At 47.3% G+C, this 121,896-nt stretch overlaps 4 protein-coding genes and 1 pseudogene across 7 annotated transcripts; 3 read left to right on the top strand and 2 right to left on the bottom strand.

The window, feature by feature from the left end:
- Positions 1–386: 386 nt before the first annotated feature.
- Positions 387–35,702, top strand: DMC1 (DNA meiotic recombinase 1). 2 transcript variants are annotated; one of them, XM_069490962.1, is made up of 13 exons: positions 387–437; positions 1,373–1,417; positions 2,373–2,519; positions 4,597–4,679; positions 8,305–8,357; positions 11,963–12,004; positions 13,758–13,830; positions 17,556–17,647; positions 18,424–18,497; positions 18,631–18,745; positions 19,458–19,518; positions 31,743–31,859; positions 35,633–35,702. In XM_069490962.1, exons 1-13 carry the CDS (start codon positions 387–389, stop codon positions 35,700–35,702), a joined length of 1,023 nt encoding a protein of 340 aa, XP_069347063.1. The 2 variants fall into 2 exon arrangements, with proteins under 2 accessions (XP_069347063.1, XP_069347064.1); XM_069490963.1 differs by lacking the exons at positions 13,758–13,830; positions 17,556–17,647.
- Positions 10,862–11,713, bottom strand: LOC138397229 (solute carrier family 25 member 16 pseudogene; annotated as a pseudogene).
- Positions 35,703–45,547: 9,845 nt separating the features above from the next.
- DDX17 (DEAD-box helicase 17) lies at positions 45,548–61,911 on the top strand. 2 transcript variants are annotated; one of them, XM_069491098.1, is made up of 13 exons: positions 45,548–45,828; positions 49,787–49,937; positions 50,630–50,729; positions 51,597–51,730; positions 52,034–52,099; positions 53,309–53,450; positions 53,830–53,990; positions 54,078–54,250; positions 54,931–55,041; positions 55,291–55,352; positions 56,479–56,538; positions 60,468–60,704; positions 61,084–61,911. In XM_069491098.1, exons 1-13 carry the CDS (start codon positions 45,779–45,781, stop codon positions 61,587–61,589), a joined length of 1,953 nt encoding a protein of 650 aa, XP_069347199.1. In that variant the 5' UTR covers positions 45,548–45,778; the 3' UTR covers positions 61,590–61,911. The 2 variants fall into 2 exon arrangements, with proteins under 2 accessions (XP_069347199.1, XP_069347198.1); XM_069491097.1 differs by having other exon boundaries at positions 60,468–60,710.
- A 2,900-nt stretch (positions 61,912–64,811) lies between these two features.
- On the bottom strand, positions 64,812–74,227 carry KDELR3 (KDEL endoplasmic reticulum protein retention receptor 3). The gene is made up of 5 exons (XM_069489670.1): positions 74,008–74,227; positions 68,757–68,857; positions 67,025–67,183; positions 66,192–66,444; positions 64,812–65,051 (listed from the first exon to the last, which is right to left on the bottom strand). The coding sequence occupies exons 1-5, from the start codon at positions 74,096–74,098 to the stop codon at positions 65,011–65,013; spliced, it is 645 nt and encodes a 214-aa protein (XP_069345771.1). The 5' UTR covers positions 74,099–74,227; the 3' UTR covers positions 64,812–65,010.
- A 10,000-nt stretch (positions 74,228–84,227) lies between these two features.
- KCNJ4 (potassium inwardly rectifying channel subfamily J member 4) lies at positions 84,228–107,331 on the top strand. 2 transcript variants are annotated; one of them, XM_069490814.1, is made up of 2 exons: positions 84,228–84,444; positions 105,486–107,331. In XM_069490814.1, exon 2 carries the CDS (start codon positions 105,525–105,527, stop codon positions 106,857–106,859), a length of 1,335 nt encoding a protein of 444 aa, XP_069346915.1. In that variant the 5' UTR covers positions 84,228–84,444; positions 105,486–105,524; the 3' UTR covers positions 106,860–107,331. The 2 variants fall into 2 exon arrangements, with proteins under 2 accessions (XP_069346915.1, XP_069346914.1); XM_069490813.1 differs by lacking the exon at positions 84,228–84,444 and adding an exon at positions 94,621–94,678.
- The last annotated feature ends 14,565 nt before the right edge of the window (positions 107,332–121,896 follow it).

Raw genomic sequence — 121,896 nt, 5'->3', positions numbered from 1 at the left:
TGACACAACGTCAAGTTTCTTAGAGTATTGTTGCTAAACATATACCTGAAAGGTTCGTAGCAATATGCAAGTCTAAATAACATTCCAAGTCAACAATAAAGTCATCATACAGTCATGATTAACTGTGCGATAGAAACAGAAGATGATGAAACGTGAGCGGTGTTGAGCAAAGAGAGAAGAAACAGTAAGCGCCCCCCAGCCCTGCACACACCCGCAAAAGAGATAATGCCACATGCCCAGCGGAAAGAAGATAGGCCAGCCCAGTCTTTTCAGACTAAATGTTTTTCTTATTGTCCTTCTGGTCCTTGGTGATTCTACAACTACTACTTAAATGGTATTTCTTATTTTCCCAGAGTTGATTATTTTGCTTCTGCTTACCTTTCAATATGAAGGAGGATCAGGTTGTGCTGGAAGAACCAGGATTTCAAGATGAAGAGGTATGACTAGAATGTTGAAAGATACCTAGACATTCAGCCATTCCACAAAAATCAAGTTCCTTCTCTGTTAGCTACTGTTTTTAGAAACTGAAAGTAGAAATAAGACATAGTTATAGATAACAAATATGTAACAACTTGTTTGGCAAGGGGTGCTAAGCTTAGCCACTTAACAACTGATATGAAAGTATTTTAATAACTTAACAACTGGTATGGCCATACTGGTACCAACACACACTGGTAGGTACCTAATAGCAGCCTGGTCCTAGGAGAACGAGTTCAAGATCTGAAGAGGAAGAAGGTTGGGAAAACATTTAAAATAGGTCAAATGTTTCATTCCTTTGGTTAAAGATTTTAAAAATTTATGAAGGACATGACAAAGGTAATTGGCTTCCCAGCCCTTTCAGTGCAGATGCTTCTTCTAAGTATGCAGCAATGTGTTTGGGGGGTTTTTTGTTTGTTTGTTTTCTGGTTTTTTGTTTTTTGTTTTTTGAGACAGTCTTGCTCTGTCAGGTTAGGGTGCCGTGGCATCAGCCTAGCTCACAGCAACCTTAAACTCCTGGGCTCGATTGATCCTCCTGCCTCAGCCTCCCGAGTAGCTGAAACTACAGGTGCACTCCACCACGCCTGGATAATTTCTTCTATTTTTAGTAGAGACGAGGGTCTCACTCTTGCTCAGGCTAGTCTTCAACTCCTGAGCTCAAGCAATCCTGCTGCCTCGGCCTCCTAGAGTGCCAGGATTACAGGTGTGAGCCACCTCACCTGGCCTCACAGCAATGTGTTTGAAAAAACATTATTGATCCCACCCCAATTTGTCTAGAGAAGTGGAATTTGAGGCATTTGGCAGTGACTCATAGTATTGACTAAATCTCTAAAAGTTGTGAAATAGTTGGATATGAAGAATCAAAACTTCATTTTCTCTGTTCCACCTCCTTTAGGAATCTTTGTTTCAAGACATTGACCTGTTACAAAAACATGGAATTGTAAGTAGTTTTTCTATGCTATGTTAAATTGTTGAACTCAAGAGTTTCTCAGCATCAGCCTTATTGACATTTGAAGCTGGGTAATTCTTTGTTGCAAGGGGCTGTCCTATGCTTTGTAGGGTATTTAGCAACATCCCTGGCCTCTCCTCACTCTCTACATGCCAGTAGCACCCCTCAGCTGTGACAACCAAAAATGTTTCCAGGCATTGTCAAGTGTACCCAGGGGGCAAAATTGCCCCCTTCCCCCGTTGAGAACGACTTATCCAACTGGAGGTGTTTCAGGATCCCTCTGAATCCATCTCTCGTCTGTCGACATCTACAGCCTTTATTAACAGAAAATTTAGCTCTATATGTCAGGTGACTGGAGTAAGTGTTGTTGGCAGAAATCCAGACTGAGTAACAAACTAGATGGATTTCAACGGCAATCAGTTGATAGTAAAACTCCACCGGCATTATCTTTTAAAGGCCTCACATTTAATCTCTTTCAGTTGGTTTTAGAAAATAGAAGCAAGAGAAAAATCCTGGTCCTTTGGTGATGTAGTTATTTGCATTCTCCAAGGGCAGAGGAAAAAAAAATCTTAAAAAATTTTAAAAGAACATATTGGTGATGAACTTTTGTAGAAGGAAGGAGCTGAACTGAGGGGGTGAATGTGTGATAAATTTGTTAGCTTTTCCACCAACAGACTTTTCTTTTGAATTGGTTGTTTCATTGCCATGGTCTCACTAACATTCTTGGGAAATCAGGGCACAGTCAGAACATTTGGCAGCCTGCTGAGTATGTTCTACTCAGATATTTCCAGAACATTTGGCTACATGGTGGGTGGGTTCCACCTGGCTGCTTGTATAAAATTGGCATCATGGTGGAAGGAGATGGACACAAAAGCACATGACATAGTATGGGAGCCTTTCCGCCTGGCATTTGCTCAATCTGCTGTGCCCATTCTTTTATTCACAGAATGTGGCTGACATTAAGAAGCTGAAGTCAGTAGGAATCTGTACCATCAAAGGGATACAAATGACAACAAGAAGAGCCCTATGTAATGTCAAAGGACTCTCAGAAGCCAAAGTGGACAAGATTAAAGAGGCAGCCAACAAACTTATTGTAAGCAAAATCCATTCTTTGCTGTTTTAGCTTAGAATGGCCTTGTGAATCTCTGTAGCTTTTCTCATTATGAACTCTAGAAACAACTGTGGGCACTCTGAGTTCTTGTAGATCACAATATACTATACTCCCCATGTTAACCTTTTACCACTTCAGTTTCAAAGCAACAGCCATTAATTTCTGGAGGATTAAGGTAAGGATTAAGAGACCTGGAACACTAATGAAGGTAATTATTTTTACCCAAACTTTTCAGTTTCCCTTTATATTACTTTTTCCAGCTTTCTGTCTCTCTGCCTTCCCTCCTCCTTTTTTGTTTTTTACCTTCCTCCTTATTTTTGTCTCATCTCCTCAAATATCATATCCATGGCTCTTGCAAAGCACTTGGTACCAAAGAAGTTACTTTCTCCTAGTATAGGCCAATTAATAAGAGAGCATTGGGTTAGAAAAAGACAAACAGTGGTTGGTTCTACACATGTGCAGTTGAGATAGATATGACCAAGAATTAACCCATACCTTCTAGCTGGTCCTGCAGACTGTGAGGGGTCCATGCAGCTGCCAGGCTGCCAGGCAAATGCGTATGTGCCTTTGACCAAAGCTTTTGTGTAGAACTTTTGGGGACCACTAGACGTACCAGTTCTGGAAATAGCAATGTACTAGGTCTCCCTCTTCGTGGAAGAACAGTACTCTCCATTTCTCCTTTTTACGTGAGGGTCACGTTCCCAGCAAGTCTGAGAAGCTTTCTTCATGGACAGCTATTTGTTTTCTTTCTTCAGAGGCAGCGACGACAGGAGAGTGATGCAAGTAGCAATGTGATCCTGAACTGAACTTGGGGAGGACCCAAATGAACTACTCAACTCAATTGCTCTAGCTTCTGGATGCACTCAGGCGGTGTACCCACAAATCAATTCCATGACTGCCTTAGAGTGTCTAAGGAAGCCCTAGAGCAGTCCCAGGATTGAGGAAACTGCTACTTTATAGCTCCTAGACATTAGACTTCTTTTCTTTGGAAACTAAATCTCATTACCGAAGAAAAGAATCCCTCTCCTTCTGCAGCACCCACTACTGCACCTAGAGTCTTCTCCTTTCTTAACTAAAGCTGTTCATTTTTATTTTTATTTTTTTAGAGAAGGGGTCTCACTATGTTGCCCAGGATAGTCTCAGACTTCTGGCCTGAAACAATCCTCCCACCTCAACCTCCCATATTGCTGGGATTACAGGAATGAGGCCACTGCACTAGGCTGTTTTTTCTTAAAGAGAGAGAAAGAGATTGAAAGAGAGACAGAGAGAGGAGAGAGAAAAGAGAGAGAAAGAGAAGGAGAGAAAGAAAGGAAGTTAATTTTATAGTACAATGGTTCTAAACATTGGTATGTATCAGAATCACCTGGAGTGGCTAATAAAGAACACAGAGGCCAGACTCATTGAAGTAGGATAGGGCCTGAGCTTGCCCACCCACCTCCCCAAATTCTCCAAAGTTTGAGAACCACTGTCATAGTGTAAAACAAAGAGAGGAACACATTAGATGATATTAAGACCATTTTCCCAATGCTAATGCAGTTCCTCCACTGCATTAACTGTACTTCTTTAATCAGCAAATATGTAGTATATCTACCATGTGAAAAATATTGTTTCATGAATAATGAAAATAGAATTTCTGTGCTCTTTAAAACGTCTAGAGCTGGAAAAAATGATGCTATTGACTGAAATCAACTGAATGATTCAGTAAAATAATCCTTCTGATTTGTGCCATAAATATATCTCATTTAATCTTCACAGCTACCCTATGAAAGAGACACTATTATCCCTGTTTGACCCAAAAGAGGAAGTTGCAGTACTGCAAGATTAAGTAGTTTACCCCATATCATACAATTAATAAGTATTAGAGACATAATTTGAATTTATAAAGGGTGGCTCCAAAGTCTGTGTTCTTAACCATGATCTTGTAGTGCCTTCAAAGACAAATGAACCATAGCTTATATGAAATGATGACCTTGATAATAGAGTATATAGTTTTTAGCAGCATTTGAAATTAAAACCATCATTTTATAACGTTTGAACATTTCCTTTTATCTTTCTGTAGGAACCAGGATTCTTGACTGCATTTGAGTATAGTGAAAAGAGGAAAATGGTATTCCATATCACCACTGGGAGCCAGGAATTTGAGTGTGTATCTCACATTTTTTATAACCACTAACCACAATCTTTGGAATACCATGTTTCGTTTCCTCTATCTGGTTGTTATTTCTACTGTAAGTAGTAGAAGTAGCCTCTTCTTTTGAAGTAGGTTTGGTTTGTTGTGTTTTTCCCCCCACAAAATGCAAACTGAAGCAAATTCCAGACTGCCTGTAGGAACAAGATTAAATTTCTTACAAGAAATTCAAACCCCAAATCTAAGTAGTTTCTGAATCAACCTGTATTAATCTACAAACCATTTTTAAAAATCAGTTTAACCTTTCCTTTCCTTCTCCATTGATGAAGGAAATTTCATTTGATCTTTTGGTTTTATTCAAAAATCAGTTGTTAGATTAAATATTTTAGAAGAAATAATCCAGTCTTTGTCTTATCTTTGTCTTCAGCAGGAATAGTTTTAGCGTCCCTTTTTATTGACTATCTTATGACTCTTGACATATATCATCATCTTCTCAATGCAAGTTGACTAGAATGTGGGGTTTTCCCCCTACTTTACTAGAAGAATTAGTATTTTATAAGTTAAAACAGTGGTCAAGAGCAATTAGAACGAAAGCAGTATTTCCTCTAAGTATTCTTCAAAACCTTGTCCTCACAAGATACTCAAAGAAAAAAAGGATTTCATAGTCAAATATGCCTTTATTTGGATGTCTAATAGGTAGATCAGACTTCACAGGCCAAAACCAAACTTCTGATCTTTGTCCCAAATCTGCTTCTTGTAAAGGCTCCCTCATCTCAGATTTGTCCCTGTCCTAATCCTCAGACCTAAAACCTTGGTGTCATCCTTGGCACCTTTTTTTCTTCCCTCTGACATCCCAACTCTAATCCATTAACAAATCCTGTCTGCTCTATCTTCAAAATATATTTAGTCAGAACAAACCACCCAGTTTCCTCAACAAATAAATTACAAGGAAGAAAAAAAAGAGATGGAGTCAGGGAGAAAACCTATAGATCAAAAGAGACTTGGGACCCAGGAACACAGGCAAAGGGCCCGGAGGGAGGCCGGCAGCTCCACCCCAACCCTGGCCCCTTTAAAAAAAAAGAAGGAAAAATAAAATAAAAGAGACTTAAAAGACATATCACCTCATCACAATATGTGGATCCTGATCCAAACATATTACAAAAAATATGACATATGAGACAGTTGGAAAACTGAACATTTACTAGATATTTGATATTTTAGGTGTGATAATGGGGATGTGGTTATGTTAAAAAATGAGAGTCTTCATCTTTTAGAGATATATACTGAAATATTTAGGGTGAAATGACATGTTGTCTAGTATATGCTTAAAATAATATGGGAAGGGAGGGAAATGGTTGAAGGTTTGTATGAAAAAAGATTGACCCTGAGTTGATAGTTTATAATTGTTGAAGCTGAGTGATAGGTACATGATAGCAGCTCATTATACTGTTTTTGTCCACTTTTGTTTATGTTTAATATTTTCCATAATAAAAGGTTAATATATAATATATTAAATATCAGATACACTCCTGCATTAGGGCCTTTGCATGTAAGTGTTTCCTCTGCCTGGAATACTCTTTCCTCACATATCTACATGGCTTGCTGTCATCTCTGAGTTCTTCTCAACGAGGCCTTCTCTGATCTCTTTATCTGAAAATGTGAACTCTCCACTTCATTCTCTGTACTCCTTATCCTCTTTCTCAGTCATTTTTGATTGTTGAGACCGGGTCTCACTCTGTCACCCTGGCTAGAGTGCAGAGGCATGATCAGAGCTCATTGCAACCTCAAACTCCTGGGCTCAAGCAATCCTCCTACCTCAGCCTCCCAAGTAGCTGGGACTATAGGGGCCATGTCCAGCTAATTTTTTATTTTTTGTAGAGATGGGGTCTTGATATGTTGCCCAGGCTGGTCTTGAACTCCTGTCCTCAAGTGATCCTCCTACCTCAGCCTCCCAAAGTGCTGGGATTACAGGTGTGAGCCGCCACACCCAGCTTATCTCTCTATTTTTAAATCTCTATTTAAAAATACCACTTCTACACTTAATTCTACATTTTCCTGAGTTTTATAAAGGAAACAATTATGTTATCCCAAATAATTTGGGGTACCCTCCCAGGTAAATTTTGAGATTGCGAATCAATCAGAAATTTTGTCTGGGATTTTCCAGAGCTATAACTTTTCAGGGTGATTTTCTTTAAGATGAGGAGGGACAAGTAGAGCTCCCTTTAATAGTTGCTAGGCCTGTAGGATCTATAAGTGTATTCTCTCCAAATGGGATGATCTGCCAGTCCACAGCCTTTAGATTCAAGTTATGAAGGTCAGTATCTAGATTTTTCTTTTCGTCATTGAAATCTGCAGTCCTCACTAAATTTGTGAAAAATTTCCAAACTTGCTTCAATTTATATTTAAATTGCTCTCTTAAACTGAGTAAATCTAAATCTGTTAGATTATCCATATCTCTTAAGGCTTTGTCTGATCTGTGATCACATCCCGAAAGTCATGCTAATAGGAACTATGAACAAAGTTTTTAAAGTGCTCTTACCAGGTTTAGCACAGTTAATACAATACTTGTTGCATTTAATGAATGAATTAGATCATGACTTAAATTTAGGTCTTTTCATATCAAGAACATTAAATGCTCTACAACACTGGGTTACCCATTAAATGTATGCTGTTAAAATCTGACAGTTATTCTTTTAACTGCTAACATTACCTACAACATTTTGAACATTTTCTATTTTGATATATTTTCCATAAAATTTGGCTTATGTGAGATAAGCTGATCATGATAGCAATCAATGGATTCTCCTAATATGTTTTTCAGTATATTAAAAAATTGAAGGCACGGTGGCTCATGCCTGTAATCCTAGCACTCCGGGAAGCCGAGGTGGGAGGATCGCTTGAGGTCAGGAGTTCCAGACCAGCCTTAGCAAGAGTGAGACCACATCTTCACTAAAAATAGAAAAACTTAACCAGGCAACTAAAAATAGAAACAAAAAATCAGCCAGACATTGTGGCAGGTGCCTGTAGTCCCAACTACTCAGGAGGCTGAGGCAGGAGGATCACTTAAGCCCAGGAGTTTGAAGTTGCTGTGAGCTAGGCTGACGCCACATCACTCTAGCCCGGGCAACAGAGTGAGACTCTGTCTCAAAAAAATAAATAAAATAAAATAAAATAAATGCCTAAAAATTCAATTGACTTTTAGAAACATAGTCCCAGTACAATATGAAAAACCCAATTAATAACTAAGGCCATCTATTCTAATTCTAATTCAATTCTAAAGAATAGTGAAACATAAGGCCTTACTAACCCATTTACTATTGATACCCAGAAGTAAGAACAGCAGAGCTCATGTTGTTTTGCTGATCCATCTTCCCATACACAATGGAACCTCAGATCTGAATGGGTGGAGTGCCATTTGTTCAGCCAAGAATTTCTGTTCATGTTAGATAGATAGATAGATAGATAGGTTAGAGAGGTAGATATACTAACATCTATAGATATGAACACTTTATATCTAATACATATTAGGTTCATATCCATAGATGTGAATACATACCTATCTAATAAATATGAATACTTTCTCCTTTCTTAATATCCCTATTTCTGTTCCTGTTGCTAATGCTGTCTTTCTATTCACAGTAAGTTGCTAGGAGGTGGAATTGAAAGCATGGCAATCACAGAAGCTTTTGGAGGTAGGTAGAACCTTAATATTTTGTTATATGAAATGATATATAAATATATACACACATACATCTATATGTATATATGCATGTAATTAAATAAACAACCAATAGTGAATTATTTTGGAACTTACGATGAAATCTTAATTATTGTAACAGAATCATTCTGGACGGCAATGACAATGTATACCAACATTAACAGATGGGTCTTATTGGCACTTTTCATCCTTTTATTCATGATTCCTATAGAAGAGAATAGAATTTTTTTCTCCTATTCTTTTAAAAAGTAATTGAATAACAAGGCTGATTTTAGTTCTAGGCAACAAATGTTCTGTGAACATAGAGATTAGATTCTCTTTTCCCTGACAATATCCTGTATTTTTTTTAAACAATTCATGCATAGCTATAGTATGTACTGCATCTGACAATTCCAATATTTGCAGTCGTTGGGGAACTAGATCGGTTTTTTTGTTGTTGTTGTTGTTGTTGTTGTTGCTGTTGTTTTCTGTTGACTTGGGGAACTAAATCTGATTTTCATTATTTTGGTTGACTCAGTCTTAGTGGCTTACCTTCTTGTGTATTTATTGATATTTGTGGGCTTATTGCTTGGTTTTAATCTATGAGCAATGGACCTAAATTGGTAAGTAGAAAAGTTTTCCTCCAGAGAGAATTTGCTTCTGCTGGTAGCTAGTAGATGCCACCAATTTGAGACTACTTCACTTCCCCCTTGAGGACCTCAGTTCAGGGGGGGAGCCCCAGGTTCTCTTTTCTGAGGTGGGGCCTTAAATTTTCATTTATATGACTATTCTTAAGGAAAACTTGTTTTAGATTAATTTTTATCTAAAAATCAGTTCTATGGAAAAAATACATTAAAATTTTTTCTTACTGTTGGTATTCATACATGTATAATCCATTTGTGACATATAAGGTACTTTATGAGTGAGATTTTTTTTTAGAATGCAAATTTTTATTTAAAAAAATTTTATTCAAAAAAATTTACAGTCCCCTTTTATTGATAATATAACTGAGATACTTATTTTATATATTTAAATTATCTTAAAATTTAATAACAATAGTTAGCTATATGAAAATATACAAAATAGTTTTGAGAACACATGTATTTCTACCTGCAGTTATACTTATAGATAATAGAAAGATACATATTTATTTTTATAATAAAGACTTTCAAAATGAAACCAGCTCATCAAATTTTTACTGAGATATGACAAGAAACCTTTTTTGCAAAAAAAAAAAAATTGAAGCAAAAATAACTCAGTTTTCTAATGTCCTAAAAATCACATCAATTCTACAAATTACTATTTCTGAAGATAGAACTTTAATCATCTCCTCCCATTTCTGTCATGCTTATTATAAAACACAAAACTGCTCTAAACACAATAAATGGAATTCTTACATTTCATCATTTTCTTAATATAGATAACAACTCAAATAATATTTTATATTTCTACTTGCTTATATTGTACTTAAATTATTTTACAGAAAAACTAGTTGATGTATTATGACATAATATCTCAGAAACATTCTTTGATATTCACAGCTACATTAATGGATATTTCATAGTCCACTTAAATAAACTTTATAATATAAACAAAATCATCTAACAAGAACAAATCTATAGTGTTAGTTTGTTTTTGAGAGCAAAAATATTTAGTATTTATTATTACTGCCTTTGGGAAATACATTGACTTTCAAAAACACTTGGAAATCACATATAGTACCTGGTAATAACATATGAGCAAAACTTGATCCATCCTTCTTTCCTTCATTTATTTTAGAGATGGGGGTCTCTCTGTGTTGCCCAGGCTGGCCTCAAACTCCTGGGTTCAAGAGATCCTCCTGCCTCAGCCTCCCGTGTAGCTGAGACTACAGGCACTTTCCATTGCATCCAGCCTCTTCATTTATCTTTGAGTCTCTATATGGCTACTGTTTAAATGCAACATTAATTTTATTTAAAAAATAAAGGAAAATGTGTCCTTTTATGTAGTAGAGCAGAATTATAAGAGAGATAATAATACTTCAATGCTGGCTATTTTATGTACCTCAAAAATTCAGTTCTCATTGTCCTGCTGCAATATAACTAAGCCTGCTTATTTTAATAATAATAAACAATGTTAGAGTCTTTTAAAAATCATGATTACAACTAAAAACTTGGAGCAGCATGATAAAGCTAATGGCAACCTCTTAAACTCAGTTTTGAAGTTAGTTCCCCTTCCAAATAAAACTTTAAAATGATTTCAGATAACTTAATTGTTTAACAAGCATCAGCTTAGGAATATTTTTTTCAGTGTTCTAAGGTATAATGTTTGGCATCAAAAAGTATGGTGAGCATTTTTGATTTGTGAGTAAAAAAAGAAAAAAATCAAGTACTAAAATACCAGTGGTTCCCATCACAGGGTAAATATCCCACTTCAAGTAATGTTCACCCCACAATTAAATTAACATTTTATTTCTCCCTCTCAGAGTTTATTAAGGAAGACAAACCACGATGTTTTTTTTTAGTTGAGGTGAAAAAACTGCTTCATAATTTCATACGTTGTAAAAGCCACTGCTTGAGAGGAGATACAGAGAATGTGATTAAGAGATAAACCACGATATAATCCTTTTCGAATTCCATGATGTCCATAGATATACTTCATAGTATCCTGCATGGTAAGGTATTTTCAAATTCTGATGTAGAAGTTCCTAATTGCATTTGCTGATGAGTTACATCAAATGGATAGGATATTGTCTGTGCTATTGCTCCAGCAACACCATCACAAAGTAAGTTTATGTGAGTTTTCAAAACTAAGACATTAGTGTTATCTGATGAAGGTCTGCCAAGAAAGGTAGGAGCATGGGACCGGCCCAACACTCTTTAACATACCAAAAGTAAAAAATGAAACACCTGCATATGGAGCCATTCCTAATATAGTAGGCATCTGGCCTCTGTAAAATCCAAAGAAAACACCTTCCTTTGCATAAATTGTTTTGAATGCACAAATAATTCCTGTATAGGTGTGTTCCCATTTCACCTGGAATGCTAGGCTTACTCTAACCATGTCAAGAGGGTAAGTACAGATAACTGCTGTCATACCTGCCATGGATCCAGCCGTTAATCTGTGCACATGACCCAAAACTCCCAGCTTTGTAGTAATTAATGTTTTATAATGTTCAAATGCCATAAACTGGATTGCACCATAGGGAAAGATTCAAATCATCATTGCACTATTTTCTTTATACAATCCAAAGTATCCTTCCTTTGGGGAAACAGCATGCAATGCAGAAAATACTCCTAAATGCTTTTAATAGTGATTGTGAGCTTGTAATAAAAACTTCACTCCATCCAGTGGGGCAACTGTAGTTTTGGCACAGCATCTGGCAGTACCTCTTCTGGAGCCTTCACTTCTTCATCCATAAATTGATACAACCACCACCGAGGTCCAGAGCCAAATAACATTTTTATGAAAGTTAACTTTTGCTCACCACGCTGGTCTTCCAAGTGAGATTTGACAGTTGGAAAAGAAAACAGTAACATTCTGAGGCCATGTTTTATTCTTTGTGAAAATATCTAAAAACTAACTATGCATGTTTTTTATTATCTTTTCTCTATTTCACAGAATTTCGTACTGGAAAAACCCAGCTCTCTCATACCCTCTGTGGTAAGGATACATAATAATGATAATAATAACAACAACAATAATAATCATAGCTATTACTTACTAAACATCTACTATGTGCCTGGTACTTTAAATAATCTTGTAATCTGAACATACTTTAAAGAAAACTAAAATTTACGGAGATGAAGTAAACTGTGCATGGTTACATAGCTGGTCTTTGAATGTGTGAAGCTTGAGGTCATACTGTATGTGCTGTACTGTGAACACCTGAATGGAAATAGGGAGAAGGTAAATAGGTATATGAGCATGTTGGTGAGGAGAGGAGCCCACTGTCTCAATTTTTCCCAATCCATATTTTCTATATCTTTTTTACAAAAATGACACAAAATCTGTTGAGGCCTAAAATACTTCACTTTCCATGGGATAAAGTTGGCCCTAAGAGAGACTTAAGAATAATTTTTTGGCCAGGCACGGTGGCTCATGCCTGTAATCCTAGGATTCTGGGAGGCCAAGGTGGGAGGATCACTTGAGCTCAGGAGTTCAAGACAAGCCTAAGGAAGAACAAGACCCCATCTCTACCAAAAAACAGAAAAAATTAGCTGGGTGTGGGTGGTGTGCACCTGTAGTTCCAGCTACTAAGTAAGCTGAGGCAGGAGGATCTCTTGAGCCCAGGAGTTTGAGGTTGCAGTGAGCTATGATGATGTCGCTGCACTCTACCCAAGGCAACAGAGTGAGACTCTGTCTCAAAAATAAAATAAAATAAAAAATAAATTTTTAAACAAAATAATCAAAGATATCTCCTTTTTCATAAAGACACTACTGTTCATTTTTTTGACCAAAGTAGGAGCTTGGCAAAATAATTCTCAGAAGGGAGTTCTGGAATCAAAGTGCCTGATTCCAGTCTTGGCTCTACCATCAATAGCTGTGTGACCTTGGGCAAGTTGCTTCATTTCTCTAATTTTCCCCATCAATAATAGAGGCTGGGCATGGTGGCTTATGCCTGTAATCCTAGCACTTTGGGAGGCTGAGGTGGGAGGATGGCTTCAGCCCAGGAGTTTGAGACCAGCCTGGACAACATAGCGAGACCCTGTCTCTACAAAAAAAATAGAAAAATTAGCCAGGCATGGTGGCTTGTTCCTGTAGTCCCAGCTACTCAGGAGGCTTGAAGCACGAGGCTCACTTGAGCCTGGGAATTTGAGGTTGCTGTGAGCTATGATGATAACATGGCATTCTAGCCCAGGCAACAGAATGAGACCCTGTCTCAAAATAAAATAAAAATAAAAATAAAGTAAATGAAATAGAAATAATGATAGTGCCAAGTCTTAGGATTGTTTTGAGAAATAAAGGAAATAACGCATGTACTTGGTACAAAGTAGCTCCTTGGTACTACTATTACATAAAAAGTAAACACATTTAAAAATTTTGACATGTATTAATTGAAAGATAACATAAATAAGTTATATAGCATAAATTGTATTTGTGATTATTTCTTACAGAAAGAAAGGAATATTTAAATTCTACTTCCATTCCTTGGGAGAACTTTCATGAATATCTCCCCTCATGAGAGATATTGAAATTCTTTGTTGAATTACTACTATGCTGGCAGAATACTTATAATTTCACTTCTGGTTAGGTAATGTGAAAATATAAGATACTGTTTAGAAACTGAAGGGTCCTGACTCTTTAGTTTGCTAAATTTACTAAAGAGTTGCAACCAGCATAAATCCCATGTTTATATTCATTTGTACAAAGTTTATTCACTCCTATTAATATTAATTTTTTAATTGCTTCCTAGTGACAGCTCAACTTCCAGGAACTGGTGGCTACACAGGAGGAAAGATTATCTTCATTGATACAGAAAATACCTTGTAACCTTTTTATTTAAGCAAATTGCTAACATAATAGTATGATATAGTAATGTTACTACAAAAGACAGTTTATTTGATATAACTATTTTTGTTATCATCCCACAAATGAGCAATAATGAGAAAAGCCAAGGGGAAAACAATTACTGGTCAAGTTCTCAAATCACTTTTTATTTAATAAGGTTTTACTTTTCCAGGGGAGTTGATATAAAACTGACAATACAAATACATGAGAGGAAATTATTAATATATCTTATTCATTTTTAATCCTCTTCTCCAAAGATTTTCCTTAATAGAAAGAAGATTATCAACTCACTCAAAGTCATGGTCTGAAATAAAGGGAAAGATGTGAAGAGTGCAAAAACACAAAATGAAAAAGGACAGAACCTGCTTGGGTAACAAAGAATTGCAGTTTAATTAAGTGTAAGGTATTCCAGAATACAAGGCTAGAAAGGTGACTGGGGTCTTAGACATGAAGGCCTTTGAAACCAGGTGACGGGTGTAAACTGGGTACATTAGCAGTATTGTAGGCAAGTAATGAGAACTAGATATGGGTTGGAAGCAGTAGGAGTAAAAAGTAAAGGACAAGAAATATCAGAGAGGAAAATTTATATGACTTAATAACTGTATTTGGTAGACAAGGAAGGAGGTTTGAAAAACCACTGGCAGGTTTTCTGTCTAGATTCTGGGAAAATAATGATGCTAATGATACAATTGGGAAGATCATGTTTCAGAGAAAAAGTGATGTTTCATTTTAATGTGTTGAATATGAGCTATAGGAGGATATCCAGATGGAAATGTTGGAAATGTTAGATTCAGCTTGAGAAAGGGGAAGGGCCAGAGATATGAATGAATTAACCAAAGGGGAAAGAGAATTTACAGAGTGCAAAGAGAGAACTGAGAACCTAACTTTGGGGTGTGCCCATATTTAGGAAGAGGACCAAAATGAGGAACCCACAGAGACAGAGGAAGTAGAAGGAAATCTGGTTATAAAGGCCAAACAAAAGGAAAGTTTTAAAAAGAAAAGAGGAGGCAGCAATGTTCCAAGCAGAGAGAGGGGTGGGGGTTTCATGGATGAAAACTGAGAAAGATCACTGAAGTTCAAAATTAGGAGTTCAAGGGAACATTTGCAGTAGGGTGAGGTAATGGAAGCCTTTTGCAAACATAGAGTAAGGGAGTGAGGCAGTATGTAATTGGCCAGTGAATGAAAGAAGAGATACAATAGTTTGATGAGGTATTGGGTTCAGAGGAAATTTATTATTTTTTTAGAGACAAGGTTTACACTATGTTGCCCAGGTTGGTCTCAAACTCCTGGCCTCAGCTTTCCAAGGCACTGGGATTACAAGTGTGAGCCACTGTGCCCAGCTGGAAACTCTTTTTGGTAATAAGGAAGATCTGCACAAATTTGTAAAGCCATTGACAATGAAGCCCCAGCCTCTCCAAGCTCATTACTCAGTGTTGTCACTATTAGAGGCAAAGAAATGAGTCTGCTCTAGTCCAATCCCATTGCCTATGAACGTGCTTTGTTATTTAATTTGAAAACACTGTACATCAGCAATTATTTAGATTTTACTATGAAGATTTTTTTCTTTGTTCATTATGGTTTCTTTCATCCCAAACTTTATTTCCCATATTTTTTGTTTTGCTGGTGTACCTACTTAAGTACTTCTTTCAGAAAAGTAATCCAGGTGATAAACTTTGAGCCCTGATATGTCTGAAAATGCCTTTATTTTGCTGTCACTGTTGATTGTTAATTTTACTAGTCATAGAGAAATTTGCATGGTATATTTCTATCCTATTGGTTATTTGCTCTCTCTGTCCCCATCTCACAGTCTTTCTGAATCATACAAATCCTTTAAGGCTCACATTTCAAGGCCTGCTTTTTCTAATCTTCTCTAATTACCCAATTTAGAACACCTTGTCCTCCTTGATCTATGATAGAATTTAATATCTAAAATAATTTCGAAGAAGAAAAATAACCAGAGAACAGTTTGCAGAAGTCTTTATTAGGAAATGCCTGACATGAGATGGTGAAGGAGCCTTCTAACTTGGGAAAGAAGGGTAGAACGCTGAATAGTTCTTTAGCAAAGGGGCTCAGCTGGAGTTCAGCTAGTTTCAGAAATAGTTGATTAAGGATGATTCTCAGAGAGGAAAGAATTGTTCTTACAGATTAGCAGCCACTGTTAGGGCAATTTGGATTTTATCAAGAACCATAGCGAAGAATAGTTAGGAGCTAAGTTATATGCAAAAGGTAGTGAGGAAAAACAGCTGGGTGGGGAGGGGGCACTGCAGCAAGGGCCACCTTGGAATATTCTCATTCTTTCCATGTCTCTCACACTTACACTACTATCTCTGGATATTTTTCTTTTTACGTGTTTATATTTTGTCTACTTAATTATGTTTTAAACTTTCCTAGAGCATAGATTATGACTCCTTAGATCCTCCATAATTCATTGCCTTGGTAATTGGATAATATGGTAATCAATTCCATATGGTAATGAGTTAAAAAATATTTATAGATTGATTTGGACTTCCCTTCAGCCTAGTTTTTACACTCCTGGTCACATAGTGTCTGGAATCTGTAGAAACTGATATGGTGAAAAACATTTTTATTGCCCCTTCCAATTCTCTGTCTTCTTTGACTTGTCTACCGAAAACATCTACTGTGTATACCCAATAGCAATGGAAGATTTTAGTGGCTGTCACTGAAGCTCTAAAGACAAGAACATACATAATGCATTAGGATATAGATGGCTGGGAAATCCTAATGATAGTTCAATCCAACATTTATTGAATCATTGCAAGTATCACAAATAAGATTATCAATGGTCCTTGCTTTACAGTTACTTATAGTATAATCAGTGTTATGTAAACAGTATAAACAAAGTGAAATGGGACTACAAACATGCATTCTATTTTACTTCATTTTACATCAGACATAGTGTTGGGATCTAAAAAAAATTATTACTCCTTTATAGTTTATAAATATAAGTAGGATCTTCCAGAATACCTTTGTAGATATCCTGAATTTGCCTCCCTATGAATTTACTAATTTTAGAAAGCTAACAAATCCTTTAGAAGAAGGTGGATTTTAAACCCTATGTGAACCAAAAACCCTTGGATCCTTGAAGTTACTTTTTGACCCTTTGGTTCATGTAGTCAAATTTATCATTTGTTAGCACTATCTGATTAATGGTATAGTAAACTTGTTCACATTGAACAGATTAGTATGAAGAGAGCAAATTAATTCACTTTGAAGTGACTGAATTATAATTCAGTGATATTATCTTTCTATAATAGATCTATTTTTATAGAACTGAGAACAAAGGAGGCTCAAAAACTTTAGTTTTTAGTTTTTCTCTTGTAACTGATTTGCTACATAATCCCAACTCATTTGCCTAATCTCTGTCAGTGTCCTCAGTTGTAAAATGTAATATAAGCCATAATAACTAGCTTCCAAGTTTGTTGTGAAGATTTAATAATTTAATTTTTAAATTCATTACTGCGTCACCATTACTATGATCATTATCACTACCTAAACTGAAGCACTTCTGAAAAATAAAATCTGGTATAGACTTTAAGTGACTACTAGCATCCTCCTGAATACCTTTGCAGGTACATTGTTTTGCCTCTGTGTTAATTTACTTACTTAAGATATTATGTTTTGTACTTATTGTCTAAACTTTTTATGAAATTGATTTATTGAATCCTTAATCTTAATACTCCAGCCGTCCAGATCGCCTTCGGGACATTGCTGATCGTTTCAATGTAGACCATGATGCAGTACTGGACAATGTACTTTATGCACGTGCATATACTAGTAAGAGCCCCATGCAGTGGGATGCTTGGGTTATGTACGGTTTGCAGCAGTGATTTACTATTTGAGTGATACAATATTTTGACACTGTCCTTTTCTCTTTTTATTTTACTTTTCTCCAGATTAATTTCGTCAGTCCATAAATTTTATCATCTATTAAGTCCTTTTTTTTTTTTTACTCTTTTTTTTTGAGACAGAGTCTCGCTTTGTTGCCCCAGCTAGAGTGAGTGCTGTGGCATCAGCCTAGCTCACAGCAACCTCAAACTCCTGGGCTTAAGCGATCCTACCGCCTCAGCCTCCCGAGTAGCTGGGACTACAGGCATGCGCCACCATGCCCGGCTAATTTTTTCTATATATATTTTAGTTGGCCAGATAATTTCTTTCTATTTTTAGTAGAGACGGGGTCTCGCTCTTGCTCAGGCTGGTCTCGAACTCCTGACCTTGAGCGATCCACCCGCCTCGGCCTCCCAGAGTGCTAGGATTATAGGCGTGAGCCACCGCACCCGGCCATATCATCTATTAAGTCCTTAGATATTAAAATACCTTCAAATTATTTCTTATTCTTTGTCTTTGAAATTTAGAGTAACATTCTTTTTGGTAATGTAGCATTTGACATGTATGATAAGGTAGAATATGCAATCATATTTAATAAAGTCATAAATAATTAAGAGTATCCTTCAAGGAAGGACTCTCTTTTGCCTGGCTCCCAAGGACATGAATGATTTTAGCCTCTGCTTCTTCTAACTTTTATAACATTTTCTCACTGCATTTCCCACCAGGTGAACATCAGATGGAGCTACTTGATTATGTAGCAGCAAAATTCCATGAAGAAGCTGGCATTTTCAAGCTATTGGTACAAGCTTTTAAATATTGCTCACTCACAGACCTATTTAGCATATTATTTTTCCTCTATTGATCCCTATTCAAATTAACTTATTCCTTCCATTTCAAAAATGCGTATTTATTTTTACATTAATCCTGTGCAGATCATTGATTCAATAATGGCACTTTTTCGAGTGGATTTCAGTGGTCGTGGGGAGTTGGCTGAACGGCAGCAAAAATTGGCCCAGATGTTGTCACGACTCCAAAAAATCTCAGAAGGTATATCTTTAAAATAAAATGGAACTATCAGAATGGCATCTGTGACTATGTTTGCTGAGTATGCTTTGTAGAGAGGCTAAGAATAATGTCAGGAATCAGTACTTTTTTTTTTTTTTTTTTTTGAGACAGAGTCTCACTCTGTTGCCCAGGCTAGAGTGAGTGCCGTGGCGTCAGCCTAGCTCACAGCAACCTCAAACTCCTGAGCTCAAGCGATCCTCCTGTCTCAGCCTCCCGAGTAGCTGGGACTACAGGCATGCACCACCATGCCCGGCTAATTTTTTCTATATATATTTTTTAGCTGTCCATATAATTTCTTTCTATTTTTAGTAGAGATGGGGTCTCGCTCTTGCTCAGGCTGGTCTCGAACTCCTGAGCTCAAACGATCCGCCCACCTCGGCCTCCCAGAGTGCTAGGATTACAGGTGTGAGCCACCGCGCCCGGCCAGGAATCAGTACTTTTTAAAAAAATAAAATTACCTTTATGAGAATACAGCTGTTTTTTTAAACCATAAATAAGGATTCTAGCAGAAACAACAACAATAATAATAGCTTTAAATAAATTAATTTCTGTTATCAATGAAAAAATAGGAATATGATCTTGTTTATAAAATAAATTCATGGTATAATATTTCTAAACTCTGAAATCTAAAGAATTAACTTTTTATATTTATGTTGCCCTTCTCATGGTTTCTTAATTTTATTTCTTGATGCAGAATATAATGTAGCTGTTTTTGTGACCAATCAAATGACTGCTGATCCAGGAGCAACTATGACGTAAGCCTCAATATTCTGCTTTTGTATTTTTCAGAGGTTAATATCAAGAGGGTTTGAATGTAGAATAATCTTTATGTGGGCACAAAAGTATCACAAATCACAGTATCACAGTGCAATAAAAAAAAAGAGAGGCCTATAAGAGAAGTCTCCTGTATGCAGAATTTGTTGACATGACATGTCTGTTGGTTCTGAAAGTTGGCAGTGCATACAAAGGCATGGAGAGCTAAAGTAGGATACTAAAAACAGAAAATTCAAAGAAAGATTTGTTGCCACCATCAAAAATTTTGAGCAACAAATGTCTGAATAAGCAATCACAATAACCCTGAATTTATGATAATGCTTTTCTTTTTTTTTTTTTTTTTTAAGAAAGAGTCTTGGCCGGGTGCAGTGGCTCACGCCTGTAATCCTAGCACTCTGGGAGGCCGAGGCAGGCGGATGGTTTGAGCTCAGGAGTTAGAGACCAGCCTGAGCAAGAGCGAGACCCCGTCTCTACTAAAAAAATAGTAAGAAATTAGCCGGACAACTAAAAATATATAGAAAAAATTAGCTGGGCATGGTGGTGCATGCCTGTAGTCCCAGCTACTTAGGAGGCTGAGGCAGTAGGATTGCTTGAGCCCAGGAGTTTGAGGTTGCTGTGAGCTAGGCTGACGCCATGGCACTCTAGCCCGGGCAACAGAGTGAAACTCTGTCTCAAAAAAAAAAGAAGGAAAGAAAAGAAAAAGTCTTGCTCTGTCACCCTGGCTAGAGTGCAGTGGTGTCATCGTACTTCATTGCAACCTCAAACTCTTAGGCTCAAGGGATCCTCCTGCCTCAGCCTCCTGAGTAGCTGGAACTACAGGCATGTGCCACCACATCCAGCTAATTTTTCTATTTTTAGTAGAGATCGGGTCTCTCTCTTGCTCAGACTGGTCTCAAACTCCTGATCTTAAGCGATCCTCCTGCCTCAGCTTCCCAGAGTGCTAGGATTACAGGTGTGAGCCACTGTGCTCGGCCTATGATAATGCTTTTTAAAAGATGTTTTAAACAAATTTTTATTTACAAAACTTTTTAACCAGAGAGAAGTTGCAAGATTAGTACAATGAATACACACATGTCATTTATCTAGGTTAATTAATTGTTAACATTTGCCATCTCTCTCTGTCTCTCTCTCTCATCTGTGTGTTTGGGTGTGTGTATGTATAAAAGCTCTTTGTCTCTACATATACACACACATACTCACACATAGATATGTATATTTTTTGTGAACCATTTGAGAGGTTTTTCCTGAACCATTGAGAATTATTTGCAGATATCGTGACACTTCACCTCTTGATATTTCAGCATATCTCTTCTAAGAACAAAAACATTCTTCTACATAACCACAATATAATTATCACATTCAGGAAATTTAACATTAGCATAATAATATTATTTAATATACAGTTGTTTCAAGTATATCCAGTTGTCTCAATAACCTTTATAGTTGTTCGGAGTTTTTTGTTTTGCTTTCAATTCAGGATCAATTGAACATCATGCACTGAATGTAGTTTTCATGTCTTTTTAGTTTCCTTTAATCAGTACAGCTCCTCAACCTTTGTTAGACTTTTGTGACATTGACATTTTTGAAGAGTACAGGCCAACTATTTTTGCGATTTCTTATTATTTGAAATGTTATTCTATTGGGATCTGGATTTTTAAAAAATGTGAAAAACTACATAAGCAATATCATGGCCTTCTCAGTATATCATATCAGGAGGCACATGATGGCAGTTTGTCCCATTAATAGTAACGTTAAGTTTGATCATTTGATTAAGATGGTATTCATAACATTTCTCCATTATAAAAGAGAATTACAAAAATTCCCTTTTGTATTAATAAGTAATTTGTGGGATGATACTTGAGACTGTGTAAATATCTTGTTCTGCAATAAGCTTTCATCCATTTGTTTTAACATACATTGAAGATTCCTACCTAAATTAATTATTACTCTGATGATTGCAATACAAAGTGATATTACTCTAAAGCCGAGGCAGTACATCATATAGTTTTAGATAACATGAGTCATTGACATATGTATTAGCAGATATTTGATATGCTAGTGTAAATTCTGTAAATTGTACTGAAATGAATGTGTCTCCTTTTTTTGAGACTGAGTGTTGCTCTGTAGCCTGGGCTAGAGTGCAGTGGTGTCATCATAGTTCACTGCAACCTCAAACTCCTGGGCTCAATCGATTCTCCTCCCTCAGCCTCCCAAGTAGCTAGGACTACACATACGAGCCACCATGTCTGGCTAATTTTTCTATTTTCTGTAGAGATGGGGTGTGGGGTTTCACTCTTGCTCGGGCTGGTCTTGAACTCCTGGCCTCAAGCCATCCTCCTGCTTCGGCCTCCCAGAGTGCTAGGATTACAGGCGAGTGCCACCTCATCTAGCCTTTTAAGCATTTTCTAAACTTACTCTAACAATATTGCTGCATTTTCTGCTGTTTGATATATCTCTCACTTTCAGTACCCTTTTATGAGTATTTTCTACTTAGTTACAAGAGATTCCAGTATGAAAATATTAACTATACAAATGGTATTAAGTGAGTTAAAAAGATTGAAGAGGGAGAAATCAATCATTTAGTCATTCAACAAATACTTATTGAAGATCTGCTATGTAACAAGATTCTGGGAATTCACTAGTGAACAAAAGAGACAAAAATCTTTGCCTCCATAAAGAAGAAAAAGAAATGATGTCCATTCAACTCAAAATTTTAGTCTTGGTGTGTCATACATTATCTATAGTATAGTTCTTGAGTGGTTAAGGCAATCTTCTCTGTTTTATGGGGTGTCTTTCACACATAGAACATGAAGTACTTCACAAAGAGAACAATTTTAAACTGAAGAGAAATGGAAGATTTTTAAGGCTCACTTTAAAAAGACAAAATGACTCATTGGTTCAGAGGGAGGAAGTGGGTTGTATTCAAATAAAACAGTACAAGTTAAAGAGCAATGTTCTTTCTTCAGGTGTGGGGAGGGAACACTGACGAGGCCAAAACTGTCACTCTAGAGTTAAAAGGCAAAGAAAATCACTGGAAATCAGGTCAGGTAGGGGTTCTTTTTCTTATATTTGTAGAAAGTTTCAAAAAGAGTAAAACCATTTTGAATCAACTCCAATAAGACAGTGAGAGGAGAAAGAGAGAGGTGACAGAAAGGAAGTAATTGAAGAGGGAGGTGGAATGGGGAGGAGATGTATAATGAAGTGAACTAAGTCGAGAGCTAGAGAACATAACAAAGGCTAGTATTTGTACTGGGCAAGTCTGCACTGAAACATCATCTCCTCCACCTAGCCAAGTTGTAAAGAAACAAGGTTCACTATGAGTAGTATGCTAAATTATAATTAGTATATTGAATTATAAGAATACAAATTAAATGCATGTCTTCATATAAAGCACAAAAGTTACCACCACTAACTGAAAAAAACCAGAGCAGTTTTAAACTAAAGGATTTCAAATGCTATTAGAAAACCTCCCATAAAGAAAATATCTTTGTTTCTCAGTGTTGAGGAACTCCAAGCTGCAGCTTGCCTGGAGCCTGTCAGAGAAATATCACTATAATTGGTATGAGTCCCCAAGTACACTGACAATAATTGAGGCTTATATCCCATGCATTTTACTTGATGGCACATTGCATTAAAAAGGAACAAAATTATAGAGGCAAGGATCTGCCCTACGATACAGCAGAGCAGTAGCTCCTAGACGAGGCTTTTGGATACCGATTTTAGAACTGGAATGATCCAGTTGATAAAAGCGTGGAGATTAAAAAGTCAAAGTATCAGCATGTAAAGCCCCACACCAGGGCAAATAATAAGATGAGCAACAAATAAGACCATGCCACCTACTTCATTTGTATATTTGTTTTGCTAAAACAAAAAGTTATCTTAGAACATTTGCAGTCTTATAAATGAAGTCAGTTTATTCTCTAAGGATATCACCTACTTATTCAACATCATTAGCATAAATTAAAAGTCAGTGAGATCAGAGAAAAAACATTAAACCAGGGTCACTAGCATGGTGACCTTGTGCAAGTCATTTAAACTATTTGAACTTCACTTTCCTCCCCCCCTCAAAATTGAGAATATTTATTTATATTCTTAAATAAATAAATTATAAAATAAATATTTATATTTATTTATATTAAATAAATATTTATTAATTACATAACATGTGCCTGGTGCTTTCGTGCATCATCTTATGTAATTCTCGTGTGACCGCAATGTAACTCAGTCTCCTTGGGCCTCCCTGTTCTTTCTATGAAGCCAATCTCAGTATGTTATTGTATCCCTTCCCAGCCCTCACTAAAAAAAAAAATCCCAGAATCCCATCTTTAAAATGTTGAAAACAGTATAGATTTTTCTATGTATTTGGGGAGCAAAGGGAAGGTTTACTTTACAAAATTTCTTAAACGTATCCTTTTTTAAGAACCATCTCTTCTTTTTCAGCAGTACTCCTTTTTCTCCATTTTCCCATAATCTCAAAGCCTCCTTCTCAGTTTTGGGCAAGTTCACTCAGCCTTTCTTTCCTCAGTGGACCCCTTCTCAATAATACTATCTGAAGGTTACCCCTTAGCAAGTGGAAGGCACCAGGAGTGCCTGTTGTCCCTCCAGCTTGCCCTAGCCTGTGCCCCACACTCCAGCCAGTACTTGAGGTAGGCATTATAATTATTCCAAATTTATAAAGGAGGAAACAGAGGCTCAGAGTACTTAGTGCTTGCTCAATCACACAATTTAAAAATGGGAGAGTCAGGATTTGAACCCTCATATTTTTTATTTCAAAGTTGATGCTGTCTTATTCTCACTATTCTATCCTCTCCATCCCATACTATACTGTGTATATACTTCATGACCCCAGCACTCTAATTTGAAGTTGGCAGGTCAGGCTGTTCTGCATCTTACCCTCAACAATATAGCATGCTATATTCTGTTCAGCCATGGGGGAGAAATGAAAGAATGTTTCTCGGTCCCTCTTTATTCCTAATACCCACCCCCATCTCTTCATCCTCCAAAGTGTTCCCCAGTTGAGAAAAGGAGGAAAAAAGAGAAGAAGAAAATATAAAAGAAGGGGAAATAAGAGGATAGGCTAAAGGAGGGATATGGGTGGTTTTCTGAAGTTGTTTTTATTTGGTCAGGAATAGAAGTAAAGCCCTCTAAAATGCTATTATGCCTTCTTGTACTTCACCTCAGACTTGGTTATGACTGCTAGAATAGTCAGGAAGTTCAAAGAGACTTGAGAAAAGTTTTTTGATCTACATTTCAATGAAAGAGTGCCTATTTTAACTGAATTATTTAGTTAAATAATAATAGTTACTCTTTACTGAGGATCTCTTATGTGCCAAGATTGCTGTAAGGATAAGCTAATGTATGTGAATGAACAGGTACAGTTCCTGGCACATAGTGGAGTACCAATGAGTCATATTAAATATATCTTGAATCCTCATGATAGCCCTAAGAGGTAAGGTCTTTATCTTCCCATTTTACAATGTAAGAAACTGAGGTTTATAAAAGTAACTAGCCCAAAGTAACGTAGATAATAAGTGAGTCAGGATTAGGAAAGCAGGTAAATAATAGCAATTGTAGTCACTGAGCTAATGCCTTACCTGAATTATTTCATTTTTGTCTCACAGCTATCCTGTCTGTTAGGTACAGTTATTATCCCCCATTTAAAGTGAAGAAACAGAGACTTAGAATAAACAATTTTCCTGAGGTCACATGACTAACAAGCCAGAATTTGAACCCAGGTCTAACTCTAAAGCTCATACACCACACAGCACATCAGGGCTACATCTGCCTGGGGAAAGGCTGACATGCTGTCACCTGAGAGGCTTTGCGGGGATGTAGCCATTACTCTGGTGAATTGACTATAGTTCAGGGCCCTCAGTCTTGCAGGCAGAGATTTGATTTAGTCAGCCTACCGAGAACCAATCCATCCCTTGGGGGTAGACTCACATTAATTAAACTCATGAGTCTCCATGAAAAACCAGAGGGCCAGTTTATTCATAATGGAAAATGTAACTACAATTGAAGTTCATGTGACCAGTGCATTCTTGTGTTCTCTCCCTATAAGTAGACCTCTATAGGAATATATATATATATATTTGGAGACGATCTCTTTCTATGTCTGCTGCCCAGGCTAGAGTGCAGTCATGAGATCATCACTCACTGGAACCTCAGACTCCTGGGTTCAAGTGATCCTCCTGCCCCATCCTCCCAAGTAATAGCTAGGACTACAGGCACACGCCACCACACCCAGCTAATTTTTCTTTTCTGTGTAGAGACAGGGTCTTGCTATGTTGCCCAAGCTGGTCTCCAACTCCTTGGTGTCAAGCAATTCTCCCACCTCAGCCTCCCAAGGTGCTAGCATTACAGGTGTAATGCTATGCCTGACCTAATTTTTTTCATTTTTTCATTTTTCATTTTTTCATTTTTTTAATTTTGAGGTCTCACTGTGTTGTTCGGGCTGGTCTCAAACTCCTGTCCTTAAAGGATCCTTCCACCTCAGCCTCAAGAGTAGCCTCAGTGGCATGAACCACTGTGCCTGGCAGAATCCTAATTTTATTCTGAAATTATTACTGAATATGGAATCCAGGAAAAGAGAAATAATTTGATGATTTAGAAGGATATCTGGCACATAGCAAGGACTCAGTAAATCTTGGTTGTTATTATTATCAATACCCATGTACACAAGACAGGGAGGTTTATGAATTTCCTAGACTTACATGAAAATTTTTGTATGTGTATATATGTGCATTTTTCCAGGAAGGAGTCAATATTTTTTATTAAATTATCAAAAGGTTAGTGACCTACAAGAAAGGTTTCAAGCAATAAATTCTACACAGAAATCCTGAATAGCTTGATGGAGCAAACAAAATTTGAATTGGCTTGATAGTCTCCCAGAGCTAAGGCTGTTATGCTATGTTGCAGTCTACTTTAATTAAGTATAACCTCTTAGTTTCTAAGTCATTCTTAGAGACTTTTCTTTCCCCATAATTTCTTTTCTTTTTTTTTTTTTTTGTTTTTTTTTGTTTTTGAGATAGGGTCCCACTCTGTCACACTGGCTAGAGTGCAGTGGCATCATCATACTTCACTGAAGCCTCAAACTCCTAGGCTCACATGATCCTCCTGCCTCAGCCTCCTGAGTAGCTGGGACTACAGATGCGAGCCACCATGCCTGGCTAATTTTTTCTATTTTTGGTAGAGACGGAGTCTCGCTCTTGCTCAGGCTGGACTCAAATTCCTGGCCTCAAGCCATCCTCCTACCTCAGCCTCCCAGAGTGCTAGGATTACGGTCGTGAGGCACTGCACCTGGACCCATAATATCTTTTCTGTATGTTTTCTTAGCCCTTTTTCAAATCCTATAATTTATTTTCCCATTTAGTTCATTCAAAATCATCTCCTTTTGGAGATGACATTCTTAACATCCAGGCTATTCACCTAGAGTAATCAATCACAAGCAGTACTAACTGTTCTTTTTTGTGCATAGGATACCACATTGGTAACAGCAAACAATAGTTTGCTAAGAAAAAAAGTCATAGCACTGCATCTAGAAGGTCCAGCTTCCCACTTTTCTTTAGGTTATCTATTAATATAATGGCATTGGGGTGGGGTGTTATTTCAATTAGGAAGAATCTATCTCCTTTTATAGTTGCCTGTCTGTCAGAACACCCTTCAAAAGTGCCTTGAATTACAGCTTCTTTGGACATATGACACAAATCTGTGTCCGGAAGGACCTAGACCAGGGAGACCCAGACTGTCTTTTCTGCATTTATTCCACAGTATTTATGGAGTACCTTCTATATTATAAGCACTTTCTAGGCACTGGATTAACAATGATGAACAGGGATTTAGAGTATAGTTGGAGAGTGAGACCCGTGAATTTTAAAGTACCATCTAGCATGTTTCGATAGACGAATACACACAGTGGTAAGGGAGCCAGAGGGGGCCTGTTTCTACTTTGTTTCAGGGGACTAGGCAAGGATTCCTAGAGGGATAACACTTGAAGGATGAGTAGGAGCTGAATGAGCAAACACAATGGGGAAAGGAGCTTTCATTTCAGAGGCAATAGTGTGTGCGAAAGCATCAAGGTATAAGACAATTTGCTTGCTGGAATAAGAGAAAAAGAATGTTGAAAGAGAAGGAGAAAAAAATGAGCACAACTGTAGATAAGTATGTAGGTGGTGGATAGAAAAACGGGAGCTTCTTCCTGAGAGCCCTTGTCTTCTTTATGAAGTAGCAGGCAATGTCATCCAAGGTGAGGGGACAAGAATGGAAAAGGGGGCTTTAGGAGACTACTGAAGGTTTATAAAAGGGGAAGTGAAGCTAACCATGCTCATATAGGAGAATTACTGAGTAATATGGACAGCCCATCTGTGAGAAGCAGTGATACAGCTGTTAAGACTTCTGTCTGCCCATTTAGCTAACCCTGACTCTCCTTTCCTAACTCCTCTTTTTTTTTTTTTTTTTTGTTGAGACAGAGTCTCACTTTGTTGCCCAGGCTAGAGTGAGTGCCGTGGCGTCAGCTTACCTCACAGCAACCTCAGACTCCTCGGCTTAAGCAATCCTACTGCCTCAGCCTCCTGAGTAGCTGGGACTACAGGCATGAGCCACTATGCCCGGCTAATTTTTTCTATATAGATTTTTAGTTGTCCATATAATGTCTTTCTATTTTTAGTAGAGACGGGGTCTCGCTCTTGCTCAGGCTGGTCTCGAACTCCTGACCTCGAGCGATCCACCTGCCTCGGCCTCCCAGAGTGCTACTATTACAGGCGTGAGCCACCGCGCCCGGCCCCTATCTCCTCTTAATAGAAATTTCCAACTGGTCTCAATTTTATTTTTACCTAACTTCTGTGAAAGCACCAATCTTTCTGCAGTCCAATATTCTCCTTGGAATTTTTGTAGCTTCCATATCTTAAGCTCAAAAAACGTTTTTGAGGACCCACTGTGTAGCTGGTTCTACAAAGCTAAACACAATGTAGTGTTTAAGTGCCCTTTAGGAGCTTAGTGACAGAGAACAGGAGAGGGATTGAGGAGGAATATAATAAGTGAATAAATAATAGTACTAAAGGCAGAACATGAAAAGTACATTAGAGGAGCATAAATACAATATATATAGGTTCAGAGTTCATAACCCAGTTGAGAATATCATCAGGGCCTCAGGCAGCCCATCTATATGGAACACAGGATTTTTTTTTTTCAGACCATGAAGAACTACCCATAAGGTAGGGTAACCTGGAAAGTTCAGGGCACTCCATTAAAAAGAGTGGCATTGATCTGCAAACATTATAGGGACAACTCACCTCTCCAGCTATTTCATCCAACTGAAACGGCTTTATTGCTTTACTAGCCCTTCAGCTGCCCAGCAGAGCAACCCTGCCTTCTGACTTCTTAACTGCTGTTAATCTTGACTGCCTGGCTGCTACTTTCTTGATAGTGGTTCTTTCCAACTAACTCTCTGTTCTTGTTCCTACATTGGACCTGCTGAATCCTATCCAACCCCAGCCAAGGATCTTCTGGTCCTCACCTCTGAGCCACTTGATCAAGCAGCAGTTTATATCAGCAGACTCCTTTACCAGAAAGTGTCTTATCCCCATGAACATATATATTTAACCTCATGCCAATCAGCTACATCTTTACTACACCAAGGCTCAAGCTTATAGTAACCAGAATCCTGAACACTTTCCTGGAGCAAGCACAACGGGAATTGAATTGTAACTATATTCTCCCAGAGCTGAAGTTATTATGCTATATTGTAGTTTATTTTGATCAAGTATAACCTGTTAGTTTGTGCTGTTCCATTTATTGATGATTTCTAAGCCTAGGATTTCATCTGAACCAATTGAGATGATCATGTATTTTTTTCCTTCATTTTATTAATATGGCATATTACATGGATGATTTATGCTGAAGCACCCTTGCATTCCTGGGATAAAGCCTATTTGGTCATAGTGTATATATATGCTTATAAGGTTTGGTGGTTTTAGGGGTTTTTTTTGGTTTGTCTGTTTGTTTTGTTTTGCTTTTTTGAGACAGGGTCTCACACTGTTGCCAGGGCTAGAGTGCTGTGGCACGATCACTGCTCATTGCAACCTCAAATTCCTGGGCTCAAGTGATCCTCCTGCTTCAGCCTCCTGAGTAGCTGAGACTACAGGCACGTGCCACCACATCTGCCTAATTTTTTTTCTTTTTTAGAGATGGAGGGGGTGGGGATTGAGGATGTCTTGCTGTGTTGCTCAGACTGGTCTCAAACTCCTGGCCTCAAGTGATCCTCCTACCTCAGCCTCCCAAATTGGTAGGATTACAAGTGTGAGCCACCATGCCTGGCTGATTTGCTAGTATTTTGTTGAGGATATTTGCACCTATACTTTTTAAAATTATATTTATTTATTTTTTTGAGACAGAGTCTCACTCTGTTGCCTGGGCTAGAGTGCCGTGGTGTCAGCCTTACTCACAGCAACCTCAAACTCCTGGGCTCAAGCGATCCTCCTGCCTCAGCCTCCCAAGTAGCTGGAACTACAGGCTCGCACCATGATGCCCAGCTAATTTTTTTCTATTTTTAGTAGAGACAGGGTCTCGCTCTTGCTGAAGCTGGTCTTGAACTCCTGACCTCAAGCTATCCTTCCACCTTGGCCTCCCTGAGTGCCAGGATTACAGGCGTGAGCCACCACGCCCAGCCCACACCTATGCTTTCTTAAAGGGCTCATTATTAGGGTTATTAAGAAACTTTCACTTCTTGCCAGTGAATGATAGTCTTTTCATGAGTATATCTCTTAAGATGAGTGTCAATAATATTTGTAACTATCCTGCAGTCATAACATGTTTTTTTGAATCCATATGATCAGAGATAGTAAGAGCTTATCTTTTCAATATTCTAACTGAGAAGAATAAACTTTGGGTATCAATGATAAAGATATTTTGAAGATTGTTCTCACTGCAAATTCATAACAGTACAACTCTGAAGGATTCCAATATACAGTTATTAATTAAGAAAGAGATTCTCAGATGGTCTGAGGGCAGTGGTGTTTATAACTAATCACAATCAGTTGCAAATTTCTTTGTTCCTTCTCCACTCCCACTGCTTCACTTGACCTTAAAAAAAAAAAAAGAAAAGAGTTTCTCAATCTGTTCTCATTTATGTAGCATCATGGAGAAGGGCTGGGTATTTCTTTTTTCTTTTTTCTTTTTTTTTTTTTTTTTTTTGAGACAGGGTCTTGCTCTGTCGCCAGGGCTAGAGGCTAGTCATCATCATAGCTTACTTCAACCTCAAACTCTTGGGCTCAAGCCATCCTTCTACCTCAGCCTCAGGAGTAGCTGGATCTACAGGCATGCACCACCATGCCCAGATGATTTTCCTATATTTTTTTGTAGAGACTGAGGTCTTGCTATGTTGCTCAGGCTGGTCTCAAACTCCTGGGCTCAAGTGATCCTCCCACCTCAGCCTCCCAAATTGCTGGGAACCATCACACCCAGCCTGGGTTGAGTATTTCTTATTTATTAGACTAGAGCCTGACATATAATAAGCCATTTATAAATATTTCTGATAAATGAATGAATAAATAAAATTATCTCTGTATTTTGTAAAGAAGAAAATTGAGGGCAGGGCTCAGTGGCTCACATCTGTAATCCTAGCACTCTGGGAAGCTAAGGCAGGAGGATTGCTTGAGCTCAGGGCTTCAAGACCAGCCTGAGCAAGAGCAGGACCTCCCTCTCTACCAAAAATAAAAAAATTAACTGGGCATGGTAGTGCAAGCCCGTAGTCCCAGCTACTCAGGAGGCTGAGGTAGGACGATTGCTTGAATTTGAAGCTGCAGTGAGATGATGCCACCTCACTATACCCAGGGGACAGAGCAAGACACTGTCTCAAAAAAAAAAAAAAGAAAGAAAGAAAGAAAAGAAAAGAAAACTGCTTATCCCAAGAATTATCCTATCACAGTTAATAATGTTTTGTGCTTTTTTAATAGTAATGTCTTTTTTAAAAGTCAAAATATGAACTATTTATCATAGGAATCTCAGAAGCCTGGACTAGATGATAATGGAGTATATAGTAGCATACTCACTCCACTCCATAGTTTACGAACAAGCCTTTGCTTGTTTAGAATACATACCTACTTCATCCTCTGACAGCCTCCACAGAAAGGTTGCTTTGTAATTGCAGGTACTGCCATATGTAATCCATATAAGAAACCTGAGAAAATGTTTTGTTATCTTAATTCAGCTTTCAGGCAGACCCCAAAAAACCTATAGGAGGACACATTCTGGCTCATGCTTCAACAACAAGAATAAGTTTGAGAAAAGGAAGAGGAGAACTCAGAATTGCCAAGATTTATGACAGGTAAACATTTTCTTACTCTTCCTCAGATTCTTGTGCATATTAAACAGAATTGCCTCTCCTGAGAGGTTGTAATTATACCACTGGCAGATGCTGTATGTTTAAGTTTCCTTCTCAGAAATTATTCCTTTTATTGGGAAGTCCCTACTATGTGGTAGGTACTAGGGATTCGGGGAGTCTGTTGACAAATAGACTTGGTCCCTGACCTTTCAAAGCAAACAGCAAAGCTGGGTAATGAAATCATCAGTCCCAATTAATGTGTGGTAAGTGTAAGGAGGTACAGAGGATGGGAAGATAGCCTCCTTTCTTTTTGCCAGGCTAACTCCATTTGCTTTTCAGGTTTCAGTTGAAACATCACTTTCTCAGGGAACTTTTCCATAACCCTTGCACTCTAAGCTACACCCTATATTATACCCTATAGTCTTTCTAGCACTTTACTTGTTTAATTAAGAATTATAAATTTAATAATTTCTTACAGAGAAACCTACTGCATGTCAGCTGTTCTGTGTTCTTGAGATAAAGCAGTGAACAAAACAAAAAGACAAGACCAGGCCTTCATGGAACTCATATTTATTTTATTAGCAACGATTTATATAACATACATCATCCCTTCTAGACAGTGACCCTAAGGTTAGGAACACTATTCACTTACTCTCCGGTATATTTCCAGAGGCCTGAAACATAGTAGATGTGTCATATTTGTTTTTTTGTTTTTTTTTTTCTAGACAGAATCTTGCTCTGTTGCCCAGGCTACAGTGCCGTGGCATCAACCTAGTTCACAGCAACCTCAAACTCCTGGGCTCAAGTGATCCTCCTGCCTCAGCTTCCAGAGTAGCTGAGACTACAAGGTATATGCCACCATGCCCACACCTAATTTTTTCTATTTTTAGTAGAGATCAGGTCTCTCTCTTGCTCAGGCTGGTCTCGAACTCCTGACCTCAAGCTATCCTCCTGCCTTGGCCTCTCAGAGTGCTAGGATTATAGGCGTGAGCCACCACACCCAGCCGATGTCTCATATTTGTGACTGACTTATTAACCAACCTTGAGCAACAAGGCAAAGATTTGTAGCAACTCTACCTTAGAGAGGGAAATGCAGCCCAAAAGAAATCAGATTCTGATTTTTGTGGCCAGGTACAGTGGCTTTCATCTGTACTCTCAGCTACTCCTGAGGCTAAGGCAAGAGGATCCCTTGAGTCCAGGAGTTTGAGGCTGCAGTGAGTTATGATCATCCCACTGCACTCTAGGCAACAGAGTAAGACCCTGCCTCTAAAAAAAAAATGTGATTTTTGCTATGAATTGCAGTATTACTTATTATATGTTATCTTTGAATAAACATTAAATAACCATCTATGTAAGATGGTTTTTATTCAGACCATTTTCCTTTTCATCACTTGTCCCTGTAGAAGATTGTAATACATAAATGCTTTGTTTTATAAAACTTCAGTGGTCTCTAGAAATTCACTACAAATGTTCCTTGTTGAATTAAACAGATAGTTCCATCTTGTCATATGTCATAGCATACCTGTTAGACTTCTTGAGAGTAAGGACTCTGTTTCATTTTTGTGCTATCTATTAACATAAGATCTAGTATGTGCTAAAGTATGATTTTTAAAAAATTAAAAACTTGATTTTTTTCACTAATAAATATAAAATGAACATGTATTGAAGATTTTATTCAACTCTTTAATTAATAAGGAAACCACTGATACAAAGGCAGACTTGAGAAACTGAGATTTATGTAATTAATTAGTCAAAGGAATTCTGAAATGAATTTGTTATATGCAGGGTGGTGGCTCATGCCCGTAATCCTAGTACTCTGTGAGGCCAAGGTGGGAGGATTGCTTTAGATCAGGAGTTCAAGACCAGCCTAAGCAAGAGCGAGACCCTGTTCTACAAAAAATCGAAAGAAATTAGCAGGCCAACTAAAAATAGAAAAATATTAGCCAGGCTTGGTGGCCCACACCTCCTAGCTGAGGCAGGAGGATCCCTTGAGCCCGGGAGTCTGAGGTTGCTGTGAGCTAGACTGATACCATGGCACTGTAGCCTGGGCAACAGAGCGAGACTCTGTTTAAAAAAAAGAGAATTTGTTATTTGCAAAACTGCTTAATATCCTACCAGGCAATAAATTGTAACATTTGAAGTTATCTTTTCTACTGGAGATAAATCAATTGCTTCTTTACACAATGAAATTCATTTCCATTGCTATAGACTGAAATCAATTTTCTTTGCCCTCAGACAAGAATCATCTGCAGGCCAGGCGCGGTGGCTCATGCCTGTAATCCTAGCACTCTGGGAGGCCGAGGTGGGCGGATTGTTTGAGCTCAGGGGTTCGAGACCAGCCTGAGCAAGAGCGAGACCCCATCTCTACTAAAAATAGAAAGAAATTATATGGACAGCTAAAAATATATATAGAAAAAATTAGCCGGGCATGGTAGTGCATGACTGTAGTCCCAGCTACTCGGGAGGCTGAGACAGGAGGATCGCTTGAGCTCAGGAGTTTGAGGTTGCTGTGAGCTAGGCTAACACCACGGCACTCACTCTAGCCTGGTCAACAGAGTGAGACTCTGTCTCAAAAAAAAAAATTAAAAAAAAAAAAAAAAAAAGAATCATCTGCATTACTATCAGTTTTCTACAAATTAACCTCTATCCTACAGGGTTGTACAATAAATTAAAAGATTAACATTTTAAGAAATGTATAATCATGACTCATACAAATATAAAATGTCAAAGATTTTATTTAACTCATTAATTAGTGAGGGAATCATTAAGATTTTATAACCAGATCAAAAGAAAAACAAAAGTACCATACATATATAGTCAAATAAGGAATACTGAAATGAATTATAAATTGATCAAAAGTGGGTCAATCTCCATAGGACATAAATCAATTGCATTCCACATCTCACAACTGACATCTCTGTGGACAAGAATAATTTGCATTACCCCACCTGCCCATGCCTGTAATCCTAGCACTCTGAAGGCTGAGGTGGGAGGATCACTTGAGCTTAGGAAACCAGCCTGAGCTCTGAGCAAGGGTGAGACCCCCTCTCTACTAAAAATAGAAAAAATTAGCCAGGCGTGGTGGTGGGTGTGGTGGTGTGTGCCTATAGTCCCAGCTACTCAGGAGGCTGAGGCAGGAGGATCGCTTGAGCCCGGGAGTTTGAAGTTGCAGTGAGCTACGATGATGCCAGTGCATTCTAGCTAGGGTGACAGAGCAAGACCCTGTCTCAAAAAAAAAAAAAAATTGCATTACTCATAGTTTTCTACAACTTACAGAGTTGTAAAACAGATCAAAGATAATGAAAGGTATAGAGCCCTCATAGACTTGGATAACCTGGTAGGATGTGCTAGACAACCTATGTTTCCATTGAAGGTACTCAGTAATCTTTTAGTTCTTTTCAAAGTCTTTTACACTCTTCCCCTACATTAGTCAAGAGAAAAGTGCACACCCCTATAGAGAAAGGTATGCCCCTAAGGGTCTGCTATACAATGCCTAACACCGCACTGAAAGAACACCCAGTTAACCCTTTTTGCCAGTTTCCAAGTGTGGGGTAATTTTTCTTGACATTCAGAACCTTACATATAGAAGTTGCTCAATAAATGTTTTTGAGGGTTAATAATACTTGTGGGAAAATTCTGTAGTCCACATTTAGCTGTACCAACTCTGAAATGTCTCTGGAGACTCAGACTGATGGGAGCATGATGACTGTGACATGAATATAGTATTTATAGAAATAGAGCTTTTTATAAACTTCTGTTCCCTTGTATTCTGTTAGCCCTGAGATGCCTGAAAATGAAGCCACCTTCGCAATAACTGCTGGAGGAATTGGGGATGCCAAGGAGTAGGTGGTGAATTGATGCAAATTGCTTCTTACTGCTTATTAGGAGCTGAAGAAATGGAAAGCAGTCTCAAATTGCACATCTTGAAATAAGACTTTGGTTTCTTTTTTTCACATGTTATTAAAGGAAAGCCAGCAAAAGAGATTTAAATCTTATATTTATCTTTAAAGTCCCTGATTTATAACTATACATTGTATGCCAATTCAGGGATATATATATAATGTGTGTCCATATATATTCCAGACATATATAAGTGTGTGTATATATATATACACACACATATTGAAACTGTATATATATATTCCTGACATATATAATAGGGATGTGTATACACATACACATCTATTAAAACTATACATATATATATTAATATATGAAAAACTAGTTATGGAAGGGGTACCTGATTCCCTTACTTTCACTTTTCAAAGTGAGCCACTAAGCAGACAAGAAGTCTAAGAGCTCATAAATGTCCCATTCTCCTACAGACTTCCCCTCAGACATTTTTCTAGGGTACAGTGCCACTGACTTATAGAGATAGATACTCATTCACAGGAGAGAGACATTTGAGGGGGGGATGTTTATAGGACACACAGAAAAGCTCTTTTTATTTACAATATCAAACTGCATATTTACCTTTATAGCAACAGAAAAGAAACATTAAATTAAGCCAAATTTTAAATCATCTGACTTTTGACAAGTTGAAATTACTTTTAAAAAATGTACTTCTGATACATACATATTTTCTCGGGAAGATAAGGAGGAAGGTAATTAGAAAATTTATAATTTTGGGTGATAAATATAGCATGATTTTTATATTTTAAGTTTTAGGTAGAGAATTAAAAATATTTTTAAAATATTAAAGTTAATTTAAATATAAAATTGCAGAATAATTATTTTTGAAATATGTAAAAGAATATTTTTTTCTGATTGTTAAACAAAACTAAAATCTAGTTTTCAAAATGCATGTATGATGAAAATATTTAAAAATTAAAATACTAATGATGTATACAATGACAATCTTTATAGGCTTCAAAAAGATTTAATGTTTAATGTTGTATCAATTTATATGACAATTCAAGTATTGAAAGTACTATTTGTTACAAAAGGTATTGGATTATCCATTAAATTATTCACTCACTAATTGTTATTGAATGCTAAGTGCTGAAGAATAAACAAGGAAAGTATGGTTCTTGCCCTCAAAGAACCTGAACACTAGTTAAGAGAAAAGACTAATATTTAGGAAAATAAGAGAGCAAATGATTATATAATTAATTCATTAGTGGTGTGGTTTTGGATTGATCCATAAAGAAAAAGTAGGATTCCAAAAATGAAAGAGGAAAGGTTAAGCTGAGAGACAGCATTTGCAAAGGTATAGAAGCTGGGATGCAGAAACAAAAACAGAGACCAACCTGACAAGTAGAAATTGTTCACAATGCAAGGTACTGGGAAATAAGAGCTTTTTTTTTCCTTCCTTTTACTTTTTTTGAACTACAGAAGCTGCTTCTCTGAATAAGCACAGATAAAGTCATCTAGGAGCAGATTTTCTGTATTCTGCAAAATTATTTAAATGGCTTCTTTTAGTATGCAATTATAAAGGCATACTTTTGTCCTAGGGAAGGGAAGGTTTTGTTAGTTGATGCATTGTATATGTTTTTAATTTTCTGTATATTATACTGTTTTGACATCTTAAAGAAATCTTTCTAGCTGGGGACAGACTGCCTCTACTGAGGCTAACCAATTCGTAGAGATAGCAAAGGCCCCAGCCTGGAGCATGTCTTTAATATGCAAACTAACCAATCTACAGCCATACTTCCCCTATCTGGCTTGTACATCCTCAGAGGCAATATTTCTTTGCCTTAATTTTCTCAGGGCAACTAAGGACCACCCACTTAACTTAGAGCCCATTAAAATTATTCAACTGGCCAATCCTCAACTGTTTACCCTGCCCTGCCTTGCCTTTCCATTGGAAGCTTCAATAAAGGCTGTGGCCACAGCTAAGCTTTCCCCCAGGTCTTCTGCCTCCTGACCACCCTCTTGTGTTTCCCTCAGACCCTGTAAGGCATGTGGTACCCCTTTCACTTAAGACCTGTGGGAGTATAATAAACTTTCTTCTTCTATTAATACAAGCCTCTCCTGCATTTCCTCCTGTTAGCCAAACCTGACTGACTACCCTATGAATGCACACTTTAAGTAGTTTTAACAATACTCTTGATAAAAACTGAGCATCTCCTAGAGATTCCCTGGTTTGAGAAGCCCTGGAGAGTGGGTGGACCAATTTGCACAGGATCCCGGAAACTTTGGGTAGGGAAAGAAGTAAAACTCCCAAGATTTGAAATCCAGAAATTTTTTCTGGGTTAAGCTGAGTACCCTTGACAAAGGAGAATTTACCAAGAAGGGGCAGAAGGGTTGGAAACCAGGACTCAACACAAAGGACTATCAGTTGGGGAGGCTGGTTTCAATATGGCATGTGGCTAAGGCTGGTAACCACTCTGCACCCAGCCACTCTGATATGTGTTGCTTTGGAGAGCAGTGGCTGAGCATGCAAATATGAACTAAAAAGCTGTGATATGGGGCCCAACTTTGGGGCAGCACTACAGATTGTGCAGGTATCTGGGCCAGCAAGAGCATCACCAGAGCTCATTGAGCTTTGGTAGGCTAGGGTTCAATTTGTCACCTGTGACCAAGTGTCAGGGCTTTCCCGTCCTCCTTCTCCGCCAGAGTGTAGAAATAGCTCTGGGCCTATTTCTGGCCTATATTGCAAGGGATGGGAGTTACTCAAAAAAGAGAGTTTATTGGTGAGGACTCTTGGTTGTAAGCCACAGAAACTCAAACTAGCAAATGCAAGACGAGGAATTCATTGGCTCATGAAACTGAAAAGTCCAGAGGAAGAGGTGACTTCAGCCACAGGTGGAGCCAAAATCTCAAACAGCATCATCAGGACTTGTTCTTGCTGCCTCCATCTCCTGCTCTGCTAATTTCCATGCTGCTCTTGTCCTCAGACAGGCTTTCCCCACACAGTAGCCAGGATGCTGCCTGCAGCTCTAGGCTTACATCCCACCAAGTTAGAAAACCCGCTAGAAAAAGTATGCCTTTTTCCTCATAGATTATTCATTCTATGGGAATAAATGAGCTTCTCAGGTAAAAGCCTTAATCTCAACCACCCAAATGAAAATAAGCAGAACCTATTTATTCAGAGCTTGCTACGGCAAAAGAGTCAGGGATCATCATTTGCTTTTGGTAGACTCAAAGGCAGGCAAAGGATGGGAAATCTTTGAAGCAGAAAAAAGGGAAGGTAACAGGTATACTGTGATTGTGGGCAACTACAAGTTTGATCTGGTAGAGACGTGGAAAAGAGATAAAGGAAATAACACTGGCATGGGGAGACAATTTAGGACAGTTATAATAATTCAATTGGGAGATGATAAAGGATGGCCCTGGGGTGGTAGCAGTGAAATGGATAGACATTTCAAAAAAAATAGTTAAGATTTAATTTGAGATAGAATATAAAGAGAGAAAGAGAAGGCAGAGTCAGAGGTGACTGTTGAGGAAGTTCTCTAACCTATATCATGAACTGGAATGAAGAGATAGAGATTAAGGCTTTTACCTGAGAAGCTTATTGTGTTAGTTATTGTATTAGTTGTATTAGGGCTGCCATAACAAAGTGCCACAAATTGGGTGGCGTAAAAGAAATGTACTGACTCACAGTTCTGAGATTAGGGTTGGTTCCTTCTGAGGGCTATGAGGAAGAATCTGTTCTATGCCTGTCCCCTAGCTTCTAGTGGTTATCTGGCCATTCTTGGCATTCCTTGGCTTGTAGAAGAATCACCTTGATCGCTGCCTTCATCTTCACATGCTGTTCTTCTTACTGTGTGCATGTCTTTATGTCCAAATTTCCTCTATTTATAAAGACACCACTCATATTTGAGTAGGGGCCCATCCTACTCCAGTGTGGCCTCATCTTAACTAATTACATCTGCAGTGACCCTACTTCCAAATAAGGTCACAATCTGAGGTTTTGTGGGTTAGGACTTGAACATGAATTTTGGGGAGACACAAATCCATAACAGTAAGAATCAGGTACAGTCAAGGGTCAAACACCAGGATGCACAAGACACAATCTGAACTCAATACTGGCTAAAGTGGGAAACATGCAAGTCAAGATCTAGGGGAAACAGTATCTTTATTTAAAAAATGAAGAGATTGAAATAGATATCTTTCCCAACCCTTTCTAACTTTCCAGTTCAATCATTCTTTAAAGAGCAAAGAAAAAATAGGAACAGAAAGCCAGGAGATCAACATAAAAAATAGAGAGTACCATAGACTAGACTCAGATACAAGGAATATCTTTCATGGACAGGAGAGGGATTGGACCTTTGACACCAAGCTGCAGCCAGTCAAGTCTCCTTAAACTGACCCTGACTTGTTAGATAGTGAGAATGTTTATCACTTTTGATCGCATAGTTCCCCTTTCTCCATAGTAACACTGGTTTTCTTTCAAAGAGTCACCTCTCCCCAATTCATGTAGTCTATCCTGAGACATTAGATACCGAGTGACAGTCACAAGGATGAGAGCAGGGGTCAGAGGCCACTCACACATGCAGTATAGCAGGGGCAGTCAGGGGTGGGGGTGGGCAGCACTGATGGTGACCTGAGCAGCCTGTTCTTGCTGCAAGACTGGAGGTTTCTGACTCCTCCACAGAGTTGCTCAGAATCCCATCCACTCCCAGCCTGGTTCTCCAACCTCCTGCCAATCCAGTGACCCCTACTGTCCTTCTGATACATTTCCCTTTGCGTCAGTTAGCCAGAGTTGGATTTTGGTTTTTTGGGGTTTTTTTTTTTTTTTTGAGACAGAGTCTCCATCTGTTGCCTGGGCTAGAATGCTGTGGTGTCAGCCTAGCTCACAGCAACCTCAAACTCCTGGACTTAAGCAATTCTCCTGCCTTAGCCTCCTGAGTAGCTGGGACTATAGGCGTGTGCCACCATGCCTGGCTAATTTTTTCTATTTTTAGTAGAGATGGGGTCTCGCTCTTGCTCAGTATGGTTTCCAGCTCCTGAGTGCTCAAGTGATTCTCCCGCCTCGGCCTCACAGAATGCTAGGACCTATAAACCTTGTGCCTGGGTCCATAAACCTTGAATTATTAATGGGCTCTGATGGCCTGCTCCATTTATTCTCATTCACCCAGTCATATGTATATTTTAAATGTATTATAAAGAATTTAAGCCCTGGTGCAATGGCTTAAGCCTGTAATTACAGCACTTTGGGAGGCCAAGGAAAGAGGATCTCTTGAGCCCAGGAATTTGAGGTTGCGCACTGAGCTATAATGATGCCACTGCACTCTAGCCCAGGCAACAGAGCTAGCCTAGGTAACAGAGACCCTGTTTCAAAAGAAAAAAGAAAAGAGTATATGTGAAAGTTCAAGTTCTGGAAATAGATTCCTGAAAACTCTGTTCCTATGTGTCCCTCCTATACCATGTTTGATGGCATCTGCTTTAGCTTATCTTGTTGGCTTAAGTTCATCAGTATCCTCAGCTCTTCTTGTACATAAAGTATAATGAACTAAGCTATCAAAGAACCAACATGGTACGACTCAAGGCACAGCACTTAAAAAAAAAAAAAAAAAAAAAGAACAAAGAACCAACATGGGTCCTACCAAGATAGAAAACAGAGGCATTGTATTTCACATTAAGGTGAGTTTAATGACTATGAAATTTGCAGAGTTGTGAAAATTAGATGGCAGAATGTACATACAAAACTTAGGTGGTTCACATTAAAAGTGGCTTCAAAACAAAAGCCTATGGTTTTAAAACCTAAGCAAAAGGAATAGTTATTTCTCTTAGTGGTTGAACATTGTCTGAGTCTTGGCCGGGCATGGTGGCTCACGCCTGTAATCCTAGCACTCTGGGAGGCCGAGGTGGGAGGATTGCTCGAGGTCAAGAGTTCGAGACCAGCCTGAGCAAGAGCGAGATCCCGACTCTACTAAAAACAGAAAGAAATGATCTGGACAGCAAAAAATATATATAGAAGAAAATTAGTTGGGCATGGTGGCACATGCCTATAGTTTCAGCTACTCGAGAGGCTGAGGCAGAAGGATTGCTTAAGCCCAGGAGTTTGAGGTTGCTGTGAGCTAGGCTGACACCACAACACTCTAGCCAGGGCAAAAGAGCAAGACTCTGTCTCCAAAAAAAAAAAAACACAAAATTGTCTGAGTCTTAAGTTTATTTGACTGCTAATAAACCACAAATAAATAATGGCAATGATATGGCAGGTGGGGTCTGCAGAAGGCAAACCATATCTGTAGAAAAACTTGACCACTGAAAGTATGAAATTGATTTTATGATCCCATAGAGAGGTAGTGTAGCAGAGTGGTTCCAGGCAGTGGTTCTCAATTGGAGTGGTTCTCAGTGTCCCCCAGGAGTGACATTGAGCATTTGGCAATGCCCACAGACATATTTGAAGTCACAACTTGGGAGAGGGGGAGATTCTACTGGCATCTAGTGGGTAGAGATCAAGGATGCTGCTAACATCTTACAATGCACAGGAGAGCCCCCCCTGAATGAATCAAGTATTCATTCCAAAATGTCAACAGGGCCAAGTCTAAACCTCTCCAGAGCACCTGGGCTACCCTGGGCTAGCTACTTGATCTTTCTGAGCCTCAGCTTTCTCATCCATAAAGTGGAGAGATGATAACAGCTAACATTTGTTGAACATTATGTACCAGGTACCACTCTAAGTGGTATTATAATTTGCTGTTTCCAACATCCTATGGTATTTCATTTACACATGAAGATAAAGTAATAAAAACAAATAATGAAATAAAGCTCATGGCACATGCCTAGAACACAGAGAGTATGAGTACTCAACTGCCAGTTCTTAGGTTTTCAAAAAGGAAGAAAAAAAGGTGAATTGTGCTAAGCACTTATACCAATAGTTTTCTAGGTTTTCTGACCTCCCTACCTAATGAAATTCTTTCTCTGTGTTTAGAAAAAACATAAACTTCAACCATCTTGGCATGAAAACAGAGATATATCAAGAATGTGAAATACGTTATATGGATTCACTTTGTAAACAGATATTGGTCTGCCTGAGGAGGACTAAAAATTCACTTTTTGGGGGGAAAGTGGGATTAATCAAATAATAACAGAAATATATGATTGCATACTGTGATGAGCTTTATGAAGACCATAAAAAGGAGCTATGAGACCTGACCTAGTAGCAAAATATGAATTATTCCCCAGTGGCAAAATATAGGGAGGGCTTCAGTGGACCTACCTTACTTTATAAATCACCTATACTTACAGAGAGAGTTTCAGGTTTATTTACTTAGTATATATGGTAAACAGGCAAACTAGTTCAAATAACTCCCTCAATGCCCATCACATTGTCAAAATTACAGTTGGAACTTAATATTCATTGGCTGACTCCTGCAAGATTCATCCTTAACTCTTTCTTTCACATCCCACCATTAGCAAATCACTGGCTCAATTTTCACACTATTTCTCCCTATACTGTTGCTATTAACCTGCACCAAGCCCCATTAGGGCCTGGATGACTGTGCTAGCTTCCTAATTAGTCCGTCTGCCTCTGCCCTAGCTTACTCTTAATTTATTCTCCACAGTGCAGTCACAGGGGTCTTTTTATTATGTCACTCTGCTTAAAACATTCCAGAGATTTCCACCTTCCTCAAAAGAAAAGACAAAGTCCTTACAGTGGCCTACAAGCCCTCCCTGATATGGCCTCCTGTCTTTCCTCCTTGCTCTACTGCAGCTGCGCTCTGCCTCCGAGCCTTTGCACTTGCTCTTTCCTCTGTGCCAGCAAGGCTAGATCCCTCACTTTAGGCCTCTGCTCAAATGTCACTTGATGAGACAGGCCTTCTGAGAACACCCACTGTAACACTGTGTAACCAGCATACACGCCCCTCCGTCACAGGTGCACGTGCATTCTCTATCCCTTTTCCCTGCTTTTTCTTTTTTGTTTGTTTTCCCTAGCAACTGCCTCACAAACATTATCTCTCCGGGACTATAGCGTAAAATCCGACTGCAGGAATTTGTTTGTTCTGATAAGGAAAACTCCCATCTATTACTTGGCACAGCAGACGCCTGACACCCCCACCCCTCACGAAGGACCCACATTAGCATATCACTAACCTAACACCTGGTACATTAACATATCACTAACCTAACATCTGACACATCAGCATAACACTAATCCTATTGCCTAGTGCAGACACTAAACATTACCTGGCGGGCATTGTCACCTGAGACCCCCCCTCCCCTTGGATCATCCCAACTTAATAAAAATGGGAAAAATTAGGTAGACGGTGCTGAGAATTTGGTGGCGAGACCCCTCTGAGCCCGCCGGCGAATAAACGTTGATTCTCCGACTCTCCGTGCGCCGCTCGGTTTGTCCTCGGGACCACGCGCTGTAACACTTGCCGTAACAGTTCACCATTGTGAGTAGTGCCTGGACTTTTAGCCACTCACACTTGTCCAGAGTCCATGACTGTCTCTTTGCGTCTGTGGCCTAAGGGACAGCTCATCGGCTTCTCATGAAGCTCCTTTCCTTAAGCTACTTTTCCAATAATTTGAGAAACACTCAAACCAGAGCAGGAGACACCATTCAGCCCCCGCACTGAGGGGCCTCAAATCTCCCTCCTTCTCCCCATTTGTAGAAATAAATGAGACGTTAGATGAGCTGTTTCAGGAGCCCTAACAGCTCGACAATTCTGTGACCACCATTTGGCTGAGCTTGTGAGGCTTTAAACGCAGTTTGAGGGGGAAGGAAGTAGGTAAGGGAAGGAAAGCCAGTCTAAAAGGAATTGAGCGGAGAACGTGGCCTGGCCTGGCTAAAACCTTGTACTCTTGCCTTCATTCTTTCCGTGTGTTAAGACCACCGTTCTGGTCTGGCGTGCTAAGGGCCTGCCACCGGCCTCCGGATGAGCACCATTTAATGGCGGCAAAGGGGCTGCGGCATCCACCCTTAAGAGGGGTTCCAAGCACATTTTGCTTCAGCTTTAACAACACCTGTGCTCAGCTAGGGACGGCGAAAATATTCGTTTCAGAAAATGCACCACAGTGTAAACCAAATGTAGCAGAAAGTGCTTGAACCTGGCTGGGACATCGCCGCCTGACCAACTCCTGAAAGAAAGGGACGCGGCGCATCCATCATGGCTGCCGGCGCCAGCGCAGCGGCCGGGGGGAACGGAAGAGAAATGGCGTCTGGGCGCGCGGCAGGCCAGTCTCGGCGGCTCCGGGGCGGCGGGGCGAGAGCGCCGCTAGGTCCATCTAGGCGGGCCAGCCAGGGACCTTAAGACCCTCCTGACTCCTGGCATTAGGAGACCCTGAAACTTGTCGACTGCAACATGGAGGACAGTTATTGTATCTACAAAGCCACTTGCACAAGCCGGCCCCGGTTCTGTCCCGCGGTAGGAACCCGGCAAAACCCTCTATTCTCCAAACAGAATGCGTTACGTATACTGCGCATCTTCGCAACAGAAGGCCGGCTAACGACGCAAGGAATGTTACGCCGCACCGGAGGCTCTTCCCTCCCACCCCACCCCACGTTCTAGTTCAGGTGGCGCGAGAATCCTACGCCTGCTCCGTACTTTGTTTTTCTTCTACGGACAGCAAAATACACCCGTCTCCGCAACTGACGTAAAGTGCTTCCGAGAATTTCCGTAGTACTCCACGAAGCCCTCGGGCTATTCCGAGACGCTGTTTACGTATCGTCTCCGACGTACGTAGCGTTAAGTTGGAGCGGACTCAGCGGCGGCCGCCATTTTGTGCAGTCGCTGGGAAGGAAGGAGACGCCTAAACCGCGGCGCTGCCGGGTTTGAGCGTAGCCAAACCTACCCACCGTTTTTATAACCCCGATTCTCTGTGTTTTGCTCCCGTCTCCGACGAGAGAGGCGGCGACGGTGGCGTCTGCGACGGGAGACAGCGCGTCGGAGCGAGAGAGCGCTGCGCCTGCCGCCGCCCCAATAGCGGAGGCGCCGCCGCCATCGGTCGTCACCAGACCGGAGCCGCAGGCCCTCCCGAGCCCGGCCATCCGTGCCCCGCTCCCAGATCTCTATCCATTTGGGACCATGCGCGGAGGCGGCTTTGGGGACCGGGACCGGGATCGTGACCGTGGAGGGTAAGGGGGGAGGAGGAGGAGAGGACAGGCCTTGAGTGTGCGTGGGGCGGGGGCAGTTGCTTCCCGAGGAGCTGGAGCTGACCGCAGGCCTCGAAGCCTAGCTCCCGTTGCAGGAGGCGAGGCGACCCGAGGCATAATAGCGGTTTAGTGCGCGGGCCTCCACCCCGGGGTCACTGGGGACCTGGCGGGCGGGGCGGCGGCTTGGCGACGCCAGGCCTCTCCTTGCGGACCACCGTCGTGGCGCGGCGGCCGGCCCGGCCCGGCCCTGCCCTGCCCGGTGGGGAGCGGGAGCAAGAGGGGCGGCCTGGCCGCCGTTGGCCAGAGCCCGGCTTTCGAGCAGACCATTTGATGTCTCGAGGCTTCGGCGTTCATCGGGAAGAGACGGATGAGACGAGTTCAGCCTAGGAAAACCTCACACGAAATGGCTTCCTTTACGTTCTCTCTTTTGAGATCGCTGTTAATGGGGCTGGAGTCCAAAAGGCCGACTTCTCGTTTAAAAAATAGTTTTAAATTCTTCTCAGTTGTATTTTAAATAATTCGGAAGACGCACATTGGAAAGTAATGTAACGTAGTTTCTTGCCACGTAAATGATGGTGTTTGGAGAAGGGAGGGTTGTTTTGGTTATTATAGTTACTTTTTTTTTTTTTTTTCTTATTTCGGTCTTTTTTCTCCAATTGGACCGCAACATTAACTTCTCGGCCTAGCTAGAAAGATTTTAGTATTGTAATACCACGGTTACTGGGTTGGAAGTTAACATGGCATTAAACCTGAGGACCTCCCTCCCACGTTGAAATTTCAATCTTAAGGTCAATTAAACGAAGACGTTGCTTAAGAGATGCATTTTTGTTTGTGTTGTCATTGTTTTAGTTGTAAAAGTGTCTCTGGGTAAAGAGTAATGTGATGCCACTTTATATATATGTATGACCTTGGGCGAGATTCTTAACCTTTGTGAGTCTGTTTCTGTATCTGAAGAAGGGGGTGATAATTGCCTTTACTTTGCTGTGTTCTCGGGAATTAAGAGAGAATTGTCTCACTTGTAGTAGGTGCTCTGTTATTTTTATTCTCTTCAAACATTTTTGTTTTTTGTGGTTCAGATAAATACCAGAGTTACTAGTCATAAGCACTTCAGTTATCACTTAACTTACAACAAAGAATGATTTATGCCTTTTTAAGAAGGAAAATGTTTGCTAGTAGTGTTCAATTTGGAAGGCTAGAAGTGGAATGTTTACTTAGCGTTTCACAGTATATCTAAGTTTAGGAGTGAATTTCAGTACAACCACTTAGAAAAAGAATTTAGCATAATCTAGTGCAGTTGAAAATGACCTAGTAATTCCTCTCTAAACTTAGACTGTAAGAGCTAGAGAAATCTTGCCCCAGGATCTATGTACAAATGTTTATGACACCATTGTTCATGACAGTGGGATATTGGGAACAACTCAAACGTCTGGGTAAATTGTGGGTATTTATACGATTGGATACAATACAGCAGTGAAAAAGAAAAAAACTTGGATTAACAGGGATGACTCGAACAAGTTGAGTAAAACAAGTTGTGGTGGGATGACACATTTGAGGATACATGCAAATAAGATAACTAAAAACCAAGGGAATGGTTAAGAAAATTCAAGGTAGTAGTTATGGTGAGAAGTGTAAATTTGAAATAGACAGGTGAAAACAATCAGGGTACTGGTAATGTTTTTTGTTGTTGTTTTTACCATGAATGTTTGGTTTAGCATTTCCAAGAAAATTATTTGAAGAAAAGGGGAAAAAGTGAATTACTTATCCATACTTGGTTTATCCCATATTGACTCAGTATCAGATGACTTTTTTAAAAAAAAACTTTAAAAATTCATTTCAGACAAATAGCATTCTTTCATAAGGTCCATGTGTGCTCTATCTCACCATGAAATTTTCTTTATGATTTGAATTGCTGTTTTAAATAGTGTGATATTTCATGTTACTGTATCCATCTTCAGGGCTGAATTTATTGCAAAGCTGCATTAAACTGTTAAAGTGTAGCATGGATATGCTTAAAAGTTCTACAGGGATAGAAGGCTCTTTTGAATTTTGAGGTTAGCATTTATTATAAACATGGGATGCTGCATATTTTCTAAGAACTCTTCAACTTAGGTTTTTGGCATAGACTATTATGTCTTGAATAAATAGCCAGGGCAATAAAGAGAAAAGGAAAAATATTTAAGAATGATCAGCTTAGAATAAGGCTTAAAAGGGACCTTACTTTCAAAAGTTTTATTTTCTCCTTGTAGATCATCATTAGGTCAAGGTTTGGATATTATTGGAATGCAGCAGTAGCAATGAAATAACACCTTCTAGGAACTACATAAATTTATCTCAACTGGGATGACAATCTCTAAACAGTGAGCTTTGGTCATTTTTATTCTATGATTTGCAAGACTTACAATGTTCTATTTCTTGAAGAGTACCTTATTTAGAAATGTTTTAGCCCTTTATTTACAGGGAAGGGGAGACGATTCAGATGGCCTTTTGGTCTGTTCAGTATTGAGCCTTAAGCGTAAGGCATATTAAAGATGTCATATGTGTATCCCTATGCTATGTGCTTTTCCAACTTTTTCTTACTGGTTCAGCAGTGGTATAAATGGAATTGTCTAAGTTCTGCCTATTGAGTGTAGATACCCAGTGATCCCAGTAAAATTTCCTGCTGTCAATCTTTGTATGTTTGTATTTAGAGAAATATCTGGCTGGTTAAGCCAGAGTTCTAATCCTTTGAATTGCAGGAAATTGAGGTCCTTTAAAATAGTATAACTATACTGCCTGTCAATTATAAAGTGGAACTTTGTATAAGATGGTGTTATGAGTGGTTAGAGTGGGAAAAGGAAATTAAATTCAGTGTTTTATAAGGAGTAAGAAAATGGGATGAAAAAATAAGGTATACAATTTGAATTCCAAACAAAGCCCTGCACTTTCTATAGATTAAAATGGGAAAGGCCATCTTAGTGTTAGGATTCTTCTAGGAAAAGAAGCTTCTAATTTACATTTCAGGTTTGGCCAGTGGCTGTATTTGTATTCCAGTTGAGCTTGCCTGTTGTAAAGGGTATATAAAAAGATGAAATTACAAGTAATCTGTTGAGTTTGAGTTTTAAAAACCTTACATAAGGCTTGTTAGTGGTTTCTTCTGTAAATCAATAGTACCATTTCCCTGGGAACAAAAAGGAGATACAAGGTAAAGGTGGAGACCTGGAGGAAGGAAAGTCCATAAGTCTTTGTTCTGGCTGTTTTATTAGCATAAACTAAAGATGAAGACCAGCCCACCAGTCCTTTACAGTTCCAGGTAGTTTTCCTTGCAGATTAGGAGACAGTAGCAATGCTCATCATAGTTCAAAGGGGAAAGGAATCCAAGAAGCTATTCTAAGTTTAGGGAACTTACTTGGAATGTATTTTTCTCTCTGTCCACAATCTTGCCCTTAATTTAAGCTTAAACTGATGTCTTCCTTTACCTATGCTTCTGTTACACAGAAGTAGAGATTTGTATCTGTTTTATTCACTTTAGTATCTCCAGCACAATTTGAAACAGTAACTGCTACATAATTGGTACCAGTAGCTATTTGTTGAATGAATGAATGCAGTTAATGCTAACTTGTGCTGTTTACTGTGCCAGAGACTTTTTTTAAAAGGGCTTTACACATACTAATTCATTTCATTTTCACAGCAACCTCTGAAATAGATGGTGGTATTATTTCTGCTTTGCATGGGAAACTGAGGTGTGGAGAAGTTAAATAATGTGCTCCAAATCATACAGTAACTGACAGAATCAAAATTTAAACCTTATCTGGTTCCAGAATCAGTGATTATTAATCCCCATGATGTATTTCTCTAAATACAGGAATTTAAAATTTTCTGGGACTCTTTTTGCCTATTTTTATGGCACGTAAAATATGTTGCTTTAAACATACTAATGAACTAAAAATTTTGGTGTTTCTAGATTTGGAGCAAGAGGTGGTGGTGGCCTTCCCCCGAAGAAATTTGGTAATCCTGGGGAGCGTTTACGTAAAAAGAAATGGGATTTGAGTGAGCTCCCCAAGTTTGAGAAGAACTTTTACGTGGAACATCCAGAAGTGGCAAGGCTGACTCCAGTAAGTTTTTGTGTGTATGTGTTTCACTTGTTTTATGTATAGATCAATGGACCAAACAGACTTATTTTCTAGAGTTTACTCATAATACTGCTGTTGCCGTTCTATGTTTTATTCTGGTGTGGTGATATTTTTCTTACGTTCTTATTAAGACTGCTGATAGTCATAAGAGGGACCTGTTTAATTAAGCACATAATGTATTACTTCATCATCATTTGTTGATAATCCTTCCCAACCTCCTTGTCAGGCCTGATTGAAACTGTGTATTGTATATTAGGTCATGTCTTTTCATCTGTAAAGTAAAATAAATATGAGATTGGCTTTGTACACTCATATTTGTCTTTTTAACCTCATGATCTTTTGGACTCTTCCCATGAAATGGTTGTTTAGAAGAAAGCGTAATGGAAAGAACACTCAAGCCCAAGTTCCATGTTTTCTGCCTTTTCTTAGTTCTGACCTTGGGCAAGTTACTCTTTTCAACTATCTGTTTTCTACTGTGGAAAATGGGACTTTTAATTGCCTGCGTCATTAATTAACTCTCAAAGTTGAAGTACTGTGAAAGCACTGTATACAGTATTAAACATTTGTCATAGTAACACTGGATTGGATGATAATTGTTCAGCTAGCTTGGAACATAAGGTTTTGAATGTTTAGAATAACTTGTTTTCTGACTTGTCTGTCTTTTTCTTCCATAGTATGAGGTTGAAGAGTTACGCCGAAAGAAAGAGATAACAGTGAGAGGGGGAGATGTTTGCCCTAAACCCGTGTTTGCCTTCCATCATGCTAACTTCCCACGTAAGTGTTCTTCAATCTAGACTCAATCTTGATTAAATTTGGTTAAATGGTAAATATGGGTAATAAGTTATTAAAACTTTCTGACCCGGGCTGGGTGCGGTGGCTCACGCCTGTAATCCTAGCACTCTGGGAAGCCAAGGCGGGTGGATCATTTGAGCTCAGGAGTTTGATACCAGCCTGAGCAAGAGCGAGACCCCATCTCTACTAAAAATAGAAATTATATGGACAGCTAAAAATATATATAGAAAAATTAGTCAGGCAGGCATTGTGGTGCATGCCTGTAGTCCCAGCTACTTGGGAGGCTGAGGGAGGAGGATTGCTTGAGCCTAGGAGTTTGAGGTTGCTGTGAGCTAGGCTGACGCCATGGCACTCTAGCCTGGGCAACAGTGAGACTCTTGTCTCAAAAAAAAAAAAACAAAACTTTTTCACCCAGGCTCAGGATGTTGAAAAGACAAGTTAGAAGCCTTGTATAAAGGTAGTAACATATTTTATGTAATTTTTAAAATTTTTTTAGTTTTTAAAGCTTGCTCATTGGTTGGTGGTAAATACCTTACTGGTACATCAGAGTTCCTAATGCTTTTCTGGTCTCCAATTTAGATGAGAACTTTTTAGGGTTTTGCCTCTGCCTTTTAGAAAACAGAAGAATGAGATTGCTTTCTAGCTGGATGTAATATGAATGTGGTAAACAGTGACTACCATGTGCCATAGCTGTAGATGCTTTAGGGCAGTGGTTGTTTTTGATGGAAGTGTAAATGGCTATAAGCTGGTCAGAGAATCAGTAAATTAAAAAAAAAAAAACACTCTTTGGAGAGAACTAAAGCTGGGTAAATCTTGCATTTAAGCTTAACAGTTTTTATTCTCTTACAGAGTATGTAATGGATGTGTTGATGGATCAGCACTTTACAGAACCAACTCCAATTCAGTGCCAGGGATTTCCATTGGCTCTTAGTGGCCGGGATATGGTGGGCATTGCTCAGACTGGCTCTGGGAAGACGTTGGCAGTAAGTACCAGCAAGTGAAGATCTTTAATATTGTGGTAACTCCTTTTGATATTTAATTGCCACATATATTCTCGGTTCTTCATAAAAGTGTAATTCAGGTAGTATAAGTACTATTTCAGCTTTTTAAGCTATTAGATATATGAAAGCATTTTATGTTCAAATTGACATTGCTGTGTTTAGCAGTGGTAAGTTCTGTTTTTCATTTTCCCATTTAGGCATTATTAATTACGATGATGAGTTTAGAACTATTAAGATAGTTTTAGTTTTGGTAAATGGTATAAAACTGTCATTTTTCTCCCCCAGTATTTGCTGCCTGCAATTGTTCATATTAACCACCAGCCATACTTGGAAAGGGGAGATGGCCCAATTGTAAGTGTGTTTCGGTTTGTTTATAGTTCTAAGAATAACTGCAATTGAATGATTATTGTGTTCAGGCACTGTGCTTTACATATTTATTATCTGATTTGATTTTTTTAATTTCACCCTCCATATTATCCCTGTCTGGCTTGGAATTAAATGACTTGCCTAAGGTCACACAGCAATTGGCTGAGCTTAAATTTGAACCAGTCTTATTTTTAAGGAAACCATGCGTATTGCCTTGGTATATAGTCCCTCACTGTGCAGTAAAATCAAGTACAGTTCTTAATTGCTCAGTGATGCTGTGAGGGATGCAAAGGAGGGATGAGAGGAGGTTCCTGTCCTAAAGCTTTTGGTATCAGGTTGCCCAGATATATTCTTTGTGGTTAAGTACTGTTTTTGTAAATGTTTGTGGCACAGCACAATTTTCTGCTTTGATCATTTTCACTTATGCTATTTCCTGTAAAATTGGAGTAGTAGTCTCCAAACATTTTGAATGTATACACTTGCCTGTTTTTTTAAAAATTGAGATGCGCTTGCCACATACATAAGTTCAGCATTCCAAATCTGAAATGCTCCAAAATCCAAAACATTTTGAGTGCCAACGTGATGCTCAAAGGAAATTATATGCTCACGCCTGTAATCCTAGCATTCTAGGAGGCCGAGGCAGGAGAATTGCTTGAGCTCAGGAGTTCAAGACCAGCCTGAGCAAAAGTGAGACCCCCTCTCTACTAAAAATAGAAAAATTAGCTGAGCATTGTGGTGCGCGCCTGTAGTCCCAGCTACTGGAGAGGCTGAGGCAGGAGGATCACTTCAGCCCAGGAGCTTGAGGTTGCAGTGAGCTATGATGACACACACCACTGCACTCTACCTGGGGTGACAGAAGTAAGATTCAGTCTCAAAAAAAAAAAAAAAGAAAAAAAACACCTAGGTAATATAATCTGTAAACTCACTTAAATAGTACATATAAACTATAATGAATCATGATGTTAAACCAAGTGATGAGGGATCCAGTATCATTCCATGTGCTGATAAATTGTAATAATTTTTTTCCACATTCCAGTGTACTAGCTCTTGCCCTTTCCTACTTCCCAAGGTAGCACATACTTAGAAAGTAATTGACAATAAGGAAAGAATTAGATTACCTGTTTATACTTTGTTGTTGGCTTGTTTTGTTTGTTTTTACATGGGGTGGGTATCTCAAGTGTGTTTCTGTTTCAGTGTCTAGTTCTGGCTCCTACCAGAGAGCTTGCCCAGCAGGTACAGCAGGTGGCTGATGACTATGGCAAATGTTCTAGATTGAAGAGTACTTGCATTTATGGAGGTGCTCCTAAAGGTCCCCAGATTCGAGACTTAGAGAGAGGTAATAAAATATTTTAGTGTATAAAAATTGTTATTTTATCTTAACTTTACCAATTTCTGTTGAAATTGGAGAAAATAGTGAGTTCTTGTGAAAAAATTCAGCATTTCAGCAGCTTAGAAATTTTCGTATATGGTTAAAGAAGCTATTTTGGGAGAGAATGTTCAACATGGCTAGAGACTCTAACTTCATGAAGATTTGGTGATTGTACATAAATTGTCTTTGTATCATGGTTTTTCAAGTACTATGTTCAAATTAGCTACTATTATGCAGCATTGGGTACAACTGCCAGACTAGAGCTGGTGCTTCTTAGTTTGTTTGCTGAGGCTTGTACAGTGTATAAGTGTTCTAAATTGGCTTGATCTTTGATTTTGTTTTACAGGTGTTGAGATCTGCATAGCTACTCCTGGACGCCTGATAGATTTCCTGGAGTCAGGAAAGACAAATCTTCGCCGATGTACTTACCTTGTACTGGATGAGGCCGATAGAATGCTTGATATGGGCTTTGAACCCCAGATCCGAAAAATTGTTGACCAAATCAGGGTGTGTAAAGCTGATACTTTGCGGTCTTTATGCCCTTTGACTGTTGCCGTTCCTTAGTCTAAAAGAAAGCCTTTCCTTTCCTGGTAGCCTGATAGGCAGACATTGATGTGGAGTGCAACCTGGCCAAAAGAAGTAAGACAGCTTGCAGAGGATTTCCTCCGTGATTATACCCAGATCAACGTAGGCAATCTGGAGTTGAGTGCCAACCACAACATCCTCCAGATTGTGGATGTCTGCATGGAAAGTGAAAAAGACCACAAGTATGAATGAGATTTCACTCTGATTTGATAATGCCGATAAACCTTTTCTTAATCTTCTAAAATTAAAGTGTTAGAGAAGCCAATATTTTTTGAGGCCTGAAAACGTTAAAAGCACTGCTAGCTTTATGATAATGTATCCTTTATATTAGCAGTCCCCCACCTTTTTGGCACCAGGGACTGGTTTTATGGAAGACAATTTTTCCATGGACCAGGGTTGTGGGGTGGGGGAAGATGTGGTTTCGGGATTGATTCAAGTGCGTTTCATTTATTGTGTAGTCGAACGTCTCTGGTAATGACAATCTGCATTTGCGGCTGCTCCCCACTGCTAGCATCACTGCCTCAGCTCCACCTTAAATCATCAGGCATTAGATTCTCATAAGGAGCGCACAGCCTAGATCCCTCGCACACAAGGTTTGCAGTAGGGCTCGTACTCCTATGAGTACAAGAATCTAATGCCGCCACTGATGTGACAGGAGGCAGAGCTTCTGTGGTGATGGCAAGCAATGGGAGTGGCTGTGAATATAGGTGAAGCTTCACATATGTTTATTAAATTTTTTGAAAAGGTAATGTGAAAAGAAAGTATTATTACTTTGAGAGTTGCTGTTGCAAACCTACCTTCTGTATAACTTATTAGGGCAGTCTTTTCTGTGTGGTGACTGCATTGTCGGTCTTATTTTCAGATTGATCCAACTGATGGAGGAAATAATGGCTGAAAAGGAAAATAAGACAATAATATTTGTGGAGACAAAGAGGCGGTGTGATGACCTGACTCGAAGGATGCGCAGAGATGGGTGAGTACAGCACCAAGGAAATTAGTCTCGGGTTTATAGTTAGTGGGAATTTCTAAATTGGTATTACGAATGTTGTATAGTATTTCAGTAATGCAATAATGCCTAACATGTAATTTGTTCTTTCAGTGAACACAGTCATCTATTTGTGTAGCCTAACCCTTATCAAAATTACATGATATTGATAGCTTTTTTTAAGCTTGGTTTTTCTCTTTAAGATTTCTAAAATATTAATCACTTTTCTTCTGATAGTTGGCCAGCTATGTGTATCCATGGAGACAAGAGTCAACCAGAAAGAGATTGGGTACTTAATGGTAAGTTCAAAACTAAGCTGCTTTTTGTGGGGTTTTTGTTGTTTTTTTTGTTTGTTTGTTTGAGACAAAGTCTTGCTCTGTCACCCCGGCTAGTGTACAGTGGTGTCATGATAGCTCGTTACAACCTCAGATTCCTGGGTTCAGGCAGTTCTCTTGCTGCAGCCTCTTGAAACTAAGCATTTGGAATGCATTTTTCCCTAAACAAGTGTCCATGCTCTATGTCAGGAATCAACAAACTTTCTGTAAAGGGTCACATAGTAAATATTTTTGACTTTGAAGACCGAATGGTGGGTGGTCTCTGTGATGCTGCTCAGTTCTGCTGTTATGTAGCACAAAAGCAGCAGGCCATAGACAACATCTAAAGAAATGGCCTAGCTATGTTCCAACAAAACATTATTTGCAAATATAAGCATTGCCAGATTTGACCTGCAGGCCAGAGTTTGTCTATCCCTGCTTTAGTTAACTGAGTACTAGGGATACTTGTAGCATATTTCCTTGGTCCTTTAAGGTCCATAATGCTAGCTCTTTACACTATTTCTCAATTTACATCACTCTTCCTTAGCCTCTTCCTTCTGATTATAAAAGTAATTATCCTTTGGAAAATTTGACAGTTCACTGAAATGTTTAAAGGAAAATGATCCTTAATCATTAAGTTATATGTTAACATATTTCCTTCCAGTCTTCTGGGTTTTTAGGATTACTTTAATGGGAAAGCTATTCAATAAAATGGAAGAGGCCATATTTAAGAAATAATAAGTCCTATTTCTTGGGAATATATATATTTTTTTCATTTCACACATCTTTTAAACTTGCCTCCTTCCTCCCATTTTGGTTTTATTTCATTTGGGAGATAGTTTTAAGGGGAAGAAATTCTAGCTTGCGTTTTGTTACAAATTTTGTTAAATTTGTTACAAATTAATGGTACTTTATTATTAGTAGAGGTAGTAATTTTTTGTGTATTGCCCTTCTGCCTAAGAGTAATAAAGATTTTCAAAAGAATTACTATCTTACATCTAAAGGGCTTGACCTTTTCTGGTACTGTTACTTAATATTTAAACATGGTAGGGTAAACAGGTCAGATGGCTAGGAATGTTTTTTTCATTCATTCATTCATTTATTTTTGCAGAGTTCCGTTCTGGAAAGGCTCCCATCCTCATTGCCACAGATGTAGCCTCCCGTGGGCTAGGTTTGTATAGATAGGTGTCTCTGTCAATGGTATATGTATCTTTTGGTTTAAAAATTTGTCATTTCAAATTCAAATTTACAGTTGTGCATACCTGTGTTTAGATAAATACCTAAAGAGAAGAATACAAAGTGTGATTCCCCTTCCCCCTCACAATTTTTTTTTTTTTAACTTTGGTATTTTTTTCTTTTATTTTCAAAGTCTCTTCCTGCTCCCGACAAACAGGCTTTAGTCTGCAGCAAGGCCTAGGCATGACTGTTCAAACAGTTAGAGGGAGAAGGAGACATTGGGTTGAACAGCTCAACTTCTTTCTGGTATTCTGTTTTCTGGCCACATAGAATGATCCTGATTGAACCTAGCTATTATAAGCTAGTTTCTTCAGTTATTCTTTTCCCTGTACTAGTCTAAGTTAGATATATATAGAGGTCCAGTTTCATGAATGCTTATTAAATGGGATTTAATAAGTCTGTAGTGTGATATTTAGCAATTAAATTTGCATTGCCCAATTTTATTTACTGAAGTAAAATGGCACTCAGTTATTCCCTCCCCCGACCCATACTCATATATAGATAGATAGATGTGTTGTCTAATTTAAGAGCTTAATTTGAAGGTGATTCTCTGGGGTTTTTGACCCATAATGATTTAAGATCCATACACATATCTTGTAATTTAGCCCATCGTTCTGAGCTAAGCAGGTCTAAGTCAAACCTTTTATATTTAAAAAAAGATTATTTCTCTCACAAGATCTTTAAATTTTTGACAGATATTTTAAATTTCTTGCCCAATAAGGTGAGAACTACCATATTCCCATATACTATTTAATTTAAAGAGAAGTATTCAAATTGTAATACAGAAGTGATGAAGCCCTTTTATCCATTGCACTCATCATTGCCCCCTTCAGCGGTGGTGACCTGCAGCCAGGACGGAAGGTTGTCTCTGCCTTCTGAGGTCATGTCTGGATCTGTGCCGCTAGAACTCGGGCCTGTCGGGAGACGAGGCGGAGACCTGAAAGCAGTTTCATGAAAGCTTTCAGTAATGGTGGTTTTTAAACAGGCTTGCTATGTGCTGGTAGCTTCTTTGTGCATCTTGCCTAGACAATTAAAAATATTTGTTCCATGTCCCCCTGCATTTCTGAACCAAATTAATTGGCTACCATTAGAATATCTTAGACTCTTCATCCCACCCCCACTCATCCAAGTGAGGGGAGAGGGAAGGTATCTGAGTCTGTTTCTTGTTACTCAACATCAGTGCTTATGTTGGGCCCCTTTGTTTGCTGCCTTGTAAAAATCAAAAGAGGGAGAAACCCCACTAAAATGGCAGAATTCTGACCAATGTCCTACAAGATCCTGGAAAGTGAAGGCTTCTACCTCATAGACAGGGGTGCAATTTTCAGCTGAGTCACCAGGCCTTTTTTCACTTCCTGTCGAGAGATGGTCTCTTAAAAGCTCCCTTCAGGTAAGTTCTCCATTCCCATGATTTTATAATAGTGATCCTGAGGCTATCACTGTTCCCTTTCCACTGAAATATTTTTTACTTTTCCTTTTTTTGTTTAAACTACATACTGTTAAACTAAAAGTATTGAATTTATTTTGTTTTGTTTTTTAACAGAAGCTTTGATATCAGCTGCAGATCACTCAGTACATGGCCGAGGCAAATCTACACTGGCTCGAAGCAGCTCTAGATGAGCCTGTTGGCTAGTCTTAGTCCTTCCTGATTAGCGATTGGAGATTTCAGGCCATGTCATAGGGCTTTTCAGACAAAAGATTCTTATCCCAGACAGCTGGCCAAAACATTAACTTTTCAATTTCTTACCCTGCTACAGCATCTTCTAAAAAGGCAGCAAGATAATATTGTGGCGGTGCACAAATAACATCAGGGCAGGCTTGACTGGAGAAAACCAAATTCTACGCCTGCTCTTTCTTATATGTGCCCTCAGCCAGCTATGTGTGTGCACGCAGAGGATACCTTTCTAGAATGAAGAACCTGCACCGTGTCTGCCCCCTATTGAATCCCCCAGAAATACTTCCCAAGTATTAGTGTCTGAACTGCTGGCTCCAGCCCTCAGTGCTTTTTGCTAGGAAGGCACACTTGTGTGCATCCAGTGCAGTAACTCCACTTGCTCTGCTGCCGTGGTCGCATACAGTGGGATTGTAAAGGAGCATTCTCTTAGCTCTGAAGATGTCGTTGGAGTGTAATTCCCCACCCCCTATCTTACATCCGTCCTGCCCCTGCAGATTTTTTTTTCCCTTTGTTGCATCAACGACCCTAGCCGGAGACTCAAGCTGCCCCCTGTGATAAGTGCCTTCTCGTCTTTCTGGTGTGATTCAGGACTTTAGGGGTCAGTAAAGACCGAGGAGCCTTTATTGTAATAAGAAACAGACATAATGCCCCTTCTTCACAAGCCCTGTAAGAACAGCTGAATTTTTTTTTTAATTATCTCCCCTTCTCCCCTGAAATTAATCCAGTCTGGGCAATAGATGCAGTCTGACCCTTTGGATGTAACTTACATTTTTTATTAATTATTTTTTTCTACAATCACCCCAATTATCCTTGGGGGAGGCGTTGGAGGACCTGAAATTTTTACCCAAACCCAGGTTCTCCGGCGCTTGGCAACCAAATGGGGCTACAGAGAAGCATCTAAGCCAGTTCACAGAGCGAGCGTGTGTGGGGACTTCTCACTGCCACGGACCCTTGATGCATGCTCCCCGCGCTCCAGTGGTCCCGTGTCAGAAGGCGGAGTTTTCGAAAGGAGGCCGCCAAAAATAAAAGGCAAAGAGACGGGATCGGCTGCAGCGGTTTCCCAAAGGAGGAGGGAGTGTGCATCGGTCTGGTAACAAACAGAGAATGTTTTTTAATTATTTATATCACAAAAATCTGTGTTTTATCTAGGATATTTTCTGAATATTCTTTGTAAAATGCAGATTTTTTTCCACAAAACAGTAGGATTCTTTGTTATATTCTTAAATTTGTTTGTTTAAGTAGGTTAAAAAAATACATTTAGCTGGAAGCATTACACTAACATTTACATATTTTAAGCATTAGGTTATTTAGCCCAATTCCCAGCAGTAGACAGAATATTAAACTTGTCTCAAGGTTTCATGGTTTTTCCCACATTCTTTGGCTATTAATTTAATTTCCCAGGTTACGTAGATAATCTTTGATAATTGAAACAAGTGCTGAGTTGAAATAACCTTGAGTTGAGCAAAAAAACTTCATTTGGCAGAAGCTGGGCTTGGTAGTACAGTGAAATTTTAGTGTAATGTGCTCTTGTGATAATTGAAAGGGGAAAGATAATCTCGATGTTTCTGCAAAGGAAAATAGGTGTGTACTTAACTTTGGCTCTGAGCAGTTTTTTTAAAAATGTAAGAGCAAAAAAGAATTAACCTAAATGTTTTAAGTCTCCTTGAAAATGTAGTAATAAAGTATATGAAGCTCCTTTTTTCATTTTGCTCTGTGACTGGTTTAAAGGTAAGTTTGTTATGATGTTGGTAGATTTTGCCAGGCTTCTCCCAACAGAGTAGAAGTGATTTGGCCTTGTAACTTAATGGTGGTTACCGCTTTCTTCTACATTCCGGTTTTGAAAAGGATAGCACTGGAATTTGCCTGTCTGATGACCGATCATGGTGTAACTCCTGTCAGTATATCAGTTAAAATACAGAAGAGGCAGGAGTTCGGATGGTTTGATGGGATTTCATTAGGGTTTTACAGCCAATAAAGATGTCACTTCCCATGCATGTCCCAGGAATCCCTAATCCTCTTTTACTCTGTTGGGATGAGTCTTTTTTTGTTTCTGTTCAGAGTGGTTACTAACTTCATCTTCTCTCCTCTTGCTGTCATCTGCATTCGTGCTTCCCACCTGTTGTTGGCATGTCCTTTACCTTCTCTTTCCCTGCCACATCAAACTACACACTGACTCATCATTGACTTGGAAGATGTGGAAGATGTCAAGTTTGTGATCAACTATGACTATCCAAACAGCTCAGAGGATTATGTGCATCGTATTGGCCGAACAGCCCGTAGCACCAACAAGGGCACTGCCTATACCTTCTTCACCCCAGGGAACCTAAAGCAGGCCAGAGAGCTGATCAAAGTGCTGGAAGAGGCTAATCAGGCCATCAATCCAAAACTGATGCAGCTGGTGGACCACAGAGGAGGCGGCGGAGGAGGGGGTAAGGGTAAGTCCTGGAGTTTTCCAGGTACTGCCAAGGTATCTTTTTATTATTGTGCCTTTCTTTTTGAATCATGTGAAGGCTTTAATTGTATTGCTTAATATCAAACGATCATGCTTAATAGTTTTCATAACCTCTTCCAAGTAAGAAAATGTGACTTGTCCTACTTCTGCAACACAATATTTCTGTAGATTATAATCCAGAATTGAGCTTTGAATTTTTAAGTACATGTAGGTGCATATTCAAAACTAAACTGATTGCTTTTTAATACCTTTAAAAATGCTTAGTGTATATTAAGTTTTCAGTTTTCCATATGGAGAGATTGGATAATTTAAAGGTCAAGGAAATCTGTTGAAAATTCCTTATATTCTCCCATCAGGAGGTCGTTCTCGATACCGGACCACTTCTTCAGCCAACAATCCCAATCTGATGTATCAAGATGAGTGTGACCGGAGGCTTCGAGGAGTTAAGGATGGTGGCCGGAGAGACTCGGCAAGCTATCGGGATCGTGGTGAAACCGATAGAGCTGGTTATGCTAATGGCAGTGGCTATGGAAGTCCAAATTCTGCCTTTGGAGCACAAGCAGGCCAATACACCTATGGTCAAGGCACCTATGGGGCAGCTGCTTATGGCACCAGTGGCTATACAGCCCAAGAATATGGTGCTGGCACTTACGGAGCTAGTAGCACCACCTCAACTGGGAGAAGTTCACAGAGCTCTAGCCAGCAGTTTAGTGGGATAGGCCGGTCTGGGCAGCAGCCACAGCCACTGATGTCACAACAGTTTGCACAGCCTCCAGGAGCTACCAATATGATAGGTTACATGGGGCAGACTGCCTACCAATACCCTCCTCCTCCTCCTCCCCCTCCTCCTTCACGTAAATGAAACCACTCAGGTGGTAGTGACTCGTGCAGACTTCATTACATTTTAAGGAACACTGTCTTTCCCTTTTTCCCCGTCTTCCCATTTCTTTCTTTTTCTTTTTTTCCCCCCTCAACCATTGTGATTTGTCTTTTCATGCAGATTAGTTAGAATTCACTGCCAGGTTTCTTCTGCCCGCCAAAATGATCCAGTCTGTAATAACAGATTTTGTAAAAAAAAAAAAAAAAAAGAATATATATATATATATATAGCTGACTGGAAGAGATTAATTTCTTCCCCCAACTTCTTGCATGTTGAGGATATTTGAGCTATTTTTCATCTTAAAGAGTAAGGTATTAGGCCCTTTTGTGGGAGCCCATTTTCTGTTATCCTGAGTTATGGGGGAGGGGGGAGGGCTGAATTTTTCTGCAGCAGAAGATGGCATCTGTGCTTTAAATTGTTCTTTATCACTGGGTTAGAAAACCAAGAGGGATGTCCCTGCACATTTTCCATAATGCGTTTTGATGTTTCTCAAGTTGGAACAGGGTTCCTCAGGCCCAGTAAGTTTTTAAAACTTTTGTTTGCCATTGTCGTTTTGGCTGATTGCTAAATGCATTTGACAGTTAAAACTTACTAATTGGTCTTATCTCCCTTACACTCTGCCTTCCCCCTCTCCCCTCTGTTACTGAGAAATAACCATTTTAATGTCAAGTTAGAAATGAATTGCTGAGTGTCAGTGTGTCTTTCAAATTAAAAACCACAAGTGTTTACTGCAGTGGTTAAACTGGCATCTCAGCATCTTGGGGGAAGCTGCCTATTTTTCTTGCTGATAAAACCAGGGACCATCTGTGAAATTGATTTTCCAGCCAGACAGCCGCTGTAAGCAAGTGAACATGAGTACTCACTGGAAATTTACTTTATTAACCAGTTAAGTCTATGCATTCACCTATGGTACAAAAAGTACCTTTAATTATAAACAGAATATACTCAAAATGGGTTCATTTTCTTTTTAAAGTCAGTATGTGTAGAGCTAGAATAAAAGCAACTGCCAGCTACTCTGCCTTGGCGAAGTTATCTTGAACAAAGAATCCTAAGGGTTTATTAAGAACTCTTACTCTCTTCATACCCTGTTCTCTGCAGTGCTTTTTAACAGCTCTTGTTGGGTGCAAATTTTCTTCGGCATCCTTTTGCACTCAGCTTTTTACAGGTAGGTAGTGCTTAAAAGTTATGGAGGACTAAAGCCTAAGTCCTTTTTACTTTTCCTCCATCTGAAGGTAGGTGAGTTTGTCTTCTTCATAGTAATGCTGTTTTACTGAAACTTTGTATAGCAGATGGGTCTGGAAAGAATTTTCTGTTCTTGTCTTCACCATAACAGGATAGAGAGATCAGACAACCCCAGAAACCTCTTCAAATCCAATGTGGAACTATTAATTTTTATGCTGTTAATTGGTATTGCTTATTCACAGTGTAGTTAAAGGGAGATTAGCTCCACTGCATTCTTTGGCTAAGGCCTGAGAGTGATTGCTGGTTTGTAAGATCTAAATATCTAATACTTGAGGTTTTTGTTTTTGTTTTCCTTTTAAACTTCTTTAGGGAGAGAGAAGGGATGGTTTCTGAGGGGTTCTTGAAAGTATGATTCATTGTGCAACATACAGGTAGGTTGTCAGCATAAGCTAAAATATATGCATGTAAAAATTTTGACATCCTTTTTTATTTTCCACTTTCTTCCTTTACTTCTCTTTTTGTCCCCTCCTTCCCCCACAATCTTCTAGAAGTTGAGGCCAAGGGAGGATGGTAGGCACAGAAGAAACAGCAGAACTGCTGCTGTGTGCTTTCAAACCAAAGTGTCGTCCCCCCCGCCCCCCCCAAACCCTAGTTTGTCTAAGCAGTGACCAGTCTGTTGTGGACATTTCTTTCTACAACCAAATTCTGATTTTTTTTTTTTCTTTAAACATAGAGGTTCCACCACAGGGGATGTCTTTACTCTTCCAGCTCTTTTTAAAAAGCATCCCTTTGAGGGAAAGGTCTCCAGGCAAGCAGTTATTTGGATTGCTTGCTTCCCTTTTTCCACAGGGACATTGCAATCATAAAGTAACAGTAAATTCCGCATCTCAAAAGCTGTTGTGCCTGAGCACAGCTGAAATCTAGCAGAGGTTAACTCTTCTGCCTCCATGTCTGTCACTCATTCGGATTCTGCCATTGGCTTCAGAACATGGGCAGAAGAATCATCATGCTAGTTACTGCATTCATGGTTGAAACTCGACTTAGGGATAAGGGTTTCAATGTATTAAGCTATGGGCTGCTTCTTCCCAGTCCCTCCCTAACAAGGCATTGTGTGGACTTCTCTCATCTAAAGGTTGGTGGCTTTTGCTTGGATCAGTGCTCTCTATTCATGTCCTTGCTGGTCTCTGAACACATTCCTGTTGCATTAAGACTTGAAAGATTTGTAGATGTGTGATGTTCAGGCACAGGATGCTAAGAGCTATGTTACTATTCTTAGTTTGTAAATTGTCCTTTTGATACCATCTTGTTTTCTTTTTGTAGGTATAAATAAAAACTGTTGACAATAAGGTGTGAGCTTTTATTGCTTAAAAATTCTCTGAATAGTTCAATGTAGTTCTCTTAAAATAGTTTTTATTTGCTACAAGACAAAGGTTGGGGATGTTGGATTGACTAATACTGTATAGCACCTAAAACTGAAAGGAAGGTGGGATTGATTGGTCTTAATCTAAGAATTAGAGCCACAAGAAAGGGCAAGACACCTAGTAGGTAAGGGCTTGGTTGTATCTGCTTATCAGTAATATGATGATGTTGCAAATGGTACCTAGGATTGTTATTAGGATTAAGACACTGCTGAATGCAGGGCTAGTGTGAGCCCTAATAGATTCAAAGGTGAGGCACAAAACTAATGACTTTAGGTAGAGTTGGTAAATTTGGTTTGCAGGCAGTGTGGAAGTGAGATAACATTTCACACAGGCTATCACGTTTGTGTCTTGGACACCTACCTGGAAAGTAGAAACTGCCACAAAAGCATACTCATAATATTTCAACTGATGTTCAGTTGGGGCATTCTTACAAGGACATCTTTCCAGATTGGAGGTGACTAATCCTTAGCATGAGTCGTGCACCAGGGTCTTAGAGAACAATAGTTTATTTGGTCCATTCATGAGTAAGGCACCTTAAGGCTTCGTGCTCTGGTTGGCCTTCTGAAGTACCAAACTTGGACAGCTGGCCCAGGTTTTTCATTACGTCTCTAATGGGTACTTAAGAGATCCTATTGATGAGAAGTTCTTCTAGATGGAGTGATCAGTGCTTTGTTGAAGTTCACACTAAACATTTTCCTGGCTTAAATTAACATTTGATTCCAAATCGGATAAGTTGCCAAGGAGAACATTCAAAATGGTTTGTTTCGTGTCCTTAAGGTGTATTCGATCTCCAGGAGCCCTCAAATTGGCATTGGAAGACTTAACTTCTTTCCTTTAAGGACTGGAAGAAAATGGAGATGAAGTTAGATTTACCATATTGATGAAAGGACTGCTTTATGACATGCATAATCTTAATATCACCTAATGCCCAGTTCACAGTACGTGTTCAGATGTTAAAGCCAAGGGGGAAACTTCATCTCTGGTTGACTCTGGACCACTGACCCTCATCTTGGTTATTGGCACCCCTCTCCCCCTTTAGGCCATGGACTTAGCAGTTGGCCTTGATTACTCCATATCTCATAATAATCCATTGGCAGTCCCTCTCAACTCCCAAAACCTCTGTCCACATCTCTTTTCACTGAGGGCCTTTTTCCTGGACAATTGCAACCACCCCATAACTAGTCATTGTACTTTAGCTCCTTTTTGCCCTGCACAGCAACTAGTGGATTGGCTTTTTAAATGACCCTCCGTCAGCTGCCTTTGTGAATCAGAATATAGTGCAGACCCCTCACCTGGGGCTTTGAGGCCCTATGTGAACTAGTGTTGGTTGACTTGATGTCACCAGGTTTATGGATTTTTGACCACATTAGTCTTTTTGTCCACAGGAAGCTGGTTCTGGCCTTGGAGCTTGTCAGTGGTCTGGAATGTTTTTCTCCTTTTTTTCTTTCCTTTTTTTTTTTTTTTTTGAGACAGTCTTGCTGTGTTGCCCAGGCTAGAGTGCAGTGCCATTATAGCTCAATTCCTGGGCTCAAGCGATCCTCCTGCCTCAGCCTCCTGAGTAGCTGGGACTACAAGCATGGACTGTGACACCCAGCTAATTTTTCTAATTTTTTTGTAGAGAAGAGGGTCTTGCTCTTGCTCAGGCTGGTCTCGAACTCCTGCCTTCAAGCAGTCTTCTTACCTGGGCCTCCCAAAAGTGCTAGGATCACAAGCATGAACTACTGAGCCAGGCCGCCTATATTTTCCTAACCAAGTATGCTGTCAAATGTCACCACGGAGCTGTCTTGCCTGTATATAGTGTTTGCGTGGTACATCTTATTGGCCTGCATTTTTTCATGGCACTGTTTCTTCCCCCATTAGAATGTAAGCATTAGTAGGGGCAGAGACTTGGCTCTGTTCACCTTTGTATTCCTTAAATATTTATTGAATGGATGTGTAACTAGTTGGGCCAACAGCATTGCTCTGTTTTCCCAGGACCTACCTTTGGTCACGTATAAGTAGAAGAAGTCACAATAGAAGATGGTTTGTACTACTCCAGACACCACTGCAATTTGGTCATAGAAATTCTCAGTCTGGTATCGCCTGATCCAGTTTGCCAGGTAGAGAGCCCGGTACAGACCCAGGAAGAACAGATAATGAGTTGTAATGGTCTCGGCCTCCCCAGTCTTGCTGATCATGAAGAGCTGGGGCAGGATGGCTACGGATTCCAGGTAGATGGAGAAAGTCCAGAGGATCTGAGCCAAAGAGAAAGTGGCCAGAGAATGCTGAGTGTGGCCCAGTAGGGGCCCGTCTCCTAAAGAATGTAATTACTAACATAATAGTTTTAAAGATTTTTAAAAGAATACATACTGCTTTTTTCACAACATAGCATGAACATCTATAGAAAATTTTTAAATGTGTAGTTTAGATAAAACATAATTGAAGCCGCCGTTTCTCAAAATATAGTTGGTCCATAAATTCCAGCATGAGAATCTTCCAAGATGCTTTTTGCCTATAGGTTCATGGGCCACAGCCCAGACCTACTGGGTTAAAACCTCTGGGCTTGCTAATCATGTGTTAGACGTAAGGTCTCAACAGCCAGAAGTGGAACTGATGCCTGCTTGGTAAATGAGCATCTTGACTAGACGTGCCCATTTTTAAATTGAGCATTATGAAGAGCTTGTTGCCAATTTCTTCTAAACTTATAACTGAACAATACATGGGTTATAATCACAGTTACAGCAGAAGGCAAGCCTGGATGTCACGAAGGGTCTGGAGGGAAAGACACGGGGACACGCTTACCTTTGGGAGTTAGTACTCAGTCCCTTCCCTTACCTCCAGTGGAGTGAAATTGTAGTTCTCAAGGAAGGAAAGACCAATGACTGGGACCAGAAGAAACTCCAGGCGGAATGTGTCATTCTCACTGTCAAATGTTTTCCGAAATTTCCCGTAGATCATGTACACTGTGACATAGGCACAGAGGAGAAAAACCACCTAAAATGGGTGGGGAGGGGGGAGACATGGGAACCTATGAAGTTATTTCCCAGCCTATTCGCTAGGCTTCAAAGCCTGCCAAACCTAAGGGCAAGTGCTCTGCCGTGACGTCACATGGAGAGGTAAAATGTGTTTGGGTCCAGCTGCCTAGAATCTGAGGTTAATGACTTGTTAAGTAACTCCGTGCTTCTAACTGGGACTGAGTGCTACCATGAAGAGTCAGAGGCCTTGCTTGTCCCCTCTGTCTATGGAGCTATTAGGCAAAAAAAAAAAAACAAAACCACAAAACAAAACTGAATTGGTCTTTTTCAAGGGATTTAGCAGTGGCATTCCAGGGCTCTTTGAAACAATTTTAAAACCTCAACTTCCAGGCTATGCCTCAGTGACTTGTGAACATTCTTCCATGAGGACTACTAACATCCTTCTATTTTTTATTTATTTTATTTTATTTTTGAGACAGACTCTCACTCTGTTGCCTGGGCTAGAGTGCCGTGGCGTCAGCCTAGCTCACAGCAACCTCAGACTCCTGGGTTCAAGCAATCCTTCTGCCTCAGCCTCCTGAGTAGCTGGGACTACAGGCATGCGCCACCATGCCCGGCTAATTTTTCTATGTATTTTTAGCTGTCCAGCTAATTTCTTTCTATTTTTAGTAGAGACAGGGTCTCGCTCTTGCTCAGGCTGGTATGTTTTATTTTTTTTTTTAATGTTGCCCAGGCTGGCCTTGCTCCCCTCACCCAGCCCGCAGCATCTCCACCAGCAGCAGGCAGCCACTGCTCTGCCCTGCTGGCCTCTGTCTGTCCTTTGAACACACCAAGCTCGGTCCTGCCATGGGGGTCTTTCACTTAGAATGTCTTCCCTGATCTTCACATAGCTGGTTCTTCTGTCTGTCACCCAGATCTTGGCTCACCTGTCACCTCTTCAAGCCCTTCCTGACCACACACCCTGAAGCAGCTCCCTAGTTGTATTCCATCATGTAATCCTATCTTTAAAACTCCTTTATTGAAGGAAACATCAAGTTAATAGGATTTTAGGAAGACAGATGAAATCCCTCAGTGCTGAGGGAAACAATAGGATTTTAATTATTTGCATAGCCTTAACCCTAACCAAGGTTTTTCTTATTTGTTTTATTATTAGAAAGTAGGTTCCACGAACACAGGAGACTTGCATATTTTCTTCAGGTGCTGGCAGTAGAGGCTTAAAAAATTTGTTGGACAGATGGCCAAATGGGTTCTCTGAAAGCTTGGGAGACCGTCTGATTTTTTTGCTTATTTTTAAATCATCATAATAGCTAACCTTCACTGAATGTTTAACATATGGCAGGGATTTTTGCACACTTACATTTATTACCTCATTTAATTTTCCCAACTGAACCCTCTGAGGTAAGTGCTAGTCATCGTCATTTTTCACGGGAGGGAACTGGAGGCCTCACCCAAGCCTGGGTCATGCAGACACCAACCAGCAGAGCCTGGATTCGAACCCAGGTTGACCTGGCTCCGCATCCCAAGTGCCCAGGCAGATGGCCTCGGTTTGTGGATGCTCAGCAGGCCCCCACCGTCACCACCTGACCCCTCACCTTCATCACGGTGTTGTAGATGGAGATGAAGTTGGTGAACAGGTCCAGGTACCTGGTGGTGAAGACCAGAGCGAAAAGGATCTGGCTCTTCCCGGAGATGCCTGGAGTGGGGGGGTGGAGACAATGAGAACACAGACTCCCAAGCCCCCCCCTGCTCGAAGCACACGGCCGCCGGCCAGGGAGGCCTCCAAGACCTGTCCAGGGCACTGTCGCTCCCCAAGGGCCAGGAAACACCCTTCCCATCAGGAGTGTGGTTCTGCTCAGTAAGCTGTAATCTCTCTCCCGGTCTCCAAATAAAGACACGAACACCAGGTTCCCAGCCCCCTCCCGGGGCCTGCTGAGTTCCAGCTCCAGGGAGGATGTCGGGGGTGGTGTGAGTCGGCTTGGTTGGGGGTGGGGTTTGAGGCTTCTCTTCACTCCACCCCCAGAGTTCTGCCGACACTCCCCAAAGCTCCGGTCTTTGGGAGAACAATTCACTGAATCCACAAGGTGTTGATTCACCAGGGAGATGGGAGCAGGTGAAGGGAGGCTCTGGGGCAGGGGAGCATTCTGTTTTATTTTCCAAAATGCAAGGATTAAAAAAGCCTTTTTTTCTAGTTGTAAAAGTTATGCCTGTATTTACTCTTTGTAAAACAAAAATCAGTAAATAAGGATGCAAAGAAAAAGCATCCCAAAGCCTGTGTTCGTCCTTCCAGATCTTGGCTGGTGCACACGAACACACGTGACATATGTGCATACATATGACACAACGGATGCATCAGGTTGACAAAAATGGGATCATACTTTCCATGCTGATTCTTGACCTGCTTTGGCCTTTTTCTTCTTCTTTTTTTTTTTTCTTTTTTGAGGAACGGGTCAGTCTCCTGGAGTGGGGAAAGATCCCTGCCTCTTTCTTTTTTAACTTTTTATTTTGGAAGGATGTTAGATTTACGGAAGAGTTGTAAAGACAGTACGGAGAGTTCCCACATACCCTCCACCCAGCGCCCTCTAATGTTAACATTGCATTTAACGATGGTAGTTTATTAAAATGAAGAGATTAACATCAGGATGGCGCTGTCGACTGAACTCCAGGCTTTGTTCCCATTTCACCAGTTCTCCCACTGCCGCCCTTTCCATTCCTAGATCCCATCCAGGAATCCACACTGCATTTTGTCGTCCTTTGACCACTTTCAGTATGTCATGGAGGTGGTCTGGGTGAGGTGCCCCGCCTTCCCCTTTCCCAGCCAGCCTCCTCTCTGCCCCCCAGTCTGGACGCTGTCATCAACGACACCCACCCACGTTTCTGCATCTGAAAGTCAGCTGTCCCCTCTCTCCGATCTCTGAACCAGGGCTTCCCTGGTCACTGCCATCCTCTCTGCCCAACCTCGGGCTGCCTCTCTTTTTCCTCTGTCCCTTTGCCATCTTGGACATCCCGCCACCATGATCACCTGCCAGGGCCTTCCAGCTCCGAACTCTTCATGTTTTTCTTTTTTATTTATTTTTTTAGCACAGCTCACTTACCAAGTGATGAACTCTTCGAGTTTTGACCTGTGTATTCACCTGTCTATGCCATACCTGGAGGCGGTCCCACGAGCACCTCAAACTCCCCACAGCCCAGACCAAACTCACTGTCCCTGGAACCTGCTCCCTCTCCTGTCTCCCCTTCTTCATAATGTGCCACCTTCCCCTCGGGGCTCAGGCCAGAATACCAGAGCCACCCTTGAGTCTCCCTCCCCTTTGTTCCTCACTTCCAATCAGTCACCCACCCCACAATCCCCCCATATTTGTTAGTTCCACTCTTTCTACCCCATGCCCCTCCATCAGCCCAGCCGCCCTACCCCAGTGACCCCCCAACTGGTCTCCCCAAATCATTCACTGCTGCCCACCTCTCCTCCAATTCCACTCTCCACCAGCAACCCAGGGGCTATCTTAAAAATGGAATTCTGCTTAAAGCTCTTAAGTGGCTTCCAAATGCCCTTAAATAAAACTCACGTCCCTCACTGGTCCTGCCTGTCTTGTCCCCTCACCCCGGCCCAGAGCTCATCACCCTCCCCAACTCTCTCCCTCCAGCCATGGTGATACATCTGGATTTTATTTATTTAACTTTTTTTGAGACAGAGTCTTGTTCTGTTGCCCTGGCTAGAGTGCCGTGGCGTCAGCCTAGCTCACAGCAACCCCCAACTCCTGGGCTAAAGCGATCCTCCTGCTTCAGCCTCCCGAGTAGCTGGGACTACAGGTATGCACCACCACACCTGGCTAATTTTTTTTGTTTTTGTTTGGTTGCTTCTATTTTTAGTTGCCTAGCTAATTTTTTCTATTTTTAGTAGAGATGGGGTCTCGCTCTTGCTGAGTTTGGTCTCAAACTCCTGACCTCAAGCAATCCTCCCACCTCGGCCTTCCAGAGTGCTAGGATTACAGGCATGAGGCACCATGCCCAGCCTGGATTTTATTCCAAATGTCAAGGAATGACTGGGGAGTTTGGCACTGAGAAGTGATACAATAAATAGTTCCCCCTTAACCTGTGGTTTTGATTGCCACAGTTTCAGTTATCCATGGTCAGAAAATATTAAATGGAAAATTCCAGAAATAAACAATTCATAAATTTTACATTGCACGCCATTCTGAGTAGTGTGGTGAAATCTCTTGCCATCCTGCTTCGTTCCCCAGGTCATGAATCATCCCTTGGTCCAGCATATCCACGCTGTAGCCCACGCCCCACCCAGTAGTCACACAGTAGCCGCCTTGGTTATCAGATCGAGAACACGGTACATGCAGGGTTCAACACTGTCCTCGGTGTCAGGCGTCCACTGGGAGTCTGGGACACACCCTCCGCAGACAAGGAGGACCACTGTATTACCTGGCTCAGGATCTGTTTTCACAGAATACCTGAGCTATGCCTTACCCAACCATTTCTCTGGTTCTGGACATTTTGGGGGCGACCAAGGAAGAACACCGCTGAAGCCCCTAACATTCTAGAGCACGCCGGGGTCATGTGCCGGCTTTGCCATCAGCATGCTGCGGGCAAGCCTGGCCTCGTGTTCCTCACCTGTACTCTGGCCCCTCACTCATACTGGCAGGACCGCCGTGAGAACGTGAATCCCTCCTTGGGGGTCTGGCACTGGTGGGAGCGGCAGTGTGGCTGGCTGTGGGGAAGAAATACCAACACGAGGCCAGCTCTGGGATGGTCCCAATGGTGTGCCATCTCACTGGGCCCACGCAGAGACCTTGTCAGAGAGGCCTCAGCCCCAGGGCGCAGGAGGCAGGCTGGTGGGGGACGCTGGGCCACCCCCATGGGCCTTCCCCTACCCCTTTCTTCTCTACATCCTCAGCTTAGCAGACACTTTTGGGAGCCCTGGTGACCTTGAGCACCCTGGCTTAATAATACCTTGGAAAACTATGAATAACTCCCACCAAGGCAAGCCGCACATGGAGACTCAAGACTCAGAGAACAGGATACTATACCTGGCTAGAGTCCCTGTGGGGTCCACTGAGCACAGAGGGGACCCACTGACCAGATGCAGCCCTCCCGCCCACTTGACAGATGGGAAAACTGAGGCCCAGGGTCATTTAGAGAGTCAATGGCAGAGTGAGAATGAGGCTGGGTCAGTTGAGGTCCCACCAAGCCCTGTTCCTCGGGGCTGATGGGGCTGGCATCCAGGCACCCCACCTCTGACCCCTGTCTGCACACACCCCCATCCCCACTACCCAGCTCTCCTTTTCCTTTTCCCAGAGCCACTAACGAGCCGTATCATGTACCCCGTTGCTATCATTGGGTTTGTGGACGGTTTCGAACACCAGAAAGTCAGCTCCAGCAGGGCAGTGTCTCTGCTGTCCGGGTGGTACCCCAGGGGCCCGGTACAAAGAGCAGGCTGGATAACAGCGCCCTCTCCTGGCCACGGCTGTTCACCTTGCCCAGCCCTCTGTGGATGGACGTGCAGGGACAGGTCCAAACTAATTCCCCTGTTCCATCAGCCCCCAGCATTCCTGACCCACTTCCTCTACCGGGACCCTGAAGAGTCTGAGTGCCTGTCTCTCCGGAGAAGAACGGAACCCAAACGGCCTCCAGGTCTAGAGCCGCCCCCTCTGCACCTTCCCCCACCCCTGCTGAGCCCCGCAGGCTGGAGCCTCTCCCCCACCCGCCCCAACCCCCTGTTCCTCTGCCTCCTCTCTCACAGCTCCCAAAGGGACCTGCCTAGGCCCCCTGCCTAGCCCCTCCCCTGCTCCCAACCTTCCATGGCTCCCTATTCCCTACTTCCTGGTCTGACAGAAAAGGCCCTTCCACATCCGGACTGCCCTCCCTCTGGGACTCATCTCCGTTCTGGACTACCCCCAAATCAGGCTGCTCACCCTTCCTGGGACGTGCCTTGCGCTCGGCCACCTCTGTGCAGCTGCACCCTCAGGGCCCTCCACACAGCACACCCTTCCTGGCTCAACTCCCTGCCAGCCCTCCAGGACCCAGCACCGAGCTGCTCCCTCCATGAGGCCTGCAGGGGCTGCTCTCTGCCCCCTCGGCCCCCACAAGGAGCCTGAGTGCATCACTGTATCTCCCCACCCCAGTGCCAAGCACAGGGCGGGCACCTCCAGGACACCAGAGGACAAAGATGGCTGCAGGAGGTTCTAGCAGCCTCTGATTGCACAGGGTCTGTTTGGTGGCCATCTGGCCAGCCTCAAAACTTCTCCAAACCTCCAGCAGAGCAGCTAGACTGCTGGGCAACCAGGGGACCCCTCCAGACCTCCCCGGGCTCCTGCTCAGGGGCAGCTCCACGCCCACCTGAGCACCACGGGTCCCCTCCTGCCACATCACAGCCGCCTGTGCCACCGCTGGCAGGCGAGGGAAGAGGGTCCAGCCTGCGGGGAAGTCTGGGAGGGACAAGGAAGAGAAGACCCTGAGAACTGGGGGCCACTTCCTGAGTATATATACCCTTAGCCTCCTCCTCCCCAGTAAGGGAGGAGGGAACAATGGGACTGACCAGCGGGAGGGAGGGGGTGTCAGCTTTTCCTCATCCCCCTCTTCTTCCAACTAGCTGTGACAATGCCAACATGGGGGGCTGTCAGTGGAGGTACAAACCTACTCTCCCCCATAATCTAGAGGGTCCTCTTTCTTTGATATTGTACAAATTTGCGCTGATTTTGGAAGCTGATCCGTGCAAAAAGAGTTTCAGGGATGCCCGAGCTGAAGTCCCCACCCTACGCCGACCAAGTGGCAGTGGAGCGCCCCGCCAGGGCTGGCCAGCGAGGCGGTCCCCCACCTCCCGCCCGGGGCGCCCCTCACCCGTGCAGCACTTGGACCTCCAGATCTTCCCCAGGAGCAAGATCATGGCCAGGAGGTGGCTCAGGTCGCCGAGGATTCGGAACACGTTCATGGTCCGGCCCGTCGGTGCTGCGCCCGCGCCCAGCAAACTTCCAGGAAACTTTCTGGCGGGCGGGCCGGCTGCCACGTCCCCGGCCCCGGCGTCTCGGTGCCCGGCCCTGCCTGCGCCTCCCGCCCCGCGCGCCTGCAGCCGCCGCGCTCCGCCAGCGCACTCCCGGCCGGGCGGTGACGTGGCCAGGACGGCCGCCGCGCGGGGTGGGGAGCCAGGAAGCGGCGGCGCCGGGATATCCCGCCTCCCGCCATCCAGGCCTCGAGCCCGGGGCGGGGCGGCGGGCCAGGCAGGGGGGCTTCCGGCTGCACCCCGCGCCCTGCTGCCAGGTGCCCATCACGTCCCCTGCCGCCATTCCCCAGCGTCCTCTGCCTCCCCCACTCAGAAACCTGGGCGGGCCACTGAGCCCTGTCTGCCTCAGTTCCCTTATCTGTGCGCAGGCCTGACAACACTGGTGCCAGTGCATGGGTTGGAGCATCCTGTCAATGGTGACCTGCTGCTATTGTCATTATCTTGGAGTTTGAACTCCCTCCCTGGGTCGGGTGTGGTGGGAAGAAGAGCTGGAACTGGAGTCCCTACCCTCTGGCCTGTTAATTTGGATGTCCACACTTGTCCTGACCTGATCTTGCTGGGGGTGGAGTCAGACTGACCTTGGTTCCAGCCTAGGTGCTGTGGGCCTTCCCTTCTCTTGGCCTCAGTTTTCTTGTCTGTAAAATGGGGTGGTTGTAAGAAAGAGGTCAAGTCTGTCTGGGAGACTCAGGGCCTTCATTCCTGCCTCCCTCTTCTTGGTGTGCTAAGGTGTTAGACAGGGGCACTCCCGCCAGCAGAGACCACAGAGGGCTGAGAGGCAGGGAGGGAGGAGGGTGCAAGACCTCTGGTGGGAGGGAGTCCTCCCGGTGCTGTGTGGCCTGAGCAGGGCTCCAGTCTCCGCATCTGTGAGTGGACTGCGTGAGCTGAGCTGAGGGTCTTTACCGTCCCCTCCTAGACGCCCCCTCAGGATCCTCATCGCTCTCTAAACAACTGGCCCCCTCCCACCTCCACCTCCTGCAACAGGTAGCCAGAGAGGCTTTTGCATGTTAACAATCTGTCGCTCCAGTTTTTAAGACCCTTCTGTGGCCCCCAGGCCCCTTATCATAACTCCCAAGGTGAGACAGTCCTTTGAGATTCAAAATGTGGACCCAGGACCAGTGGCATTGCTGTCACCTCTTGGAAGGAAGACTCTCTTGGCCCCATCCCAGACCACCGGAGGGACTCTGCAGTTAAACAAGATACCTAGGTGGTTCACGTGCACAGGAAAGTTTGAGAGGCACTGATCTAAACGACACTATGAGGAAGACACTGCTATTATTCTCATTTTACACACAGGGAAACTGAGGCAGAGAGGTTAAATAATTTGCTTAAGGTCACACAGACACTAAACAGTCCTGAAACCTGGATTCCAACTTGCAGTCTGCAATTAAATCATCACATTACACTGTGGGTTGCCATGGCAGGTGATGAGCTCCCTGTCATGAGAGGTGGGTGAGCAGAGGGTGGGTGCCCATTTGTCAGGGATTCAGCAGTGGGGACTCCTGCCCCGGTAGGGAGGTGGTGAGAACAACAGCCAGCAAGTACGGAGCATCTACTGGGTGCCAGGCACAGGCCAGACATGTTGCTCGGGTTCTTCCCATCCCGCCTCCATGGGCAGGCAGTGCAGCAGGCATTAGGGCTTCACTTTGCAGGTGATGGAAACTTGAGGACCAGGGAGGTGAAGTGTGTGGACCAAGCCCCTCTGGGAGAGAAGCCAGACACTCATCCCTGGGCTGTAGCAGGTTCTGAATGGGCCCTTCTGTTCCCTGCTCCCCTCAACCCTGCCCAGATGCCTCCCCTCCAGCTGGTGCCCAGAGAAGGCGGTGATGTGGCTGTGGTTCTCTCTGCCCAACCAGCTGGCACTTCCTTCTCAGCGCCCACCTTCTCCCAAGCCAGGGAAAAGCACGTGCATTTGCCATTTGGTGAAACATCTGTCCTCCTGGGAAGCAGCCCCAACTGGGGGGAGGGGGGTGGGCACTGGAGCAGGCTGGAATCCTCTCCTGCCCTTTATTTCTTCCAGGAGACCACAGGGGAACTGGCCAAGGCCAGAGGAGGCCTTAGGAGTGACCCCCATAGTGGTGGAAGGGAAAGAACCCAGGCTGGATGGCTCCAAGCCTGAGCCTTGTCCCCTCTCTGGGCCTCAGCTTTCTCTTCTGGTAAATGGAGTAGTAAAGACAGAAGTCCTGCTAACTGTCCGTTCGGTGCTCTTTGCCTGGAGTCTTCCATGAAACTGATATTATGTCCTCATTTTACAGATAAGGAAATTGAGGCTCAGATGTGTCTCTCGCTAACCCAAGTCACGCAGATCTCCTCTCCCCAAAGTTCCATCACTCTGTCCTCAGCAATCAGCCCTGCCTTTTTTTCGTACCCACCCCATCTCCAAGGTGGAGCATTTTGCAAAGCTCCTGGCCAAGAATAGGGGACATCCCCTTCCCCTTCTCATTTAAAACACGTGGCTGTGGCCACAGGAGCACTCGGGCCACCTGCACCACCCTTCACTATCTGTCCCCGCTGCTGGGTGGATCCCAGAAAGTCCCTCACCCCCCCACCTCAATTCCTGACACCCCAAAATATGCCAGCTGTAGGAATGCAACTCAGGGGAGAGCCAAGAGGGAATTGCCTTCAGCTCAAAGGGCAAGAACTGTTTTCTTCTCATTAACAAGCAAATTGCATGTTCAAAGGCAGACTTACAGGTGAAAGAATGGGGGAACTGCTCAATTACTTTAAAAAATATGTGTATATAATCTTTGCCCTTGCCGATGCCGGCCTTTGTTACATTTCACCACTGTATTGAATATCCTGCAAACTGCCTCCAAGTCTGTGTGGAAGGAAACAGAGGTGTACAGTGAAAATCAGGGCACCCACCACTTAATCGGCTGCCTCTCACAGGCTGGGTCCTGGCTCCTGCGGCTCCCTAAAAGGGCCCTAGAGGCTGCTAAGGCGTCTTCTGGCCCAGGCGAGTGGACGTTCCTTAGTGCAAGGAGCAACTCTTTGCAGACAGCCCTGGGGCTGCCCTGCGGCTAGACCGAAGAGTTTATTTCCTAATGGTGGGCTGAGGGCAGCCTTTCTCTTCCTGCTGTTCCAGCCTGGGTGTTCTGGAAATTTTCACCAGCTCAGTATCTTTTGAGTTCGAGGCAGGGCCCGTGCAGACTGCATTTTACAGAGAGAGAAACCAAGGTTCTAAAACCTCCCTTCCAATTTTAGTTCAAGCACATTTATCGAAGACTAGCTGTGTGCCAGGGGCACCTTGGGGTTGCCCCTAGATGCAGCCTGCGGGAGCCCCTCCCGCACTGACTGAACGCCCGCAGAGGAAAGACTAATTACCCCGGGGAAGGGGGAGCCGCTGGGTAGGATGGCAGTTAAGGAAGGCTTTAGGGAAAGTGATGCCCCAGTGGGTTTTGAAGAGTGAGTAGGAGCTTGCCTCGAGGACAAAAGCTGGGGGAAGAGAGGAGAGTCCAAGTAGAAGCAGCTACAGCACAAAGGCGCAACCTGCCACATGGCCACTCTCCCAGTGCGTTTTATCTCTACGGCTCTTTAAACGAGGCCAACGAAGAGAAGAAGAAGAAAAAGATTTATGTGGATGTTAGAGTGATGAGCTCTAATCTCACACTCCACCACGTAAGAGCTGTCTGGATTTAGACCATTCATTCAATCTTTCTGAGTTCCAGTTTTCACATCATTAACCTGGGTGTAAACTAAGTACCGGGAGGGTCCAAGTTCCCGAAGTATCTAACGCGCTTTGCTAGGAGTAAAATCACCCAACAAATGTCAGTTCCTTGCTTCCCTTTGCAGAGAGCTGAGGTCCAAAGACGCCCCGCAAAGCCAAGTGCGGAGCAAACGCAGAACTGCGTGTCTTCAGAAGGCGATCTCTCCGGGTTTACTGCCGCGGTGTAACTTCTGGGGCGCTGCAAGTTGTCTGTATCCTGATCCCGGTGGTGGTGACACGGGTTTTATACACTTGTCTAAAAAATGCATCGAGCTGTACTCTTAACATGCATGCACTACTGTTTGTAAGTTACACCTCAATTAAAAGAAACAGAAAACATAATAACCGAGCCACGACGCCGCCTCCCCTCGCCGCTGGCGACAGGTGTCTTTCAGAGACCCAAAACGCAGCTCCCCGCGCCTGGAGTCGTGCCCGCGCGCGGTGGCCCTGGCGAGGTTCCCACAGCAACCGCAAGCTGCTCGCCGCGTCTCCAGAGTGACGAGGCGCCAGCGAAGACCCGGAGCCCGGGGATTCATGAACTGGAGCCACAGAGCGAGGCTGGAGAGAGACCGCGTCTGGTCGAGAGGAGGGAGCGGGGCGGCCACCCTTTGTCCTTGCGCCCCCATCCGGCATTTCGAGGGCATCCGGCGAGCACCACTCCCTAGCCCCGACTGAGGCCACAAACTGTTGCTTGAAAACACCCCTAGGGACTCCTTCTCAGCTTTCCCTGTTGGAAGATGGAGGGCCTGGCTGCTCCCCAGGATCGCAGGGCGAGTCAGGGGCAAAGCGAGGCCCTGCACGGTGGCCTGGTTGCCAGCCAGAGCAGCGCAGCAGAGTGGAAGGCACTGGGGCTGGATGCTGGCACCCTCTTGGGTTCTGCTTCCAGCTCTGCTAGTAACTTGCTGTGTGGTCTTGAAGTCCCCTCTCCTCTCTGGGTCTGGGATGGGGCCACCACCACCACCATCTCAGAGTGTATGTACCAAGTGTGTAAAATAATCAACGGGTGTAAAAGCAGCTTGTAAACCGTAAAGTACTTTGCACATGTCAAGGACCATCACACTTGCCACCCTTTTGCCATCTTGTCCTTGTCATCACCCCAGCCCCTGGGTCTCAGAACTCTGCGTGGCCAGAGGTTCAACTCTGCTGTCCATTCCACTGTGCTCTTCCCAAGGAACCGGCCCAGGGCAGCTCTCCCAGGTACCAGGGAGCCTTTGGTACCCAGAATTAGAGGGGCTCACAGAGACACGACTCTCTGTCGACCTGCCTGTACACTTCCTCCTTGCCCTCTACCCTGTGGTTGGACTGCAGAAGCTCCCCACTAAGCAAGGGTATCCACAAGCCCTAAGACATGGCTGCCTGGACAGAGCCCACTGGGTAACGCCACTGAATGCCCTTTGAGTGCCACATGCGTTTGGACAGTTGTGTGTATCTGTGGACATGTGTTTGTGTGCTGTGGGGGTATGTGTACACTGGTATGCATGCGTCCGCGTGCCTGGCATGCATGCGTGCGTGTATGTGTGTACCTGGGATGTGCATTTGAGCATGTGTATATAAGTGTGTGTATTTATGGCTGTGTGCATGTGCATGCAGGTGTATGTTGTGCATTTGTGGCATATGTGTTTATCCGTGCATCTATTTGTGTCTTGCTGGTGCGTGTGCCTACCTAGGTGGACATGTGTGAGGCTGTGCTTGTGTGTGCACCGGTGGATGTGCAGAACTGTGAGAATCTGCGATTGTGCACATGTGGGAGTGTGTTGGGGGTCTTGGATGCAGGGGCTTCTCCTCCCTTTCCCCTCACCTAGGTGACCTTTCCCAGCTGGGGACTATGGCTCAGGTCACAGGCTTGCTTAAGACAGCTTCCTGCCCCTCCACAGACCTGTGGCTGCATGGGTCTTGGGCCAGGGTGGGTGGGTGAGCCTGGGGCCAAGGCTCATGTGCCACCCCCTCCCAGCCTGGCCTCCTCCCCTCCTCACAGCAGGAGCAGCAGCGGGAAAGGTTGGCGGAGGGGGGCTATTTTGGGAGCGTCTCCTTAGCAACAGCTGCCACAGCCGTCTGTGGCGGTTTTTCTATAGGTGCTAAAATATTCCACCCTGGTGACTACTGAGTGCTGGGGGGTGGGTGAGGGTGGGGGTGGAGGGCAGGAGAGACCCCTACAGTCCTCTGTCCCCAGGACACAGTCTGCTGGTATGGGTCTTGGCCCTTTGGACCCCCAGTGTCCCTGTCCCCACCCTGGACCTTACCTTCAAGGAGCTGCCAAGACTTTAGAGCTCTGAGGCAGGCCAGCTGTGTCCTGATCTGATTTCTAATCTAAGCATCTGGGCTGCCTCAGTTTGCCTCACCTGCAGAATGGGTGGCTGGACTTTAAGGAACTTCCTAGGCCGAAAACCTCTGAACTCTGTGACCCTTGCATTTCAAAGTGGCCCTTTCCCTCCCTTGGAGCTGTCCCACCTGCCTAGCCCAAGTCACCCTCCCCTCCACTCCTCTCAGCCCTCTGCACAGGCTCCTGGCACCCCCATGTGACCCGGGTCTGAGTAGGCTCCCAGAGAAGCTGGTGAGTGAGTGCTGTGCTGGCCTGGAATGACCTTTCCCCAGAAACTAGGAGTGGAACCCAGTTCGATTCCTGGCTCACACACTTGCTTACTGCCTGACTGAGCCTGGGCAAGCGTTTGCTGTCACAGCGCATGGTTCATTTCCTCACCTGTGCAGCGGGGCCAGTCGGAGCTGCCACCCCACAGAGCCCTGCCAGGATCAAATGGGAGAACGGAATGCGGAATGGGCAGGGAGCTTTGCCGAAAAGAAACGTGCGGCTGGTTAAAGGTTTTACCATTTGTCCCCTTCGAACTTCAGAGCGGATCTCACTCGTGCAGAGCGTTGTCCCTGGCCGCTCAGGTCATACCACTCATAGCAGTACTACCCGTGCCTCGGTTTCCCCATTGGCAACAGGTGCATGTGTCATAGAGTTCTTGGAAGGATTAAATGAGCCAGTGCCTGGGAAGGTCTAGAATAGTCTTGGGCTGATGGGATGAGCTCAGTGGATGCTGGTTATCCTCACTCCGTCCAGGCGTGCTTCTATGTTAGAGGAAGACAAAACCCACTTGCCCTTTGGGGACACAGTCCAAACTGTCCCATTACAGATGAGGTCTCTGAGGTCCAGAGAGGGCAAGCAACTTGCCCAGGGTCGCACAAGTTCTAATACCCAAGTCTTCCCCCTGCCCCATCCCAAGCCTCTGCAGATCTGTCTCACATGATCCGTCCCCCACCCCCCTGCCCTGACACCCCTCTAACAGGGCTAGAGCTACGCAAACATGGGACGGACCATGGCGGATTCTTCCTCTGGTCTTAAATCGTCCTCAAAATAGCTGCTCAGAGTGGGTGTTATCTTTCCTACTTTACATATGAGGAAACTGAGGCCCAGAGAGGAGAGATGAGCTGCCCAGGGTCACACAGCGTTGACTGGTGGAGAAGGGACTCTTTCCTGGGGTCCCTGAACCTCTCTGCACCTCCTCCCAGTCCTCCCTCCTTACAGGGGATGAGTAGCTGCTGTGGGCTGCGGTCCTGCCCCAGCACGGTGACCCTCCTTGCCCTTGGCCCCCATCCCATCCTCAGACTTGTGTCCAGTGACCTGACATCAGGGCACTGATCGTGCGAGAGCAGAAGCTCTGATCCACAAACACCTCTGACTCTCTCTCCCTCCTTCCTGCTCCTCCCTCCCTCCCTCGCACCCCACAGTCCCAGGGCAGCTCCCAGGCCAGGCCTCTGGGCAGGTGAACAGACCAAAAGTCACTGGCCTCACCTGCATCCTCCCACTTTCAATCCATGGAAGAGTGTGGCAGGTACCAGGCACACGCCTGCCGCTGAGCAAGCACTCAGCACCCCCCTCCCTCCACACACCGAGGATCCTTGCAACGGAACATCAGTCCTGGCTGCCTGCCTGTGAGGGCACAGCAGGGTAACCAGGGAGACAGGCATGGAACAAGACGTGCATTGTGGAGGTCTGCAGTGTTGAACAGAGCCTCAAGATGGGATGGCCACATTTATTGAGCACCTACTATGAGCTGTGCATTTCTTGTGCATCCACCTCACTTAATCTGCCGCTGTGTTTGTGCGTGTGTGTGTGTGTGGCGGGGGTGGGGGACTGTTGGGGTTCTCATTTTACAGAGAAGTTGAATGAAAAACTTGCTCAAGTTCACATAGCTCCTAAGAGCATTTGAGCCCAGGTTGGCCTGACTCCCAAGCCCACTGAGAACCACCCTTGTGACCAGCCCAGGGGCTGGCACGTGGTGGGCACCCAGTGCTGAGTGAATGAATGAGTGGGTGATGAATGATTTCTGCCAGGGCACAGGAGGCCTTCTCAGGGAAGTGGCACTGAGGCTGGGCTTGGAGAACAGCAAGAATTCTCTGGCCAAAGAATGTGAAGGGCATTTCAGGCAGGAGGAACAGTGCGTGCAGGAAGAGAGGTGTGGAAGCATCTGGTGTGTTCTGGAATCTGTGGAAGCAGGGTGCATGTGTGGGTATATGGGATGCTGGATTAGGTGGGACCTGATTGTACAGCATGCTGAGGCATTGGGACTGGATCCTTTTGGGTGGGGACAGCCCACAGGGAAGGGAAACAGTCACGGTGGTTTGTGTGGTGTTGTTCCTGCGCCTGACACATCTTAGAGGGTCAGCAGGAGCCAGAAGGGATTCCAGATTCAGTCAGTTCTCCCCCTGGCTTCGGGGTGCCTCAGTGGCTCCCTGTCTGCACTGGGGCTGGTCAGAGATGGCCAGGCATCCAGGGAAGTTCTTCTGGCTGTCTAACTGCAGGTGTTCTCTCCTCCTCCCACCGTGGAGGGAGAAGCACTTTCCCTCCTGTCTCCTCAGAGGTGACAGGATGGCCAGGAAGCAGCTGGCTTACCAGGGACCGTGGGGTGCTGGGGGCTTCTCCAACAGTCCAGAGTGTGGGGCCCAGGCCTGGGGTACACCCGGGAGGGAGAGGAGATGAGTGTGAGTCTGCCTTTATTAAGACAGCTTGGCGTGATAGGGAATGGCAGAGAGAATGAGAAACTAGGGTTCCGTGTGGCTCTGGCACCTCTGGGTGGCCTTGGGCAAGCTTGGGACCCTCTCTGGTATTCAGTCTCCGTCTGTAAACGGGGCACTGCTGACTAGGTGGTGGGGAGGGTCCCTGCAGCAGGGCCGCCTCTGTCTCCCGGGGTGAGTAGGGGGTGCATAGGGTCCCTAACTGACGGTACTTCGGGAGGCAACAGGGACTGGCAAAAGGAGCGGCCGGGGGCCAGAGGACCCCAGGCCGACTGGCTCCCACCACCCCCTTCCCGGCTCCGAGGAACCCTCTCCACTTGCCCCGGGGCGCTGGAAAACCCGGGAGCGGATCCAGGAACGGGTTCGGGGAGGAGCGCGCCTGGGGCGAGGAGGAAAACCCGGGCAGGATCCAGGGCAGGAGCGGGGCCACGCAGCCCCCCAGCCCCTGCCCCTGCAGCGCGCCGCGGGCCCCGCGGGACGGGCTTTGGTGCTGGGGCAGGGGGGACCGCCAGGGCTGGGCCCCGCGGGGCGCCGGGGCTCCGGAGCTGGGGGCGCGCGGCCTCCGCAGCGGGGCGCGGGTCACGTGTGAGGAGGGGCGAAAGTCTCGCAAAGCGGGGCGGCGTGCCGCGAGTTGGGAGTTCTCGGCGCGCCGCGGGCGGCGGGAGCTCGGGCTCCCGGGCGAGCCGGGGACGCGGCAGAGGCGGGGGCCTGGGTCCGAGACAGAGGGGGCCGCGCCGAGAGGGGGCGGGAGAGAGAGACGGAGGACAGAGACCGCGAGGGAGACAGATAGAGACGCGCGGAGGAGAGAGACGGGGCAGAGGCAGAGGCAGAGGGAGGCAGGAGGAGACCGGGAGGGCGACAGCGACGGGGACAGAGACCCCGCGGGAGAGAGCGAGAGAGACGGAGGGAGGCAGGAGAGACCGGGAGAGGGACAGGGACGGGGAGCGCGGCAGAGACCCAGGGCAGCCGGAGAGAGGAGCGGGAGCAGGGGAGGCGGTGGCGGCAGAGGCCGGCCGGCGGGAGCGCGGAGGGCGACCCCAGGCCCGGAGGCCGAGGGGGTCGCGGGGCCGGGCGGAGCGCAGGGGGCCGGGGAGCCGAGCGCAGGGCAGAGGGCAGCGCGCGCCCGCAGGACGGAGTGACAGCGAGGGAAACAGCGAACAGCGCGGGGCAGCCGACCCGAAGGCGCCGGCGGGGCAGGGGGGCGCGAGCGCGGGCGGCCGGGCGCCACGGGCCCCCCGACCCCGGCGCTCTGAGCCCGGGCCCGGGTCCCGACGATGCTGACGCCCAGGCGGCGCCGAGGGCGCGGCGCAGGGCAGCGCTGAAAGTTGGGCGGCCCGCGGAGAGCGGCGCGGGACGGCCCGGACGCGCGGAGACCCTGAGACCCACGCACAGAGCGCCCGGCAGCCGGGGAGGGGAGCGAGGCCGGCCGGCCGAGCTCGCGGGAAGGGGGCGCCGGGACTCCCCTCTCCCCGCCCGGGACGCCGCCCGCCGGATCGCGCCGTGGGATGTAGCTCCCGCTCGCCGCCTCCCGGACACTCGTCTGACCCTCCGCCCCGCGGTAAGCCGGGCGCTCGCCCACCGCGGGCGCTGTCTGTCCGTCTGTCCGGCCGAGTGCTTGTCTGTGTGTCCCGGGGCAGGCCGCTCCGCACCTTGTCCTGGAGCCGGATTCTGGCTGCCCGGCGCGCGTTGGCGCGGTCCCGTGACTCCCCAGGAGCTGGCGGGTTCTGACCCTCTGTCGGTCTGGGAGCGTCGCGGTCTGGGTTGTGGCCAGGAAGGGGGGAGAGGTGGGTGGAAGGGGTCTTGACCTCGTGCCCCGGCCATGACCTTTCCCTGCCTCCACCCACCCCCGGTTGTCATGCCGGGGAGCTCCAAGGCAGGTGACTTGTGGCAAGCGGGGCGCGGGTGGGGGGGTGTCTCTTCTTTCCACCTCCCCAGCTGCAACCTCTTTGCAAACGGCCCTGCGATCCGAGGGGAAACGAAATCCCGCTTCTCATGTGTGAGCACCTAGTTTGTGCTAGGTGACCCCAGGGCGGGGGCGTAGGGGTCCAGCAAATGAGTCGTGTCACATTTCACAGTGGTAGAACAGGCTGGGGAGAGGCAGAGACTGCCTTCTCCTCCGTGAGGGGTGCCCCCCAAGGAAAGAGAGGTCTGAACGAGCCCCTGAGCAGGGAGAGCTTCCCCTGCAACGCAGAATGTTCCCCCACCAGGACAACCTCCTTGCCTCCCACCCACCTTTCTGCCCCCAGTGCCCAGGCTGCAGGATGGGGAGAGGGTGCTGGGCGATGGGAGGCTGGGTGCATCGGAGAGGCCAGAGGCAGGGCGGCCTGGCCAAGTGGCAGATGAGGCTGCAAGAGCAGGAGCTTGAGGGGAGCTGGGGTGGGGGCCCAGGCATGCAAGGCTGGGAGAGGAGCTGGAGCCCGTGTGCATAACGTCGTCATTGGCTCTGCTTATCCTGCACCTCCCGTCTCATGACCTCCATGGCTTCAGGCCTTTGGGGAGCTGGTAGCAGGACTTCAGGGGCCCAAGAGCCACGCTGTGCCTTGGCTTGGCCTGTGATGAGGGGAGCAAATGGAGGAACAGGGCGGTCAGGATAAAGGGTGGGCGCAATACGGCAGGAGCAAAGGCTGTTGGCCACTAGGCTGACCCGTATCCAAAGTGGAGCCTGGAACATTCGACTCTATTTTCCATTGGGAGGATGGACTCTTTCTGGGGTTTTCCACACTGGGTCGTGGGCCTCATGCATCCTCCTTTCAGGCTCCCAGAAATTAGCTCAGCTGACTGAGAAACCAGCACCCTGGGCTAGTCATTCTCTTCCCTGACCATCAACTTCCACATCTGTGGAATGGGGACATCACTCCCTGCCCTACTGACCTCCAAGGGGAGCCCTGGGCTCCGTGAGCAGAGGGCTGTTCCCAGACTGGGGAGTGCTGGGCAGATGGGAGCAAGGACTCACTTTACCCTAAGGGAGGCGTGGGGTGAGGGGAATATGGCTGGAAATAGAGGACTGACCAAGGGTAGGAGCGTCCCGGAATTAGAGGGTGCATCTGGGGCTTGGAAGCTGTTCCTCAAGCCCCTCAGTTTACCCTTGAAAAGAAAGCTGCTGTCTCAGAAAAAAAGCCTCTGGGGTAACTGTGACCAAATAGAGCTGGTTGAGTTTCTGCTGAGTGACCTTAGGCAGCTGGCTTGACCTCTCTGAACCTCAGTTTCTTCAACCGGAGAACGGGGATGATGGTACTGACTTCGTCAGGGTGGTGAGCAGTTTACAGACTGTGTCAGGTCTCGAAAGCAGCTTGCATGAGCCTGGAGCATAGTAGGTTCGTAGACATTCGCGCGAGAGAGAATGAAGTAGCTCCAGGAGATGCTGCGGAAAGATTCTCAGCTTCGGATAAGAGAGCAGGGGAGGAGGAGCAGTGTGGGCTTACAAGGAGGGCTGCTTCTTAATGTGGATCTGGGGGAGGCGGGGGCGAGTGCTAAGGAGGGTGTGAGGAGGAGGGGGCCCCTCTGCGGGGACCACTGAGTCACGAGGACATGTAAGCGACATGACAACCAGCAACACGGTAACCAGGAAACTAGCGGCGGTGGGAAACGGAGCTGGAGCAGTGTGGCGGGGTGGGGGTGGGGGCCGGCAGCACGGGGCACAGGGGCGGGGAGCAGCCAGGCTGGCCTCTCAGAGCCAGGAGGGGGAGGTTCAAGGCCAGGTGGGTTGGGGAGGAGGTGAGGGCCTGAGAGAGGGAGGGGAGGCGCCTGCAGGTCTGCTGGGCAGGGGGCTTCTCCCCACCTCCCCAGGCTCCTCTGTTCTCCTCCACATCTCCACTTTTCATGCCTCTCCCCCTAGGATGCCAAATTTGGCTCACGCAATCTGTCGTCTCTCTTCTGAGATTGGCACCGGGACGAAAGCCGAGTGCATTACATCACCACCGCCGCTCCCCCTGCACGAGGGGAGCCGGAGAGGAGGGCCAGAGGGCCAGGGGCAAGCAGCCAGCCCTCAACTTTCTGTCCTGCCTTCCTGCTCACCCTTCCCACCTCAGGCTAGGTGTTGGGGGCTTCTGGGCACAGCCAAGCAGGGCCTAGGCAGGACAAGGACTCCCATCTTGGGGAGATCCCAGGACTGAGGTGGGAAGTAGGGCCACGTTGCTGTTCCCCTGGCTTTGTGGGACCTGGGAGGCAGGGAGGCTCGGCTCAGGACCCTGATTTGTCATTGCCTTGCTGTGTGACCTTGGCCACCGCCCCCATGCAGGGTCCACATCTGTGTAAAGAACAGCTGGCCACTCAAGCTCTTGGTGACTCTGCTGAAAAAGCTGCCCTTAAGTCCTGCCACTCTCCTGGGCCCACAGGAGGGAGTCCTTAATTTTGAATCACTCTCTGTGACCTTGAGCAGGTGGCTTCACCTCCTTATGCCTCCATCTCCTCACCTGTAAATTGGGGATGAAGAATTCTTAAAGGCAACCTCCGAGGCGCTAATATGAAGGGGGGTGGGACCTCCTCGGGCACTCAGGGGCCCGTGGCTCCCTGGGCTGGAGGTGGGGGGCAGGCCAACCCAGGCAGCGGGTGGGGAGGTGGCTTGGGAGGGTCTTAATTCAGACAGAAGCCTTGGGGCTTCAATCACTGATCTGATGCCCTCATTTTACAAAAGTGGAAACTGAGGCCCAGAAGGGGAAGTAGACCTTCCAGGGTTGCAGCGATGGTTTGGGGGCAGAAGCCGACAGACAGGCAGGTACACAGCCACCCTGGGGAACACTGTGGCAGCCCAGACAGGAGCCAGGGGCTTAGCGGGCCCAGCTCTGGCTTCAGCCCCTCCCTTCCCCTCCCTGATGCCCCTGCCCTCACCCTGCTGCCCCTGGGAGTTACTCCCACCCTTCATTCGGCCTCCTTGAGCAGCATCTTTCAGGCTCATTTTAAAGCCAGTTACAGGCAGTCCCAGGAAGGGACAGGCTGGATTTGGGGTTAAGTTGGAAGGTTATGGTCCATTCTAGAAAATTCCCAGAGCTGGAGATGGAGAAAGATGGGAAGCGGCTGTGGATGTTTTGTGAAATAGTGAGTTCCTCATTCCCAGAGCTATTCAAGCAGGGAACCTGGCCCGGTGACTCCTGATTTATGGGTGAGGTTGAACACCATCTCCACCTCCAAAACCCCAGGAGCCTTTGATATTTCCCAAGGAGGAGGCGGGAGCAGCGCCCATGACTTCCCGCTTCCCAGCTGGGAAACTCACGTTTTCTCGCCAAGCACTGGTTAGGAGCTTTTGCAAATTCTCATTTAATCCTCCCAGCAACCCTGCAATGTTGATTTGTTGTCCCCATGTTACAGATGGGGGAGCCATGGCTCAGAGAATCCAAGGTCACACAGCAAGGGAGCAGAGGAACCTGGATGGCGTTCAGACTGGTCCGATTCTCAGGGGCTGTCTCTGGGACTTCCCTGGGAGAAGAGTGGAAAATGTTCCTCCCCTGGGCTGGGGCTTGGCAGGGTATGGTCTGGTCACCCCCACAGTATGACACCCCTCGGGGATCCTGTGGATGCTCTGGGGGTTCCATTCGGAAGACACAGGTACTGATGCGCACAGAAGGGGCGGACTCATTTTACAGATGAGAAGACTGAGGCTCAGAGACAGGGAGTGACCTGCCCAAAGGTACCCAGAGAATTAGATTTGGGCCAGGCTGCCTGTCCCCTGGCCCAGGGCTTTGTCCCCTGTGCCAGTGGGTGAGGAGGGGCCTTCGGGATGATGGTGGGAAGTTGGGGGTGCAGAGGGCTGAGAGGACGCTGGCTCCAGGTTAGGACTGCAGGCAGGAGAGTCAGGCTCAAGGCACAGGTAGAGGGGAACAGGACAGAGAAACCAGCAGGGACAGCAGTTTCCAGCCTTCTCGCCCTGCCCCCAGGACCACCTGCAGATGTCGGTGTCATATGGTGTTAAGTGGCCTGGAGAGGTCAGGGGAAACTTTGAGCGTGTGACCTGCCTGGCAAGAGAGGGTCTTAGAGACAGCAGCCTCAGATGTGGTCCCCTGTGTGACCCTGGGTCAGTCCCTCATCCTCTCTGAGCTAGACCCACCCACCCGTGTGCCAAAGACTCTGGACGGAATGATCTGTTTCCACAAAGTAGCTGTGGTTGGGCTGTCGTCTCAAAGTGCTCCTCCCATCTCACGGGGACCCTGGATCCTGGTTAAGGGACAGGACAAGCAGGCACCCTGGGGGCAGGCATAACCTTTAAGCCTCCTCTGCGGACACAGCCCTCCTCGGGGTGTGGGGATCTCCAGGCACAGCCCTTCTTCTCCTTTTCATCTTTATTTTTCTCCTGCTCTCTCTTCCCCTGGCTACGTGGGCTGATCGCTGCTCAAACTTTTAATTCAGATGGTAATTGAAATAATAATATGGGCTGAGGCCCCTCTGCTTGTGACGCTGCAGCTGGTGGAGCTCAGCTATGAATAGACCTTGAGTCACACACGCGCGCTCCTGCAGGCGCGCACACGGGTGCTCACGGGGTGGTGGGTGGGGTGTGGCGTGGGGGGCAGGGGTGGGCTCACGCACCGGCTTGCTCTGGGTCTGGGGCCCCACCCCCAGAGGCCTTGGCCAATACTGCCCCTGTGGCCCACCATCTGGTCCCCGGGGTGAACCTGGAAGACCTGGGACATGGGTGGTTCTCCTCATTTATAGAAGGGGAAACTGAGGTTCAGCAAGGGGAGTGGCTGGCTGGAAACAGGTGGAAAGTGTCTGGGACTGGATTTGAACGTGTGGGTTTTGCCGGATTCTAAGGCCGGGAGAGGGAAGGGCGGGTGCTGGGGTCTGGCCCTTTGCGTCCCCTGCCACACCTTCCCACGGCCTCCTCCCAACAGCGGAGCTGCACGGATTGATGTGCTGCTGCAGGTGACAAAGAGGTTTTCTCAGGAGTGTTGCTGCAGGAGGGAGACTGGTCCCTGTGTGCCAGGCTCTGTGCTGGGCTTTTATTCATGATTTCACTTAATCCTCCCATCGCCCTGTGAGAACTGTCACCCTCGCTTTGCAGGTGAGAAGAGCGAGGCTCAGAGAAGCAAGGGTTTGCCCACGGCCTGCGCATGGACAGCCGTATGTCCTTCCTCCACCTGTGCCCGGTTGAACCACTCCAGGACCCTCCATCTGGCCTCCTGAAGGAGAGTGGGTGCATCTCTTTCAGCCTGGGGCTCCCCTTTCTCCTGTGACAGTTCAGCCGCTCCTCCCTAGAGCTACCTGGGCAGTCCTTGACCAGCTAGCTGTCGCCCCGACAGCTGGAGCATCTGGCCTCAGTGGGCAGGGGGAGGTGAGGTGCTCTGAGAGTCGTTGGCAGGTCATGGAGAGGGTCCCTTTGGGCTGCCATGGAAGGTGGTCCTTGGTGTTTCCGACCCCAGCAGGAGCTGTGTAGGGAGAAGGCAGCGTTGTCATGGTGACCTGTCAGCTGGGAGCTTTGGTCCAGGCCTGCTGGGGGGATCCAGAAGGGGGCCCCCGCAGGGCAGAGGGGAGGTGCTGTTGGGTAGGGGAGCTCCCTGGGGTGGGACGAAGGAGAAAGTCCCCCAGCTTTACCCAGTGGATCCCAGTCTGTCCCCGCATCTGCCTTTTCTGCAGTACCTCCCTTGGGAGATGGAGAGACAGCCCAGAGACCACAGGGGTCTGCCCAAGGTCACGCGGCAGAGCTGGGGCTGGACCTGAGCCCAGGGCTGCTCTTGCCTCCTGTGCACCCTCACGGGCCCCCGGGGCTGCTGCCACCCCCTCTCTCTCCAGGACACTCCCTGTATCGATGGGATTTGGAGGGGGAGAGGCCAGGAGGGTCTGGACCTTTTTAAGCCCCCTCTCCTGAGAAAGTCCTCGGATTTCAGAGAGGGACGGGGGCAGCAGCCCTTGGTCACAGCAGTAAGAGAAAGGTCGCCCAAGTCAGGCAGGCCTGGGATCAAATCCCAGCTTGGCCCTCGCCGACCCTGTGTGACCTTGACTAGGTCACTGTCCCTCTGGGAGCCTCTCTTTGCCCCTCTGTGTAGCAGAGACCACCCAAGGGGATTGAGGGGATTTTTCATTTGCTTGGTTTTTTCATTTTGTCGACAAAGCCCATGATGGCTCCACCTGGACAGCAGGGACGGGAGGGGACCTCAGCTAGGCCACAGGGGTGGGGAGGGCGGGGGACGGGAATACGTGCAGGGGGAGCTGATCCCATCTTACGGAGGGGACGATTCAGGCCCAGGGGAGGGTATGCCCATCCTCGAGGTGGTGGCAGAGTTAGCACCAGGCTCAACCATCTGGCCTCTGGGACACCCCAGTGAAGCTCTCCCCCAGCCCTGCAGCTCCTCGCCCAGCCCCCACCCCACGCCCTGCAGGAGCTGCTCCCTCGTAGGCCTGAGAAGCCCAGGCCAGTCCGCCCGGGGGCCAGGTGGGATGGTGATCAGGGGACCCCATGAGGCCATACAGGGGAGGCGGCTGTGGGAGATATGGAGCAGGCAGAAGGGGCTTTTGGTGTCCTTTGGACCTTGCAGCGCGTTAGGTGCCCTCTGCAGTCACTCCAGCAAAGGGCAGTGGAGTCCCAGTCCCGCCACACTGCTCTTAGCTCACTTCTCCTGGAGTCCCACTTGCCTCTGGAATGTTCTGCTAATTATCCCTGCCTCCCACTGTGTCCTTCACAGTGCACTCTGAGGCCAGAGGGACCCACCTGCTCCTGACAGGACAGGAGGGGTGGCCCGTCTCCTGCCCCCACCCCAGAGTTCCTCAGTAGACCCACTTGAGGCCCATGAATGGGATCTGGGTTCAAGTCCAGCTCCACCCCTGAATGGCTGTGTAACCTCGGACAGCTCTGTCCCCTCCTTGGGCCTCCGTCCTCTGCCCCATAGGGCTGGGCATGTGCCCTTGCATCCGAGGGATACTGGGAGGGTCCCCTGAGCCTGTGAGTCTGTGACTGTGTCATGACCTGCTGTTGATATGAGCTGCTTTGTGGCAACTACTGGGCTTGGTTTCCAGGCCCCACCCCCGCCCCCACTCACTGGCATTACCTTGAATCCTGCTGCCCTCGCTCCCTGCTGAGCCCTTGTGCCTCCCCAGCCCCCCAGACCTGCTGGAGTGGCTGAGAGCCAGCACCAGGCCATGCAGCTGCAGATCCTGAGGCCACCTGACCTTGGAAAGAGCCTCTCTCTGCTGGGCTCCAGGGCTGTCCCCCAGACACCGGGCAGTGACTGGGCAGCAGAGAGGAGAGGGAACTGGGTGGGGCGGAGAGAGGGCCATGGCTGTGTGCTGGAGCTATCCCGGTCCCTGAGATGACCGGCCAGGGGACAGAGAGGAGGATGGCCAGCTAGTCACGGGAGGGAGTTAGTTACCAGCAGGATCAACAGCATGGCCGAGCCTCGCTCCAAACAATCCAGTGGGCTGCCTGAGAAGGGGGTGAGCTCCCTGTCCTGGGAGGTGTGCAACAACCGCTGAATGGCACCTGTTGCGGGGAGTCGGGGAGAAGAGGGAGTTCTAACACCGGGCCAGGGGAAGGGATTGGACCCAGAACCCCAAGGGCCCCTGTTTGGGCTGCTCATGGAGGTCCTGCGAGCCTGAGGGTCCAACAGACTGATCCAAGTGTCCCCCCGTGACCTCCAACAACTCCCCCCATGCTGTGCCTGCAAACACCTGTTGTCCCAGCATGGCCAGTCACAGCTTCAAGACATGCCCTAGATCCCTGTTTCGACCCATTCGCAGCTCCTAAGCCACCCTCAGGCCGGAGTTTTTAAAATTGCAGACAGGTCCCCGCCCGTTAGTGGGTTGTGAAATTGATTTAGTGAGTTGCATTACTTTTTTTTTTTTAATGAAATAAGAAAGAAAACGTCAAAGCACTACATAGTGAGAGAAAGTACTATTTTGTGTTGCTCTTCGTTCAGCTTTAAAAACACATGTATTGTATATTAAGTAGCAATAAAAAACAGTGTGTTTGTTTTCACTCTGGGTCTTGGTCTAAAAGTTTAAAAGCTACAGCCCTGTATAGAAACCCCGGCGGCACCACGGGCAGAGGCTCAAATGTGCAGATTCCTTTCAGCCTGGATGCCCCGAGGTGCCACGAATTCCAGGATGCCACCGTCCTGCCCTCAGAAGCAGCCTCTTTTCCCTTGCTCTGCGGCGCACCCAGGTCCAGGCCCCCAAGCGTCAGGTCCACCACCTCTAGGCCTAGGTCCCTGCACGGGCCAGGTTCCCTGCCCTCTGCCCGTGCATCTTGGTGTTCTCCTGCCCACATCTTCCTGGGGACCTCGTCTGGAAGCCCTCTGGCGGTGCAGACTCCCTGGCTGCTGTCCTCACACACTTGCACACGGAGCTCAGCAAAGCAGGATTGTGTCTTATTCACTTCTCTTCCCCCAGCACATAGTAGGTGCTCAGGAAGTGTTCATTCACTTGATTATTTACAGCGTGCCCTCCGCGGCAAGGCACTGCGCTGTGTTGGAGACACGGCAGGCAGGAAGGCAGATGCTATCCCAGCTCAGCATACATGTAGGGTGGTGAATGAACGAGTGAGTGAATGGAGGGGCGCCTGGAGTTTGAGATTCCCTGGCCTTAGGAGCTGGCAGGGCGATGGTCAGAAATAGGAAGTGTGCAGCACTTTGCCTGCGCGTGGCAGGTGCCCATCAGCGACCGTCCCTGGAGGCCGTGGCTGAGCAGGCGTGCTGGGGCAGGGGCTGGGCTAACTGTTCCTCCTGCTGTCTCTGAGCCTTCTGAGGCCTCTGTCTGCTTTGCCCTCTCCCACTAGGCCCCACACACATATCCTTGCCACGCATCCCGGGAGCTTCTTCCCCGGGCCAAGACCTTGGGGCATGAAGCCAGGATGCCCTGCACCCCCAGACACCTGGGGGACACCGGGGAAGAGCCCTGTGCTTACCGTGGAGCATAAGACAGAGGCCCAAGGCCTCAGACTTTCTATCCTCTCTCCCCTCTGCTCATGGCCACTGTGCTTGTGTCCAGTGACACAGAAGTTCTCTTCGTCTCCACTCAGAGGAGAACCTCTGCTGGGAGGTTCTCCCTGACTGCAGTATCAAAAATAGCTTTGCAGCTGAGTGCAGTGGCTCAAGCCTGTGATCCAGCACTTTGGGAGGCTGAGGCTGGAGGATCACTTGAGGCCAGGAGTTTGAGACCAGCCTGAGCAACATGGTGAGACCCCATCTCTACAAAAAATAGAAAAATTAACTGGATACAGTAGCTTGAGCTTGTTATCCTAGAGCTTTGGGAGGCTAAAGTGGGAGGATCATTTAAGCCCAGGAGTTTGAGACCAGCCTGAGCAACATAGCAAGACCCCATCTCTACAAAAACTAAAAAAAGAAATTAGCTGGGCATGGTGGCATGTGGCTATAGTCCCAGATACTTGGGGGGCTGAGGCAGGAGGATTACTTGAGCCCAGGAGTTTAAGGTTGCAGTGAGCTATGATGACATCACTACACTCTAGCCTGGGCAACAGAGCAAGACTCTGTCTCAAAAAACAAAAGCAACAACAACAAAAAAAGCTTCTCCTTGGTCACATTGCTCTGCTTAGACCCTTTATAGGAATCATGGCCAGCTGAAATCAGCATGTTTCTTTGCCAGTTTATTAAGTGTCTACTAAGGGCCAGGCTCTGAGATTCAGGGTCCCTGTCCTGAAGGACATTGTGAATGAGATCGGTTTGGATTGGTAAGGGTTGCTAGGAAGATCAGGAAACTGGCCAGGGAGTGTCTGGGGACCTCTTGGAACCTCAAGGGCAGCCTTTGAATCAAGACTTGAATGGTAGGCAGGAGCGAGCCGCAGAGTCTTGCAGAAGAGAATTTCCACCAGAAGGAACAGCCAGTGCAGAGGCCCAGAGGCAGGAATGAACTTGGTGTGTTCAAGGGGCAGGAAGGAAGGCCTGTGGCTGGGGTGGGGGTGGGGTGGGTGGAGGGGCTGAGGGCAAAGAGGGCAGGATCTGCCAAGAGCTGGGAGTTCCTCCTGGGTGCCCCGGGGAGCCAGGGGCTTTGAGCTGAGGAACACGGACTGCAGGGAGGCGGGGGTGGAGGGGGGCAGGCTGGGGTGTTAGTAGCTACTTGGTCCTGCAGGTTGGACAGGCTGGACGGGCCTGGGTGTGGGTCCAGCACCCAGGGTCCCGCGGTTCACGTGCTTTGGGTGAGCCCCTGCTCCTGAGCCCCCTGTGGGATGATGATCCTCAGGTGTGGCGAGGACCCCAGGAGGGACCAAAGCTTGGCCCCCAGTGAACACTAAATGCGTGTCAGTTGTGCCTTTGTCACTGCGGTTGGGTTTAGGGAGGGTTGGACGGTGATGCCCAGGTGTTAGGCCCGAGCGGCCCCCTGGAGGGGTCCCAGACTGAGATGGGGCTGCAGGGCGGTGAGGGTGGGGGCATCGCTCGGTGCTGACTGTGCTGGGTTTGCGCTGCCTCTTCCATGTCCGGCAGACTCAGAGCGGGAGCTGAGTCTGCTGTCACTGCTTGGGAGGGAGATCCGGCTGGTGCCTGCAGCCACCGCAGGGATGAGATCACAGGGGGGCTGGGGAGAAGGGAAGGAGGAGCGTGGCCGGGCTGGGCAGTGCAGGAGGAGGGAGGCTGAGGGGCAAGTCCACGGGGGCCCTCGGGCCTAGAGGACGCCAGGAGGGAGGTGAGGGCCGAAGGCCAGCCAGGGGCCTCCCCTGGAGCTGCTGGGAGGGTGGGGGCTCAAGAGGAGCCTGGAGTTGGCCGAGGGGAGAGTAGGAGGTGAGGAAGAGCAGACGGTAAGTTCACCCCCTTCAAGAAGGGTGTCTGCACTTTACAGTTTACAGACCCCTGCCCTCTGCTGCTCACCTTTGCAGCATCCCACTTTATGGATGGGATTCAGAGAGGCTAAGGTATTTCCCCAAAGCCACACAGCCCATGGGTGAAGTGTTCTCAGACTTTCAGGGGTCACAGTCCCTTTTGAATGCCATGACCCTTCCCTGAAAAATATACATAGGCATACACTAATTTTAAAAATTTTCATGTAGTTTTTTTCCCCATAGGTACATTCATATGGTTCTAAAATTAAAAAGACACCAACAGGAATACGGTGAGAATTCTTCCTCCCACCCTGTCCCCAGCTGCCTGCTTTCCCTCCCCGGAGGCAGCCAGTGTCACCAGTTTCCTGGGTCTCCGTCCACAGACAGGCAGAGACAAGCAAATATGTGTATCTATAAATTTCTTCTCTCTCCCTTTTTCCACAAATGGTAGCTACTATACTCACTGCTCATCACTGCTGCCTTTTCTCGCTTAAAAATACATCTCGAAGACCCACATCGCTCCTTCCAGAGCTGTCTCCGCGTCTTCATAGCCGCATGCTGTGCCGTCCGTGGATGGGCATTTGGGCCGTTTCCCAGTGACGACGCTGCGGCAGGAGAGGCTGCCTCAGGCCCCACGTGTGTGACTGTCTTGGGCTGCAGCGCCGGGGGGCCCACAGGTGCTGGCACTCGGTGGCCTCTTCCTCATGGCGCGGAGCAGGGCGGAAGCCAGGCGGGAGCTCAGCCCTCCCTGCTCCCACGCCTCTGCTGGGCCGGTGGGGCATTTCGGGGAAATCCTGTGCGTGTGTGAGTGGAGGGCATTAGCCCCCAGCCCCCGAATTTCTGGGAGACACCCCACCACGGCCAGCAGCCCCGCCTCCTGGGGGGCAGACGTGGGCTGCACTGAGGTCACCTCTGATCCTGCACCCCCCCCCCGGCACCTCCCCCCACCCCATGAGCTCATGAAGAGTTTTCACCCTTTCTGGCTGGGGAGGGAGGGAATCCCAGTGGAGAAGAGAAGTGGCGGCAGGTGGTCTGCGCTGGGCTGGGCCAACCTGGGGACTGTGCCCACAGCTCCCTCCCGACTCCGGAGGCCACGCTGCCCTGCTGTGGCCACCGCTCTCTGGGTGCTCGGCCTCCGCCAGCTTTGCAGTTTCCGCTCCACCCTGGGTTGTCGAGGCTCGGTCTGAGACCCTCTTCTCTTCTCCTTCCACACCCCTGGGCCAGGCGGTGTCGCCCACTCTCACAGCGTGACGTGTCAGTGTCATCGGTGTTCACGATCTAGCGCTCCCAGCTCCGCCCAGATCCCCCTTGGAGGCTCAGGATCTGACATCCAGCGGGCATGTCTGCATCTGGACTTCCCAAGGTCACCGCACACTAGAAACTGCTGCTCCTTAAACCTGGTCCTCTGCCAGCTTCCCACCGTTACCTGTCACTCTCCGCACCCCTGCTCCTGCCCCCACCTCCAGCCCACCGCCAAACCCTAGGGACTCTGTCCGGAACGTGTCCAGATCCATTTCCTTCTCTCGAGCCCCTCTGCCACCGTCCTGGCAGCTCCAGCCACCATCGTTGCCTCCCCGCCAGCATCCTGCTTTGGCTGTGCCCCGCACGACGGCCACAGAGACCTGCCTCCTCATCTCATCGCAGTGACCGCGCCGTGCTCAGACAGTGAGGCATCAGAGGCTGGGCGACGGCAGGCACCCTGGGACCATATGGGGTGTTTTATTTCCTAGACATGGTGGTGGATACACAGGGCTTGTGTTATTCCCCATTCCTGTTTGTCTTAAAGATTTCACTGGAAAATCAAAACAACCACGCCAGGCAAAACCTCCCACCATCCGGGCTGCCCAGCCTCTTGCCCACTCCACTGCCACAACCTGGCCTCGCTGCAGGTTCTCAATACACCAGACTTCTGGAATGTTCTATATCCCGCTTTTCACATAGACACACAGCTCTCCTGAACAGCTCCTACTTGCTCCTCAGGTCTTAGCTTAAACTTCGCTCTCTCACAGAGGCCTGCGGAGACCCCGTCCAGTCCCCTGTCCCCTCTCACTTCATGCCGCACTTTTCCTTCAAACCGCTTAGCACGACTTCTCACCGCCTGCCCGTGCGGACACCCTGTCTCCGCGGCACATCTCTCCCCAGCGGACCCGAAGCAGGGTGAGCCCGTGGCCTGTGTGCGTCTGGCCCACGCCAGTGTCAGTGACCGTAACTGGCCAGCGACTTTGGAGTTGGAGTAGGGAAGCAGAGCAGGTCCCCGAAGCCACAGCGAGGCGGGAGTGGCAGCCCACCACTACGGAGGGGGCCAGCGCTGCTCTGGCAAAGAGAAGCCTTTGGGGACCCACTCTCACCTTCCAACCCCTGCAGGGAAGAGGGGCAGGTTCTTGTGGGGGCGGGAAGCTCTCCATCGAGGACAGGGGCCAGACGTCCACAGTGCCACAAAGGGTGCACCTGTGGGTTGGAGCAGGTGGCCTCTGGGTCGTCTAGCCACCAGCCCGTGACACTTGGCCCTGACATCCCCGGGAACTTGCTTGTCAGCCCATTCCCCTGCCCCATGCTCGCTGGCTGAGTGGCTGGGGGGGCGGGCGGGGTGCAAAGCATGTTCACGCCCCACTGCTCGAGTCTGAGTGGAACTCAAACTGTCCATGTGTCTAGGCTCTGGCTGGACCCAAACTCAGGAACCCGGGTCCTGGCTCCCATGATCCAGTTCTCTGTCCCCAGGAGGATGACGTCACAGCACATGGCACATAGTAGGGCTTGATAATGTTTGGCACGCAGTAGGACTTGATACTGTTCATCAAGTGGGAGCAAGCATGCGGTGTGACAGTGTTTCCTCGAGACAGGAGAGCAGCTTGCCTCATTAGTGTGCTCCGGTGCTGATTGCCCGGATCCAAATCCTGGCTCTACTACTGATGGGCTATGTGACCTTGGGCAAGTTGCTGGATCTCTCTGTGCCTTGGTTGTCTTCTAAAATAGGGATAATAGTGACCTCCTCTGAGGTCACTGTGAAGATGATAGGAATCGATCAGTGTAAAGCACTCAGACAGTACCGGTGCAGAGGAAATGCACGCTAAATGCTCAGATGTGTGGATTTTGCAATGTCACAAAGTTGGCCAGTGGGGGAGGGGCTAGGTGTGTTGTGGGATTTCGGGGTCCAGAAGAAGGAGGGGAACAGCTTTACTGAGCATCCACTGTGTGGCATGCACTTGTGCGACAATCCGGATCTGACCCTCAGGGCCACCCAGCAGGTGGGCGTCGCTGTGTTCCTCTTACACATGGAGGCACTGAGGCTTGGAGATGTCAGTGACCTGCTGGAAGCGGGCTGGAGCCCCATTGTGGCCCAGCTCTGTGTGATTCTGAGCCGCTGCCTTTGCCCACTTGCTCCCCAGTGCAGCGCTGGGACAAACTGGCAGGGCTGTGTGGACAGGTGCCAGGTGGGCTCTGGGATGCTGCACCTGAAATTCAGGGGAGGAATCCAGAGGCAGCAGCGTTCAGCCTTGGGAGTGACACGCGCCCCGATCGAACACTCACCCTGTGTGGGCACGTGATGTGCACGATCCATTTATTCTCATTACAATCTTATGAAGTAGGCTCTATTATTAGCTTCACTTAAAAGATGCGTGCAGGGACCAGAGAGGTTAAGTAACTTGTCTAAGCTCACACTGGCAGAAAGTGGTATAAAGACTCCAAGTTGAAGCTTCAGCACCTGGAGGGGGAAGATGTGGGCTCTCCAAATTCACGAAGAGGAGGGAGGCAGACCTCCCAGGGGACAGGGGCCTGCAGTGCCTGCAGAAGGCCATGGGCGGGTGGGAACACCCTGCCACAATCTCCCCTGTAGCTGGGTCTGTCCTTGACCCCCATACACTCTGTGAGGGGCACAGCTCAAACAGCCGTGGCCTGGGTTCTTGAGTCCTTTTCCTCCCTGCAAAACCCCACATGTTAGAGCAGAAAGTTGCCCCCACCCCGCAACCAGACAGTCCAGGCCTCAGAGGCCTCAGAGCTGGAGTGGGGGGCAGACCCTGAGCCACTCAAGGGTTGGGAAATGGGCAACGGTGTTAATTCTGCCCATTCCCCGGGGAGATCCTCCCACCCTGCAGGACCCCTTCTGGGTGCACTGAGTTACCCCCTCAGCCCTGCCCCGACTGCCCCTCGCTGGAGATTCGGCCTCCCCTCCCAGGCCCAGAAGGGGCTCGGGAAATGCGGGGGCTGAGCAGACTCAGGAACAGCCACGATCTCCTGCCTTAGTCCAGACTGCGCTGGGTGCCTGTTCCATCACATCCCCCACTCTGCCAGGCAGCAGCTATGCCCCCATTTTGCAGACGAGAGAAGGAACATCTGGCCACAGGAGTCAGTGGTGGAACCAGCAGTGAAAGGGGTTCCCCAGGCCGGGCGCGGTGGCTCACGCCTGTAATCCTAGCACTCTGGGAGGCCGAGGTGGGCGGATCGTTTGAGCTCAGGAGTTCGAGACCAGCCTGAGCAAGAGCGAGACCCCATCTCTACTAAAAAATAGAAAGAAATGATATGGACAGCTAAAAATATATATAAAAAAAAATTAGCCGGGCGTGGTGGCACATGCCTGTAGTCCCAGCTACTCGGGAGGCTGAGGCAGGAGGATCCCTTGAGCTCAGGAGTTTGAGGTTGCTGTGAGCTAGGCTGACGCCACGGCACTCACTCTAGCCTGGGCAACAGAGTGAGACTCTGTCTCAAAAAAAAAAAAAAAAAAGAAAGGGGTTCCCCAGTTCCCTGTCCCTGTCCAGGGTCCTCACCATCACTGTCTTCTTTGTCATCATCATCATCGTGTTTTCTGTGTTTCCCTGCAGTGCACCTGACATCGGCAGGTGTCGGCAGTTAGCATGTTCGCCTCATGCGTGCCCTGGTGAGGCAGGTGCTCTTATCATCATCCCGTTTTGCAGATGCGGAAACTGAGGTCCAAGGAGGATGTGCTAGGAGGTGACAGAGCTGAGACGGAGCCAGGCCTTGCCACCCCAAACACATGGATGTTAGCACGTTCTTTTCGTGAAGTTGGACAGAAGCTGAGTTGGGTAGACAGACAGTGAGGGGCTCTGGAGAGCAGGGCCTGGCGGCTGAGCCTGGGAAGGCATCGGAGAGCTGTGGGGGGCCAGGGAACCTGGTTGGGGGGAGCCTGGGCAACCGAGCTGAGCAGGGCACTATGGCAGGGGAAGGCGGCCTGAAGCCACAGGCTGGGGACCAGGGTGAGTGGAGACTTGGAGCCAGTCAGACCCAAGTTGGAGTCTCGGCTTTGTCACTTCCGCTGTGTGACCCCCACGCTCAACACCCCCCAACTCTGCAGCCTGCAATTCTTCAGCTGAGAAAGAGAAATAATAACCCTGCTTGTTGCTGTGGTAGGTGCTTAATAAATACTTGTTAAATATACAAAGGACGCAGTGATGCCTCTGTGAGATCGAGGAGGCATTCTCTGGCAGGGGTTGGCAGCCGCTCCCTGGGAGGAGCTGCAGAGAGGGGGTGACTGGTTCCGCTGGGCCCAGAGCTGAGCTGTGTGACCTTGGGCAAGTCATGTCACCTCTCTTGTTGTCTCACCCAGTCACAGTGACCTCAGCGGCCGTGGTGGGACAGAGTGAGATCCGTAAGGACCCGGCAGACTGGCACTAGCTCCTCCACTCCCCCCCCCCACAAGGGACCTGAGTTTCGGGAAGGGCTGGTGCTGTCTGGGGCCAGCAGGGCCAGCTGAGGTGCCTCCCACGTGTCTCCCATTGGTGGCCAGAGTGTGCAGGGGAGATTTGCCCTTGCAGCCTGCCCAGGTCTCTGGGCCCTGCCAGTGCTACTGCCAGTTTGTCAACTTTTCTTATGCAGACGCAGGTGTAGGCAAGGAGGAGGCATTTAGTGTCATAACATCGTTAGGAGAACCTACAGGTTGACAGGGTTGGTTGGTCTTCCCTGGTCAGCAGGGTCCCCAGCCCCTCTGTAATTCCTCAGGAAGGGGCAGGACAGCTGGTGTCAGTGATGGCAGCCCCGCCGGGCACCTTTGGATCTGCCCCGAGGCCCCACTTTCCTCCACTGTGCCCCCTCGGACACTGTGCCGCACCCTGTTCTTGGTCTCAGTTTCCCTAGATGTCCAGTGAAATCTGGACGAACGGTGTGCAGATGTTGGAAGGCCATCGCACAGTAAAATTAAAAGAAATAAAAAGTCTGGTAACCGGCATAGCATTGTCAACTCTTCATCTGCCGAGAAAGGACATTACATTTTAAAGGCAGCCAGCATCTCCCATCCCCGTCACTTCCTAAAAGAATGTTTGCCCCTGAAAGAGTCCCAGGATGCTACCCTAGAGCAAAGGACAGCGCCTCCGGCATCTTCCTTCTGCTCGTTTTGCCATGAGCCAGCGGCCTGCACGTGGGGCTTTGGGAAACCCCGGTCCCCACCCCAGCAATCCCGCAGATAATTTCGTTTTACGTCCAGCTCTGTTGGTCTCACTGAAGCCAGGCAGGATGAGCGGCCCCACGACTGGAGGAGGAACTGCGGCCAGGGAGAGGGAGGACTTGCTGGAGATCACGCTGCAGAGCACGACAGAGGGGCCCGGGCCCTCCCCGCCTTCCAAGGCCTCCGTCGGGGCAAACAAGCCCGAAACCGCATCCTTTCAGTGCACGCTCAGTGCCCGCAAGTCAGACCAGCTCCCTGTCCGGAAACGTACAGTTTAATCGTAGGAATAGTGCAGGCACCTGAACAGCAAGCTCGTGTTTTTTGTTTCAATACAGTAGCTCTGTTCGGAGGACAATGGCACTGATTCGTCAAGGCCTCTTGTCCCTCTCCTGCCATCTGTGCCCCCTCCTCTTGCGCACCTTCCCTTGGGCCGTGTGCCTTCCCCAGGAAGCCCCTTATGACAAATGGGGAAAAGAAAACCTGGCCATCTCCCAGCAGTTGTGAAACCAAAATGCCAAGCTCCTACTTTCCACTTTCTTGGGGCAGCGTTGCTGGGGTCAGCCTGGGCATTGGCAGGTGAGCCTCTCAGTCCTGCCAAAGGGGTGGCAGGAGCGTGTGACCTGCTTATTTGAGCAGGTCACTGTAGACTGAGGGTCTCTGGGGTGATGGAGCAGCACACGGGGGGGCTCCGTGGCGGAGGATGACAGGCCTGGGGAGTGCTGGAGCCGGCACTGCTGAGCGCCAGGGTGTGCTGGGAGCGCTGGGACCCCCCACAGGGCCTGACAGATGGCAGGGGCCCAGGAAACCTGCTGTGGCCTGTCGGGGTGGGCCAGGGGTGCCCCCTGGGGCTGCACTGTGGGGGCCAATGGGTGGTGGGGCCTGGGTGATGGAAGGACAGCGCGGGGGGCGGGGGGGGCGCGGTTTGAGGGTTGCAGCAGCAGGTGGGGCTGCCCTGGGCCATGTGGCTTGGCTGAGTCTCCCACCCACCTCACAAATGGGGAGTAGTGGGCAGTGCCGGGCCAGGGGAGGCCCCATATCTATGGCATGGGGGGACCAGCTCCCTCAGCCCCTCACCCCCAGGCACCCCCGGGGCCCCTCTCAGAAGGTGGAAGCCCCACAAACAGCCTCTTCTGCAACATCAGCTGAACCCACCAGCCCTACTGGGCAGAGAATCGGGGTCCCCAGAGCCCTGGGTTTGCTTTTGGCCTTGCACAAGGCCCCCACCCTCTTTGCAGCTTAATGTCCTTAGCTACCAGAGGCCCAGGCTGCCGCTTCTTGTCCCCTCTGCCTCTCTCCTAGACACCTGCAGATGGTGGTCCAGGGCCTGTTGGGGCTGGGCTGGTGCCCTCTCTTCCCTTGTCCCTAAACCCACCGCATCCCCCTCCAGGGAGGAAGTGTATGAGGAGCTCGGAGGTGGGCGTGAGGAGGCCTTGCTCAGGGCTGGCCCACCAGCCCCGCTCGGGGACCCTTAGCACGTCCTTCCCATCTGTGGACTTCCCTGGCCTCACACGAGGGTCTTGAGCTCGGTGGTCTTACATTCCTCCTGCTCCGACAGTCGGCAGTGCTGATGCGGGCATTCAAGGCAGGGGGACAGAGCAGAGGGGCAAAGACCTCCTAGAAAACTCTGTCGACCAGAGGGCGTACCTGGTCCCGAATCCCCTCAGGGCTACACCTGGAGCCCTGCTGCTGGGACTCTGGGGGAGGTGGCAGGGAGGGACTGGGACTCCCAGCTCTGGAGGGCCAGCATGCACGAGAGGCCACGCCCACATGACCTGTTGGGTCTTCAGAGTAAGGGGGTTCACTGCTCCCACTTTTGAGGTGAGGAAACTGAGGTTCAGAGGAGTCAACCCAAGTCACAGGGTGGATCTGGGACTCCAACCCGGGACTGTGGGGACCAGGGAGCTCCTTTGCAGGGGGGCTGGGAGAAGAACCCGGAGTCGGGGGGGTGGCCGCGGGGGAGGAGGGGGGCAGGGCTCACCCCCCTGGGCTGGGAGAGGGAGTTTCTCTTGGGAAGAGGCAGGCTCTGAAGCTGTTGATCTCTAAATTATAGCGTTGGCGCGCACCGGTTGCTGCGGCAACCGAGTTGTCCTGAACCGGGGAAGTGTATAAACATTGCCACAGATGCACAATTAGATCAGGAAGAAGAATAGAACAGAAAATAGAAACTTCTAGCCTTATATAATTCTGGGCCAAAATGTTATCAGGAACCCAGGCCGGGTCCTGGCCCTGCCGGCTGCCGGGGCCAGGGCAGCACCGTCTCTCTCCCTGGGGACCCAGTGGCAGGGAGAGGGAAGAGGGTCTGCCCTCCATGGGCCCAGCTGGTGCGTCCCGCCACCAGATGGGGAGAGGGGCCTCCTCCACTGGGACAGCTGGGGACGCTGACAGTCAAATCCAGCCTCTCACCAGCTCCTGGGAAGTGAAGCGGGAGGGAAGCAGGGGGGCAGCTGGCTCTAAGGGAGCAGCTACTATCTCCTTCCACCTGTGGCGGGGGGAGGGGTTTGATTCCCATTTTACAGATGAGGATATTGAGGCTCAGAGAGGGGCAGCACAGCTAGGTAGTAAGTGCGTCTGCCTCTCGCACTCCTGGTCTACACACCTCTACTCATTAATGTTGAGGCTACTTGAGTCTCGGTCCCCTGTCAGCTGTGTGGCCCTGGGCAGGTCGCTTTCCCTCTCTGAACCACTGTGAGATGGGAATGCCTACACAGCGGTCAAAGCTCAGGGCTCCCCTCCTCCCTCCTGACCACCACACTGCATTCTCCACCCACCACTGCTCCCAACAAGTTTGGGGGCCAGGACAGGCCAGCATCTGTGGCTCGGGGACTCAAAGCTGGGAGGGGAGAGTCTAAAAGAGGAGCTCGGACTAAGGTGGGGCTGCGGGTCCCAGCGCTGTCTAGAACTCTCTGCAGTGATGGAAACAGCTGCTGTATCTTCTCTGTCCAGGATGGTGGCCATTAGCCACGTGTGCCTCCCGAGCACTTGAAACGTGGCGTGTGCAAGTAGGAACTGAAGTCAAACTTCTATCTAACTTTAATTCACTGTAAAGAGCCACAGGCCGGTGGCTGCTGTACTGGACCACACCGGAGGATGCCCGCCCCGGAGAGGCGGAACCCCGGGAGGTTAGCGGGGCTGGGTGTCTCGGCTCCCTGTGCTCAGGGCAGGCAGGACAGGTGCGGGGAGCTGGAGCCAAGATGGGTATCAGGAAGCTTCCAGACAGTGGGAAAAGGAGGTTTGGAGGGGCAGCATTGAGGGACAGAGACCAGGACCTGGACTTTAATAGCTTTAGCTTCCTGGTCAGCCAGCCCCAATCCCAGAGCGGGGCCAACCTCGGGGGCACTGGCTCAGGCCCCATCATCAAAACTGCCCCAACAGTCACATTCTGCCTGCTGGGGCTGGGAAGTCTTGGGTTCTAGTCCAGCCTCTTCCCCTTCTGGGCGTCTCTGGCTGAGCCTGGGCTCCCTGGTGGCAGCCCCGGGCTCCCCGGTGTCTCACCTGTCCGGCTTCTCCTCCCCAGGCCCTGCATCTTCCCAGGTGACCACGCCGGCTTCAGGACATGCACGGGCACAGCCGCAACGGGCAGGCCCACGTGCCCCGGCGGAAACGCCGCAACCGCTTCGTCAAGAAGAACGGCCAATGCAACGTCTACTTCGCCAACTTGAGCAACAAGTCGCAGCGCTACATGGCGGACATCTTCACCACCTGCGTGGACACGCGCTGGCGCTACATGCTCATGATCTTTTCCGCGGCCTTCCTTGTCTCCTGGCTCTTTTTTGGCCTTCTCTTCTGGTGTATCGCCTTCTTCCACGGTGACCTGGAGGCCAGCCCGGCGGTGCCCTCGGCGGGGGGCCCGGCGGGCAGTGGCGGGGCAGCCCCCGCGGCCCCCAAGCCCTGCATCATGCACGTGAACGGCTTTCTGGGCGCCTTCCTGTTCTCGGTGGAGACACAGACGACCATCGGCTACGGGTTCCGGTGCGTGACGGAGGAGTGCCCGCTGGCGGTCATCGCGGTGGTGGTCCAGTCCATCGTGGGCTGTGTCATCGACTCCTTCATGATTGGCACCATCATGGCCAAGATGGCGAGGCCCAAGAAGCGGGCACAGACGCTGCTGTTTAGCCACCATGCGGTCATCTCGGTGCGCGACGGCAAGCTCTGCCTCATGTGGCGCGTGGGCAACCTGCGCAAGAGCCACATCGTGGAGGCCCACGTGCGCGCCCAGCTCATCAAGCCCTACATGACCCAGGAGGGCGAGTACCTGCCGCTGGACCAGCGGGACCTCAACGTGGGCTACGACATCGGCCTGGACCGCATCTTCCTGGTGTCGCCCATCATCATCGTCCACGAGATCGACGAGGACAGCCCGCTCTACGGCATGGGCAAGGAGGAGCTGGAGTCGGAGGACTTTGAGATCGTGGTCATCCTTGAGGGAATGGTGGAGGCCACGGCCATGACCACCCAGGCCCGCAGCTCCTACCTGGCCAGCGAGATCCTGTGGGGCCACCGCTTCGAGCCCGTGGTCTTCGAGGAGAAGAGCCACTACAAAGTGGACTACTCACGCTTCCACAAGACCTACGAGGTGGCGGGCACGCCCTGCTGCTCCGCCCGGGAGCTGCAGGAAAGCAAGATCACCGTGCTGCCCGCCCCGCCACCCCCGCCCAGTGCCTTCTGCTACGAGAACGAGCTGGCCCTCATGAGCCAGGAGGAAGAGGAGATGGAGGAGGAGGCGGCAGCCGCCGCTGCCGTGGCCGCGGGCCTGGGTCTGGAGGCGGGCTCCAAGGAGGAGGCGGGCATCATCCGAATGCTCGAGTTTGGCAGCCACCTGGATCTGGAGCGCATGCAGGCCACCCTCCCGCTGGACAACATCTCCTACCGCAGGGAGTCCGCCATCTGACCTCCAGGCCCAGCCCACATCGCTGCCCACACGAGCCTCTGCTGGGGGGTGGACGCCAGGACTCCCCCTCGCACACTCAGGACAGAGCTGACCCTGGCTCCATGGACCTTCCAGGGAAGGCGGGGGTGTCAAAGACTGGGAGACCCCTTCCTGCTGACTCCATAGCCCAGGCCGGGAAGGGCCCACGATCCCTCAGCCGGGTCAGCCTGGGGTCCCCAGCACCTCCCCACGGCGGCTCTGGGCCCCCAGACCCACCACCCTTTCCCCACCGACTCTTCAAGGACGCTCCCCCTTTACTCTCAGAACTTGGGGAAGGCGGCTGGACTGCTGGGGGGCATCTTGGGGTTCTGGGGTGGGCCGGGGGTTAGTTTGGGGGAGGGAGGGGGGTGCGTTTCTTTTGCATGACTGTGGCCTGTTGCTCATGACTTTCTGTTGTAAATATCTATAAATGGAGAGAGACGGAGACACCAAATTCACCTTCTGCCATTTTTACCTGCAGGACAAGGAGATGCAGCCCCTCCTGTGCACCCCACCCCTCCCCACCCATCAAGCCTAGCCCCTCCCCTGCCCAGCCGGCCGGCCCTTTGAGGCCCCCAAAGCCAGCCACCTTGGCCCTCGGACGGTGTTAGGTTTGGGTGGAGAGTCGGGACCCCGAGGGCCAGGATGAGGGCCTGTCCCTCCCTGCAGCCCCTCTGGGCTCCCAGGCCCAGCCCAGATTGACAATGGAGTTTGTAACTATATATTTTTAATAAAGTATATGGTCCAGTAGGGTAGGCTGGTTGAAGATGGAGGGTTGGAAAGGAGAAAGAGAGAGAAAGCACATGAGCGTCCATGTGTGCCTGTGTGTAGTTTATGTGTGCCTGTGCGTGCCTGTGTGTAGCATGTGTGTATCTGCCTATAGTATATGTGTGTCTCTGTGTGCCTGTATGTAGTATACGTGTGTCTGTGTGTGCTTATGTGTAGTATGTGTGCCTGTGTAGCATGTGTGTATCTGTATGTAGTACATGTGTGACTGTGTGTGTGCCTGTGTGTATCTGGGTGTGCCTGTGTGCAGTATGTTTGTGCCTGTTTGTGTGTGCCTGTGTGTGCCTGTGTGTGCCCTTTCTGAGAGACGACCGTTGGAGGGAACTTTTTCATCCACCATTTTCCTTCCTTGAATCAACAGAAGGACCCTGAGTTGGCGTCACAGAACCCGGGTTTGGGTCAAAGCTCTGCTACTTAGGGGCTGTGCAACTGTCAGCAAGTCGCCGGGCAGTTCTTGGTCTCAGTTTCATCATCTGCAGAACCCGAGCCCTGTGTCAACTCAGGTGGAAGTGGGACGGGCCCAGCCGAGTCACACCCCCACGTGCTGATGAAGTTGGCTGCAGGACGCGGTGGGAAGGGCTCTAGTTTAACAAGGGAAACCTGGTCACAGTCCAGGCTTGGTATCTGCTCACTGTGGGACCTTGGGTAAGTCTCTTCCCTTCTCTGAACTTAGACAGCGACGATTCATTCTTTCTCAGGTCCCTGCGCCGGGGTTGCTCGTCTGATTTGTCCTGGGCTCCCTCCACAGCTAGAATGTCAGCTGGGCTGGACGACCCAGATGGCCACACCCGCACCTTGGCATTGGCCTGGCTGTCTTCTGGGGGCTTTGGTTCCCCTCCAGGGCTCTTACTCCTACAGTAGGCTACGTCCAGTTCCTTCATGGTGACTCATGGCAGCAACCTAAGAGGGCAAAGGTAGAAGCTGCAAGGTGTCCGGAGGCCTGGCCTTGAACTTGTATGGCATCACTTCCACACGTTCTGTTGCCCAGTTCAGGTCATGAGGCCACCCCAGAGTCTAAGAGTGGGAAACGAGACTCCACTCTTGGGAGAATGATGAAGTCACATTGCAAAGGAAATACACCCCAGGAGGGAACCGTGGCCATACTTGGTAACCTATGACAGAGACTCTGAGTTGGAGGGATCCTTCCTGCTCTGACGCTATTCTACATGCCAGTCGTGCCCTCTGCTATCAGGTTGTAAGAGAGCAGACCCTCCCTGGTCCCAGGAATCATCTCTGCACAGGTGCCAGCTGCCTCAATGTACACAGGGAAGCCGCAGGCAAGCTCCGCACTGTGGAGTGTGGCGGGCTGCCTTGTGAATGGCCACATTTCGCCAGCACTGCCAGTTGGGTAAACCACTGCGCATCCCGCGCGCTTTAAGAGTTTAACAAGGGAACCTGAGGCCTCTTTCCTGGAGGAAGAGACTAGGTTGGGAGCCAAGTCCCTCCACAAATAACTCATAATGTCTCTCATTTGCATAATACCTTTCACATCCTTTATATCACTGAACTCTCACCACACTCCTAGACGAAGGCGGGACAAAGCTATGGCCTTTTACTGATGAGGATGTGGAGGCCCAGAGAACTAAGGGGCTGGTTTGAATCCAGGTGAGGGCTGTCAGAGGCTGGGCGGCCTCTCCCTCACTGCCGTCCGCCCCTCCCCTGCCCAGATGACCCAGAGTGCACCTGTGTGACCTGCAGGGGCCTCCAAGAGCCGCGGGGGCCACTCAGCAAGGAAAGAACTCTGCTGCCCGTCTGCCCCTCGTGTCTCACCCGCGACCCCAGTCCCCAGTGCCTCATGACGGAGGCCCCCCACTCTCATCCTCTCCTGCTAGTTCTCGTCCTCGGGACGCCTTAGCACCTGGACCCCGAGCAGTAACTGCAGAGGACTTAGGCTCAGGCGCTCTTGGACTCAGAACCTTCAACCTGGAGCACACCTTAGAGGATGCCCAGCCAGGGCACGGGGTGGGAAGGGGTACACATGGGTCCCCCCAAAAGGGCCCCCATCCAGAGTAACATGGGGCATTTCAGGGTCCCTCTCAAGCATCTTCTTCATCACCAGTTTGCCACTTGTTCAGACACGTGTGCAATTGCTCCTTTAGGAAGGGCCTCCTCTCTGGCCACACACAAGGTGACCTGTGGGGCACAGGAAAGGCACGTTTGACAAGAGCCCAAAGCTAGGACTTTCTGGAGTGCCAAAGGGAGCACCGGCACGGGGGGAGGGGCCGCGGTGCTGAGATCCCAGCGCACAGATGCAAACTCCTGCTCGCTCAGCTCGGGCTGACTCACCTTCCCTCTCCCACCTGTTCCCCTTTCACAGCCCTCCCACCTGCCTCCCTCCTCGTGCAGCTCCTCTGATCTCTCTCCACTCCGGCTCCTGGCGGCTGAAATAGGGGGATCACTGCCTCTGGGGGTGTAAGAATCTCAGATGTCATGGAGCTTGGAATCACGCTGAAGGGGCCTTGGAGGTGCCACCAAGCCATCCTCTCTCCATGCCACCTTCCCTGCAGAGCCAGGAGGGGAGGCCACTCCTACCTGCCCTGCCTTGCCCTCTCCCCACACTTCCGTCACAGCCGGGGCTGGGGGGTGAGGCGGCTGGGGTGGGGGGGGGAGGAAGGAGGGATCGGGAAGAAAGGGGGGAAGAGAGGTGGGGGGAGAGAAGAGAGGTGGGTCTCACGGAAGCTGACAACCTTGCCCTCCTCTGGCCACACCTGCCTGCCCGCCCGGCACCCCCCCGTCCCAGGTCCCAGCGCAGTCGTGTAGACTCAGCACGGCTTCCTTCCCGCCATGAACTCAAATAGCTTACAGAAAAACAGAGAACTTAGGAGGCCCTCGACTCAGCCACTTCACCGCACCGAGTTCTCTCCCCACCTCTGTCGGCCGGCTGTTCCGTCACAGGGCGGGACCAGGGGACCCACTTCCTCTGTTTTTCTCATGGTGGTTTTTTCTAGGTACTGACTTTCCTGCACATGGATGGATTCCACATACTGTCCATTTTTAATGACTGTAGAATGTTCACGAAATCACACAGCTCAGTGGGCCTTTGTGGATCATCAAGGCCACCCTTCACCCACACGTGGGGACACTGAGGCCTGGACCAGGGTAGCCTTGAACCTGGCTCTCCTGGCTCCTGGGTCAGTGCCCGTCCCACTGCTAGACACAGGACCAGCTATACAATTTGGGGCACCCATGGCCAAATACAGGTCCCTTGTTCAAAACTCAGGAAAACAGGGCCATGAAAGGCACTAAAATATAAAACTTGTTCCTTTCTTCTGACTTCCTCCTCTGCTCATGGGCATGTTGCGTCGTCCCATTGAAGTTCACCTACAAGGCATAAGTGCAAAGATAAAATTAAGAATTTTGAGACAGACAGCAGAGCATTAAGCCAAGTTTGGGTCCCTGCCGGAAGCCAGCCCCGCGACCAGCTCCGCTGGCCCACCTCTCCCCCTACTGCGGGACGTCCGGGTGAAGCCCGCCTTTCCTCCGCGACACGCGATGCTGTGATGAACATCTTTGTGCAGTTTTCTTTCTTCTTGTGGCCGTTTGCTTTGGCTAAGCACTAAGTAAAGAAGGCTAACAGGATTCTGGCCTGTGTTTGCCAGACTCTCTAGAAAAGCAGCCTTCAGCATCCAAATCTCTCCACAAGGACAGTGTAGACCTGGGTTCCACGACTGGAGAGGGCAGGAACTTCAAAACCAAGCTCTCCCCATAGCTTCACCAGGGGCTCCCAGCCGAGAGGGTGAGTGCAGATGAGGAAGAAAGGCAGGCAATGGGGCACAGTGACAGGACCAGGGCACGTGGCCAAGACAACTAGCACTTATGTGCCTACTTACAGAGAGCAAAGATCATGGGTGTGAGAGCCAGAGGGTCCTAGGTCTGAATTCTGCCTTTCCCGCTCACTAGCAGTGTGACTTTGGGCAAGTTAATTTATGTCTCTGAGCCTGTTTCCCATCCATATCTATCTCACATGCTTATTGTGCGGATTAAATGGGGTCTCATATGTGACCAGGAGTGGCATGGTGGCGTCAGGTGTGTTATCAGACCGAAATAAATGTGAGTTGCCTTCTGGAAAGGATTTTGATTGGCTTACAACGTAAGATACACGATTTGAAAACGGACCTTTGAGCTTCCTGGCAGCCATGCAAAAAGGGACAGCTGATGGCTTACGGAGTTGTCAGTATACAGGGCTGGGAGACTGGAGAAAGAGCTTGGGTTTTGACTCCCTGTGTATCCTGGTATCTCCTCCCTTTTCTGGGCCTCCTTCCCCCGTCTTCACAGTTAGGAGGTTAGACCTGAGGACCTCCAGGGTCCAGCAATGTCTGAAAACCTGGGATTTTGTTCCTGTGTCCTTCAGAAGCTGTCGGGAGGTCTTGGAAGGGGGAAGGATGGAACGGGCACTTGGCAAAATTGGCCAAGTCTCTCTTTGCCCCTCCACCAGTCATTGGCCACCTCCAGGGACCAGCCCTCACTCCACTTACGGACCACCTCGGATCTGCTGTCACGCTCCTCACATGAGCCCTGACAGGGACCCCAGGCAGAAGCATTTGCTCGGATCCTGGTCTGCAGCTCGCACTCCGGGCCCCACCTGTCACAGATTCTAAAGGGCGTCTCATTCATTCAAGGAGTATTTGTTGAGCACTTACTGTGAGTAGGAAGGCCCTGCCCTAGGGGAGGGGATGCGGCACGGAGCCAGACAAAGATGTGGCTGGGACCTGGGGCCCCCACCCTGCAACCCTGGGCTGTGGCACTGAGCCCTGGCTGGGAGCTGAAGGGCTGCCTCTGGCCTTGGCGCCGCTGCCGACAGCAGGTGGGACCACAGGCAAATCTCTGCCACTACCTGCTCAGGCTTGGGACAATGGCCAGGGCTCCTTGGTGACAGTTGCTGGAGCTGTCCCCTGCAGCTGTAGGCGCTGTGGCAATGGGGCAGGGAGGCCAGAGCCCCTGCTGGGTGGAGGCTGTTGTCGGCTCTCACAGCACCCACAGTGAGAGGCAGGCCAAGAGGGGACCCTGGGTGCCCCCGGTACAGGGGGGTGGCAGGCCCAGGGCAGGGGCTTGCAGATATCGCAGAAAGGGGCGGCTGCAGAGCACCCCCAGAACCACGTTCCTGACCCTCGGCCTGGCACCAGGGTGACTGTCTGGATAGGGCCCCTTGGAATGACAGTCTGGAGGCCAGCACCTGTCGCTCCTGCTCCCTGGGGTCTCCCGGCCAAGCAGAGCAGGGGACCATCTTGCCGTCCTCCCCTTCCCCCCTCCAGGACCTTTCCCAGGGCCTCCCCCCACCTGCCTCTGTCCACACCTGGTCCAGGGGCTGAGGCTGAGTCCACGGAGTGTGGGAGGCCCAGGGAGAGATGACCGGGCTGGATGGGAACATTATACACTGATGTGGGAGCAGGTGACAGAGACAGGCTGCAACAGAGATGGGGAGAGAGGAGAGACATGGGCAGAGAGACAGGCAGTCAGACAGAAAGATGGAGAGAGACAGGGCTGAGAGAGGGAGGCCTGCCGAGGAGAGCCAAGCGCAGGCAGAGGAAACGCACGAGGAGAAGAGCTGCCCAGGGCTCCGAGGGAGACACAGGTTCGTGAGCCAGAGGCGGACAGCGGCAGTGCACTGGGGCTCGGGGTGCGGGTGTGGAGGGGAAATGGTGGCCCCCCACCCAGGGCCTGCCATGTCCTTGGGGAAGCAGCTCCGTGCCCTGGGGGACCCAAATCCAGCCAGGCAGAGGGGAAGGTGGGCATTAGAGGAGGAGCCTGGGGCCGAGTGAGGGCGTCCCCAGGAAAATGTCGGGGTACAGAGCTGCGGTGGGGGCTCCATGGAAAAACCAGAGGGTGCTCAGGAGGCTTCGGGGCGAGGTAGCCTTGTCAATACTGCAGTGGCTGAACCCCCTGCTGCCCAGCTGTGTGTGTGCTGGGGCAGGGGACAGGCCCCTCACCAAATCGGCTCAGCAGCTGTGTGCCCTGAGCCCCCTCTTTCCTTCCCTGTGAGACGGGGATATTGATGTCTGCCCTGCAGGGAGGAGACAGGCGGCAGTGCGGTCTTGGCTGTAAGGTTTCCCTGCGCCCCGACCCCGTCACGCACACCCCACCCCGCCTCCTGTGACAGCTGGAGGGTAACATGCACAGTCCCTATGTGGTAACAGTCACACGAAATGCCTGCGCTTCCCGGGCCACAAGGCCCCTCACCCTTTCATTTCTCATTTGACACGCCCCCGTCTGTGTGAGGGGGATTCCATAATCACCCTCATGTTACAGATGACAAGGCCCCGAGGGGTGACATGTCTTCCCCGAGACCATGCATGAATGGATGCTCCAGCCCAGGCTTTGGGCCCTCAGGCTGTGACTGCTCAGCCCCCTGGGCTGGAGCACTCAGTGAGGCTGGGGAAGGTGCTGGGGTGGGACCAGGTGAGCAGGTGAGGGCAGCAGCCCAAAGATCTGGGGCCTCCCCCTGCCCCAGCCCTCCCAACCCACCTCCTCCCGCTCAGCAGGCAGTGGGGAGCCATGGGCAGTCCGGGAGCAGAGCAGTGAGTGATGGAGGTGGCATTCAGGGCTGCATGTGGCAGCGGAGTGGGCTGGAGTGGGGGGTGGGCAAGGATGGGAAGCTGGCAGCCCTGGGTGGACAGAAATGAGACAGGACCTGGGAGGCTGCCAGAGGAACCTCAGCGGGGGAGTGGGGGGAACAGGACAGAGGAATGACGGGGCAAATGGAGGGGATGGAGTGGCTTCCATTCTGTCGATGCCAGGTGAGAGGAGGGAGGACACAGGCAATTGAGCACGGAGAACGGAACCGTGGAGAGGATGGACGAGGCTATTTATGGCCCAGGCGCTGCAGGAAGCTGTGGGTGAAGGGGGGCCACAAATGGCCTCGCCACCCCTGCAGCCAAGGACCCAGGCTGGGGAATGGGTGGAAGAAAACAGGCCTGCTGGCTTTGTTTCACCAGGAAGGTGGCAGCAGCAGGTGGGGGCTGGTGCCCACAGCCTGGGTGAGGGGCCTGACCGTGCCCCTGCCCCTCAGGGTCGTCCTGGGTCAGTGGCTTCCCTTCTTGGGGCTTCCTCAGTGAAAACAGAATGCTGACAGCGGTCTCTGTTTCACAGGCGTGACAGCATGCGACTAAATGGTATCTGCACGTGGATCTCGCCGCGCGGCGTGAGGCACAGAGTCCGGCTTTGGGAAGCATGCTCCCCTCGTCCCCTGGCCTTAGGTGGGCCCCACTTAAAGGCCTGGAGAATGGGTTTCCTGGGGAAGACAGGTTGGGAGGCTCCCTCTGTCATCCCAGCCACCTGCCCAGCCCCAGCTCTCTGTCAGCTTCCCCAGGAGACACGTCACAGGGCATCAGAGTTTGGACAAGCACTTTGGGACCTGACTCTATCTCCTGGAAGTTCAGATGGGGAGACTGAGGCCCAGGGAGGAAAGGGACTTGCCTGCTGTTGGGCAGTGACCCAGATGCCAGGCTGAGGCCCAATGTCTTGGCCTTTGCCTTGGGCCTCTCTGTGAGATGCAGGTGACAGTGGCCTCCTGCAGGGCCGGAGCTCAGGGGCTCACTGAGCCCGTGTGTGCAGGGTAGGGCACCCACAGGTGCTCAGGAGATGGCTGCTCCTTCTGCCTGTCTCGGTCATGCTCACATCCACCGCTGAGGTTAGGAGCACAGTCTCAGGTGTCATCCAGACCTGGGCTGAATGCTGGCTCTGCCACTTACTGCTGAGTGACCCTGGACGAGCAACGTGGCCTCTCTGAACGCCCTCTGTTCCTCTGTAATAAGGGGAAGCCCCAGCTCTCACCTCCTGAGGCTGTTGTGATGATGGAGGGTGACGATGTCTCAGTGCCAGGCCCCCAGCCCCTGGGCAGCTGCTGTCATCTCCCCCCCGTTGGCCCATCTGGAGCAGCACGATCAGAGCCCACACCTTGCCACTCCCCGTGGGGGAGGGCCTGGCCTTGAAGAGATGGAGGCTACTGCGCACCAGCCAGGAGCCGCACAGGGCACCGCTGCTCCCCCATAAAAGTGGAGCTGAGACCCCTTTCCTAGGGGAGGCAGGGGGTTGGGAGGGGCCCACACCTTGGTGAGTAAGCAGTGGGGAGGGAGTGAAGATGGGGGGAGGGAGAGGCTGACTTCTAGGGCACCGGAGGGGGATCAGGAGAAGGCTGGCGGTGCTTTGGCTGCAGGCCGGCACAGAGCCTGTGGTCAGCAGCTCCTGGGTTAACGGTGAAGCCCCAAGCAAGTCCCTAGAGGCTCCAGGTGCCAGGCTCATGGCCTGTCAGCCTCCAGGCAGGAGAGGGTCAGCCTCCCAACAGTCCAGCCAGAGTCCAGCAACACTGGCCAGGCTTGAGTCGTATGGCTGTCCCTAAAATCATCACTGCGGCCAGGTCTGGTCAGAGGCCTGCACAGAACCCTGGAGCCAGGGGACCCACTCTGCTGGGCTGCATGACCACAGGCAAGCCACACCACATCGCTAAGGCTGGGCTTTCTCATCTGCAAAATGGGACAATAGCACTACCCGGCCCGGCTGCTAGGAGAGCGCCAGCGCTCAGCTCAGCTAAGGGCAGCTGCTGTTTTTAGCCTCATCCTTCAGAAGTTCGACTCTCAGTCCCAGCGCAAGTAGAGACTGGCCGGGCACCGGGTGGTTGGCGAAGCCCCTTTGCCGCCCGCCATCATCTGTAGTGGGAGGTCTTGGTCCCCCTTTTGACAGGCGCGAAAAAAGGCCCAGCAGCGTGAGTGTCCTGCCCGAGGTCCCTCAGCTGGTCAGGGCCGGGATCCTTCCCTGGCAGCACCGTTGGTAGATTGGATAAGGGGGTTGGAGGATGCCGGGGTGCCCTTCTTCCCCTGGTTTTCCCTCCTGTCGCAGGGGGCACCAAAATGATCCCATCCTCCCCTCCAGAGGAAGTGCACCCCAGACCAGTGGGTGCTAATAATTCTCGCCTCCTCTCCGCGGGCCGGTGCCCTCCCCGGGGTCCCCGCGCCGTCCCCGGGTCCCTGCCCCACAGCGCCGTCCCATGGCGGCCTCGGGGGCTGCGGGCTGCTGGAGGCGGGCGGGCGTGGTCCCCGCGAGCCCCGCTTGGCGCTCTCCGCAGGGCACCGTGCCCAGGTCCGTCGCGCCTCCCCGCCGCGAGCACGCGACGCCCCGCACAGCGCGGCACTGTGTCCCGCCGACGCGAGCGGGAAGCCCCGCGCCCGTCCCCCGGGCGGGGAGGTCGAGGCAGCAGGGGTGAAGGGAGTCCCAAGGGCACGCAGCGAGGAGGGCGCGGAAGGGCGTCGGGACAGCCAGCGAGGAGTTGGAGGCAGATTTGAGCCCCGGTGTGGTGCAAATTTTGTGTGGGGCACCGGAGTTGGCGAAGCACGTTTCACAGACCTTATCCCGCCCCGCCTTGCTCCCACTGTGACCCCCGCGCCACCGCAACAGGCACCCCCAACCCGCTGCCCCCGCCGGAGCCACCACCCACGCTGAGCACTTGAAATGCGGCTGGTCCGATGAAGATGGGCTGTGGACGTAAATACACGTCGAATTTCAGACTTAGTGTTTAATAAAGATTGCAAAATGTCTTATTAATAGTTTAAAATTATTGGTGACATTGTTTAAATGAAAAGCTCTCCAATACATTTCGGTTAGGGTTAGGGTCAATCTCACCTGTTTCTTTTTACTTTTTTGTAATTCCTAGAAAATTTCAATTGACAAATGTGGATCATTTTTGCAGCTCCCATATTTCTGTATGACAGTGTTGGCTCACATGGACAAAAGGTTCCCCGTCCTGGGCCCACCTCAGACCCTGACAGCCTGTCTGGGATGGGCCCCAGGACCTGATTTTTTTGTTGTTTGTTTGTTTGGTTGGTTGGTTGTTGGTTTTTGGTTTTGTTTTTTTTTTGTTGTTGTTGTTGTTGTTTTTTGAGACAGCTCTCGCTCTGTTGCGGGGGCTGGCTAGAGTGCAGTGAGGTCATCATAGCTCACTGCAACCTCCAACTTCTGGGCTCTACAGATTTTAACAAGCTCTCTTAAGGGATTCTGCAGACCACCAGTCAGACTTAAGCTCCAGGAACACATCAGGCGTGTTCACCATCATATTTGTTATGATCTGGCATGGGGCCTGGCACGGATCGGGAGCTCCTTAAATATCTGTCAAGTGAATTATCTCATCCAATACTCATAGCAAGTAGGTAGAGGAGATAAGACAGTTTTAATTTTATTTTATTTTATTTATTTATTTTTTTTGTGACAAGGTCTTGCTTTGTTGCCCAGGTTGGAGTGCAGTGGCATCATCATAGCTCACCGTAACCTCCAACTCCTAGGCTAAAGCGATCCTCCTATCTCAGCCTCCTTACTAGCTGGGACTACAGGCACACACCACCATGCCTGGCTCATTTATAAATTTTTTGTAGAGACAAGTTCTCCCTATGTTGCCTAGGCTGGTCTCAAATTCTTGGGCTCAAGCAATCCTCTCCGCTTGGGCTCCCAAAGTGCTGGGACTATAGGCATGAGCCACCATGTCTAGCCAAGACACTTTTAAAAAAGACTGTAGAGTTCTGTGCACCTGCTATAAATCCCAAATTGACCTATAGGTACTGAGAGGAAAGGTGTCATTCATATATATACACATATATATAAAATTTTATTTTTAAAAACATTTTACATTTTTATTTTTAAAAATTGACAAATAAAAATTATATATATAGTTATGTACACATGTTGTTTTGAAATATGTATACATTGTAGAATGGCTAAGTCAAGCTAATTAACATAGTCATTACCTCACATATTTATTTTTTGTGATGTGAACACTTAAAATCTACTCTCTTAGCAATTTTTAGGAACACATTCTTACTGACTATAGTCACCATGCTGTACAATAGATCTCTTGAACTCAGTCCTTCCGTGGAACTGACATTTTGAGTCCTTTGACGAACATCTCCCCAGTCCCCCCTGCCCTCGTCACAGCCCCTGGTAACTACCATTCTTCTCTCTGCTTCTGTGAGTTCAACTGTTTTAGATTCCACATATAAGTTAAGATTGTCATGAGTATTTATTTGTCTTTTTGTACCTGGCTTATTTCACTTAACACAAGTGAAACCTCCAGGTTCATTCATGTTGTCGCAAATCACAGGATTCCTTCTATTTTAAGGATGAAAAATATTCCATTGTGTACATATACCACAGTTCTTTATCCATTCATCCCTTGATGGACATTTAGGTTGTTTCCACATTTGGCTACTGTGACTAATGCTGCAGGGAACACGGGAGCGCAGATATCTCTTCCACAGACTGCTTTCATTTCCTTTGGATAGACACCCAGTAGTGGGATTGCTGGATCAGATGGTAGTTCTATTTTTAATTTTTTTGAGGAACCTCCATACTACTTTCCATAATGGCTGTACTAATTTACATTCCCACCAACATTCCCTGTTCTTCACATCGTCTCCAACACTTACTATGTCCAATATGTATTATATTGCTAAAGATCTTTATATAATCTCATTAAACAAAATATTTTCATATAAAGGATAAGTGACTTGGTTTCTTCAACAAACAAATTGCAAGGAAAATAAAAGAGATAGAGTAGGAACCTACAGATTGAACAAGATGTGAGAGATGCTGGCCAATCTGTGGGCCTGATTTAGATCCCGACTCAAACAAACAAACTAAAAAATGATATTTGATGATATTAGGGAATTACTGTTATAGGATGGGAATGGCATTGGGGGACGTGTTGAGTCCTTTTCGTTTAGAGGTACATACTCAAATATTTAGGGATTAATTTATATGACATATAAGATTTTCTTTGAAATAATATGGGAGGGGAGCTGGCGGGGATAGACGTGTTGGTTTGGCACATGTCTGAGCTGGCTGATGGGTATATGGGGCTCATTTTACACTCTTTTGCACTTTTGTAAATGCTTGAAAGTTTCCATAATAAAAATGTTTTTAAAATAAGGAATCTAGTCACCTCTCACTAAGGCCACCTAATAGTTTGGAAGTGAATTTGACTCAGATAAGAAGAAAGGGAGGCAATGAATTGTCCTTTTTTGCCTGAAAAAAGATAAAAATCAAAAGATTTGTCATTATACTTTATTAATAACAGACAAACTAGGCTTCAAGGCAAAAAGCATTACTAGAAACAAAGAAGGAATAGATAACTTCAGGAAGATACAGTGATTCTAAACTCTTATATACCTGAGAACAGAACCTTAAAATATGTGAGGCAAAACAAGGAGAAATGAACGAATCCATTATCATAATTAGCGACTTTATGACAAACTTTCAGAGACTGACATGCCAAGAAGATGAAAGAATCATTAAGGATATAGAAGATATAAACAGGACGGATACTCAATACCATTACTAATCAGGGAAATGCAAATTAAAACCACAATGAGTTGGAATTCTACTCCCACTAGCTTGGCAGAAATTATGAAATTGAACAGTTCCAGATCTGGCAAGGATATGGATTAGTGGGGACGCAGATCTACTTTGGGTGGGAGTGTAAATTGGTTCAATCTCCCCGGAAAATAGTTTAGCCTTGCCTAATAAAGTTGAACATGTTACACACACAATAATGTAGCGATTCTCATCTTAAATGTACTGTTGAAGGAAACATACATGTGGCCAATCTGTAAGGAAAATCCAAGGCGGAGGGAGGGGCGCAGCTGCAGAGGGGTACGGGGTGTGCTTCTAAGGTGTTGGCAATTTTTATGGGTGGTGAGTATATGAGTGTCTCTATTGTTTTGCTTTAAACTGTACACCTTTTGCATGTATATCTTACAATAAAAATGCTGTCTATATATTTGCATATATCACGTCGGTATGTAAATGCATAAGAAGTCTGGAAGGAGACCCCGGACTGTTCACAGTGGCTCTTCCTAGGGAGTGTTATTGGGGTACAGGGGCAGAAAGGAGGAGATGTATACTTTACTCAAATATTTCTGCATTGTTTGAATGTTTTTACAGTAAGTGTGTATGAATTGGATAATTTTAAAGACCTAATTAAAGCAAGCAAAGCAAAACAAAACCCAAATAATATTAACTTGAGATGAGTGAAAATGCCGCAGGGGCATTTTAGGAGGCAAGTGGGTGGGATGGAAAGAGCTGCCACATTCTAGCAAGTCACACGACCTTCCTGAGGCTCAGTTTCCCCATCCGTAAAACGGGCCGAGTGGGGTCCCGTCTCTCGGGGTCCTGGGAGGACTAGGTGGTTTGAGGTGCTCAGCGGATGCTCAGGACACAGAAACGCTCTTCAGAGAGGGACCAGTGTTTTGGGAGTTCAGAGGAGGGGGCTGGAGAGTGTGGGATTGAGAACAGACTTTTGGCTGGGCGGTGGGGGAGGCGTCTGGAGGAGATGTGTGCGGGCCTTGCGGGGGCTAGGAGAATGTGGAGAGAGGGTAAAAGATGACATGTTTGACTGGGGCAGGAGGCGAGGAGGAAGGTCTGGCCAGGGGGCAGTGCTGGGCATGGGTGTGGAGCAGAGATGCTTTCCCCAGCACCCAGCTGAAGTGAGGCTAACACAGCTAACACTGGCTGCATTTGGAACCAGGGCTGTTATGCAAATACATGCAAAATATCATGCAAATGAGCCTGGCGGCGTGGCCAGTGGGAAGAGGACCCAGCTGGTGATTTTGTTCCTAAAGTGTGGTCCAGGGCCACCTGTGTCAGAATCACCTGGGTGCTCATCCTGGCCCCAGCCCCCCGAGTCATGCTGCCTCTGTTATTTGTGGCTGTGGCCCAGGAGTCCACATGTTTAGGAAGCTTCCCAGGTGATTATTTACTTCCACATTAATTTTTGAATGTGCACATGGTAATGCACTATAATTATAACACATTATAATATACAATATAAACATTCAAACAGAAAGGTTAGTCTCCCTCCCTCCGCATCCTCCGCCCCCATTCCCAGAGGCAACCACCAGTCCCAGTCCCTTGTGTGTCCTTCTGGAAGCTACGCTACACGTTCTAGGTGATTCAGCCTCTGACCTTTCAGATCCACAGCATCTCTGAATCTTAGGGCGATGCCTCTGGGTCACTCAGAAACAGAACTGTCACTCATACATGTTTTTGTTCACTCACTCAAAATTCACGGAGGGCCCTGCCCATGCCAGGCTTGGGGAGACCCCACCCTGCCCCAGGAGCCCTCGGGAGAAGAGGGGCCACTCATCTGCAAAAGGCAGTACACAGCAAGCCCGCTGGTTAGAGCCCCAGGTCTGCAGTTAGATGCCTGAGTTCAGCAAGATCCCTCCTCCCTCAAGCCCCTGTTTCTGTGTTTCCT

This window comes from Eulemur rufifrons, chromosome 16 (assembly GCF_041146395.1).
Source record: "Eulemur rufifrons isolate Redbay chromosome 16, OSU_ERuf_1, whole genome shotgun sequence".
NCBI lineage: Eukaryota > Metazoa > Chordata > Mammalia > Primates > Lemuridae > Eulemur > Eulemur rufifrons.
Note: the sequence above shows the minus strand (reverse complement) of the source record. Positions and strands in the feature narration are given on the sequence as shown.

Bases quoted from the DNA above. Each gene is read 5' to 3' on its own strand.
- DMC1 (XM_069490962.1), top strand. From the start codon at position 387: ATGAAGGAGGATCAGGTTGTGCTGGAAGAACCAGGATTTCAAGATGAA. The intron at 4,680-8,304 runs GTGTGTATCTCA...TTCTATTCACAG, and splicing joins ACTGGGAGCCAGGAATTTGA to TAAGTTGCTAGGAGGTGGAA. The intron at 31,860-35,632 runs GTAAACATTTTC...GTATTCTGTTAG, and splicing joins ATTGCCAAGATTTATGACAG to CCCTGAGATGCCTGAAAATG.
- DDX17 (XM_069491097.1), top strand. From the start codon at position 45,779: ATGCGCGGAGGCGGCTTTGGGGACCGGGACCGGGATCGTGACCGTGGA. The intron at 53,451-53,829 runs GTAATAAAATAT...TTTGTTTTACAG, and splicing joins GATTCGAGACTTAGAGAGAG to GTGTTGAGATCTGCATAGCT. The intron at 56,539-60,467 runs GTTTGTATAGAT...TTGACTTGGAAG, and splicing joins TGTAGCCTCCCGTGGGCTAG to ATGTGGAAGATGTCAAGTTT.
- KDELR3 (XM_069489670.1), bottom strand. From the start codon at position 74,098: ATGAACGTGTTCCGAATCCTCGGCGACCTGAGCCACCTCCTGGCCATG. The intron at 68,858-74,007 runs GTGAGGGGCGCC...CCCCCACTCCAG, and splicing joins GAGGTCCAAGTGCTGCACGG to GCATCTCCGGGAAGAGCCAG. The intron at 67,184-68,756 runs GTGAGGGGTCAG...CACCCATTTTAG, and splicing joins TCTACAACACCGTGATGAAG to GTGGTTTTTCTCCTCTGTGC.
- KCNJ4 (XM_069490814.1), top strand. From the start codon at position 105,525: ATGCACGGGCACAGCCGCAACGGGCAGGCCCACGTGCCCCGGCGGAAA.